The sequence below is a fragment of the Siphateles boraxobius genome, unplaced genomic scaffold (genome assembly GCF_051911475.1).
Source record: "Siphateles boraxobius isolate OS27281-9 unplaced genomic scaffold, OSU_SipBor_1 25, whole genome shotgun sequence".
Lineage (NCBI taxonomy): Eukaryota > Metazoa > Chordata > Actinopteri > Cypriniformes > Leuciscidae > Siphateles > Siphateles boraxobius.
Genome location: NW_027508866.1, coordinates 14,663,595 through 14,807,773, shown reverse-complemented (window position 1 = coordinate 14,807,773; position 144,179 = coordinate 14,663,595). Strand labels below are relative to the sequence as shown.

The 144,179-nt window shown below is 39.1% G+C and overlaps 5 protein-coding genes and 1 long non-coding RNA gene across 9 annotated transcripts; 3 read left to right on the top strand and 3 right to left on the bottom strand.

Annotated features, from left to right (window-relative positions):
- Positions 1-14,487: 14,487 nt before the first annotated feature.
- On the bottom strand, positions 14,488-15,780 carry LOC143750732 (uncharacterized). The gene has a single exon (XM_077243904.1). It carries the CDS (start codon positions 15,778-15,780, stop codon positions 14,488-14,490), a length of 1,293 nt encoding a protein of 430 aa, XP_077100019.1.
- A 4,086-nt stretch (positions 15,781-19,866) lies between these two features.
- LOC143750043 (protein mono-ADP-ribosyltransferase PARP14-like) lies at positions 19,867-39,616 on the bottom strand. The gene is made up of 19 exons (XM_077242837.1): positions 39,251-39,616; positions 38,892-39,010; positions 38,590-38,620; positions 36,751-36,860; positions 36,399-36,429; positions 35,996-36,199; positions 28,811-29,044; positions 26,254-28,682; positions 25,280-25,513; positions 24,812-25,021; positions 24,530-24,638; positions 24,210-24,359; positions 24,033-24,095; positions 23,730-23,912; positions 22,018-22,224; positions 21,302-21,907; positions 21,065-21,216; positions 20,780-20,954; positions 19,867-20,697 (listed from the first exon to the last, which is right to left on the bottom strand). The coding sequence occupies exons 1-19, from the start codon at positions 39,429-39,431 to the stop codon at positions 20,417-20,419; spliced, it is 5,709 nt and encodes a 1,902-aa protein (XP_077098952.1). The 5' UTR covers positions 39,432-39,616; the 3' UTR covers positions 19,867-20,416.
- Positions 39,617-47,166: 7,550 nt separating this feature from the next.
- LOC143749538 (uncharacterized) lies at positions 47,167-50,891 on the top strand. The gene is made up of 4 exons (XR_013207013.1): positions 47,167-47,295; positions 48,161-48,202; positions 48,807-48,920; positions 50,772-50,891. It is a non-coding gene; the product is annotated as an uncharacterized LOC143749538 (long non-coding RNA).
- A 21,045-nt stretch (positions 50,892-71,936) lies between these two features.
- Positions 71,937-120,931, top strand: kcnip1b (Kv channel interacting protein 1 b). 4 transcript variants are annotated; one of them, XM_077242834.1, is made up of 9 exons: positions 71,937-72,694; positions 105,925-106,317; positions 117,083-117,207; positions 117,950-118,019; positions 118,115-118,185; positions 118,277-118,384; positions 118,469-118,573; positions 119,382-119,444; positions 119,880-120,931. In XM_077242834.1, exons 2-9 carry the CDS (start codon positions 106,257-106,259, stop codon positions 119,925-119,927), a joined length of 651 nt encoding a protein of 216 aa, XP_077098949.1. In that variant the 5' UTR covers positions 71,937-72,694; positions 105,925-106,256; the 3' UTR covers positions 119,928-120,931. The 4 variants fall into 4 exon arrangements, with proteins under 4 accessions (XP_077098949.1, XP_077098948.1, XP_077098950.1 ...); XM_077242835.1 differs by having other exon boundaries at positions 71,942-72,694; positions 105,974-106,317; XM_077242833.1 differs by lacking the exon at positions 105,925-106,317.
- A 1,036-nt stretch (positions 120,932-121,967) lies between these two features.
- npm1a (nucleophosmin 1a) lies at positions 121,968-133,223 on the top strand. The gene is made up of 11 exons (XM_077242827.1): positions 121,968-122,100; positions 123,275-123,354; positions 123,461-123,580; positions 123,685-123,778; positions 125,965-126,074; positions 126,151-126,212; positions 126,289-126,343; positions 126,435-126,512; positions 126,613-126,753; positions 126,923-126,997; positions 132,415-133,223. The coding sequence occupies exons 1-11, from the start codon at positions 122,061-122,063 to the stop codon at positions 132,463-132,465; spliced, it is 906 nt and encodes a 301-aa protein (XP_077098942.1). The 5' UTR covers positions 121,968-122,060; the 3' UTR covers positions 132,466-133,223.
- Positions 133,224-135,048: 1,825 nt separating this feature from the next.
- tlx3b (T cell leukemia homeobox 3b) lies at positions 135,049-140,568 on the bottom strand. The gene is made up of 3 exons (XM_077242828.1): positions 139,877-140,568; positions 137,448-137,685; positions 135,049-136,191 (listed from the first exon to the last, which is right to left on the bottom strand). The coding sequence occupies exons 1-3, from the start codon at positions 140,316-140,318 to the stop codon at positions 135,978-135,980; spliced, it is 894 nt and encodes a 297-aa protein (XP_077098943.1). The 5' UTR covers positions 140,319-140,568; the 3' UTR covers positions 135,049-135,977.
- Positions 140,569-144,179: the final 3,611 nt, after the last annotated feature.

Sequence of the window (144,179 nt, the reverse complement as noted above, 5' to 3'; positions counted from 1 at the left end):
GGTCACTATTTCATCTGGGTTTTATTTTTCAAAGTAACGATTGTAGCGCAGCAGGAGTAGTTTCTCAAAACACTGGTCTGTGAGACGGTTCCTTTTTGGGGTGAGGATGAGACTTCCAATACTAAACAGCCTCTCAACTGGTGCACTGGAAGGTGTTACTGTGTTGGCTTTTAAGAAGATCTTCAAAATCCTCGGGAAATCATGTAAATTTCCCATATTAGCTGATTTCAGGTATTCACATATCTCCATGTCCACAGTAATTGCTTGGTCGTCATGTTGATTCTCCTCTTCAGGAAATGCAAAGAAGTCATTTTCATGGTCTCTGCTTTCAGGAGACTGCAGTGGCTCTTTCTGTGGTATCTCAATGGTGAAAGCACGACACTGTGCTGCCAGAATCATCTTGATGTTGTCTTTTCTTGTTTCATCCCTCAGCCACCGCAGCTTGAATTTTGGCAGGGTTACCGCAGCAATCAAAGCTTCATCGCTGTCAAGGATGGAGCTAAACCGTGTCTTGTTAGCCTGCAAGAGAATTTTAGATGGGTTACACAGTTAATACACTAATAGACATGAATTCATACCAGAATAATACAATTTATGTCAGGAAAAAATTTGAATTAAGAACTAAACTAAAAAAAGTAGAATTAAACTTGAAGGTTGTATCAGTGATTTCTGGCCCCCCCCAAAAAATGATCACATTAATCTACTCTTTCCTAACGATCCGCTAGCTGCCCGCCCCATAAGCATGCCGTCAAAAAACTGTGTCTCTGTTAGATGAATGTGATCATTTTTGGGGGGCCTGAAATAACTATACAACCTTTAACAACACGTAGACATATTGACTTGAAAGCACTGACACTATTCTATGAGAACTAAACTGAGCTGAATGATAACATCACTGTTTTTTCCAGGACTGCTTTATAGCTATATTGAACTCATTTCATAGTTAATGAACTACACTATTATACTGAACCAAACGAAATAAACACTGAACTGATTTGAACTGTCTAATGACTGTTTACTATTTTTCTTTTTAGAGTTGCTTTACAGCTAAATTGAATTATGTTATTATTACATTATTCAGCTAAATTGCATTATTGAATCATTATTTTCCTTTTATCCCTGTAAATCTGCTTTGAAACAATCTATATTGTATAAAGTGCTATAAAAATACCAAAAAATTCCATCAGGTGACCTAATGGAGAAAAAAAAACATTGGGAGAATTAACAGAATTACCTGAACTATGAGGTCTGGGAGGTCAGCCATCATATGAGAGAGGCCTTCTTTCAGTGTCAAGATTTTGGTCATCAGGATTTCAAGGGTAGGTTGAAGGGTGCCATAGAAACATTCATCTTCACCTTGAAGTATATCCAGTGCCATACAGACAAGGCTTCAGAACCTTGCAATATTCTTTAAGGAACTGATACTCTCTCTCCGTAATGCATCTGATGTCCAGGCGAGTGCAAAGTTGATTGAGGTCAACTAAGGGCATGTCTGTGACTCTGCTAAGCGCATCATAAAACGAGTTCCACCTTGTAGTTGAAGGGACCAGCAACTTTCTTTTGCTAAATTCCTCCAGGCCATCTGATGCCACAGTTGATCGACTAACTTTTGACCACAAAGCTGAACATTTTCCACTTGCACTTCTGTATACTGCTTTGCAATCTGCCTTCACCGTCAAAAATTTAACTATGTCGTTTGAGCATATAAGGTTAAGGGTGTGGGATGCACACTGGTGATGTGGAGGGAGCATACCGGGAGGGAACATACCGTTCGCTGGACTCAATGTCATCTCGTAAAACTGTGTGCAAGTCCGTAAAACTGACCTCGTCTTCATCATTCTCTGTTTCATTATCATCATCAGCTTGAAACATTCTGAATGCTTTCACAAAGTTCGAGCCGTTGTCAGTGACCGTGGCAGTTATCTTACCACAAAGAGCATATGAGCTGTGAATTTGCTCTAACTCCGCTGCGATGGTATCGTACGTGTGTCTCCCACGAAATCGTCTGCAGGCGATTGCAGCTTTTTTGCGATGCAGAGTAGCAGGATCTATCCAGTGTACTGTAATCCCCAGAAAAATCTTCTGAGCAGTCCATAGATCTGCAGTGGTTGAAACATATTCCAAATCGGCAAAAGTTTTCTTTAGTTCGGTCTCCATTTCCATATATGCATTGTCCAAAAAGCTTGCAAAGGTTTTACGATCGGGCAGGGAAAAGGCTCCCGGCCTTTTCCCTGTCACAGAAATTTTGCTGATGATATTTCTAAATGTGGGCGCCTCCACAGTGGACAGCGGCTGCATCTCCTCAACAATAAAAGCAGCAACCAATTTGTTGAGTTCAGTGGAACTAATTGTTTTAGCTGGTGATGATGATGATGAACTGAAATCAAGCTTTTGTTGTTTAGCTTGAGGCAGGGTGCAGGTATCATTCGGCGGCACTCTCTCTTCCAACTCTGCAGTGCTGTGCTTTGCGTGCAGATGTTTTTTTAAATTTGATGTGGTGTTTTTTGCAGTTGACAAGAGCTGTTTACCAACACATAGTTTACACTTAACGATTATTCCCTTCTCCTTTTCTTCAACGATTTCAAAATAATGAGCATACTTCCATCGCAGTAATGTTCCAGCGCAGGGCGCACACGTGTTCTACGTGACTACGTTCATTTTAATTCAGTACTTTTTTTTATGCAAATTAATTAAACTGAAAAGTAACTCGCATTACTTTTATGAAAAACTAACTCAAATATTAATGTTTAAATTTATAAAGTAATGCATTACTTTACTCGTTACTCCAGAAAAGTAATATTATTACGTAACGCACGTTACTTGTAACACGTTTCCCCCAACACTGGTAACGACAAGTATTTAGATTAAAGAAGGGAACACAAGAAAATATTATTACACCTAGAACTCCTTACCCAGCAACTTGATACCAGAAGTATATTTTTCAACTGTTTATAAATAATAATTATTATTATTATGTTGGAAATTGCATGTAATCAAAAAATATTGGAGATGATCAACTGAAAAGTTATGTAGGCCTACAAATTCATTTTATTGTATAAAAAAATAAATTTGCAAGTATCCAGACCTTAGACCTTAAGTCTTTTACTGTTAAATGTTAACAAGATTCAACAAGACATTTTCACCTGCTATACCCAATGTTTAGATTTGTTTTGGTATTTATGCAAATTAGCACATATAGAATATGCACCATTTGTCCATGTTAACAAACAATTTCAAAAAACTTGTAATACATTTTTTGTTTGTCTTGATGCAAGTAATCAACTCAGTAATTTTCATTGTGATATTTAAAGGTTAAAGTTTTTACCCTATTCACGTGAGAAAAATAATGAATAGGCGAATGAATAGACTATATTTGGGTCTTTTTCGAAACTTTCCCCTAATGGGATTCTTCGGGGCTTTTTTTTTTCCTTACTCAGGACATATTGAGGATACAAAATCAGTTGAGTTTGCTTCAGTTGCAATTTGTTCAACCTTTTTTCATAAAATGACTGGACTATTGGGTATTTCCGGGGAGAGTTTGAGGAAGCATTGTTTTGACCCTAATTACAAGTTTCCAGCAGCTTGTTGACCGGGTTGTCCACCCAGGTTGTGATCCTCAGACATCATAGATTTCATTTTTATATGACAACCTTTTACAGCAGCCCATGTCTGCTAAACCCCCTTTGCCCCCTGGGTATATGGAAAACACCCGGAACCATCACAACTCTGCCGTCATTATGTTAAGCCCGCCCAACAACTCTATACACGATGTGATTGGCCTGACCAGAGTTTGGTTTTTCCAGCTCGATTGCCAACGGAGAGTTGCTAGACCACACTGGCTGCAAAATAATTGTTGCTGCCGCTAGGGTGCGTCTAGATTTCTAGGCTAATAGCCAATAAGAGTTTTCAATAAATTTTCAATAACTCTATACCTACTTTTTGAAATATAAAATTAGGTACTGTATATCATATACTTTGCTTATACACTGAACAAAATTATAAATGCAACACTTTTGTTTTTGCCCCCATTTTTCATGAGCTGAACTCAACGTTCAAAGACTTTTTCTATGTACACGATTTCTATGTAAGGCCTATTTCTCTCAAATATTGTTCACAAATGTGTCTAAATCTGTGTTAGTGAGCACTTCTCTTATCCCGAGATAATCCATCCACCTCACAGGTGTGGCATATCAAGATGCTGATTAGACAGCATGATTATTGCACAGGTGTGCCTTAGGCTGGCAACTATAAAAGGCCACTCTAAAATGTGCAGTTTTACTGTATTGGGGGGTCCGAAAATCCGTCAGTATCGGGTGTGATCACCATTTGCCTCACGCAGTGCAACACCTCTCCTTCACATATAGTTGATCAGGTTGTTGACTGTGGCCTGTGGAATGTTGGTCCACTCCTCTTCAATGGCTTTGTGAAATTGCTGGATATTGGCAGGACCTGCAACACGCTGTCGCATACGCCGATTCAGAGTATCCCAAACATGCTCAATGGGTGACATGTCCGGAGAGTATGCTCATATGTAAAATGTATGTAAAATGATAGATGTATGTAAAATGATAGAAGTTTGATGTCTATCATTTTAATTAGTGATGGAGGTACATCTAACACTTCAGCAGCATAAAGCAACTTATATAAACCCTCAGCTTTAACTAATAACACACGGCCAGTTAGGGAGATGTCTCTCATCAGCCAAGAAATCAATTTCTTTTCAAATTATTAAATGATAGGAGTGAAATCCGTCCTAACTTCCTTTTATGATTTGACAACTTCTTTCACAGGAATATTGCATACTGCTATAAATTCATAATGGGCCAGATTTTCGTTGCATTTCCAGCGTTTTGACCAATCAGTGTCGCCACCATGCAATGTTTCAAACCCAACATCCCAATGTTCATACTATCCATCCTAAATAGTATGTGAGATTAGATTAAGGCTGCATCCGAAAACGTAGGCAGCTGACTTGTTGCCTCGCTGCCCTATCAGGCAATGACTTTGCAGGCAGCGTTTGCACACAAATGCACCTCACAAATTTTGGACAGATTTCTGAGGCAGTGTAACGGTTTAATGATCTATACCAAAAGTAGACCAAGCTTTTGTGAAAAGAAGTAAATATTTAATGACTTGTAATTTCTCGCTAGAAATTACATCATAAGTGGAAAACTTACTCAAAAATTTACATTTACACACAAACTGATGACCAGCCGCAACTTTCAGACGCCATTTTTATTTTTTAGCTCAACTGTCACAGACTGGAAAGCACAGGATTCTGGGATATCAAAGGCGATGAAGGATACATCTATGCTGCCTTCAAAAATCCATCAGATGAAGGTATCTCAGGAGACAGGAAGTGAAACTAACACTGCATTTAGATGTGCCTTCCCAGCAAACACATTTACGTTCTGGCAACGTCTGTGGCACGTTGCATTTCTGCTATGGCAACGCCGCTGTCTACGCGCTCGAAACATTGTAACAACATAGAATTGTAAGACGTGACAGGGCTGTAGCAATGTTGTTGCGCGACATTCAGCAACTGAGAGATGACGTTCTGACAATTTCTTTTTTTTTAATGCTAGATAGGCCTATAGATATCCCCATTTAGCATTTTATGTTTTGGGGTTAATTTTTAATTAGTCAGATGTTAGATAATTATATACTTTTTAAATATTGTTTATTATTATTATTATTATTATTATTTAATGGGGCTATCAGTAAATTAGCCTAATTATAATCAACACCTGCAAGTGTACACTTTGAAGAGTAAAAATGACAGAGGGTTAATTCAACTTTATTAAAACTGCATATGGTAATCAAATTGCACTTCTAAAAGTCATACATTTGTCCAGAGGAGCAAAGGAGCAAATGAGACTAAATGGCAGACAAATCAAAGGTGAGCGAGCTAAACAGTGTGAGCGAGGCTACATTAGTCACATTAGAAAATGAAGTTGTAGGTTGTTTGAATAATTACGCATCTTATTTAGCTGAGGTACGCTAAATTAAACGCAATTCTCACGTATCCTTGCTCAATGAAGAATGAGACAGCACAATGAGCCCAACGGGCGGTTGAAATTTAAAAGGCTGATTTTTGTGTTTCAGGGCATTGACAAGTACACATGTAATCCAGTGGTTGTCAAGACACCATAGGCACAGCCTTAAGCAATGGCCCTGAACGGTGGTGTCAACATTGTGACAACGCTGTAACAAACTTCACCACACAACATAGTTGTAGCAACCTTTCGGCCATGTTGTTAAAACATTAGAAGGTTGTTGGGTATTGTAGCGACTGACCGAATCCTGTTTTCCTTTCACTTCTGAACAAATATGAACACATATATGTTTAATTCACAAAACCTTGAATCATGTGAAATGGTGCCCCAATGTCTGCCAGCAGGTCATTGATTAACTCCATTTATGACGCATTGCGCAATCAAGAAACAGGTCCCCGTTGTTCTCGAAACCCTCACGTGGTACACAACACGGATGGACAGATGCTGACCACAAGGATACCCACACACACACGCCACACATACCCGCACACAAACGTCCTTTGTGTGCAACTTAGGATAGAAATGTCCTTAATGTATATAACACAGAATCGTATCTGACCTTCCTGTATGCATGCATATCTAATTAGTTTTGTCTTATACTATGGGTGTAATTGGAGACTGGTCTGTAACTTCGAACCTTAAGTGTATTTCTAAAGAAAGATTACCTAACAGGATCACCTTCTGTAACTCTCCCTCTTGCTAGCTCATAAAACTTTATGATGCCCAAAAGGAATTCCAAGGGAATCACAGCTCCCACTTGAATTCTGATAAAGAAAGAGGAATAGACTCTGCAATCTTATATTTTCTATAAGTATAACCACTTAAGAAATGTATAAACATGAATTTGATCTTTCCTAGGTCATGGTAGCCGGTATTATGGCTTTATAGTCGTGTGAGTGAACATTAAATGTGTGTAATTCTGCATATGAATGTAACTTTATGTTTCTTCTACTCTTTCCGGCCATTCTTGGTACCTGTTTGACCGTCTTGTTTTGACTAAACAAGTCATACATAGGATATTACAGTAAAATGTATTGTTCTGTGTGTACAATCTTTCTGGCTAGAAATGACAAAATGTTATACCATAATAAATTATCCTGACAAGACAAAGAATAACTTTTCCAGATCGAGATGCTCTAAGATGATTGGTTCACATACGCGAAGCAGGCGTGAACCCCTCCTCTCCATAAGAGACTGACACAGAAGTTTCTCAGAGAGCACTTTCCCTGTGAGAGGTTTCCGGTCCCATGGCTCCTTAGGGAGCTTTACACCGCGTCTCTTTTCTTTTCCTTTCTTTACTAAGTTTTATTTTCATATTCACCTCTCCTTCCACGAGGGAGATGAACTCTGAATTATTTCCTTGGTAACTTCACGTTCGGTGAACCTTTAAAACTTCCCGCGAATCTGCTCGCCCTGGAAGACACAAGAGAACAAGCCTATAGCACCGAAGGACAAACACGCACACGCAAGTATAGGTTATTGATTTGATTTGATTGATGTGATTTCTTGTTGTCTCTCTAACGGTTACATTGTCTGTGATTTTTGCCATGCCGCGATCACCCCGGTGATCTCTCTCATCCTGACCGTTAGTTTCACTTTCTCATCCTCTTACTCTCTCTCTCTCTCCCTCGCTCTCTCTCTCTCTCTCTCTATTTCTCTCTCTCTTGTTCTCTCTCCCTCACTCATCCTATTGTAAATTCGTGCTTGTAATGTTTTCCGTTTTGTCTGTTCCGATTGTATATACATATTTACTCAATGTGAATCGTAGTCCAATGTATTATTAGTTTTGCATTTATTAAAGCCATTATATTCATGATTGGTTCTGTTTAAATGCTTGTATTACAAAGTCAATGAAATGTTCGATCCTTTAGCTACAAAAAAGCTTTATTATTTACTACGTTGAGTAGTTTAATTTTATTAACACAGCAAAATTAATGTTCACGGCCAGAAAATTTATATTTCTTGGAGTTTATAAGAAGTGATAACTTTTATTGGGAAGTTGATGAGTTAATCTTACGGCCGTTTGCTGGACAAACAGATTGTTCGATAACTAAATTAATTCCATTTAAGGTTATCTCATATATAATCGATCTGTAATAAGACTATTGATATACTAATGACGAACCATAACCCATTATGGTGATCATTCATATATACAATCGATCTATTTTCAGCTTCGATAATTTAACTGTAATATGCAATATCTTAATCATTCATGATTAATTATTAAATTCCCTATATATTATTTGAGCTAATTTAATGTAAGACTCATTGTCGCTACAGTTTGTTGTGCCAACGTTCTGTGTTTGCTGGGTTGATACCTTCCAACCATGGAATGTGTCCTCCAAAGGCAGCATTTATCAGTTTTAGAACTCGCTGCCCTAAGTATGTTCCAAAAGCATAGTATGTTGAAAAGAGTATATCAAAAGTCCCCAGATGGTCTACCATTTTCAGTAGATTTTTGTAGTGTGAATCCATGTACAAGGCCAATATTGCTCACAGCCCACAACCCCGCTTTTGGAGGAGGAACTTGATACACGAGTAAAAGTGTTTAAAAAAAACCTACAAAACATGGCGGATGTGCGCGACCGACTGTGAGATTTAGACAAAGGTTTGAGTGACTTACCAAAGTTTAACCTGATAAAAAAATATATATAGTTAATGTTATTCAAGTTTCAACTGCAATAACAATGTGGACTTTTATAAAGATCCGTTATTAAGAGAAAACATTGAGTGCACTGAAACGGAATTAATCTCATTTAAACATTGTAATGTCGCGATCTCCCGCACGACATCCGCCAGCACGGCCGAGCAGGCCGCACTCCAGCCGTGGGTGCGTCGATTCGGTCATTCTTATCAATTCCATAAAACAAATGCATCAAACAAAACACATCGAATTTACTTATACGCCAGTTATGATGTCACGTCACTTTTCTTACCTGCAAATTTCAACAAAGACAACAATCAGTTTAGTTTCTGTATCACAGTGTTGAAATAGTCCCTTCTTCATGTGAACAAGTGAAACGCCCCGCGACTCCGTACTGCCCCCTAGTGTCACCCGCCAGTAGGCCTACACAGGTTTAAGTGATGTTGACAGAGACAGACATCTATAGGCCCTACTTAATAAATGTTAACCAACAATACATAATAACAATAACACATATGAATAACAATACATAAGAGTATTTGAATCTATATCACTACACTTCTCAATTCTTATTTGTGCATCCTCGTTTCCTTTCCTCGTGGTGCAATTAGAGAATTAAGATGTCCTTCAAGATGGCTGAGTTTGATTGGTTTCCGGGTCAAAGGCTGGCAGAGTCCTGCACAGGTCCTGTTTGGTAAACCCGCACCCACAGTACTTACCAGGGGCCTGTTTCAGAAAGGAGGTTAAGTGAAAACTTGAGTATGTTAACCCTGAAATGAGGCAAATTCTGGGTTTTCCGTTTCAGAATGGGAGGTATATCAAACCCGAGAAAGCAGAGTAAGTCAACCCCGTTTCTGAAAGAGGGGTAACTTATACTCAGAGTCAGTTACCATGGTAGCTTACTCTGTGAACCTAACCTGGTCAGGAGCATGTTTTCTTATATAAACCCATTGTTTTCCTTTTAGTAAATGCATTTTGATTTAATAATCTTTAGATATTTTGACTGGAAACAACAAGAAAAAAATGCTAAGTAAGAAAAGCATTTTTTCCAGTGCAGTAGGCTACATTTATTCATTGCACATTTTTCTATATAACATCGGAGAGAGCACATTAGTAAAGCTGCTGTATCAGAGCAGGAAGGATAATGTGCCTCGCTCTCATGCTCTTTCTGAGAGTTTTTGTGTTGTTGGACACAAAAACTTGAGATCCATCAAAGACGAGTTTCACAGGATTGCAGGGCAGTGGTGGAGAAATCAGTTTAAATGAGGCTAATCTGATGAATGACATTCATTTGATAACATCTTGCTGTGTCTTCTGAAAGTAACCAATTAGATTTTCCTTTAGGATTTCCATTGTGGTTGGATGCATTGATGGCATGCATATTCCCATCATCGCACCTTCTGAAAATGAAAGAGATTACTGTATGGAATAGAAGGATAGTCTGAGATATATGCCGTAACCACCACCACAGCTGTTAAATACACACAAATTATTCACAATTTATTTGGTCATCTTTATTTCCTACAATACAAAAGCAACAATTATCATTTTTCCTGTTGGATTTTAATATTCTTCCGATATAGACACACAGCCCAACTTGGTAATAATTAAAAAAAGAAATTATGAGAATGTAATGATGAATGCGGTTGCTGAGCCCTGTTTGTTTGAACCGCGAGAGGCATCAAAGTTTACGCTACTCCTACATCCTACGTCATGTTATTCTTGTGGCGCAAGTCGACTTGCAGGGCCATCTGCAGGAAGCTTGTCATTTTATTCGATAATGTTTTAAATATGGATATTTTTCTTACACAAACGCATCGCTTAAAGGGATACTTCAGGATTTAGCATTAAGCTTTGTATCAGTAGAAAACCAGTATTTTTGAATTACTGTGCTCCCCCCCCTCATTTCCCCCTGATAAGAGAGTTTTATGTATTTTTAGTCTGGAAAAAATCCTCAGATGACGCAAAAATCGTCATTTTGCGTCATCAGAGGATTTTTGGGCCAGAGGCTTAAAGCTACAGCCAGTACTCATCGACAGTAAAAGAAATGGACACAGCGACCCCATTGATTTCAAAGGAGAAGACTGAAGCCTGATTATTGCACTTCCTGTCTAATGGCTGAGCGTTTGCGCAGGCTCAAACTGAGCGTGACGACAGTCTGACAGTTGTACATCTTCTAGTAGCTGTGGCAAAACAAATCTGAATCACCTAATTCCTCAAAAACGTTGTTGAAATTTTTTGTCCCGTTGTTTTTATGGACTCTCTATGTATGGGCTTCTCCCTTGACTTTATGCCTCTATGTCCCCCCAATTGCCTCATAGACAGTAAAAGATTGCCTGCGAGCTTCTCCTCCTGTCTATACGGTAACGTCTCTATTGTGCAACATAAAGTCGCGTGGTTATGACGCAATCGTTAGCCTGTTTTTAACAAAAACGGCTTTTACGGGGCCATAACGTGAGATACAAAGTAATGGAGGCTTTTATACATTGTCGTGTTTATTTTGAAATAAATAATGGACAAATTAAGTCTTTGGACGCGTCCAGATGTAAAGTTATTCGCTGTCAAAGTGTCGCCAAAATGAATGGGAGTCAATGGAATGCTAACAGCAGGTGAAGTTCTGCTACAATGGCGGCTCCCGCGAGGCTTCATCTTCCGGCTGATGGATTACCCCCTTGCCAGTACTAGTAGCTAGTTCCGCATTTTTTCACCACGCCCACATGGGGCGGGATCTCACTCACAGAGTGTAAAGATATTGTCAGCCATCTTTCTGTAGAAGCTAAGCTAACAGGCTTTTGCTCTTTGTATAAAGTTTGTATAGTAGGCTAATCATGATGGCGGAAGGTAAGGTTAGTTTTGAAGTTGAAATGGCAGAAGGGGATTTCGAAGATCTGTTGCGCGAATCTGATGCTCGCGGCTACCTGTATGAGCCGCAATACAGCGACTAACAGTTGTGGGAGATGGAGGAACAAGAGGCGGCCGGAGCAGCTGCTGCAGCAGGGGAGCAAGACCTGACCCGAGCCCGGCCAGACTCGAGCTGGGGCGGACTGGTGGTGTCAGTGCTCTCGCTGTGCACCTATGGAAACAGATAGAGAGTCCTATTGCTGTCGCGAATTTCAGCTATCACATTTTCTTCTGGACGAGATAAATTGGAAACGCCAGCCAAAGCGCGCAGGGACAAACGGACGGCTTAGTGTAAAGTGGGTAACGTTATTTGGTTTGTTTTTCTTTTTTTACCGAGACGTAATGTACAGAGTTTGGACACCCGGCAGTATCACAATGTTCTTCCCGCGTATAACGTTAGCTGAGCTATTGTTGTTATATTTACATGATAGCATACTGTATGTGCAAATAGTTCGCATTGCTAACGTTGTGCTTACTGTTTTGTAGACAATATCGCCTAACAGTCTATCGTCACTTTATGGAATGGGTCCTGCAATGCGAGCGACTTGGTAAAGACTATCGTCTCGTTTTGCCCACCTGTGTTGTCCAGGATATCAGACGGAGATATCCAGCTCCTGACGGGCAATACTGTGAATATAAGAAAACAGCTGAAGCTCTGGAAGAGCTTTGAGTGTAAAGGTGGTAATATTAATTATTTTTTTAATTAAAAGTTATAACTCACATTGGTTGTGGTTCTTTTTATAAACCTTTACTGTTACTAGAGTATGTATGTATTAGCCTAGAGAATGTGTGGAGACATTTTTTGGATACTGCCGCCTGTAACCGGTAGGCGTGGTTTGGGAGTGGCCTGGCCTCCTAAGGGCAGCAAAGCAAGTGCATTCTGGGAGTTGTTGTATTTCAGCCACATGAGTAAAAAATAAATTTTCTGCCTTTTCTCAGTCTAGAATGCTTCAATTTCAAAAATAATTTCACATTTCTACTATATAAATGATCACTATTAAATACACATTCATCTTCCCAGAGCTGAAGTATCCCTTTAACTTCAGAAGACATTGATTAACCCCCCACACCATTTTCAAGCACTTTTATCATGAATGGATGCACTTGATGGACTGTCATTTGAAACCTTTGATGATCTTCAGACGGCTCGACGAATAAAGTTCCCAGAGGAGGAAAAAAATTCTGTGCTCTCTTGAGCAATGGCGACAAATATAGCCCTGTCGTAGTGTTGTTATGTATGACAGTTAAGCTTCCATGTGTGTATTGCACATGCGACGCAATTTCTATTGAAGCCTCATATCAGGGTGTGTATTGGTTTCCCAGAGTCACGTGATCGATGACAAATGAAGCCTCACTTTCTGTCCAATCACGTGCACGTTTCGCTTTGGGTGTCAGAAGGCTTGAACCCCAGATCTTACCTCGAGTCCTTGTTATTTGGCATTAGGGTGGGTTTAGGGGAGAGGGGATATGGTGTTGGTGTTTGGTGAAGGGTTTGTATTTGGCAACAGCCAAAAAAAGGAAGACTTCCCCTAAATACCTTACCTTAATGGATAAATAGGCTACCTTACAGAGACAAACATTCAAAGAGCTGAAGATCCACTTGAATACTGAATGCAGAAACATGTCTACCCCCATCTATATACATTGGCATTACAGTTTCTTTGTACCCCGGCCTCCTCTGTAACAGGTGAAAGAGTGTTCTCTAAGGCTGGGGAAGTACTGTCTAAGAGGAGAAATAGACTCAGCCCCAACACTGTGAAACAGCTTTTATTTCTTAATACAAATAATTAAAAACTTGATCACCTTTCTGTCATTCCTACAGCTACATTAGCACTATCACTGCCAAGTGTCATAAGCACATTTAATAACAGATGATCCTACCACACAATGTCCTTATTCACTATGTGTGTGTATGTATACAGAGATTGAGAGATAGTAGGCCTATAGATCTCATTGAATCGTATCAGCGCATTTTATAATTTATTGTCACACTTTAATGGGTAAATGAATTTATTTAATGGACAAATCAAACACAAACGTGTAAGGCTTTTATTTGTACACATAACATTGAAACTATGGAGTGTGTTGTGGTTGCTTCATCTGACAGAGCTTCTTACAAAGGCTTCTGGCTCGTTTATTTTAAATAAGCACCAGATGGCACTGTTCTTGACACTCTCAAAGCTTGGAATCTTTTCCTAGAACAGTCAGGCTTCATTTCCCAATCCCTATAACAATAGGTTACTATCGTAACCCCGGTTCTCTGAAACATCGAGTGGAGAGATCCACCTATGGGAAGGGCATCCGTACCTGACCTCTGCAGAAGCATCCAATTGCACCAAGTCTGGCTAGACAGACAGAAGCGCGCAGCCAATGCCAGGTGAGGCCACACCCCCTCACCTAAGGGCATATAACATCTGGGCGCGCTGCTATTCCTCAGTAAGTATATTCGCTTCTCGTGCAGCAAGCGGGGCAAAGCTGGTGGATCTCTCCACTCGATGTTTCAGAGAACCGGGGTTACGATAGTAACCTATTGTTCTCTTTCATCATCTCGTGTTCGAGATCCACCTATGGGAGAGACATGGACAGCTCCCCGATTGCCCAATACACTCACAGTGAGGTTCTGAAAGCCAGAGAAAGACGGTCACCCCGGGGAGGCGGTGCCTGACACGTCCATTAATCATGAACCTGCAAAGGTGACGCCACACCGACTGCTGTGGACACGCAGGACATGAAGCATGCATGAGACACATACATGAAAGTACCCCAAACCCACCAAGGCACATAAACTAAACCCATAACGGGAAGTAAATGTTTGGTGGCAAGAATGAACATGACCAGCCGGGCCATTCACTCTTATTGGTTTCAACAGGGTACAGGGAAGAGCTAAGAAGACCCAACCCCTAAAACCGAATGTGCTACCGAGGTTCTGGTGACATCCAGCCGGTAGTAACGCACAAAGGTATGAGGAGAAGCCCAACTGGCAGCGGAGCAGATGTCCTGCAGTGACACTCCCCTAAACAAAGCCCAAGAGGCGGCTAAGCCCCTTGTGGAATGAGCTCTGATGCCCCTTGGGGGCTGCACTCCCTTTGCTTCATAAGCCATAGTTATAGCGCCCACAACCCAATGTGAGAGGCGTTGCTTCGATATGGGACTCCCTCTGTGCGGAGGGGCCCATGAAACAAAGAGCTGGTCGCTCTTCCGGAAAGCGCTGGTCCTGGTCATATAAGCCTGTAAAGCACGGACTGGACACAGAGCATTCAGCCTCTGATCCTCCAGAGAGGTAAAAGGTGGAGGGTGAAAAGCGGACAGCTCCAACACCTCCGAAGTGAACGCAGGGAAGCACTTCGGCATGAAGGCCGGGTTAGGCTTAAGGGAAACCTTATCTCCACTGAGGGAGAACTTAGTGCACGAGGGGTGAACCGAGAGTGCATGTAGCTCACTGACACGTTTGGCAGATGCCAAGGCCAAGAGCAAAGCTGTCTTGAAGGACAGCAGCTTAAGGGAAATACTCCCCAGGGGCTCAAAAGGATGTTGAGACAGTGCTTCCAGCACCATGGAGAGGTCCCATTCCGGAACAGTTCTCCTGATGACTGGCAACGAGCGGCGTGCACCCTTCATGAATCTGCGGATTAGAGGGTGCTGCCCGACAGTAGAGCCCTCAAAACCCACATGACAGGCTGAAATCGCAGCCAAATAGACCTTAATGGTGGAAAAAGACCTCCCTTTTTCCATGAGGTCCTGAAGGAAACACAAAATATCAGGAACTGAGCACTGATAAGATGTGAGACCGCGCCCATCGCACCACCCTTCGAACACGTGCCACTTACAGCCATATAAGGACCGTGTAGAGACGGCCCTGGCATTCTGAATAGTGGCGACCACACGCGGCGAAAGCCCAAGTGCGTTCAGGTTCGTCCTCTCACAGGCCAGGCCCAGAGAGCCACCCTGTCCGGGTGGGGGTGGTAAATCTCCCCGTTGGCTTGGGACAATAGATCCGTGCGAACGGGAAGGCGCCACGGCTCGGCGTATAACAGAGGAATTATCTCCGCCAGCCATGGTGCCTTGGGCCACCTGGGTGCTATCAGAATGAGAGACAGGCCCTGCTCTCTCACCCTGGCCAATGAGGGAATTATCAGGCACAGGGGAGGAAAAGCATACAGGAGCACTCTGGGCCATGGGTGGGCCAGTGCGTCTACCCCGAGGGGCGCGTCCATGTCCCTTAGAGAGAAGAACATAGGACAATGGTAGTTTTCGCGCGAGGCGAATAGATCTACGCTCGCCCGTCCGAATCTCATCCATAGCATTTCCACTATCTGAGGGTGAAGACGCCAATCTCCGTAGATTGGGTTTCCCCTTGATAGCAGATCCGCACCTCTGTTCAGAATGCCCGGAACGTGAGTTGCGCGTAACGACAGGAAAACCCGTCTGCTCCACACCAAAAGCTTGTAAGCTAGAGCGTGGAGTTTCGACGAGCGCATGCCGCCCTGACGGTTGATATAAGCCACAGCCGTGGTATTGTCGCACCGTACTAGAACGTGATGTCCCTGCAGGCGAGGCAGAAAATGATTCAGAGCTTTCCAAATGGTTAAAAGCTCTAAATAGTTTATGTGCGCTGAACGTAGTCTGTTTGGCCACAGACCGTTCACCGTTCTGCCCTCCTGGGTGGCACCCCAGCCTGTCAAGGACGCATCTGTCGTCACAACTTTCCGCATCGTAACCGCCCCCAGAGGGGTTCCCCGTGCGTAAAAGTTCTCGCTCTCCCAGTGGCGCAAGGTCGCCGAGCAGGCGCGTGTCACTGTTACCGAGCGGCAAAGGTCGCGAATCGGGCTGAAATGTAGTGACAAGACCCATTTCATGAACGCCCTCATCCTCAGAAGTCCCAATGGCACAACTTGGGTGGATGAAGCCATGAGACCCTGTAGCCTGAGACATGTGCGATATTGCACTTTCGCCCCTTCTCTGAACTGCGTCAGACAGTTTATCAGAGAGCGAACGCGCTCTTGAGAGAGGCGCGCTCGCATGGAGACCGAATTCAACTCCAAGCCCAAGAAAATGACATTCTGACTGGGCGTGAAATTGCTCTTGCTCACATTCACTTGAAACCCGAGCGATGTGATGTGCGCGAGCACACGGTCGGTGTCCTGCAACACCTTCTCCTTTGATTCGGCTATGATGAGCCAATCGTCTATATAAGTCAGGATTCTCAGACCTGATATTCTCAGAGGTGCTAAGCCCGCCTCCGCGCACAGACAGAAAGACCGGGGACTCAAACTGAGTCCAAACGGAAGAACTGTGAATTCGTAACATATGCCCTGGTAGGCGAAACGAAGAAACTTCCTGTGCGGAGGATAGATGCTTATGTGAAAGAAAGCATCTTTCAGATCGACTGATGTGAACCAGTCGTTCTGTTTTATGGCACGGGCGAGTGCGCCTTGTGTCAGCATTCTGAAATTGTATTTCCTCAAATGTTTGTTCAACACTCGAAGGTCCAAGATAGGGCGGAGAGAGCCGCCTTTTTTCGGGACCAGAAAATAACGGGAATAAAAACCCTGGTTCATCAGATTGGGAGGTACCACCTGAATCGCTCCCTTGTTTAAGAGAGATGAAATTTCCTCTTTCAGAATGTGAGAGGCGTTCTCTTCCGTGTGAGAAAAGAGAATGCCGTTGAAATGCGGGGGTTTTACTGCGAATTGCAATCTGTAACCCTGCATTACTGTACGCATCACCCACTCGGGAGCTGAAACGGTTCGCCAAGCCGCTTCGTGACTCGCGAGAGCTCCCGCTCGGGCCAGAGCGGAGCTGTGTGAGACCGACAGGTTTATTTGTGATGCAATGGCGCCATCTAGTGGGTACACTAGAGGCGACATGCAGGGGTTCGGAGGGATTTCCTCTCTCTGCAGTGAGATGAATTCTCTCTGCGGAGAGAGGTTTTCCCACCGAAACGAATTCATTTGATTCGTATTTTTTTGTGTTTTGTGTGTTTTGTGTTGGGCAAACACTGGGGCCGAAGCCTTTATTGAGAGAGTGAGGGGAACAGAGTGTGGGCAGTGTGGTGTCACTGAGCTTAAACTTTCCCTTACAAAGGGCCCCCTGAACGTGGGGGGAAAACACACATCTCTCGAACACACGAGCTGGGCAGTCTCGTTTACACACAGAGAGCTGACCCATCCGCGGGACCCCCTGGGTTTTTTGGACGGGGGTCCTAGAAGAGGAGGGGAGTCCGAAGGGCTTGCGGCCCGTGAACATGGACTCGAAGCCCCCATCGGCTGAACATCAGGCAGGCCGCTTGCGTTTCGAGTCGGTGGGGTTGGAATTCGCAGGTCTCCCGGCCGCGGCCGCGGCGGGAGCGGGCTTACCCCAGTGCTTGTGTGTAGGTGCTGGGTTATGTTGCCGAGGGGGTGGTTTGTTGCGGGGCTTTTCTCTGCCCTGATGAAACTGTCGTCCCGTGGCCGGTGGGTTAGGCAAACGCACAGGGGGCGCCTGGCGTGGGACTGACTTCCTAGGAAGGCAAAGCTTGAAGGCCTCATCCTCCTTTTTCTTATCGTCACACCGTTGTTGCATCAGTGCGACGGCGGGGCCGAAGAGAGCCCGGCCGGGCTCCACCGGCGCGCCCGCGATGCGCCGTTTCTCACTGTCAGGGAGTCCCGACAGGTTCAGCCAGAGCGCACGCTCTCCGACCACGGACAGCGCCATGGAGCGCCCGCAAGCTTGGACGGCCTGCCGAGCGTTACGGAGGACGAGGTTGTTCACCGTTAGGATCTCCTTCCACAGGGTTTCAGAAGGATTTCCCTTTTCCAATTGTTGCCCTAACTCTTCAAGGATCTCCGCCTGGTAGGCGGAGAGGAGCGAAGAAACGTTAAGGGCCCTGACAGCCACGGCCGAGGACTTATAAGCTGCCTGGTGAACGGAGGCAGCAAAACGGTCCATCTTGTTGGGCAAGACCGGCTTGGGGGGAGCGAGCAGCCCGCCCTGAGCGGGGTTAAGGTGCCTGGCGATGGAAGGTTCGACGGTGGGAGGTTCGCCCATACCGTGCGCCGCCATGTCCTTAACCTCGAGTCCCGTGAGGCCGTGTTTGAAGTCGAGCGGGTCGCTCCAATAATTTCTCATGTGCTTCGCGCACGCCGGGAGGATGGGGAAGAGTTGTTTCCTCGGGCCGGGAGGGGGTCCCAGCACTTTCCCATCATAAATATCCCTCTCCTGGTCGGTGGCGCTCTGCGGTGCCGGCCATTCGATGTTGAGACGAGCGGCCGCTCGCTCACACACTTCCAGGAGGATGGCTTGAGGCAGAACCGCGTGGGCCGTAGCCTGGGGAACACCAGAGGGCGGGATGGCCTCCTCGTCCTCTGAAACCCCAAGAATGGCCGCATCCTCCTCTTCGCCAGAACCGGGCAGGTCGTGGACGAGAGTGAGGTTGTCCCCGAAGATGTCCTCCTCGGGGAAGGCGGGATTGGGCTGGTCAGCCCAGACGAGAGACGTTGCGCCCCGGGAGGCCCCCGGTAGCGCGTCGTCATCACCGTGTCCCCCGTCCGAGTCAGAAGGGCTGAGCCCGGTGCACTGTGTCACTGCCACCTTAAGACGGCGTTTTAGCAGCTTCCTAGGCAGCAAGAGGCAGAAACTGCAATTCTCCGGGTTTTCAAGGGCTTCCCGAGCGTGCTTAAGACCCAAACAGACCACGCAAAGCTGATGAAGATCCTTAGCTGCGATGAGGGCACCACACGCGGCCGGGCAGGCCCGTGACATGCTATCCCCTGGAGAGGCTGCAGGCTTAGACAGTGACATACCAGCGAAGAAAACGGAGAAATCCGTGGCGGGCAGCCGTGAGGAGAAACGGTGAAAATAGCGAGAGCGTGGGCGGCTCCGAATGCAAAGCAGCAGTAGTTGAAAAATAAACAACTGTCACGTCCGGCGGAGGCTGATCTGGTCGATATGTCCTCCTGAAGACACGAGGTGAGCAGTGTAAAAATCCAACCGAGCTGTGAGATGCAGAGATCGCGAGAAGCGAATGTCAACTGAGGAATAGCAGCGCGCCCAGATGTTATATGCCCTTAGGTGAGGGGGTGTGGCCTCACCTGGCATTGGCTGCGCGCTTCTGTCTGTCTAGCCAGACTTGGTGCAATTGGATGCTTCTGCAGAGGTCAGGTACGGATGCCCTTCCCATAGGTGGATCTCGAACACGAGATGATGAAAGAGAACCTGTTGTCCATATGGGCTGGTCCAATCTTCTGTCACGGGTGGTTGCAGGAAGACAGAATCAGATGAAGATAACTTTTCAACACAAAGGTTTAATGATGATCAAAAACACAGGACAGCGGAACAGGCAGCAACACACACATACTAATTACAACTGAGATCAGACTGACCGAACAGACGGAACTTAAATGCAAACACAGATGACAGTAATAAACGAACACAGGTGATACAGATGATGATGAATAACTAAACAAAGGTGATACAGCTGAACGGATAATGACAGTGAAGATGACTTGTGACATGTGATGACAGGCAGACAAGTCCAAATGAAAGCAAACAAAACCAAACACCACTGTGACAAATATATGACAACAAAAACTACTGGTTAAGTAAAGATTAGAAGGAAACCATAACATTAAACAACTTAGTTTCATAAAACCAGTTCAAGGCAAGCTAAAATGGACAGACTAAATGTTTTGGGGTTTGGAACTTTCTCAGGATAAATTACTGTTCTCTCAGTTTTTGTCATTTTAATGAGCATAATGAAAAATTACACTAACCAGTGTTTTCAGCTACACCAAATCAACAGAAAACAACAACAAAAACTGAGATCTCATAATCATTACTGGAAGGTGATTATGTATTCTGGATAAGCCTGTACATCATTGAAGATCACAAACATGCTTGGGTTGCTTATGTTGTCTGTCACACTGTTATACAGATCAGCACTACCGGTGCTCTTCGCAGGGGGAACAGAAAGGCCCTGTTTTCCTTGAGTGAAATCACCAACAAGCACCCTGGCGAGATACATGCGTTTATGTCCGTTGACATCAGGATTTGAGTAGCCTTGGGCTGAGTAACTCGGGTCCACAGCAAAATATGATCCATTCCCATACATGGCTCCTAAAAACAGAACAAGAGTAATTGACTGTTGACACATATGGATACAAGTGCAAATAAAGTTTATGCTGAATTTGACTGTTACCATGTGCCCCAGCGTAGCTGCGATTGAAGCCGTGATTGTTGATCTGATCTGTGTTATCAGGGCCAGTGCCGTGGAAGAGACGCTTCTCATTGTTTTTGTGGTTGTTTTTTTCTTCCAGTTCCTCCTTTTTGATCATATAGTTTTTCCAAAGTGCGCTGTTCTGAACTCTTTCAATCTAAAGACAAAAATAAATATTAGAATTACACTGTAGTACTAAAATGCTAAACCGGAATCTTTCAAAACTAATAAACAGGAGATTTCTCTTTCCCCTTCATCTAGTCTTACTTCAATGATGTTATAGGTTAGACCGGTTCTTTTGAACTCTTTCTCCACTTCGCCATATTCATTTGAGTCTGCTTTGAGTTTTACAAGAACAACTGACTTTCCTTTCATGTTCTCCCAGTGTGAAGGCAAAGAACTTCGAGCTGCAGCTGCATCTATGGACAAGAACAAAAACATGAATAACTTTGTACATGATGGCCTTATGATCATTGACTAAATTATAAAATAGTCTTACTGTACCGTGCAGATCTACTCTGTTCAGTTCAATCCTCATTGTCCCTCTTGTGGCTTCTTTGCGAACTAAATCGGCGTCGTATTGATCATTATTAATCTTGATTCTCACTGTAAGTTGCTGGTTCTGAAAGGCCTGTTCCAGGTCATAATTAGTCAACATATCAAAGTTTTTGACGCTACGCCCGTTCTCCTGATATTGCCACTTGACTACACTGCTGATCATAAATGCCTCACGTCTTCGGTTTTCATTCCTTTCAACCTTACGGATCATATCCCGAATACGACTCTCTGCACTGTGAACGTCTCTTGTCAGTCCCTCCAATGTCACGACAGAGTCTTGGCCTTTCTTCTCAAGTTGGACACTGACTGTGAACTCCCTCTGCATGCCGTTCAGTATTTCTACATCCTCCTTTGTGAAATGAGCAATGGCTGGATCACGGATTGGGACGGTCAAATGCTCCCGTACTATCAAGTTGTTGATCATGTCTCTGGCTTCCTTCAGGTCCTCTGATGTCTCTCCACACAGCTGGAACACAGCTGGCTCAATTTCCTCACCCACCATCACAAACTCTTCATTAGTTGGAGATTCTGAACTTTCCCCCAAAAAGAAGTCTTTTTTTTCAAGGTACATAATGGTTGGAAAGAAACAGAGAAATTATTACTGCGTTTAAGAAAAACAAAAATGGATAGGATTAGCATTCTTTTTATTTTTGTTTACTGACCTTTAATTTTGGTCAACAGACCTTTATCCTCCTCTACTTTTTCACCAGATATTCTGACCATACTTTGGTGGAAGTCTGCCAACATGTTCGTCTGGAATATGAGAAACTTCACAAACTTTACATGCACCGGTTTCTTTTTCTTCACAAAGTCAACAACTGCATCAACCATTGCATCTGCAACGTCAGCTGGTTTTGCACGACCCTGACCTAAAGGGTTAGAGAATTGTGAATAATTCACACAAAATTTCAGTATAAAAAGTTTAAAATAAATGTACAAAAAGTAACATATATACACATATACATATACATATATACATATATATACACAGTGCTGGTCAGAATTATTTGCCCCCTTGGTAAATATGCTCAAAGATGGCTGTAAAAAATAAATCTGCTTTGTTTATACTTTTGATATTTTATTTTAAAAAATAGCAAAAATCTAACATCTCATTGAAATAAAAGAATTGAAAGTGGGGGGCAGAATCACATTATGAAGTAAATGTTTTTCTCCAAAACACGTTGGGAACAATTATTTGTCCCCTTTTATTAAATACTTTTTGCAACCTCCTTTTCCCAAGATAACAGCTCTGAGTCTTCTCCTATAATACCTGATGAGTTTGGAGAACACCTGACAAGAGATCAGAGACCATTCCTCTATACAGAATCTCCAGATCCTTCAGATTCCCGGATCCATGTTGGCGTTTCTTCTTTTCAGTTCAGCCCACTCATTTTCTATAGGGTAATTCATTTTCAGATGCTTGGTTTTGTGCTCAGTGACCCATTTTTGTTTTGATTTTGATGTTTGTTTTTGGATCCCTGTCCTATTGGAAGATCCAAACATGGCCCATTATAAGATTTCTACCAGAGGTTGTTAGGTTTTGATTTTTTATCTGTTGGTTTTTGATCGGATCCATGATGCCATGTATCTGAACAAGATGTCCAGGACCTCTGGCAGAAAATTAGGCCCTCAGCATTAAAAATACAGCAGAGTATTTCATTTTATACATGGGGTACTTTTTTCACCAAACCCATCTTAAGTGTTTGCTGCCAAAAAAGCAATTTTTTTTTTTGCTTCATCTGATCATAGAACCCGTCCCATTTGAAGTTCCAGTATTGTCAGTTACTTTTCAAACGTTCTATGGACAGATGAAACAGCAAACACTTAATATGGGTTTGGTTCATACAGGGATAAAAAAAATACCCCATGTGTAAAATGAAATACTCTGCTGTATCTTTAATGCTGTGGGTCTGATTTTCTGCCAGAGGTCCTGGACATCTTGTTCAGATACATGGCGTCGATCAAATACCAACAGACAAAAAATCAAAACCTGACAACCTCTGGTAGAAATCTTATAATGGGCCATCAGGTGTTCTCCGAAACTCATCAGGCATTATAGGAGAAGACTCAGAGCTGTTATCTTGGGAAAAGGAGGTTGCAAAAAAATGTTATAAAAGGGGGCAAATAATTGTTCCTGTGTTTTGGAGAAAAACATTTATTTCATAACATGATTTCCCCCCCACTTTCAACTCTTTTACTTCAATAAAAGCTTTGATTTTTGCAATTTAAAAAAAAAAATATCAAAAGGATAAACAATGCAGATTTTATTTACAGCCATCTTTGATTTACCAAGGGGGCAAATAATTCTGACCGGCACAGTATATATATATTTAAATATAAATAAAATAAAATAAGACCACACAAAGCATCTTACCAGTGCCAAGAGCTGGGAAGGCAACAGAAGTAATTTGGCATGCCTCACACAACTTCAAAACAGAAAAAACAACATCCTTAATTTCAGATGGACCATTGCATCCAATAATATGTATGATGTTTCCACATGGCAGGAGCCCGGCTGAGGTCACAATCTCTGTTAGCTGCAGGTTTGATGATTCCACTATTGGAAAAAAAATGGCTTTACCAATAGTATCTAAAGTTCATTAGATCACTCTTTAAGTATTCAAAAAGGTAATATCAATCAACAAGAAATGATAATAAATAATAAAATAATACAAACCAATCTGTAAACATTCTTGTTCCACTTGTAATCCAGCAGCATCTAAAATGGCCTTGGATACTCCTGGATTACAATTAAAAATTGACTGTTACATTATAATTCTCTTCAAATGTGAAATAAATTATAAAGAAAAGATGTATTCAAATAAGCAAGACAAGCGTGCGAAGTTGGATTAACCTGCTTTCAGAGAAAATGTCTGATTTGAGGAGTTGACAATTGCATCAGTTTTTTCTTTAGTTATATCTCCTGATGAAACCTCCAGAGTCACTCGACCCAGCTGCATAGTGTGCAGCCCAAGAGAGGGAGAGGACACGTTGCCAACAAACTCTAAAGAAAAACATACAGACGTACAGTGTATATAGAAAATCTCTGGTTTTATTTAGTCACTATCCTAAATATATCCTGTGACATTTGGATATACTTTATATAAGATTCAAACTTTTAATAAAATGTACTAATAAAATAAGTGGGATGGACATCAGATAAGCAATTGTTACCAGAGGTCTGAGCTGACTTGCCAGAAGTATTTATTTTAGGCAGGAAATGTTGATCTGCTGCTTTTTTGATGGGACCCTGGAACCCATTTCTAAAGATGCTGGTAAAGCACTAATAGATAAAACACAGAAATATACAAGACAGAATTAACATGAGCAACTATGGTATATTATTTAAATAGTTTATAGTTTAAAATAAAAGCATATATTGGTATTACTGTATGTGATGGGAAAAAACTTGACTTGTGTTTTTATGGTTCTTGAATCTATTTTTGCTTCACTCACCTGAATGCTCTCTTTGTCAGAAGGGTGCACGATCACAGTTACCTCTCTGAGATTTGTACAGTTAAATTCCTGGAATTCTGTCAGCATGATTCTGGCCACCAGATCTTTAGGAAAGCCAAGATTCCCAGTGCCGATAGCTGGGAAGACGACTGAAGCCATTCTCCAGGTATCTGCTTTTTTCAGACAATCTCTAATGATCTGAACGAGTACCTTTTAAAATGTAAATAAATATATCTATTATAATCTTTAAATAAGTACCATCATCATTGAGGAGAGACCCTGTGACATGACTGTAAAGCACTTTGGGTGTATAGTAGTACATTAGAAAATGCTCTACATTAATACCTCATTCATTCATTCATTCATTCATCTAAGTAAATAAATGGAACCTACATATAAAGCACATCATTTAATCAGCCAGCAATGACCTTTTTGATAAATTTCAATTACAAAAGTTGTTATTCTCACCATATCTGCTGAGCCTTGAGCCTTCCAAAATGGACAAACTACGTGGTAAACTTTTTGACATTTTAGTTTATAACCATCTGTGATGACCATTTCACCATAACTGATTTTGCTTGAGCGAGCAGCTCTGTTGATTTCTGACTGGATCTGATGACCAGCAGTCTGAAGGAGTGCTTTGGAGACGGCACCTTTACTGAGGTCCGAGTCTTCCGACATAGTGTTTACAATGATATCAGCCTGCAGGAGAAAAAAAAGGAGATACTACTTTTGGAGGAAATTGTCACCACCGATTACCATAAAAACAATATAAAATACCTCACTTTGATTGGACATGTCTGCTGGTACAAAACAAAAAATCCTGCATAACAGGTTGAGCCTTTTGTTTTCAGAGAATGTTTCACAATTTCAAACTTACATACAATTAGAGGGAGTAAAGTTTAAAGCGTATTTTGTTGTGCTGTCCGGTCGGAGGGCTCCAAGCTCGGAGTTCGGCCCGAACCCAGAGTACTCCCCCCGTATGTAAATGGTTAGGACTAGAAGTGTGGAGAAGGGGTAGTGGAGGGATGCTGCTAAACTGTCAACGGATTGAGGTGAGACTGCTGAATCTATATATACACCTCTTATCGTTGATTTCTGAGTGCTCTCCACTCGTGTTAATTATCTGAACGTGCCTCCCAACCTCCCAAACTTTGTTAATAAAACATCATATCTTTGAAGGGATAGTTCAGTCAAAAATTGTAATACTGAATGACATATGGGTGAGTAAAATGATGAACAACTTTTGACTTTTGGGTAAACTATACTTTTAATTATAATTTATTTTACAGCACTTATAGTATAATTCAAATGAAATGAAGTATAGTTCAAACAGTATATCCTTATGCTGTGTTGTGGTTTTTTCTTTCTTTCTTGTTTTAAGTACTTTTAGATATTTATCCTGGAAAACAAGTGAAAAAAAACTCAATATTTACACTTACATGTGCATCCTGGATGTTTCCTTTGGAGAGAAAGATTTTTAGTCCCTCTTTTGTAGTTTTGGTCTCAAGAACACTCAACCTTTCAGATTTATCAGATCTATCACCAGAGCTCGAGTGTGCCTGTCCTTCAAAGTCTTTATTACCCCGGCCTTTGGAACCTTCAAACTCACGGTTTCTTTGGTCATAGTGTCCACGGCCACGGCCACGACCACGACCACGACCACGACCACTATAGCCTTGTCCATAGTTACTATACCCATGAGGTTTGTTTTGCTGAGGGAAAGTCATTTTGGGGTTATAAGCAGCAAACTCCTTTCTGACGGCTTCAGCCATGGCTCTTACATTGCTGCCATTATTGTCAACCAAGTGAATCTCAGTTAATGTGCTACTAGAGCCTCTGCGGTTATGACCTTCGATGTACTCACGCACTTCCTTGGCGATTGATTCAGTGCAAAGTTCAAGAGGACAACCAAATATCCCTGAACTAATAACTGGAATTGCAATAGAGGAGCAGTTTTTGCCTGACGCCTGGTTCAAGCTTTCCCTCACAGCACGTCTCAGGAGTTGCACTGCGGTACGTCGGTCTGAATCGCTAAAGCGAGGTCCAACAGCGTGTACCACATATTTACAGGGAAGACGACCAGCTTCAGTGATAATGGCATCTCCAGGCTTTAGAGGCCCATTTTCTTTTATGTAATGGTCAGAGTATTGCTGTAGACATGGTCCGGCAGCTTGTAGAAGTGCGAAAGCTACACCACCACTGTGCATCAGATTCTCATTAGCAGCATTGACCACAGCATCGACACGGAGCTTGCAAATGTCTACCATCCTGACAGTAACAGTTATTCCACCTGGTGTTCGAACTTCACAAGAGACCAGGCCAAAAACTTCAAAACTGCGCTCAGTAAATTCAACCTCCTCCTCTTCCAGCATGTCATCTTCCTGGAGCACCACCACAAAACGTTTATCCTTCAACAGCATCAAGAGCATAATTTTACCCTGTTCCTTGAAGTACTTCTTTGCTCCTGCCTTTTTAATGATGAGTGTGTCTGTGTAAAGAGAATCTGTCAACCTTTTAAAGAGAGTCATAGCTGGCTGGACAAATATACGCTCTCCAGACAGTTTGATCCAGGGTCTCTTTGAATCAAAATACACTTTCATCTTATCAGACTTCATTAAATGCTGCCAATCTTGTGATTTTCTGTCTTTTATGAATTCAACTGCAGCATGTGATTTGACACGAACAGTTTCTTCAATTCTACAGTGTTTCTCAATGAAACGTCCTAAGTTATCACTGACCTCCATCACTGGGTCTCTGAATCCAGTCACTATTATTTTGTCTCTCTGTTTAGAAAAGTTTATAAACACAGATTTCTTTTTGGAGGTATTGAACATTTGTTGCAATTGTTTTTTGAGATCCTGCCACTCTGGCATTTGAAGGACACCCTTATCCTCTATAATGAGGTCTTTGGATGTAAGAACCATATTCACCCTCGTTTCTGCCTCAACAAGTGCTTTTTCTGTGCTCCCAATCACAACAACATCTCCATAATCGATTGTGTAGACAGCAGTTATTCCATGAGATATAAAGAGATCTATGGACATTTCATCACAGTTCACTGATCTCAGGAACTCCAGGACTGAACGGTCAATCTGTAAGGCCTTCTGTTTCATTTTTATTTTCTTCTCAAGGACCCAATTCTTGGAGGCAAGAGTTTCTGATTTATTACCTGTTAAATTTAGTCGGTTCATTTGTTTGTTGTAGTCAATATGCAAGTGTGGAGAAACAGCACTTTTCAGGCCATCTTGTAAAAGCAGAGAGTACATGGCAGGAGACATCTCTATATGCTCTGTCACACTGTTCTTCTCTCTCTCTATTTGATTTGAGGTTCTCTCTATAATTCTCTCCATGATGGGCTTCAGTCCAGTTATCTCATGGGTCATTCCCGCCAGTGTCAGGACCCCTTTAGAGGCATCTATATCTGTGAAAACCTTATCTTTCACCAATTCCTTTACATCACTCTCAACTTTAGACCACAAGGGGTGTGAAACCAGCCACTCAGACGTTGTGTAGTTTGAGATTATTTTCTTGAAGGCATCACAGGCATTCTTACTCCAGCCATCAATGTGTCTTCTGGAAACTCCTTTCTGTTTCAGTAATGCAGGATCAGGATTGAGCAAAGCTTCAGGTTTGTCCATGTTTATTTGGCAGAAATGCGAGCTCATCTGGTCTCTAATAGAGGAAATCTCCCCTTTCTTGAGGAGGAACTCCCTGATGGCAGGATGTACACTGACTGTAATGGGTTCAGGCAGCTTCAAGTGTGGTCTGTTCCCACCATACAAGACTGTATCCAGTGATTTAAAGTAACGATATATCTTGACTGGAACTTCACAGATGTTATTCTCTTGCTTCAAAACTCTCTCTATGGCTATAAAGAATGAAAGTTGCGGTTACAATGAATAAATGCAATGATATTGTTAAAATGAGGTAAACAAATGTAACCAATTCTATAATTATAACAGCAAAGTCTACCAGCAACTGCACATGTATTTATACCTTCTTCCTGCTGAAAGGTAATAATGGCTGCGTGTTCTGCTGGAATTGTGATAACTTCCTCTACTGGACCACCCCATTTCTCAAAATACAGCTCCAGCAGCATCTTATTGTTGTTGGCCTCAGCTGGAAGACTCTCCACCCTCACACATGTGCTTCTCTCCAGTGCACGGGCACTCAGATTACTCTTCTTGAACTTTTCATGTGTCCTGCTGTCCTCAAAGAACTTTCCTGCATCTGTCAGAAATGATAGTTTACAGAATGTGCCAGACACATTTAATCAAGTAATAATGCCAACATTATGCAACTGTATGTAGAAACACAGTATTAAAGGTGTCATATAATAATGTTGATGGGAAAGATCTTTCTTCTGTGAACCAGTTCTTTTGTACAAATTGTTTCATTGAATGGTTAACAAATATACATACACACACACACACACACACACACACACAAAGGTGAAACTCGAAAAATTAGAATATCCTACAAAAGTAATTTTGATTATTATGGCTTACAGCTTATGAAACCCCACATTCAAAATCTCAGAAAATTAGATTACATGAAATCAATTAAAAAAAGGATTTTAAATGCAGAAATGTTATATACTAGTTATATAAACTAGTATATATACTAGCTATATATGTAGTTGTATACTAAATTTATTAGTTTCACCTTTTAATTTGAATTACTGAAATGTATGAACTGTTGCACGATATTCTAATTTTTCTAATTAAAATTTTTTGAGAATGCAAGACACACACAAACACATGCCTATCTTCATTATTCTAGTTTTGAATTCGACCCGGCTCAAAACCATTTTTTATTCATGATTAATATTGCATTGCATATAATGTGTGATGGTCAATAGTCTAAAATTAAGAAACCCCAAGAACACTAACATCGGAACATTGTACATTTAAGATAGGCTACTTAATTTATTATTCCAATATCCAAATATGATACTAAATCTCACAGAAAAAATGGCTTTTATTTGAGGCGTGCTGTCTTTGCATTTGAACATTGCACATTTTAAACAGGACACGCATTAGCTGAATAAACGTTAGCCAATACAAACATATTTATAGAAAATAGTTGACAATGAATAGACAGGAGTCCAATAATAGCAAAACGAACCACTTATTCTAAAAAGTATTCAATGTATTCATAGATGCGACCTACGTCACTACCAAATAGAACACCGCCATATTTACGACCGATCACGCCCGGTATGGCCGCCCAAACTGCCCATTTGAATGAGAGAGAGAGACAGAGATACCTGGAGAAAATGTTAATTTTAGGCTCCGATCCTTATTTGTTACCCCCAGTTTTCTTTTGTCCATTATTATCTGCCCCAGACTTCCAATTTGCCTTCCATGATATATATATAAATATATATATAAACACGTATATATATATATATCTTGTGCATAACCCCTCCCCATACAGTGGGGATCGCTTGAAGGCTTTCAAGAGTAGACCGATGCATATCAATATGCTGTGGGTGGCTGGATGGGTAAAAGATGTAAAAGTGCGGCACCTGGCCACCAAGGATTTATATTTAATCATGGTAAATGTAGGTATTATAAAAAAAAAATTTATGATTTTGGTGGTAGTTTGCTCTGACTAGGTAGCGAGTTGTTAGCTAGCTAAGCGGCTAGGCCACGGTTCAAGGCTAGCTGTCATTAATCTGGATTAGGCCTGTTGCCATAGTCAATAAATCAATTAATCGCACGATAAAAAAATGAGCTCGATAATTTTTCCGGCGGCGATAATTTCCATTTGCATGCTTGTTTGTTTTCCTCGTCTCTCTCTCTCTACCAAAGAGACTGGATGAGAACTCTGTTTAAGACATAATGCCTGGCTCACACTACAGGAGTTTTAAAATCCTAACGGATTTTGAAATCTGGTTGCACCACACACTTAAGGAGAATCTTTGCAGATTTTCTTCCCTCAAATCTTAAACATGCTCACACTACAAGATTTGAAAATCGTGGCGCATCACACACTACAAAATGTTAATAAGATTATCGTGCCAGATATGGTTCCACCATGATCACGTGATCTCACGCAACAGATCAGAAGCGGAAAAGTGGATGTAAACTAAATATCTGTCCTTCAGATCAAGTCATATTCGTGAAAAGGTTGCCGTGACCAAGGAAAGCGAAATCTTAAAAAAAAAATCATCCTTTTAACATTTAAGTATATTTCTAATGAATGGCCTCATCTCTATGAGGTGACGCATCAGCTTCAGCGTTGCCTTGCCCATGCGCCGGAATGGGCAGCTGAGCCTTATAAAGTAGAGCTCAAAGTTAAAATTAAATATTAAAACAATTAACAGCTTGTTTCATTACATATATTAGAATGAATCCGAATTTCTTTGTTAATTCAACGGAAATGTATGACTCACTCAAAGGCAGTCTCGTGCCGTCACCTAGTGGCCTAACTGTGTAACTGGACTGAGTGACAGCCTGTCTATAACACGCTGAGACGAGCAATGACGATACTGGTGAAATATCAGCAGAAAGCCTCTCGTTAGGTGATTCCAGGATCGTAACTAACTGTTATATAACAATGATCTAACAAGCTTAGTGTCAGGTTTATGTTCTGTTATATTATGTGGACCCTTATTTTGACACTGTATCTTCTGTTTACTCCACTTTCTTTTGTTTCGGTTTCATTACTGAACATGTACTAGTCTTCGTGCCTGCTGACAACAGTGTAACACTTTTTTATTTAGCAATAAATAAATAAATAAATAAATAAATAAAAGATAATACCGCATATCCTTTTTTTTACAGTCTATGCGTATATCACGCTGATGAGTCACTCAAAATGACCTCAATGGAATTCCTTCACCACGATAGCCCTACTTGTTTCTTATTGGCAGTACTGACGTAATCACAATCTTGCTCATCCCGATAAATATCAAACATGTTTGATATGATCGGGGCGAGCCCGATTTGTGTGAGAGCAGATCGGGAGGTGCAAGATTCGATCCTTGAACGCCTCACATTACCAGATAATCTGCGCTGTACATCGGAACCGATCGAGGTCCTCGACAAGATATTTTCCCCGATTCTCGGGAGGGGGAAATCGTGCATAAATCGGCCTAAAACTCCTGTAGTGTGAGCCAGGCATAACCGAAATATTTTACGTGAATACTCTCCAAAACGGACATTTAAACAATGTTGTGTGTATTTGTCCATTCAGACACGAAACAGAGCTCAATTCATTATTCGCGCGCTGTAGGGGTCTATGGCTGCACACTTCGGGTCGGGTGTGTGCGCACAGAAAGATGAGACATGATACAATATGAGACATTCATACAATATGAGACATTTCTTCTATCCTTTTCTTTTGGTATAGAATAAAATACCAGTTCGGGGTTCCTCTTTCGGCTGTTGTTGCAGCCAACTGCACAACATATTGCAGGCATTACTGAGACCGTCGGTCGTAAAGATGGCGTCGCAAAGCTACAGTGACGTCATGTGACCCGAACGAATAAGTTAGACGAATCCGACATATAATGAGGGCTGTGTGTGGCGAACAGGACGAGGCCAAGGGACATGAGAGAATGGAGCGAGGCCGGTGGTGTGAGTGTTAATGAGCGACACCTGTGAGCACACCGGTCTCGCATCTCTCAAGGAGGAGCGGAAGCATAAAGGAGATGATCGAGAGAGGAACAGGCCTGTTTTTTGGTTTGTGTTTGTTTTATCTCAATAAAGTTTGTTTAATGTTCGCCGGTTCCCACCTCCTTCTTCCCTGAACTTTGTTACACTGTGTTAACAGTAAAACATCCGTCATTTAACGAATTTTAAAAACACGAATGGATAATACAAAATGCCTGTCAATTTTCATTTTACAAATATCTTCTCTCTCACTCTCTGTGCTTGTGAGACAAAGCTTGTGCAGCACTAATACAACGGTACTTTTTAATCCATAAGTAACTAACGCGCTAGTTTTCATACAAAATAAATATGTAACATAATTAGGTACTTTAGTTATTGTTAACCCAATGACTTAACATGCAGGCTAGGTTTCTCAAAACTGAGAATGAATAAATAAACACCTGTTTCTCCAGACTCGTGCTTAACAGTAATCCAAAAATCACAGAACTTTCATAATCACTAAACCACAGCGATTTTAATTTTATTTAGATTTATTTATCAGCAACTACTTAAGCATTTTATAATTTGCATGACTGAATGATGTTTTCCTCTTATCTGAGTGACCATGAATGATGGAGTATTTTAAGATAATCCATAAGATTGCGATCACTCCCGTGTGATCATTGAATCCAGAGAATTAAGTTAACTCAATACAATATTTCACCTTTCCACATCCACCCCAGCCCATTTACCTTCAGGAGTCAGAAGTACTATGACTACTAACTGTCCTCGCTTATGAAATCAGGGGGATTGAGCGGGATTCTTTATTGCTGCCGATTTTAAAAGTCTCTTAGTAGGGATGCTCCGATTGATCGGACGCCGATCATGATCGGCCGATATTGGCTAAAAATAGATTGATCGGCGAACCCCAAAAGCGCCGATCAAAAAAGCCGATCACGTGACGTAAATTACTCGCGCGGCTTTTTCCCACCTGCATGCTTGGCGCACGGGCACACAACAGCAGAGTGGAGCTTGGCAGTGGCAACAAGTTCCCCTTCACCGGAACGAATAGGGAGTCTCCCAACGGATTGAAGCGCGGGTCCGAGTGAAGACCGTGCACCGCGCGAGCCACTACAGAACGAGGTATCTGCGCCACTGATCGCTGCGGCAACGAGCACTTTGGTTCCTCAACTACATCAGATTCAGATTATTTTATTTAATGCCATGTCAGCATTCAAATTTATTTTCATGGCAAAAATTAAATTATAAAAATACAAATATCATATAAATACAATAAAACAAAACAAAACAAGAAGTAATTTTATACAATATATATTTTTAAATGAACATATTATAAAAAATCCAAAACCTTTTCAGGCATAATCTCATTGAATATGTCCTTTAATGAAGTAACTTCATAAAAGAGCATTCTGCTCAACTACATCAGACGTTCATAATAATAACAGAAAAAAACGTGTCATAGTTTTGTCCTTTTATCAGTAGCCAGTTTTGGTGTAACAAGTTGTACATTTTGTTGCCAATTAGTAAATGATGTGTGTTGGTCTGCCTGACCCCTCTTTGTTTGGAATAATTTAATGTTACTCTGCCTTATTTGGGAAAGCTGGCCTACAGTAGCCTTAAGACATCTCATTTTCTAAATACAATTAAATAAACACATTTCGACAAATGGTGCAAACTCTGCTAGATTATAGATAAAAGATTCCCATTCCCCTGTCATTCTGTGATCGGCAGTGATCGGCAATCGGCAGATCATGATTTTGGTGATCGGTAATCGGTGATCGGCTCCAAAAATGCTGATCGGAGCATCTCTTTCTCTTAGGACTTACGCATCTGTCAATCATCCTCACTTGCTATTTGGGGAATGAACCCAGCGCTATGATTGGTCGAACTCTTCTTCCTTTGCTGTTGCTTGATTTGATGACTGCGCGTGAATAGAGAGGCGCGTCACCAGGTTTTTGCGTAGTTTAGAGTGACAAATCATACCAGCGTACTTTGAGGTCAAAATGCGTATCCACTACGCAAAATGCATACAGGTTGGCAGGTCTGCTACTGATGCGTCGCATTATGCAAATTTGTTACATTGTTACGTATGAATGTTACAGAAGTAAGACTGGAATGATGACTCATTTTGGCAGTTCAGGATCGATTCTTTCTTTTGGGAGACAATAACTTTATTTATCATGCACTTTGATGTTAAAAAATTTGCAGACACTTACATTCACAAAAAGCTATATTACACACAACATAAAAGGTTATATCTGAAAAAGCATAATAGGGGCCATTTAACTAATGAAAAAAAATCGATTGGGATTCGGGATTGGTGGATCTCAAATTGAGTCCCGGCTCATTGTAATGCACGCAATTCTACCATTATATTTATTGTTACAACATAACAACCTGACACAAAAACTTGTTCTTTCTGTTTTTTGCAAGATGATAAAATGCATTTTAAGTAATTAACCCCAAAATCAGCGGGTATATCAGCAACTTGTGACAACGCTCATGGAATGAATATGTCTTTTTGCTTGGTTGGCAATGTATTTGCAGTCTGTGTGTTTTTCGTAACTTGTTTCTCTGTGAGACTAATAACTTTTGTGTATTGAATTCATCAAGCTTACCATCGCACAGAGAAAAGGTAGTGCTTTAAATTAAGTATAATTATATATTAATGAGCATGTTTAAATGTTTTAAGTATGTGTATGTGTCAGTGTAAACACCTTGCTTAGCCCAGTTATCAATTGCTCATCGAAAGCAGATAGAATAAAAATGTGTTGATATTTGTAAATTTGTGAAATTTTTAATAAAAAAAAAAATTATGTGCATATCTCATCGCATTTGGTGGGAGAAGGGTGGGCACCCAATGGCAGAAACATAAATATCTGCCTATGGTTGGAGTAACTGCAAAGTAAGATTATTTCAAACTGCACCGACAGATGGCAACAAACACTTCGTTGGCTGGCACTTGTTTTTGCCAATTAAACATGTTGAATTGCTGTTAGTCAGGTCATGGAATGTCTGAGAAGTGACATACTGTAATCTGGTGATTATCCATGTTTGTCAGCGTCTGTTAGTGCAGTGTGAATTGCCCTTAAGAAAGGTTGGCAAAATCTACATTATTATTAGGCATCATAGGATGTATTTGCTCATTTTGATTTGCCGTGACTGTCAGGCACGTAAGAAAGTGAATTTTGATTAAGTAACTCAATAAAACAATGTTGACAAACGGCCGCAACTGTTTCAAATGACTCAGTCTGATTTGGTGAACTGGTTCATTGTGTGCACTAAAAAGAACCAGTTCAAAAGAATGATTTGTTCAACAACTGGACATAACTAATTCAAATTAAAAAGTTATTTTTCCTAATTTCCAGATCTAAGAACTCATTCCCTAGTCCAAAAAGAGCCTGATGTATATATCTATAGAGCTAAATCAAGATTAAGCATTTTATGAATATATTGTACAAAAAAGTAAAATAATGATAATTATTATCATGTGAAAATGTAAATGTTATTATATAAATAATAAATGCAAATATATTTTTATATGAGTGGAACAACTTACCACCGGGATTTTTAAACGTCACAACTGCTTTTCCTAATTCCGGTATTAATTCCACGGCAAAGTCATTTTCAGAAAGACTTGTAATGTTCTCCACCAAAAGAGTCACAACATCCAAATTAAAATCATCGGGAAGGTCCTCCAGGACCACAGCATTTGACTCTTGAGGCTTCTTCACATCCAACTTGAATTTCAGGACACTTCGATCTTCAGGAAAATTAAAAGTGACTTATTTAGATCCCCCTACATTTAACCTAACCTAGATCATTTTATACCAATTAGGTAACTACCGAATTCATGTCTTTACAATTGAATATGAACATGTTTTATGTACATTAGCTATAACAATAAGATAACCTAACCAATAAAAAAGATCACATTTACATATTTCCAGATGATTACTTACTTGGTTCCTGATATCCACTTGCCTGCCCCATCTGAAACCACACAAATGTAAAACATTTAATATATGTAAATAGAGAACATACTAAACAGGTAGGGCAAGTTATGTTATTTTTTAATCTCCGCCCTTTTGAGACATTACAGAAAAATGACAACCGTCTTCCTATAGAGAAACTCTAAAATGTGTCTACATCTCAACCATAAAACAGTAATATTTGAATGACTAATGTTATAATAGGCCATAGCAGTGACCTGATACAATCTAAGGGGTTTGGTTTGCACTTGCCAATTGTCCATGGTTTGTTTGGAAGAGCACTGTTGTTCCTGATTTAGCATTTTAAAATATGTCTACTCACTCTTTGTCCATTGCTGTCTGCCTGTTCCTCTACATCACTGGATTTGAACTCTTTCAACTTGATTTGATGACTGTCAGTGGTATTAATATGTTTTGCCCCGTCATCCTGGCCTTAAATGCAAACAATCATGCTTAGTCAGATACACCACAACACATTTTTCTCTTGTAAATGGAAGGAGTAATACTTCAGGATTTAGCATTAAGCTTTGTATCAGTAGAAAACCAGTAGTATTTTCGAATTACCGTGAATTACTGAACACTGCTGTGGTAATATAAAAACACTCTCCCAACAGCATATACTATTTCTTTTGAGCCTAATTCCTATTCAAATTAAAATTGTATAGTTGTATATATCACTTGTGATGGTATTTTGTATACATATGGCCAGACTTGCAGTCTACCAATAACATTAGAGCGACCGCACTACGAACGCCCACAACCGACTTCACAGTACAGAGCCGAGCGACATACAGCGACAAAGTCGCTGGCAGTGTAAACTGAGTATTTGTTTTTTTTTACTAAGACGTAATGAGTTTGGACACTTGGCATTATCACAATGTTCTTCACGCGTAGTCAGCTGAGCTATTGTTGTTATATTTACATCTATGCTAGCATACTGTATGTGCAAATAGTTCGCATTGCTAACGTTGTGCTCAGGGCCGGATTAACCACCGACATCTAAGGGGCCCTGGGCACCAGGGGTGAAGTGGCAATCGGGAGAGTCGGGAGTTTCCCCTGTGGGCCGGTAGTGTTTCGAGGCCGCGAGGGCCGGTCTGATAAAATGTATTCATTGCAAGTTCGCCATGCGCACTTGTGGCCCAAGCGAGGGGAAGAAAACAAATATTTTGGATAACGGAGCGTATATTTACACTGAGTGCCTGTCTTTATAGCAAAAAGACGCCCTTCATGGAATAGCTACAGTGGCGCAGGTCGTAGCACGTGAAGTGCTAGAAAGCAGCTTTTGATGCGCTCGACCCGAGTTCGAATCCGCCGTTTGACATTTGGCCTGCCTAAGCGGGGGCCTACAAGACATTGTGCCCAGGGGCCTCTGAACTCTTAATACGGCCCTGGTTTGTGCTTAACGTTACTGTTTTGTAGACAATATCTTGTAGACAATATCGCCGACCCCTAACAGCCTACCATCACATTATGGAATGGGTCCTGCAAGGCGAGAGACATAGTAGGCTATTGTCTGATTTTGCCCACCTGTGTTGTCCAGGATTTCAGACGGAGATATCGAGCTCCTGACGGACAATACTGTGAATTAATATAAGGAAACAGCTGAAGCTCTGGAAGAGCTTTGAGTGTAAAACTGTTAATATTAATTATTTTTTTAATTAAAAGTTATAACTCACATTGGTTGTGGTTCTTTTTATAAACCTTTACTGTTACTACAATATGTATTAGCCTAGAGAATGTGTGGAGAAATTTTTCGGATACTGCCGCCTGGAACCGGTAGGCGTAGTTTGGGAGTGGCCTGGCTTCGTAAGGGCAGCAAAGCAAGTGTATTCTGGGAGTTGTTGTCTTTCAGCCACATGAGTAAAAAATGAATTTTCTGCCTTTTCTCAGTGAATGCTTCAATTTCAAAAATAATTTCAAATTTCTACTATATAAATGACCCCTATTAAATACACATTCATCTTCCCAGAGCTGAAGTATCCCTTTAAGGCTCCCTATGTAAGCAATTATACAGCAAAATAAGATTTTGTACAAATTAGGTAACTACATGACTGATGTATTTACAACTGAAAAGAAGTAAACACATTGGCAGTAAGATAACCTAAACCAATAAAAGATCACATGCAAGCAGCTAGAGACAAAGTTCAGATGATTGACTTACTTGGTTTCTGATTTCCACATGCCTGCTCCGTCTGAACACAAACATAAAGCATTTATGACTACATAAATGGATAGACACCATTAATCATGTAGAGTATGTTATTTGTTCTCTCCACCCTCTTTCAACAATATAGAGAAATAACAACCATCTTCCTAAAAAAACTGTAAAATACATCTGTACCATAAAATAAGTTTCAGAATTGTATGATAGACCATATTGTTCATAAATAGTATTTACTTGATGCAGTCTAAAGGGATTTGTAGAACTATAACCGATCATTTTGTAACTCTTATTACACTCACCTTTTGTCCAGTGCTGTCTGCTTGTTTACCTGCATCACTGGGTTTGTACACTTTCAACTTGATTTTCTGACTGTCAATAGTAATAACATGTTCTTCCTGAAGGAGAACGGCATCTCGGACTTAAACACAAACAATCAAACTTAGTCAGATACATCACAATACAACATTTTTCTCTCACAAATGGAAGCTCTTTGTTATTGTTGCTGTTGTGCCTCACATTTCATTCTTTCTTTTTAATTGGTTAATTAGAGTGGCTTTATAATATGATATCTTAAAAGCTTGATTACATTTATTCATTATAAATATGTAAAAACGTGTTATTTTGTTAGCATCTTACGCATGTTTTGTGTAGCACTTACTGTCAGATGATTTGAACAGAATCGTAGCAGATTTGCTCTCGCCATTATATTGCACGACGCAGTCTCCTCCCTGAGATCTCTTCTTACTCTGAAAGTGAATATGAAGTTTATTTTTCACACTTTTAGCGTGTTGAGGTCCCCAGTCTCCCTCGACAGTGAGGGGATATTCGTCCATCGGCATCGTGAACCTTCTGGTTTATGAGGAAATGACTCGAGTCAATGTTAATAGTTGAATCACGCCCTCCTGTTTATTTTCACTTTTGCTTCTGGGATATTGTGAAACTGATGGGGGGCGTTTATAGGCTACACCTTGAGGATCCGTGTGAAAGGGGATCGCTTTGACAACGTTGTCATAGGCTACCCAGTGAAAAACGCAAGGGAAAAACTTCCGTTTTCGTAGACTAGCCTACATCGTTGACGTGTAAACGTACCTCCCAGCAAACGTTTACGTTATAAATACCTTTTTTTACAACGTTGCATAAAGGTTTTTTAACGTTGTTAATGCGACGTTCTTAACGTAAATATCACGTTTTATGTGGTAGGTACTTTCTGGACGTCGCCTAGATTTTTAACAGTCACCCTAATTGTTTTGGAAACCAATGGAAAGTATATCCCAGCAACACACAAAAATGTTGTAAAAACCTTTTTTTTTTACTTCGTGAAAAGGTTGTGATAACGTTTTTATCCAGCGTATCCACCCAACTTTTCCTTCAAGCAAAGGTGTCCAAAAATAAAACTATAGGCTACTCAAAAAAGAAAAGAACTCATCTCACAAAAAAATATTAATAGGCTACACATAAATCAATCAATATAGCAATATAAAATATAACTTGTATTATATTACATATTAAAACCAATATAGCAAAATAAATTTAATCAACAAAGAAAACATTGTATAAAAGTTAATTCCCAATCATGTTTTTGACAAAACCAAACTATATACAAAGAACATATGATGACAGATACATAACTGTAATAAATAATGCTAAACGTATTGATATATGAACACAAAACAAAAACAAAATACAATGTTGTTGATTAATAAATAAATTAATAGGCTAATTTAATTCTTGTTCGCTTTCAGAGAGGAAGAGGGGAGGAGACTGAAATTTAAATCATTGCAATTAATGCCTTTTTCTCCCCTTTTTTCAATTTTACTTGTTCTTTTACTTGTTTACTTGTTTCTTGTTTTACTTGTTACTTGACTTTCATTTTATTGATGCAACTGCTTTATTTACACTGCAGGCATGTTGAGGAGAAGTTTAAAAGACGGAACACAGGATGACATTTTTCACCAGTTTTTATTGTTTATAACTGCACTGTTAACCCTAATTCTGACAATATCATACCATTTTCCATTAAAACAATGTTGCCAGTATTTTACTGTAAAAAAAACCTGGTAAGGTCTAACAGTGTGTGCTAAATGTTGAATTCAGGTCTGCCCATCGGGAGCAGCGGGCGAAACTGTGGCCTGGCTACTTATTTTGCCCGCTGCCCCGCTGGTTTGTATTTATCTAGGCTAGCCTACTGATTTGTTATTACTTTATCATATTGATGCATGCCTCGATGCCCCCAAATGATTTAAGAACTCGCCATTTGATAATTAACCGAAACAAATTATGAATCTGCTACTCTTGACATGCAGCATATCATGAGATATGCATATACATATATAGGCATATCAAATTCTCTGCTAACAGCTTCTATTGCAATTAATCAAGTGGATAACTGCTAAATTTAAGGGTATGAGAAGCCATGGAAACGAACAATGATGCCCTCGAGTGAAAACATCTGCATCTGAGGAGTTTTACTATGTAGGCCTAAATATTTTGTATGTTTGAATGTGGCTAAATTGTCACGGATAGTTCTGAGACTAGGTGAGATCACTGGATTTTTATTGGAAAATCCAGAATCGTAGTCATGCCAGGCAAAGGGTCAAAAACACTTACAAACAATCCACAGAAGAACAAAAGACAAGGGAGAGTGCTCAGGAATGCTGTGTGACAATTACAAAACCTCGATGAGAAATGGCAGAGAGAACATGGTATAAATAGGGTTAGACAAACAATGTAATGACACACAGGTGAATGCAATAATTAGTGATGAGTCCGGGCAAAGGATTATGGGAACTGAAGTTCATGGCTGAGTGGCAAAGGTCAGAGGAGTGCCCTCTGGTAGTCAACCTGGGCACACCAGCTGGTAACTGTGACATTACTCCCCCTCTAAGGAGCGGATTCCAGACGCTCAAAATGTCAAAAAGAAAAACATTTTCGTCTCCCTTCGTCTGGAGGTGGAATGGAGGAGGATAAGTGGGAGGTTTGGGGGGCCAGGTGCATGAAGGGGAAGGGGAGGTGGAGACGAAAGCAGAGCAGGCAGCCAGGGCATAGCTAGAGGAATGGACCAGGCGGGCTTCGTCACATCTGGAGTCCCGGCAGAGAACCATGGAGGTGCAGGAGGGACTGACCAAGCAGGCGCCCAGGGCGGAGCAGGTTGTGCAGGCGCCCAGGGCGGAGCAGGCTAGGCTGTGCAGGCGCCCAGGGCGGAGCAGGCTAGGTTGTGCAGGCGCCCAGGGCGGAGCAGGCTAGGCTGTGCAGGCGCCCAGGGCCAGGGTGGACCAGGCAGTTCAGGTGGCCATGGTGGCGCGGCCTCCATGGTCCCATCAAGGGGCCTACTACTACTTCTGGCTCGGCAGACGTGCCTTGAGCAGTCTCTTGTGCGGCAGGCACGACGTCAGCAGTCTCTTGTGCGGAAAGCACGACGTGAGCAGTCTCTTGTGCGGAAGGCACGACGTGAGCAGTCTCTTGTGCGGAAGGCACGACGTGAGCAGTCTCTTGTGCGGAAGGCACGACGTGAGCAGTCTCTTGTGCGGAAGGCACGAAGTGAGCAGTCTCTTGTGCGGAAGGCACGACGTGAGCAGTCTCTTGTGCGGAAGGCACGACGTGAGCAGTCTCTTGTGCGGAAGGCACGACGTGAGCAGTCTCTTGTGCGGAAGGCACGACGTGAGCAGTCTCTTGTGCGGAAGGCACGACGTGAGCAGTCTCTTGTGCGGAAGGCACGACGTGAGCAGTCTCTTGTGCGGCAGGCACGACGTGAGAAGTCTCTTGTGCGGCAGGCACGACGTGAACAGTCTCTTGTTTGGTGGCCATGACGTGAAGCAGCTCAAGTTTGGCAGGACTGACGTGAAGAGGCTCGGAAGGACCGACATGAAGCTCAGGCTCGGCAGGACTGACGTGGAGATCAGGCGAATCAGGCATGACGTGAAGAGACTCAGACTTGACAGACATCAAGGACAGTGCAGGCAGGGCAAGGAGCGTGGGCAGAGTCAGGATAGACTCTGGAACAGGCTCTGGGACTGCCTCCAGGATGACAGCAGGGTCTGGGTCTTGAGGGATGGAGAAACCCTTCCTCCTCCTCTTCTTCCATTTGGAAGTGTGAGGTGGGGGCACAGCGGTTGGAAGCTCTTGTGTGGAGGCCATCTTGTCTGGAGACTCTGACTCAGCGGCCATCTTGGAACGAAACTCTGGAACGGCAGCGGCCATTTTGGGATGAGTCTCTGGAACAGCAATCCTGGGAATAGGTTCACCCGGACCAGGAGTAATGACTCGACTTCGATCTCGAAGGTAGTAAATGAAGTCCCAAAAACCGATAGTTTTAAGTTCCTCCATCTCCCATGAAGGCAATGGGTAGTCCAGGCATCTATTAAAAATCCATACTTATTCAATATCATCATACTCCAGCCCCACAGCCTGGGACCAAAATAACTGAGCAAATCCACCTACGCTGCACACCTGCTGACGCAGGGCAGTCAATGCCCGACATCGTGCCCTCCGCTCCTTCTTACTGGCTAGAGAAAGAATCCGGATTACCATGCTGCTGGATCTGAGGTGATCGAGGTTTTTGTCACGGATAGCTCTGAGACTAGGTGAGATCCAAACCCAGCTTTATTGGAAAATCCAGAATCGTAGTCATGCCAGGCAAAGGGTCAAAAACACTTACAAACAATCCACAGAAGATCAAAAGACAAGGGAGAGTGCTCAGGAATGTCGTGTGACGATTACAAAACCTTGATGAGAAATGGCAGAGAGAACATGGTATAAATAGTTTGAGACAAACAATGTAATGACACACAGGTGAATGCAATAATTAGTGATGAGTCCGGACAAAGGATTATGGGAACTGAAGTTCATGACTGATTGGCAAAGGTCAGAGGAGTGCCCTCTGGTTGTCAACCTGGGCACACCAGCTGGTAACTGTGACATAAATGAGATGTGAATAGAAGCTAACAAAATCAACAAACATTTGCTAAACCTTATAACTGTAACAAAATTATGAAGAAAGGAAAAGTGAAAAGACAGGGGATAAGTTCAAACAGATTTTAAACATTTTGCCTTATGTAAACAGACTGTTATTTATTAAAAAAAAAAATAATAATAATTACTATTGCTATTTATTATTTTTTACATTTTACATTACATTTCATTATTTTTTGAGTAGACCTAACATGGAACCTTCAATAGGACTACTAGCCCAAAATTAAAAGAAAAAATAAGTTAGGGGCATCAAGGCATGCGTCAATAACATAAACTAATAATGGATAAGTAGGCTAGCCCAGATAAATACAAACCAGCAGGGCAGCGGGCGAAATAAGTAGCCAGGCCACCGTTTCGCCCGCTGCTCCCGATGACCAGACCTGAATTCTATATTTAGTACACACTAAAGTTAGACCTCACCAGGTTTTTTTACAGTAAAATACTGGCAACACTGTTTTAATGTAAAATGGTATATTGTCAGAATTTGGCCTTTTTTTAAAGCAAGAGTGCAGTTATTAACTGTATTATAAAATTATAATATAGTTAATATTTAATTATAAAAACTGGCATTAAAATGTCATTCTGTGTTCCGTGTTTTAAACTTCTCCTAAACGTGCTTGCAGTGTAAGGGCAGTTCTTAGCTATGGGCACTTTCATATCCTTTGATCATATTTTATAAAAAAAACATTTAATTTTGAAAAATTCACACTTTCATAGTTAACTTTACAATGAAAGTACTTCAGAAACTTTTTACCGGTAGTCTACGATGATTTTTTTCACCTTTTTAAACATCATTATAGATACAAATATTGCTGTTTTGTGCTTGTCCCAACCCCAGACTTCTGATCTTCAATAATGAAAAAGAAGTGTAAAAAAATGATTGAACTTTTTTTTTTAATATGACTGAATAAAGTATCAGTGAAATAATCCAAACATAATTGTGGTATTTAAGGTCAGACAACTATTAATGTGATTTTATATACAAAATGTAGTTGTCCCACAGTATTGCCGTCATTTCCACCACAACGCTGTAATGTCCCTTTTAAAAGGTTTTTTTGAAAGATTGTTTGGGTAGTTTCTATGGAGATGGACAATGACATCACAGCACATGTCTGACATGGAGATTTTTTTTCTTCACCAACTTGGAGAAGAAAACTCAAGGTAAATTATTGCTTGAAATGAAAATATTTTTATTCTATGTCATTTCCAAACATGGCGTAACATCAATTGAGTTTGTAAATAAATAGATTTTTTAACATAAATATATGTATTTTGCATGCATGCAATGCTAGCTACCAATTTATAGCTAATCTGTAATACTAGCTTGGAATTTTTCACAAAATACTGCAGGATTGTCATTTCCACCACCATCATTTTCAACACATACCTTCTTGGGAAATGACAAAGGTGGGGTGGAAATGACAAGGGTGAGGTGGAAATGACATTTATGCTTACAAGGTGCAATACATTGATTGTGTGGCTACATATGTATATTTTATTTGTTGAAATATACAATGCTAATGTATTTATACAAATATATATTTGTTGAAATGCCTTTTCATCTATTTTTAAGATGCTGCGGAAGTCAACAGCAGAAAGATAATTTTTTTGGAATAATTCACAAACGGATAATTGTCTCTCAGTTTAATTTTCAATTCTACGAGCTTGGGTTGTTGCTTCCGAGTCTGGTTTTTGAACAAACAAACAAAACGACTCATTGCTCTGATTTTCCATTTCTATTGTGTTTTGCTCACGGTTGGACCGTACCAGTTCCGCCGGGGATGGAGCGGGGGGTGCACGTGGATGCATTTAGCCAGAGCGCTGTAGCGTTATGTATATGGCACGTCAGTAGTAGATATCAGACCTACCTGTCAAAAAATGAATGATTGACAGGTGGGTGTGTCTATCCTTTGATCTTCCCCCGCCCCTTCCGGTTCATCCCCTTCATTTGCCGCCCCTTGTCCCGCCCCTTCCGGTTCCGCCCCTTCCTGTTACCTTTGACCTAGTTCCGCCCCTTCCTGTTACCTTTGACCTAGTTCCGCCCCTTCCGGTTAAACTTTCTGTCAAAATGATGGATGTGTGACAGTTAGTTTGATCGTTTGAAGTTCGTTTGATCGAGAAAAGGGGAGGTATTGGCCTTTGATGTTAACATAAGCTTTGATGTTACAGTTACAAAGTGATGTGACAGTTAGTTTGAGATGTATTGGCTTTGATGGTGACAGTTAGTTTGAGATGTATTGGCTTTGATGGTGACAGTTAGTTTGATCGTTTGAAGTTGGTGTTTTGGTCACCGCCCCTGCATTCCTGAGCAGCAGCATGTATAAATGGGTCAGCCGTGAAAGTGATAAGAAAAAATGTGGAAGTTTATCTGTTCTGTAAAAGAATATAAAATAAAACCTCACACAAAAAGTTTAAAATAAATGTAGAACTATTCACTGAACCAAGCATTTCAGTTTAAATAGAATGGTGAAAGTTTATCTGTTATTTAAAAAGAATATAAAATAAAATCTCACACAAAAAGTTTGAATAAAATGTAGAACTATTCACTGAACCAAGCATTTCAGTTTAAATAAAATGGTGAAAGTTTATCTGTTCTTTAAAAGAATATAAAATAAAATCTCGCACAAAAAGTTTGAATAAAATGGAGCCACAAAAATATTGCAAACAATCCAAATGTATGAATGATCTCACTCTGCCTCAAAAAACATAGCGAGCGCGCGTCTATGTATGTGTGTGTGTGTGTGTGTCAAAGCAGGAATTCACCTCCCTCCACATTGCTGAGGACGTTGGAAGTTTATCTCACACAGAAGTTGAAAAAGCATTATGTTCATTTAAATGAAATGATTATAAAATTTACATTTAGTCATTCACAAATATTTGATACTGACTCAAGTTGAAAAACCCTGCTGTTCAATTAAAAGTATATAAATTAAACAAAAATAAAATAATCTTACTGTTTCACCATGGTTGTAAAAACCCCACAAGTGTTTCCCCTGAAGTCTTTTCTCTCTGTCACACCAGCGTGTGGCTGGCCTGGTGTCTGTTTTTGTGACACGTTCCTGAGCCCATTGAAAAGCATGGTGTTCCTTTAAAAGTGTATAAATTAAAATATATCATATATAAAATAAATAGTTTACTAATTGTTGTTCATTTAAAATCTTACTAAATTACTGAAGTTGAAAATCATGCCGTTCATTAAAAAATCTTACTAAATTACTGAAGTTGAAAAGCATTCTGTTCATTTAAAATAAATATTTGACAAATTTACTGTACCAATTATGTTAGATTTAGATAAAAATAAAATCATCTTACATTTTCACCAGGGGTTGAAGAAAAAAAAAATCACACAGGTAGTGCCTGCCAGCATGGACAGTGTGCAAGACAAATAAGTGATATCATCGCTGTTTTGTACCACCGGTAATAAATTACTTTTAATTCATAAGACTTATTTTCAGGAGTGACAGTTATCAGTGAAATATGGCGATCGTGTAATCAAAAGGTCTTCCTACCCCCTGGGAATGTGAATTGGCCTTGAACCTAAATTCTTCCATTCATAGAGTACTGAAAGAATATAGTGTACACACAGCTCCGCCGCTTTCCCATAGTTTTCCACAGGCTCTTACTGTAAAAGGCTATAAAATAGCCAAGACACATGGACGTGTGCCATACCCCATGTCTGGACCAAAAACTTTTGCACCCTCTCTTCTATGACCACCTCATCAAAAATGCAAAACAGTGAGTACTTTCTCTATAATTAATTTATGCTACGGTGCTGTTTAGCTGTATTACGCAATGATGTTTAATTTGAAAAATTGTTTATACATAAGGAAAATACGGTATAATTCATTAGTGTTTTAAATAGCCCAGGCTACGTATTTGTTTTATCCACATTATGCTATTAGTATTTTTATCTGCTGTAACTGGTGATACAGATATTAAAATGTATCTACTATATTAATTTATCAAAGTATGGGTTGAAAAATATGGAGCATTGTATGATATTGATGTGATACAGATATTAACATGTATCTACTATATTAATTTATCATAAAGTATGATTTTAAAAATGTACAACATTGTTTATGTTCATTATGCTATGTTTTTTTTAAAAAAACATATCACAAAAGTATCAGTTTAACATGACTGTTTTACAGCAATGTTTATTTTGCATTATGCTATGTTGTTTTAACTGTTGTATTTTTTATCTGATGTAACTAAAATCTGCAGCATCGTTTATTTAAGCTGCAGGGTTTCCATAAAGGACCTTAAAATAAATGTTTTGAATTTATTCAGTTTTAAATCTTATTTAGAGATTATTTTAGTCAGACATGCTTATATGTGCATAGGCCTATTTTATTCCTCTTCGGTTACTTACTTTTTAAATTTTGGTAGGTTACTTTTTAATTCTTCTTTTACTCTGTCTTTGATTTTAACTTTGAGCAATTTGCATGATAAATTGTTTAACATGTAAGCTATATGAATGACACTGTCACAATGTGATAAGCAAAACATATAAAAGTCAAGTCAAAGCTATTTATATAGGCTAGCGCTTTTCATTGCCATTTAAAATAACATGGTCGTTCCTTCTCTCTCTCTCTAGAGACAGCAAACACTGCAGGACAATCAGGCATCCAAGTAACATGTTAGTCTGGTTTATATTTTATTTTTAATGAGAAAACATGCAACAGTGCAACAGGCGTTTTCTGGAAGTAAAAACATTTACTTTTTTCCATACGGAAATTAATTTTAAAGACAGACCTATTGTGAGCTAAGAGGTTGTTAATACATGGTATTTGCTTCTGATAAAGCCTTCAGCTTATTTTTTTGTAAATAATCGTGCTTCGCAGTTGAACTCCTGGTGAAAACTACATTACCCATGAGCCATGATGCTGTAGTAAAAATTATGTCAAACATAGTTTTAAAAAAAAAAGCAACACAATCCAAAATAGCTCTGCCCACTCCCATGAAGCACTGCGAATGACATAATCTCCCTACCCTCTCAAAATACTGAAATGCTTGTATAAGCTATATATGCATATATATATATATATATATATATATATATATATATATATATATATATATATATATATATATATATATATATATATATATATATTTATATATATATATATATATATATAAATCACTATGGGATATAAGAATGAAAGGGGGGGGGGGCACTGTTGCACTCTATGTATAATGAACAATTGACAGATGAACTGACAGATATTTTATGTAAACAGGCAAAATCTCTGCATCTGATGATGGCCATGTGTTTTCGCCGATCATAACTGGTTTAACTCTTGGCTCCTTTGAGATCAATATGACTTCTGCCAAACCAAATGTGCCGGCATATTGTAAGTGTAATACACGAGAAACTATTAAAACAGTTTTCGCCTATGTAATGTATAATATTATTCTTAATTAATCAGTCGTAGTTAACTATTTGGGACCAATTTTAACCCTCTACTGCACGCATTATTATGCAATCATGGAAAAAAATTTTACAGTGTTTTTTTATATATAAAATAGACTCAAATTAACATTTCTTTTTTTTTTTTCTTTTTTTTTTGGGGGGGGGGGGGGGGTACTTTTGGTGCGTTGCCATATGGCAACATTGTGCGACAATGGAACAGCCTGATGCGTTTTCTCCCAAAATGACATGAAATTCATTTATGATTACAGACCTGTCTTTTAGAAATGAAATTGTTTTTATTATTTAAAATGTTTTCAAGAGCTTTGTGTACAAAATATGAAACTAATTTTCTAAGTATTATTTCAACAACATTTACAAAACATCTGACGCAAACTCATAAGAACTGTTCAAGTGAAACTACTCAATGTGAAACGATTATTTCAACAACATTTACAAAACATCTGACGCAAACTCATAAGAACTGTTCAAGTGAAACTACTCGATGTGAAACGCCTTAAAGCAGTTGTTCTCTCTGTTAAAGAGAGATTTCTAACCCACTTACAGCCACTGAGTTAGAAGCACTGACATGAAAATTAAAAAATTTAATCATCTGTGGAACGGGCAGGACTCGAAAAACTCGAAAAAACTCGAAAAACAGCCAATCATTTCCAAGACCACCTAGAATCATTGGACAGTAAGTGCGTCAATCAAACGGTCGTACCATACCCCCCTCCCCCATGCCCCTCTTCGAGTGGGTGGAGTCAGGGCCAGCGTTGGAGGAAAGAAGGTAGGACCTTTTGAGTTGTGTATTTTCAAAATCTGCCGGCCGTTTTGCAAATCACATACCCCACCTTTTAAGCAGAGGTGCACCTTGCACTTAGAGCAAACCCCTCTGACGATGCCCTTGCAGCCAGGATTCTTGCACCTTCCTTTTGGTGCACCCATCTCTGGCCAGTGATCAAAGCGGTCAAGACGGATATATATTTTACTTTTATACTTTACTTTTACTTTACTTTATAAATATATAAAAATATATATAAGTATATGAGTAGAATACAACCATCCAACTATATCAGTGCATCCATACATTGTCATTCATACAAAGCTACTCTGCATTAGAATGGGCAAAATATTGTTCCATTACCGCACAATGTTGCCATATGGCAACACACTGAAAAACAATGTGACAATGATTGAAATAAGATTAGAACTTACCCCAGATGCTTGATGTATTTTTTTATTCCGAAGAAATATGAAAAAAATGAGGAAAATCTTCACATATACACAAGCACTTTTTCAGCAGCTGGAGTCATCAAAAGTGTGTGAAAAGAATGACGTTGCAAGGGTGTGTGTAATGTCGTGATGTCATCAAAGCATATCATTGGTGACCACCAGGTTCTACCATGAATTTAAGATTAATCAGAGCTCATATTTATTTTCAAATTTCAAGAAATGTCCAAAGAAAGGGTATGTTGCCATATGGCAACACCGTGCAGTAGAGGGTTAAGGAAGGTTACATTCTGGTCTAACAGTATCATGTGCAAATTTGCAATACAGAATTGTTTTGTGTTTTTGGTACTATTGGATCGAGTTTTGTAGAATTTATTTTATGTGATGTAATGCTGGATTATTCAGACTCAGAATTTTAACTATTACTATAACCTTTATCAGCCATTTATTTACTGCAGATTTTATCAAAGGCACGAATTAACTCAATTCATGGCAGCAATAATAAAAGAAGAAAAAAAATGAACAATTGACAGATGAACTGACAGATATTTTATGTAAACAGGCAAAATCTCTGCATCTGATGATGGCCATGTGTTTTCGCCGATCATAACTGGTTCAAGCTCCTTTGAGATCAATATGACTTCTGCCAAATCAAATGTGCCGGCAAATTGTAAGTGTAATACACGAGAAACTATTAAAACAGTTTTTGCCTATGTAATGTATAAAATTAATCTTAATTAAGCAATCGTAGTTAACTATTTGGGGCCAATTTTAAGGAAGGTTGCATTCTGGTCTAACATTGGCATGTGCACATTTGCAATACAGAATTTTTTTATGTTTTTGGTACTATTGGATCGAGTTTTGTAGAATAAGCCAAGATTAATTTATTTTATGCAGTGTCATGCTCCTGGATTATTCAGACTCAGTGATTGAGTTCATGAGAACGCAGGACGAATGCGCGAGAACTGAGAAGATCTGAGAAGTGTCACTTTGGTTTTCAGTGGCATTGCATAGGTTGGAATTTTTACATTAAATGTAAATTTACATTAAACAGAAGTTCTGATATAATTTATCTTTGTTTAATTTTGCATAACAAAAACCAGCTGTTTTAATAAACTTTTTATATCCACTGTGTGTGCATTTGTATGGGAGAGGGAGCTGGAGAAAGAGGGTGTGCTTTCCATAATAAAACGTAATTTTGTGAGGGTAAAGCGTAGTTTGCCATTTTTTAAAATCATATATAGCTACTGTCTTTGTGGGTTTTGATTATTTTGCTGTTGTAAGGACACTAGAAATGACTGAAATAACTTGCAGAAGTTATATGGAACTAATCCGTGCAGACCTGTCTGTAACTATACTTCTGTGCATTTACTGGAAAAACATTCACACCTCATAGTGTTCATCATCCAATCAAAATCAATAATTTAACAGCCCAGTAGTAGGCAATGCCTATAAACACGGCAGCTACTGTGCATTTGTAGTGTTTTTGCAATGACTCAAAATAATGCTTATTTATCAGTTTGTGTTAAACTGTGTAAATGAACTGCACGTGGTTATTTTATTTTATTTGTGCCTGCGAGGTCTCACTAAGTTCAGTACAAATGAGTTTCCAGCAGTGAATTTTAATCAGAATAGTATAATTGATTCATTTAGTGGCATTAGGCCTTTGGGCACTAAGAGTACCATACAACCAACAGATGGCAGTATAACCTTTTCCTGACTGTCTGATAAACACTGAAGTCATTGATTCATATAGATGTCCAAAATCAACATTTGAGCACAAAATGACTTTTCTGCATGGCCATCCCAGTCCCCTTACCTGACCTATATTGAAAACTTAAGAGGAAAGCATATCAACATGGGAAACTGAAGGATCTGGACAGATGGAGTAGTGCTGTAACTTTTCTATATCTTAATTTGTGTTCCGAACGAAAGTCTTAAGGGGTTGGAACAACATGAGGGTGAGTAATTACTGACAGAATTTTCATTTTTGGGTGAACTATCCCTTTAAGCCTCAATTTAGTCCTTGAGTAGCTCTAGTCTTCCTCCAGGAAATCAGCTTATTAAACTCTGGACTAGTCTAGAACTATTTAAACCCATGCCAGAGAAAGCTGACTCTTTTAATTTGGTTTGAGGGGCCATAGGACTAGACTTAAAGGGATAGTTCACCCAAAAAGTAAAATTAGCCCATGATTTACACTCCCTCAAGTCATCCTAGGTGTATATGACCTTCTTCTTTCAGACGAATACAATCAGAGTTATATTAAAAAATGTCCTGGCTCTTCCAAGCTTTTTAATGGCAGTGAATTGCTGTTTTGAAGTCAATAAAAGTGCTCCACACAGCTCATGGGGGTTAGGCCTTCTGAAGCGAAGCGATGCGTTTGTTTGAGAACAATATCCATATAAAACTTTATAAAGTAAAAAAAAAAAAAGCTTCCGGCCAACCGAACATACAGATTCCACTTAAGTCTAAAGCGTAACTTATGCAGGTAATATGACGTACTGCTAATATTTACGCTACACAATGACGCACTACGCAACTTCCGATGTCACAAGTTGCGTAAGTTCCACTTTGGGTGCAAATAGACTGCGTTTGGCCAGAAGTTACAATTTTACTTTGTAACGTATTCAATATGAATATTTTTCTTACACAAACTCATCGCTTCAGAAGGCCTTTATTAACCCCCCGGAGCCGCGTGGAGCACTTTTATAATGGCAAGATGCACTTTTATGGACTTCAAAACAGAAACTGCCATTCACTGCCATTTTAGAGCTGGGAAGAGCCATGACATTTTTTAATAGGACTCCGATTGTATTCGTCTGAAAGAAGAATGTCATATACACCTATGACTTGAGGGTGAGTAAATCATGGGCTAATTTTCATTTTTGGGTGAACTATCCCTTTAATCTCTGTCCGGCAAACCGCCCCTTTGGGTTTAACAGCGCTCTACAACCAATAGATGGCAGTAAAGCCTTATCCTGATTGTCTGATAACGAACTAGTTCATGGATATCAACGTTAAAACTGAGACATTAGTCACAAGGCATCCAAATTATTTTGTAAAATAGAATTTTCACGCGATGACCAATAGAATCTTTTAACACTAATTTTGCATCAAAACATAATAAATAACGTGGTTAAATATTGTTTATTTACTTATGTCATTCTCTTCAGTCTTTTTTTAATTGAATTTATATGTATAACGAAGCTTTTAAGATACACTTTCTGGCCTCTCATTCGTACCTCAGGGCCTTCCTCTCATGGTCAAATGGAGCAGGTTTAAAAGTTTAAGCCTCTTCTCTCTCTTCTGTAATTAGACCTGAATACATAAATCTTGTAATTACTATTCATCCAATCGCATTAAAGTACATGCAAACTTTTATTACAAGGTGTACCTCCTGAGGTTTGGGCTGTTATTAGTTGTTTGATCTCCTGTCACCTTTTTCAATTAAAGTTCAGTAACAGCTCTTTAAAGTTATTAGCCTTTATTCACCTACCTGTATAGATATGAGAGAGAGTAAAGGGGGGCAGCGTCTGTGTGAGGGGGGGGTGGGGGGGGGGGGGGGATAGCACTTCTTCATTTGCAAGTAGGGCCCTAAATAAAAGATTATCACTGACAGCACTGAGTCCTGGCCCTACACAAAGAACTTACTTTTCCTCACAAAGAAAGAAGCATGGAGCGTGGAATTCACAAACATTGCAGGTGTGACTAAAACATGTAGATGTGTACCTAATATATAAGAAAAGTCAATAAAATGAATGTCGGCAAAGCCTCATTATAGATCACACGTCTGACTAGTAAAATATAAACCACATACACATGCAGATATGCACAAATTAGTGCTATGGCACAACACATGGAACCCATGCCCCCCTTCAACCATCCTTCATGAAATATTGAATTAAGCTCCCCCTCTACAATCTTTCCTTCTGTAAACAACACAGCTCATCCCTGGAAATTGAAGCAGAAACAGAGAAGATTGACTATGCTTCATTGATTTTGTATGCAGTGTTGTTACAGAGATCGAAGAGAAGTCAGCGAGAAGTTTTGTTGAGGACAGTACATTATTTCTGCTCTTGGTTTTAGGAAGTAATGAAGTCAGTAGGACTGTGAGCCTTTTTAAGCTCCGCTTCTAGGATCAATAAAGATATGGAGCTCTGGTAACATGCGCATTATCAAAGATGACCTCTGCAAGGATGAATTCAACATATTAAAAGAAATCTGCATTAACTCACCCTAATGTCATTCCAAACTCTGTATGAGTTTATATCATCTGTAGAACACAAAAGAAGTAGTTATGGTTATACTGGTTGCTGTTTTTAATGCAGTTTAATGAATGTGGACTAGAGCTTCAAAAAAATACTCAAAAGTACTATGCATGTCATAGTTGTCATGACTTGTATGCTATTGAGCCAATGAGCTGAACTCAAGATTCAGATTATCCAAATCATTCACATCGATTCTGTGAACTGGATCAACCAATTCATTGAAAAATGTTGGTACAAAAGAATGATTTTGTTCACAATTTAAAGGCATATTCACACAAAAAGGAAAAATCTATCAATATACACACTCATTTCATTCCAAAACTGTATGACTTTCACTATTGTGTAGAACATTAAAAATTAAGATCCTAATTAACTTTTATTACACTGGAAAGAGCAGCCAGGATAAAATATATAAATGCACAATAAAATATTATACCTGTGGCTGTTTTTTCCCCCTGGAGAGCTTTGGACATGGATTTGTTGGTGTGAGTGTATGTGAGTGCATTGTTCATAGACACTATGTGGATACATTTTTTAACTTTCCAAAGATGAGTTATGACAGCCATAACCAAATATTACAACAAGAAGCACTATGTGACTCAGAGAAAAAGAGAGCGAGTCACTGAAAATGTCTTCGGCCCAGTGAGGTATGAAACACTGTTTTCTAAAAGCGGTCTATCTCCTTTGGTTACATAACTATTGTAGATGTGCGCGTGTTAAAATAACAATCTCCGAGTTGAGAACACTAGCCTTTATTGTAGCTTAGCACACACACAGCTTATACACAACACTGACTCTGGTAACGTCCAACTTCCATTCTCCCCCGCCCCTTGACGTGATCACGTCATAGCCGTAACCATGGCAACTGTCAACACGGTCTACATCCCCCTTCGTAAGTTAAGTGTCTCCCTCAAAGACATACGTAGTGACACATGGCGAACAAAGGCACAAACTTGCACCGAGAGAAACTCCAATAAACTGTGGAAGTAAACATATGGGAAACGCATATGAAACGTATGCGCAGGGCATGCAGCACTATATTAAACTTCACCTTTTTTTTTTCTTTTTTTTTTTTTTTTTCTGAACTGTCAAAGAAAACAGAACCAACAAAACAAACAGAGTCCATAGTCCACATAGCCACCTGAAGAGGCTGTAATACGGGTGAAATGTTAATGTGCCTGCATGTCACAGAGCTGGTCTGTGATAAAGTCATCGTAGAGAGAGCTGGGTTTTGATACTCTCCCTGAGCGAGTAACAGTCAGAGGCCGTTGACCCTGTGCCATTTCTGGTTCCACAGCAACATGTCGTGGACTTGGCGGAGGTGCGAGTTCAGTGGCAGCAGGCGGGTCCTCTGCTAAGGGGGCAGAGGCGTAGGTTTCAGGCGTTTGGAGTAGGTGGCGTCTGTTTCTTACATATGTGGCACCTCCAGCCTTGACCTGGTAACTGTTGGGTTGCGGTGCCGTTCCTATCACTGTCGCCAGTCTGTCGTAGCCTCTCTGTGTCTGCATTCTCACAGTCTGCCCAGGTCACAGTGGAGTCAGCGGCCTAGCAGATTTGTCATAGTAGGCTTTTCTTCTCTGTCTCGCCTGTGTCAAGGCCGTCTGAACATGTACTTCCACTTTAGGTGAATACATGGCCTTGGTCATGGGAATGAAGGCCCTGGTGCGCCGGGAAAGCAGGCGCTGAGCTGGTGACGGCAGTCCCTCTCTGGGTGTGTTACGCAGGCTGAGGAGGGCTGCATCTATGTCTGTTCCGTCTCGTGCACATTTCTCCAGCAGGTGCTTTGCAGAGCGCACAGCCCTCTCAGCAAGTCCATTTGACTGATGGTACTGGGGACTGCTGGTGACATGGCAGAAATCCCACTTGCAAGCAAACTCTTGGAACTCTCTACTTGTGAAGTAGGCGGCATTGTCTGTCATGAGCTGCTGTGGCACTCCGTGAGTGGCAAAGTGGCGTTTAAACTTGGTTATCAGTGTGGCACTTGTAGTTCCAGGGAGCCGGTCTATCTCGAACCACCCCGAGTACGAGTCAACAAGCACCAGATGCTCTTTTCCTTCCCACTCAAACACATCCGCTGCTGTGAGGGACCACGGTAGGTCAGGGACGACGTGTGGTTGGAGGGGCTCTTTGGGTTGGTGTGGCTTGAGAGCATTGCAGGGGCCACACTTGGAGACCTCTTTTTCAATGTCATTGTGGATGGTGGGCCAGAACATGGTCTCCCTGGCCCTGCGCCTTGTGGCTTCGAGACCAGGGTGTCCCTGGTGCAGCTGCTGCACATAGTAGCGCTGCAGCGAGTGTGGAATGATGAATCGCTGGCCACGAAGGAGCAAGCCATCGACAGTTGTGAGCTCCTCTCTCATAGCGTAGAATGGCCTCAGGTCACGTGCCACCTCTTTAAATGTAGTGGGCCAGCCAGCGGTAACAACTTCTGAAAGACACCGGCAAACAGGATCAGCCAGCGTCTCACGCTTCAGTTCCTCGACCCTGAGCGAGGAGAGGACGTCCACCACCATGACCTCGTAGTCCTCCATTTCCTCAGCCTGGTCAGTGGAGGGCAAATATGCACGGGAAAGAGCGTCAGCGACGTAGAGCTCCCTGCCTCTCTTGTAGGTGACATTGAGGTTGTAGCGTTGTAGGCGCAGCATCATCCTTTGGATGCGTGCAGAGGCAGTGTGTAGTGGCTTTTTCAGTATGGTGATGAGAGGCTGATGGTCAGTTTCAACGGTCACAGCCCGTCCGTATATGTAATGATGGAATTTGGTGCAGGTTATAGACAAGGGCCAGGAGCTCTTTTTCAATTTGAGCGTAGTGCGGTTCAGTCTCTGTGAGGGCCCTTGAAGCAAAAGCCACTGGCCTGCTGTTTTGGAGGCAGACAGCACCCAGTCCATGCTGCGAGGCGTCAGCTGACAGTACCACAGGTTGGTGAACATCAAAGTATTTCAGCACCGGGGGGCTGGCGATGACCTCTTTTAGTTTGGTGAATGCCGCCGTGTGGGGCTCCAGCCAGCACCAGTCTGCATCCTGACACAAGAGTTCACGCAGGGGTGCAGTGAGCTCACTGTAACCTGGTATGAACTTGGCCAGGTAGTTGGTCATACCTAGGAACCTCTGGAGGCTGTGCTTTTCCTTTGGGGGGGGGAATCAGGCGGACAGCAGCTGTCTTGGCAGGATCAGGTTTAACACCCTGGTCGGTGAGTAGGTGACCGACATAGGGGACTTCGGTGACCCTGAACCGGCACTTGTCATGGTTCAATTTGAGGCTGACAGCCCGCATTCTGTCCATGACTTGGCGAAGGCGCAGATCATGCTCCTCTCTTGAGCGGCCCCACACCAAGATGTCGTCGATCACAATTGCACATGGCTGCCCCTCAAAAAGCTGCTCCATGCACCTCTGAAAAACCTCACTCCCTGTGGTGATGCCATAGGGCATTCGGAGGAAGGCATAGCGGCCCACGGGAGTCATGAAGGTGGTGAGTTTTGAGGAGTCTTCGCTGAGCGGCACTTGCCAGAAGCCACACTTGACATCCAGAATGCTGAACATTTTGGCATCCGGCATGTCGGCGATCACCTCCTCCACGGTCTTCAGGGGATGACGGGGCCTGAGGAGGGCTTTGTTGAGGTTGACAGGGTCGATGCATAGTCTGATGCTGCCGTCTCTTTTTTTCGCGGCCACCATGGCTGATACCCACTCAGTAGGCTCCTGGATCGGTGTGATAACTCCCAACTTGGTCATTCTGTGGAGCTCTGCCAAGATCTTATCCCTCATGGCCAGCGGCACTCGTCTTGGAGCGCATATGGTGGGGGGCACAGTATCATCCAGGCGCATGTGGTAGACCACAGGTAGCCTGCCAATGGTGCTGTTGTCGAACAGGTCCTTGTATTCTACCAGCTCAGGCATTTCATGCTGGATGACAGCATGCACTTCTGGAGCGAAAGTTACATAACCAGGTCTGACACTGTCTCTGAAACCCAGCAGCGGTTTAACATTCCTATCCACGACTTGGAATTGCAGCAAACCACACGTAAAGTTCACGTCTGCTGCACCAAGAGTCTGGATGATGTGACCCCCATAGGCGACGAGGTTTGCTTTCTTGCTGAGATTAATGTGAGCAGTAGGATCAGTGTTCTGTAGCAACGCCCTAGATATTACGTTGCATTTGGCCCCAGTGTCAATTTTCACAAGCAGTTGTCTGCCAGTGTTGCATGCAGATAGTTGAGCAAACCTTTCATCTCGCTCACGCACATCCTGTGGTTGGTCTATGCTTTCACAGTAGAAAATTTCTATGCTTTCACAGTGAAACACATTAGTCGGTTCTTGTGTTGGTTGCATGTCCAGTTCACTCACGTGTGCGTATCTGCCCCTACATGCAGTGGGGGGCGGGAGTTGTGCTGGCCTGGTGGCGGTGGATGGTCTTCCTGATCTGCAGCATCTTGAGAAGTGGTTGAGCTTCCCACAGGTGTTGCAGCGCTTGTTGAAAGCTGGACATCTGCTGCGGTCAGGTGCATGTTGCCCACCGCAGTTTGAGCATGCGTTGAATTGCACTGTTCACACCTCTGCTTCCTTCTTTAACTCTCTGTTGCCCTTCTCAGACTGTTCATGTAACATGCAGAGTTCAATGGCAGAATTTAATGTCAGCTTCTTCTCCTTTAAAAGCTGTGCACGGACAGGGTCACTGTGGATCCCACAGACCAGACGGTCTCGGATCAGTTCATCATTTAGTGCCCCAAACTCACATTTCTTAGCCATTATTTTCAGTGTGGAAACATAAGACTGGACTGACTCATGTTGTTTCTGGTTGGTCGTGTTAAATGCATGTCTGTCCATAATTAGGTTTTTTACTGGCAGGCATAGCTGTTCAAACTTCTGTACGAGGACGTCAGGGTCCTCTCGGTCTTCGTCCTCGTCGAAGTCAAACGTGTCGAATTTATCCAGCGCCTCCGGGCCGGCAAGGTTGAGAAACGTATAGGCCTTCACCTTTTTTGTAGCTGTTGATAGTCCGGCGTTGCTGTAAACGCGCCATTCCCGCTTGAACTTCTCCCAGTTGTGAGCGATATCCTCATTGAAAACGAGCGGGTCGATCCGGCGGAATCCTTGAGCCATTCTGACACCATGTAGATGTGCGCGTGTTAAAATAACAATCTCCGAGTTGAGAACACTAGCCTTTATTGTAGCTTAGCACACACACAGCTTATACACAACACTGACTCTGGTAAAGTCCAACTTCCATTCTCCCCCGCCCCTTGACGTGATCACGTCATAGCCGTAACAATGGCAACTGTCAACACGGTCTACAACTATGATGTGCGTTTGAGTGTTAGTGTTTGTGCACTGCCTAACTTTAGCCCAAACACTCTCTTGGATCTCCCTGTCCTTAAACCTGACAGCATTGATTTCCATGTAAATGTCCTTATGCCAGCATTTCCATTGCTTACTCTTAGTCTTTCATAATTAATGATCGTAAAACATGTGCTCTATTTTACTCACAAGGGCGAAACTTTGATTACTTCACCGTTTCTGTTCAGGGCAGCTGAAATGTGCTGATGCAAGGGGTCACATGACACTATGCTGCCCTACAAAGGCTAAGAGCAGTATCAGCAAAAACGCCAAACTGAGAAAAACAGCTTTTTGTGTTTTTCTTACACCAAATATAAGCATCCAATTAAATTTAACAACAAAGGGTACAATTAGAAAGATCAAAGGGAGGTGAATATTAAACATTTTGTTTTTTGACAGTCAGGCAAAATTTGGTAGTTTTATAGGCTATACTGCGCTTTGCCTTTGCATTACTGCGTATACTTACATGGCCATACAATAACATAGCAGTAACTGTAGCAAGTGATCAAAATCACTTGCTTATATCATAAATCACCAAAAGCTTTGCACACAGCTGCAGCAGCTGCTTATAGTTGTCAAAAGTACAGTATATGTTAATTATAACCAAACTATTACAATTATGTGGCATATTATGTAAACCCCCGTTTTCTTGGTTTTTTTTTATTTACCGTTTTCTCCATCTTCATTCTTTCTGCTAAGCTGTGACTTTCCATCCCCTTTGGCATTATAATCATATTTTTCAAAAAACAAACAAACAAAAAACACACGTCATTAGATTCATATATATTAATTGTATCACAAAAGTGTTTTTTTTTATATGGGAATCATTAACGTATTGCTTTTATTTCAGTTTGGGATAGGTCTTCACATGTAATTACAAACAGTTTAAGTTTAAGCAAGATTATGATGACAGAAAGAGCCTGGAGGGATTTCTCTTGGACATGGATGGTCAGAGCGCTGAAGAGAAGCAGCATAATTAAAGCACAAATTCTTTCCCCAGGGGAACATGAAGAAAACAATTACCTAAACGAGTGAATATGAGTGAAACAAGCACAACTTCATGTCTCTCGCTCTTAATGTAAAATGAGCCTGGGATATTTCTGAGCTTGGTGTTAGGAAAAGCCTGCACAGTGGATTGTACGTTTCTTAGAATTGTTTATATTGTGTAGAGAGAAAATAAAAGGGAGGAGAGAGAGGAATAAAGGGAGTGGGGGGGGGGGGGGGGCATCACATGGTTTCATTCAGGGGCATACATGCGAGTCAGGAACGAGTAGACAGTGTCTATTTTTACTTCAGGTGATATTAGGTTTAAAACTGTTTCCTTCCAGCACACAAGGAGAAAGTGGATACATGCTGCATTGCCATTACCCTCCCAAATCCTGGTATTTTGCAAGCAATTGAGTCCATAAGAAACCGGAAGCTGCTTCACTTAGGCCTATTGTTTGTCTTCTTCACGTATTTGCATCATGAATCACAATCCCACACGGTTTTGAAGCATAACCATAGCTCAAATTAACTACCCTAAAGATGGCTGATGGTTAAAATAAAACGATTAAAGTAGGTTTCTGAAAATGCCTAGGCCATCATGGACCACGTTGGAACAACCCTGTTTACCAAATAATCTTTTCGGAATTAACAAATCAAACCTACAGGCAGAGTTGAAAGTCAGCTTTTTGGTCATGTTGAGGTTATGCTCTGAAAAATGTAACACTTAGAACCAGCTGTTATTTTTTATTAGTTCATTTCTAACCAGTTCTTTGGTTCAATAACCTGTTCGAACATTCTTATTGGCTCATTCGGTGCTGCAGCGTGCATGCTACTTCAGACTTCATCTATTCATTGAAACCACGCATGAAGGTACCCACATCAAAGTTGTAGTGTAAACGCTCAGAGACACCACCTACTCACCGACCAGTCACTAACAGGTGAACGTTCTTTAAGAAAGAACACCAAAACAAGCAATTTTATCTTTGCTGCATTGTACCACGAACATTGGTTACGGTGGAAATTGCAGCTGCTTTCCTTATCCTTTTTATTTGCTTCCTTTCTTTCCCACTCACTGGTAAGCAACATAAACATGAGTTTGTTCATTTAAAAAAGTCACATAAACATGAGTCTGTTCATTTAAAAGTATTCACTCATTGGCACTCCAACGAAAGTGTCGAAATAGGAGGAGGGTGTGGAATTGTCTCAACAGAATCTGAAAAAAAGCAGTGCGATCTTTTGAAACGACTGCTAATAAAAGATGTAAACGAGTAAAAAGAAGTATATTCGTAGCAGTGGTTCTATAAACTATTTGAACCATTTCTATAGCTTTCTCAGCTGTGACAGAAAGCTCTGTAAGCTTTCGCAGGTGTGTACCTTTCTGTCAGTTTGAAACCTACCTCCAGTTCACTTTTGAGATGTGGTGCTACAAATGGCTGACACCTGCTATCTGTCACCTATCAAACGCACTTAAATCACACATACTCTGTCCATTATCACATATAACGCCGTGCTAAATACAGGCTGTGGTATCTTTCTTTACAGTGACTGCATTTTCAGTTGTAGCAGGATAGCATAGGGGTGGTGTGGTGTTATCCATTAGGTGTCATATAGCTTTATAAATTTGACTTGTGAGTGCAAATTATTCTTGCTTTATCTCATTATATTCCAATGTATTATTATATCTCTTCAAAAATTACTCTAAATGTATGTCATACCACCACCTTATTTTATCATATTAACTCAATCAAGATCATTAACGTTCTCTCCCCCATAAACTTACCGGAGTTAGAAGCCATTGGTATTCCAAAGATGTCAGTGCTGCAAAAAGACCCACACTTTTGTATTTCTATTTTTTTTACTTGTTTTTCAGTAGGCTACAATATCTAATTTTAAAAACAAGATATATTTTCTTGAAAATAAAATAAATGTGTATATTAAGACTTTCTGAAAATATTTTTGGTTACACATACTCCACTAGACATTCTTCTGACTACATCAACCAACTCATTAGAGCATTGTTGTCCAAACTCAGTCCTGGAGGGCCACTGTCCTGCAGAGTTTAGCTCTAGCCAGACTCAACACACCTGCCTGGAAGTTTCTAGCCTATAAGACCTTGATTAGCTGGTGGTTCAGCTGTGTTTAATTGGGGTTTGAGCTAAACTCTGCAGGACAGTGGCCCTCCAGGACTGGACATCCCTGCATTAGAGTATTAATAGATTCTAGCAGACTGTTAGGTGAGGGTTAGAGTTGGTACAATATGTTGTTTTTGATTTTGATTGGAGATTGTCAATATCAATATCAATGATTTTGATCAATGATCAATCAATATATGATCAATCATCAATCAATGATATCAATGATCAATCAAGAGTCTACAGAATGTCTGTTGGCAGACCATCAAAATAAATTGTTATCAGAAATTAAGCAGAAAGTCTATTTATACTCTACTTACAAGTAGTTGACATGTACTCTTTTTTGAATGCCTTTTGGTTAGTAGTCCTTAGCATAGTATGTAGATAGACCTCATCTCGCTTTGGAGAGTCGTCTTGCTGAGGCCTCCGTTCTTAGACCTCGGTCACAGTGGCTACGGCGGATCGTATTGCTCTCTGTGAGCCTCCTTGGTGGAACCACCCTTAGGGAGTGTTGTTAGGCTTCCTCTAGATTTAAAGAGTTGTCATGCTGAGACCTCCGCTCCCCAGAGCTTAGCTTGAATAGCAGTATCGAGTTGTCAGACTCTTTGGTGAGCCTCCTTGTCCTTAGCGTAGAATGTAGTTAGTCCTCCTCTCATTTTAGATATTCGTCTTGCTGAGGCTTCTATTTGTAGAGCTCCCCTCGGATACTATCAGGTCGTTGACTCTCTGTGAACCTACTTGATCATATTTTTTAAAGTGTTGCTAGATCTCCTCTGTTTTGAGAGTGGTTTTCCTGAGAACTCGCCTCGTTAGGGGTATAGTGTCCCCTGAAGTGACAGGAAGGTGTAAGGGGATTTCAGTCAAAGACCCAGAACCAGATATGATGAAAGAAAACGCGGAGTTAGAATTAGAATAAATCTAAGAAAAGTTTTACTGAAGATAGTTTGTAGTTTCATCAACAGAAGTCTTCAACACATGTTGAAGACCTTCAAGACACACATGGAGTTCGTAGGCTGTCCCGCTTACAAAGATCACAGCAATTAGACCCTTCACCAAGGTCTAAGCTATGTCCTTGTTTCAGGTTGAATGCTTCTGATTGGCTAAGAAATAGATAAATATAGTTATTTTCCACACATATACAGATAGACTGAAGCATATTTCCATCGATTAGGCAGCTGACACTCGGACCCTGAAGTTAGGCACGTTGTGACCTTCCAGGTTGCAGATTTTAGTTGCTGGGCACCAGCCTGTCCAGAACAACAACTCAGTCAATCTCCAATAACGCCAGTGGTTCTGTAACCTGTTACCAAAAAGACAAACACACACACCGACACACAGCTTTTCCAAGGTTGGATTTGGCCAGGCTCTAACTATAAACAGGAGAGTTTTCTCAAAACATCAAGATAATGAGTTCTTTCTCTCAAGGAGAGGACACTTTAGTCTAAATGCGAAGTAAGGCGTTAACTGAGAAATGGTCGCTTAAACTATAGACTTCAATGACCCATGTATGTTTTAACACATGTTGAAGACCTTTCTCAAACAAAACATCTTTCCATATTTCATTTCATTTCTTGAAGCCGGGCTAAATGAGCAAGCACTGTTACTGCATTCCTGACATCAAATGAAGACATTAGAGAATACATGAAAAGAACATTTCAGTAATCACACTGGTAACTTCTATAACAAAGTAAAATCTCATAACCCTAGAGAAGTCATTCAACACATGAGATATTTAGAAGGAAAAATATTGATTAATACCATGATTATAATCACTCATTAGATATACAATGAAGCAGCATTGGATTCCAGGATCCATCCCCTTCAAAGGATATTCCTTATCCTTTTCCATATTCAATTAAGGTATTCGGAAGAATGCCAGGCCCTGAGCTTTGTCCGCAGGATATGTTGCCGTGGTTTCTGGCCCTAGAGAATAGTCACTAAAGCCTCTGGTTGATTGTGACTCCGGATCTAGCTCCTTGGAGTCATTGACTTTACTTCAGCTGTTACGGCATTCATTCCTGCCGCATAGCAGACTGGGTATTTGTTCCCCAAAGCATCCTAGGATGCAGTGCGAGTTCCCATTTGAAAGGAAACATCTATATAAATGTAACCATGGTTCCCTGAGAACCGTTGCCATGCTTCGTTTTATGCCTGCCCACGTCTCCTTCAGACAAAACAAGTTGTTGACGTGTACAACAGGTGCCCTTTTATACTCTAGGCTACACAGGTAGTGATTTCATAGGCTGTCGCCGCCCAATGTTATTGTCACGTCTAAACACGTGCTGGAGTCACGCTGCAGGTGCTCCCCAAAGGGTCTCATTCCCCTTCTCAGGGAACCATGGTGAAATTCGTAACCCGAGACATTTGCAAAATTTCAGTTACCAGAAGCAGCATTGCTAGTGACCAGTATATGGTGAGTTGTGGGTGCTAATGTCCTACACCACAAAACGAGATCTCTGTAGGTAGAAAGATCACACTGTGAAAAGTAATAAACTCAAAATACAAATAGCAGATACTATTGCAGGAGTCAAGTACTCTAAATAGGTTTTGGATTATAAATAAAACGTTTTGTTAAAACGTTAAAAGAAGTTTTGAAGATAAGTACAGCTCAAATATTACAGGTATGTAAGAAAAGTGCTGGTAAAGGGTTGTTTGAAGAGGTGTGTGTTCAAGCTGCAACTGAATGTGAATGAGTCAGTCAGACAGTACAGTCTGTCTGAAACTGAAAGTCTGTCCATTTAGGGCAAGCAAGCACACTCTTCAGGTGGGCAGATAAGGTAGTTAGGCAAAGATTTATTATATTATATTTTTTACTCAAAATAAACTTAATCTGGTCTTATGTGTTTTGTAGTACCTACTGCTTCCGTCTAAAATGGAACAGCAAAAATACTGCAGTTCTGACTCATACATGATCTATGATTATTTGGTAGTCTGTGTCTATCAACTATCCTATTAAAAACTCATAATCATCCCTAGTTTTTTTTATTTTAATTTAGTATTTTAAAAAGTTCTGTTATAATAGATTCAGTTCTTTAATTAAAATTTCACACTTAAGTGTGCTCTTAGCGGTCAAGAAGACTGTGTCGTTCAGTGCAGTGGGATAGAACAGATGCAAGGGAGCTAAAGAGAAGTCTGAAGGTTAATTCAACAGTGCTGAGTGCAGTTTCTTGCCCTAAGCGTGTGTGCGTTTATCACTGTGTGTTTGTGTGCAAATGAGAGTCGTGGCAGCTTCATTAAATGGTTAGCAGTAAAAAATAGCTTGAGATGGATGCTCTCAGACAGTGTGATGCAATGGAAACTGAGTGTCTGGTGTGAGTCTGTGTGTTTCAAGGAACATTTAAACATTTTTGGGGTGCACAGACTTTGTGGGATGGATTGTGACGGGATGGCATTTTTACTGGGCACACTGAAGGATCATAAGGTGGAGGATCGTTTAACAGATCAGAAAATATGGAAGGAGATGTTTTGTTACTTGATATTTTAGGAGCCACTTTCACCATCTATCTATCTATCTATCTATCTATCTATCTATCTATCTATCTATCTATCTATCTATCTATCTATCTATCTATCTATCTATCTATCTATCTATCATCTGAAACCCTCAACTCACTACCCTGGATCAGGGCAAACTACTAGCTACAGCCTGACCCAGAGCACAGCCCGTCACCACCCCCAATCGACTGATACTGCGCAAGAGTCCCCCACAGACTGGAAGCTTCCACCTGCCGCAACATGTGAGCCTACTCCCAAGGAAGGGAGGACAGCGCTCACCAGCGCTCACGAGTCGAAGCACCTCAGTGAGTCTGAACAGGGGTGTATGTTGGCGTCACTGTCCATCGCCGTGGGAGTCCTTGTGGAGTTTGAGGGAATGGAAGTGAGCCTCGCCCAAACCTCCAGCCACCGAGAGTGAGTACTGGCTGGACCTAATAGACAGTTAATGCAAGTGTGAAGATATGAATTCCTTGTGTCCCTTGATCTCGCCAGAATTTGTTTTGTCTTCTTCTGTCCTGCTAACCCCGTCCAGCCTCCCTTTCCTACCACCTCTTCAGACTGCTATCAGGAATGCTCTGTTTTTTGTTGGTTTTTGTGCTGTTCTCCATTCTCCTACTCAGTCCTCAGCAATTCCTGCCACCCAGTCATTATCGTCCCCCATCGGTCCCTCAAGGTAATGATGAACAGGGCAACTTTTTGAGCAATGTTGCGGAGTGATGTTGCTTGGGTACTTTATGGGCCCGGTGTCTCACCTGGTTGCGCGTTGACGGCAACATTGCCCAGCAACATTGCTCAAAAAGTTGCCCCGTGTACCTTCAGTGTCACCTCTACCTCCTCTCAGTGGCGTGGTTACAACGCGGACCTGCTGGGAGCCAGTTCCTCCTGGGCGTGATGAGCCCGTGGCTCCGTCTCGAGCCTCAGAGTGCTCTGTCCCTCCTTGACCCGTCGTCCTGACTCCTTCGCCTGCACTCCCTCGACTCCAGTGTGGACTATTGGCCATTCAGCCTCGTCGGGCTCCCTTGGAGTGCCTGTCTGCTAACGTGGCACGTGGCCGTTAATATTAGATTGTGTTTGCTCGCCTGCCTTTTGGATTGTTTGCTTTTATGGATTATTAACCCTTTCATACATGGCATCCGCTGCAGTTGACAGATATTTGGAAGCCATTTTGAACCATTTAAGTTGTAGTACCATGTCCCAACCACCATGTGTGAACCCCCTAAGTGTTGTCTACAATTCCATTTAATTATTGTCTTGGTATTTCTTTGCTCTTTTTATTCATTTATTTTTCAGCTTAATAAGATGTTGCAATAGTTGTATCCAGATTTTCATAATATTTTTCTTGTACATTTCTTTCTGTGACAGAAAATACATCTGTCCACTCCAGTGGACTTTATACGCCAAAGGGTATTTTGTGCCTATTGGGTCTATACAGGGCCGGCCCGAGGCATAAGCGAACTAAGCGGCTGCTTGGGGCCCCCTGGTCGAGTTAAAAATTTTTTTTTTTTTTAGATGACTTAAACAAGTGACATAAATGAATGAATGAATATGAATGAATAATTCAAGACAAGAAAATTCTGATTTCATGATCAATATACCTGCCAACAACTGATGCTGTGTCTGCCAGCGTTTAAGTCATGCGCATAATCTTGACACCTCGCGAGTGCATAGACAATTTGTGCGCAACTGCGCATAGTCACGGTATCGGTTTGAGTTGGAGAAAATAGCCGCAGGGGAACTTAACCTTCTAGGTGTAAGGTTAGCAGTTTGAATAAATAATAAACATAGCAGTTTGAACTCTTCTCCACTTTATTATACCACACATCAGATCACTAACTCCAAAAACCAAGTGCGCACGAGCAATTCCTATGTACGGGAAGCCCCGAGGGGGAAAATAGATTACATACACACATACAACGAGCGCCAATACATTACCCGTATTATAGTAACAGACTTTGTTGGATTCTGTCATGTACAATCCAACAAAGTCTGTTACAATAATAATAATAAAAAAGATTTTGAGGACAGTTACACTGTATTGAGACAGTAGAGAAATAATAATAAATTTTTTTATAGTTTTCAACAATAATTGTCATTGTTGAACCCTTGTTCTTATTATGTTTCTGATGTCTCACTTTTGTCATTATGTTTTGCAAATAATTTATTTTATATACGTCGTTTTGAGACAGTTTGTTTTAAGAAGTTTCAAAGAGTTAGTAAAAGAGTAAAGTAAAAGTTTCAACTTTTTTATTTAACTAGGCATCTATTTTTTATTTTTTATTTATTTTGTATTAATACATAACCTCACTGAATTCATTTATAATGTATCATTATTGCGTGACATTTGTGTCAATAATTGTCAAGCACAGGTGACTCCGCGTTAGCGGAGGGGGGCCCCAAATCAAATTCTGCTTAGGGCCCCCAAAAGGCTCGGGCCGGCTCTGGGTCTAGATACCGCTTTATCCTGTATGTTTTAGTTAAAATTATTATATAATTTACAGTTTTTATTAAACATCAATATTAAATATTTTCTTCAGATTTTTACATTATTATATTAAATTATATTATAATTAATTGCCCTGTTCTAGATATTGGTCTCGCAATTCAAGATACATATTCATATAAACAGTTAAAAGGGATAGTTCGCCCAAAAATGAAAATCTACATAATCCTACATAATCATCTTGGATGGCCTGAGGGTGATTACATTAACAGCAAATTTTCAGTTTGGGAGGAACTATCCCTTTAAGGCGGGTTTTTTCTGAATATTTCATTGTTTTTCTCTTCGAATGCATCCAGCAGCTTGCAGAAATAGGGGTGTTAAACCTGCAGAGTTGAAGCACATCTCTGTAGGACTGAACCTCACTGCAGCTGTTGTGAGCTGATACTCCTGCTTTGAATGAACCCTGCTGCTCTCTTACAACATAAAACAGACAAACACAAGCATTCTGAAATCCTTTACAGATGACTATTGCATATTGTGATCACTGAATTTTACTGTACAGTTTTACTGCACGTTACTTCATAATTATGTGATAACATATTTTTCTTTATTGTTTTAGGTAGGAATATAACTTCCTTAGTTTCATCTGCACACATAAAATATTCAGAATCTTGCAGAACTGAAATATAAAAGGAAAACTGGAGACTGAAGTCTAAATTCTTATGTAAATCTCCTAATCAATAAATACAAAACTCTCACTCTGTCTTGCTTGCTCTCGATCCACTTTGCACTTCCACCCACATAGTCCAAAAATATTTCAATATGCAACACAGGACATAAAAGGGCTTTTCTGAGCATGTCTAATAGAATAAGAAGCATCTGCTCTGGGGACATGCTAAACCTAACCTTTACAAACCTCCCACTGAAAGAAAGGTTTCAAACAAAGAAACAAACAGTCAATTATCACGTTACTGTTAAAAAAAATTCGCTTTATGCCTAAAGGTAAATTTTACCGCAGAGAGTCTATGTTTCCAAGGAGCTCTCATGGTCTCAGCTTTGTTTCAGATGTGTCCTTAGAAGGAATAAAAATGAAACAGTTGTTGACATACTGTACAGTATAAAGATACAAATAATGTGGATTTCATTGCTCTTAGTTTGGACATGAGAATTTCACATTTCAGATCTCTTACATTGCAGACTTTGGTATCTTGGCACATCTGAGCACAGTTTTAGACATTGTTGAATCTCTTCTGAAACCCTTGTGGAGACACATGTGATATTAACAGGGTCTTTTTCTCTGGAGAATACAGGGACAGATCATCCATCTCTTCCCATATCTCATTGCATTGCATCTTTCCTTCATATTTCCTCTTAACTTTATCTGTCTCATTCCTCCGGCATCATCCTGCCATCTATCAGAGCTGTCACTTCTCATTACCTCTTCCCTATTTCTCTCTCACTTTCCTCGTATTCTGTCTGTCTATTTTGGGTTTCCCTCAGTTTAGCCCAATTACTTCTGCGTTGAACTCACGCCGTAGCTTCGTCGTAGGCCAGGGGTAGGCAAGTTCCGTACTAGAGAGCCACTGTCCTGCAGAAATTAGTTCCATCAAACACACCTGAACAAGCTAATCAGTGTCTTCAGGATAAAGGCTAGGCAGGTGAGTTTTTTTTCAGTTTTGGAGCCAAACTCTGCAGGACAGCGGCTCTCTAGGACCAAACTTGCCTACCCCCGTCGTACGCTGTGTGTAGCACGCGTGCCCTTCGGCGTACCTCTCCAAAAATGAAACAATGCATAAATTCTACGCGGACGCAAGGGCTGTGATTGGTCTGCTAGAACCCCTCCCTCGGGTTTCACATGCTCCCTCTGCATGTGTAATTGCGCGCCAATGCGAACAACAACGCAGAAGTATAAATGAAAAACCAACGTGTAGCCTACTGCGTAGAGGATACAGCGTAGGTCCGACGCAGAAGTATAAATCAGTCTTTAGAGCAAGGATGACAAATGAGGGTAAGAGGTTGGAGTGGGTTGTGCGTGGAAATTTGGGGGTTGGAAACAATGATATTTCAAACAAGCAATATTTTACCTAGCAAAACGGTATTGATATTCTGAATATAATCTTTAACAGTAGGCTATATATAATGGAAAGTTATAAAGTATAATTCAATTGAAAATAGTAGAAACTTTAATAGAATGGAATCTAGGAAAATAAAGCAGAATAAAATAGAATATTAATAAATATAATCAAACAAATGAATAAAATAGAACAGAATAGAAACTTTAATATATTAGAGACTAATATTTTTAGTCTCTAAAATGAAATGTTGTTTTTCTACAACAAAAGAAAAACAGAAAATCAGTCACTGGTCTTGATTGAATAACTTTAGTATAGCTTTAATAAGAATACAAATGCTGCTGTTAAATGCTCTGGCGAGAAGATAAACGTGGGACCGTGTACAGCTCACTCGGGGCGGGGTCTATGCTAATAGGGCAGAGTCTGTCAGCAGTCGTGGGTGGGGTCTAAGCATTTGTGACATCACAAAAGCTACAATCTGCAAACGCTTGTTCTGAGACACGATTTATGGGGATTAAAAAAAGACGAGTGGGTGGATTTTTATCATTATGGTTGTGAACAAACACTGCTGACACACATTTATGTTCAAACACCATGTAAAAGTGATTTTTGCATAATAGGTCCAATTTAATATAAAAGAGACTAGAAGAATAGAATGGAAAAATAGTTTTTAATGAAATATATTCATTAACAGAATAGAGTAGAATTTAATTGAAAATTATAGAATACAATGGAACAGAAACTAATAGAATATGTTAGAATACAGCAAAAGATAAATAGTTTTTAATAGAATACTATCTTTAATAATCTATTCTACTATATTTTAACTCAGCTATGACAAAGCGAGAGTGAGAGAGGTGTGCAATAAATGCTTTCTGAGAGAGAGAGCAAGCGAGAGAGAGAGAGAGAGAGAGAGAGAGAGAGAGAGAGAGAGAGAGAGAGAGAGAGAGAGAGAGAGAAGTTGTCTCTTATTTTATGCTGCAGGGATCTGTCCAGCAGCACAGAGCAGCCGTAAACACCGCAGCACACCCCCGACTTCTCGCCGCAACACACACACCACACTCTCACACACACATACAACCAGAGGAAGAGAGAGACAGAGGCGTAACCAGAAGCATCGTTAAAGGAAAGGAAAGCCACTCTTTTGTCTCCATGGACACTCCAGTTCCTTCGAGCACTTCTTAGTTCGTGTAGCACAGCAGCGGGCTCTTGCCATCCGCTTAATAATTCATCAGGTCGGTCTCTGAGCTTTGAGCCTGCAGCGCTCACCAACTTTCCTTCTCGAACTTTTGCACATCAGCAGTCTCCTTTTATACTTTAAACAGTTGGCACAGAGGCAGAGGAAAAACGGGTTCCGGCACTTTGTGAGCGACTTGTGTGTGTTTGTGTGAGTGAGAGTGTGCGGGGAGAGTGGGCGAAAGGTGTGTGTGTTGTCTGGACAGAGGGCATCCTGGTCATCTTGTTCTTGGACTTGGTACCCATTCGTTAAAGCGCAGCTCTTGTGGGACTAAACGTGGGAGACTGTGACGTGAGAAGCACTCTGGAGTCCACAGAGAGACTCGTATGGGACGTGCGCCTCGTCTGTGAGCACCGCTGGTGAAAGCAGCTCTGTGCTGTGTTTGGGCTGTTGCAGGGGCTTTCTGTGCACCCTCGGATTCTCTCTCATCATGGCTGGCTGTAGCAGCCGCTGCAGACAGGGGGTGCTAAAGCTCATTCAGTCACTTCAGAGGCTTGTCTCAGGAACCCTCAGTAAAGGTAAGACACCTTCATTAACATGAAGCTCAAAGAAAAAGGGAAACAAGCTTGTTTAAAAGGTTGAGTAGAGGTTAGTTGGGACAAATAAAGTTTTGGGTTTTTATATTATATTTAAAATAAAGACTTTAGTGTAATATAAGATTGTATATGATTTGTAAGTATTTATTTTTAACATTATATGCAATATTTTATTTGTAATATTAGTCATTATATTCAGTATAAACCATTTTTAATATTGTATTTATTAGTAAGAATTTGTAATTTATATTGCTATTATATTTACTATAAAGTTGTATTTTAATATTATATTTATAGTTTTTTTATATTATATTCAATATTGTAGTCATAATATTAGTCATTATATTCAGTATAAACTTTAATATTGTATTTATTAGTAAGAATTTGTCATTAATATTGCTATTATATTTACTAGGCCTATAAAAAAATAATATTAAATTTAAAGTTTTTGTTTTTAGTAGGCTATATTTAAAATGTTATGTCAATATTATTTTCAATATAACGTTTTTAATATATTATTTATTGTAAAATATGTAATGCAAAGTTTTGTTTTAAAAATTTCTTCCTTTTTCCTGAGAATCATTTTGCTATTAAAATGGTATTATTTAAGGGATATTAGCAATTTAGAATCATATTTTAAAACAACACCAACCACAGAATTGTGTTAAGTGTCCCAATTAACCTGTTTTCATTTATAATGTTTTTGTCAGTTTTTTTAAGCTTGTATAATAGCGCCAAATAGAAAAAATATGCCAATGTTAGGATGGAGTTTCAATGCCTCACTCTTTTATGCTTCACCTGATTCTTTCATCAGCACACATTTCCACCTCCTTTAGGTCTTTTTTTTTCCTTTAAAGAAGAGTCAGGGCGCTTTGTTTGGCAGGTGGTATTATTTTCTCTCTTTTATCTCTCTTATCTCTTTTTTTCGAGTATCATAGCACTGTGTCAGCAGAAAAAGCACTGCGGTTCATCTCTGTGCCGACGGTGCCCGTGGAGATGCTGTAACTAAGCAGTGGCTGTTTATCTGCTGTCACTGAACCTGGCTGAACACCGCTATCTCTCCACTCCTTCATTAGATCTTCCTCACTGATAGATACTCTATATACACAGGGGAGTAGGGAGTTAATTTAAAGAGGATAATGAGGATTTGGAGAGACCGTATAGAATCTATGACACTCTCTCTAGACCACTATAGTAACACATATGGAAATAAACCCAGAGAGCGCTAAAGCTGTGAAAGGAAGCTGTGACTCAAATACTTTGTACTTGTGTGCACTGACTTTATCTTAGTGTTATCTTAGGCTGTGCAAAGTAAAATATAGTAGCAGACAACAAAATAATCTTTCCCACCCAAAGGAACTGCTAAAAGTTTAGTTAGAGACAATGCAATACAATAGATTACAATATACTTATGCTTTAGCAGAATACAATAGGATATTTAACAAAGTAGAACAGAATAACAGAATATAGTAGAATAAAATCTTTAATAAACTAGAATCTATAGCAAAATTATCTATGGAGAAGAATAGATTGGAATAGTTTAAACCCAATAAAAAGAATGCTTAATAGAGTAGAATCGAATATCTGTTAGTATACAAAGTAGAATATAATTTTTAATAGAATATATAGAATTTTAATTAGAAAAAAATAAATGTTTAGCAGAATATAACATAATCGAATGGAAACTTGAACGAAATATAATAGAATTTTAGCTCAATAGAGCAGAATGGCATTTCTATCGAACAGAGTGTGGCAGGTTGTCAAAATTGTTTGCATAGATATGATTCTGTTCTTCTCTAAAGAGAAAAATTAAATGAAATCTTGAATAGAATAAAATCTTTAGCACCAGAACAGGCTAAAAAAAAATGAAAACGTAACAAAAAAAGAATAGAATATGGAATGGAATAAGGTCTTTAGCAGAACATATGCGAAAACATGGCAACTTAACAAAATAGTACAGAATCTTTAATCGAATCTTATCAAAGCAGAGTAGGATAGAATATTTATAGAACCTATACTATTCTGAAGTAATATTCTATAAATATTCTGAACAAAACGTAACTGAATAGTATGGAATTCATAACTGAATAGTATGGAAATTGTAATGAAAGCTCAGTGAATGGAGTTTGAGAGAGAGACAGAGAGAGAGAGAGAGAGAGAGAGAGAGAGAGAGAGAGAGAGAGAGAGAGAGTCTGTATACGTCCATCATGGTTATTCTATTTCACTGCTCTTTACGTCAGTCAACCTATTAATGGGTTAATGGTGAGCGTTAATTTGAAAGCGTGAATTTCTGAGCCGTTCCTACTTCTCTGCCCTAAATATGCACTATTTCTACACACTAATATTTTACACACTCATTAATTCATGTTGCAAAATTGTCTATGTAAGCTGTATGGCACATTCCGTATCCAGATCTTCCATCATAACCATTTTTTTTTTTTTTTTTACCTATGGCCAGAAACACTGCAGGAAGAAATATTGTTGCCCACGTACAATTAGTCAGAAGCTGTTTCGTTGTTACAGTTGCAACCTTGAGTACGAGTGACAAGGTCAGTCAAGCACATGGCAAGGTGTAAGTGTTCTGTTTAAGTGCAAGGTGTGAGGGGGGTGGGGGGACAAAATGTCAGATGGAAATATCCAAAAGACTTATTCTTGTTGGGAAACTTTTTTAAGGAATACAGCTAATAAATCATTATACTAAGTGAGTTTTTTTTTTTTATGTAAAAATGCAGAAAGTTTTCTGTGATGGGCATGTTAAGTAGTAGGGTTAGTGTATAAAGGGATAGAATATACAGTTTGTACAGAATAAAAATAATTAAGTCTGTGGAAACATAAAATATGAAAACAATGTTTTGACATTGAAAACATTTTTGTTATGGGTGACAAAATGACTATGTTAGTGTTACTGCAGTTTTACAGCTCCAATAGAGTAAGCCTCTGGGGGAAAGAGAAAGAGCATTTGACATTTTAAAAGAGTACAGGGTCGATCAATCCAGCCTACTTCCCTTGACACGTGGCAAATCTTCCCTGTTCTGTAGGAACTGTAGCAGAGTGTACGGTACATCCATACAACAGTTCATGTGAACCCTTCTGATTGGCGGAATCAATACTGATGCAGACTCACTTAGAGCTTTGCACCAGCTTGTTTCTAAATATACAACATAACTCCTTGTTTTTGTTCCACATAGTCATACCGGTTTGGATGAGGGTGAATAAATTATTTTGGTTGAACCTTTTGGGTTCTGATTACAAAATTCCACTGCATCTAAAGCCCAACCCGTCCCATTTCATGTGCATTTAATAGATTTTTTTATGAATTATAGGCTATTACGTCTGAAGTGCTGATGCAATGTTCACAGTCCAAATGCCTGGGACTCTAAACCAGAACAATTTAGAATAGTTCAGACCAAGATGTACCACACTCACAAAGAGAGAAACAGAGAAAGAGATGGAGAGTGACTCAGTGATTTAGTGTCTAAACAGTAAAGGGATATTTCACCAAAAAAAGAAAATTCTCTGTTTGGGGACTTTTCTAGGTGACCTTAGACATGCTCTGGTAGTTTCATCTCTTATGATTCTGCTATACTTGAAAACTACAGGCCCATTTCTAATTTACCTTTTATCTTCAAAGTTCTCGAAAAAGTTGTGTTATGTCAACTTCATTCTTATCTTAACCTAAATTCTATCTATGTGAGGTTTCAGTCTGGCTTCAGAGCACTCCACAGTACCGAATACCAATTATATTTATTTGACATTGACAACTGATGCCGGTGACCTCAGCTCTGCATTCGACATGGTGGACCATGATATCCTTTTTTCTCAAATTGAATCTGCTGTGGGGTTGGAAAGGAACTGTATTAAACTGGTTCAGCTCCTTTTTGAAATATTGTAAATTCACTGTCAGTTTCGGCTCATCTGAGTCCTCTGGGTCCCTCAGGGCTCCACCCTACCATTTTTTCTTTATATATGCTACCTCTGGGCTCCATTTTTAGGAAACATGATGTATTATTCCATTGTTACGCAGACGACACCTAGATATATGTCCAACTCAAACACTCTGGAAATAATTCACTTGAGCTTTGGCTGGCTTGCTTAAATGATATTCAAATGTGGATTTCTGCTAACTTTATAAAGCTAAATGAAAATAAAACCAAGATAATCTTTTTTTAGTGAGATCATTCTCTCTGCGTATCCTATTTCTGTGTATACATGTCTATGCAAAAACATGACGATCACTGCAATTTATCATCACTTCAATAGTTGCTGGTTCGTTTTAGAGTTGATTTTAAAATCTTTTTATTTGTTTGTAAATAATTGAATAAGCCAACGCCTTCCTACATCTCTAATCTATTAGTCCCTTTCAGATCTGGGTCCCTTTCTAGATTCAGATTACAGGGACATCTTGTCTTTCCAAATTAGATCCAAACCGTCCTTTCCTCTTTTTAAGTCTTTGTAAAAACCTGTTTATTCTCTCTCTCTTACAAAGACCTCTTTTTAAGTCTTTGTAAAAACCTGTTTATTCTCTCTGGCATTTAATGATCATTAGATGCGGATACTCACATGTCTTTCATATATGATGTTAGTCTGCTATGTTTTTAATCCTTTTCCTATGTTTTGTTTTATTTTTTCTGATGTAGTGTAAAGCACATTGGTCATCTGTCGCTGTATAAATTGTGCTATATAAAAAAAACTTTGATTTTGTTCATTGGGCTAGTTTTGAAGCAAAAACCTGGAAACCCAGGCTCCCATGCATATTTATTAAAAGGAGCATTATTTGCTTGCTTTCTATAAGCCATTCATAATTTTAAAAAAAAATGTTTAAACAAAATAGTTAAAATTGTTTTTGCTATGGTACCAACACTGGTACTGAGAACTGGTATTGAGACTGGTATATTGGTACCGACTACTGACATTTTGGGACTGTGACAACCCTAGTTCTTAACCTGTATAACGTTCTTCAGTAAAACACAAAAGGTGAATTTTTGAACGATATCCTGCACACCTCTTTTCATTATACTGAAAGTGAAAGAAACTAGACCTGACAAGCTCCAAAATGAAAAAAAAGCCCCATAGGCTATCATATCAAAAGTATCATAATATGACTCAGTCTTTATTCCAAATCTTCAAAACCATACAGTAGCTTTGTGTGAGAAACTGACCAAAATAAACAGTTTTTGATTATCATCCCCTCTGATATGCAAAGTGATACACACATCTAGAACTTACACTTACAAAATGAAATGTGTTTGCAGCTTAGTTTCCATTAAAAACATTGAACTATTATTTCAAAAGATCATTAAAAATGTTCTCAATATACAACCCCAAAAGAGATGACCTCATTAAGATACAATAAATAAGGGTAGTCTAAATGACAGGTGTTTCTGATTTACAATAGTACAACTAAAAATGTTTGAGAGGTTTTTAATGAGCGCATACTGAATATGTCTTTGAAATAGGATAAATAAATTACAATGAGGATGTATATGAGTCAAGGTGCTTTTTATCCATTGAACCAATATGATATATTTCCTTTTTTCCCCCCAACGTTTTTTTAGTTCTCCATCTGGTTTTAAACTCTTTACTTGACACTAGTTTGTTACCATCTGTCTGACATCTACAATGCCAATGCAATTTAACTCTCCCCCACACTCTTTCCCTCCTTCGCACATTTTCTCATCTTCTAGGCTATCTCCTTCTCTGTCACTCGCTGAATTTCTATCTCTTTTCAAACCCCGGCATTTTCTCCATGCACTGTTCTGTTTCCTTTTGGCAGCTTTGGAGGTGCCAAATGTTCCTCAGCATCATCTTATGTAAATGTAACATTAGATGTGAAACATTCACATCTCAAATGTATTCAGGCCTGTTCACGTCCTCCTCCACCTCGGCCTCCTGCTCCTGTTGAGCTGTTGATAATACGTGTGTGTGTGTGTGAGTGTGTGTCTCTGAGGTTCATAATAACTTGAGGCAATAATACAAGCAATAACAGCAGGGCCCAACCTCTAACATATTTCCTTTTATCTAAAGAAGGAGAAAAGTAATTAGAGAGAGAGGGGAAAAAATATTCTGACTTCCTAATGTCCTTTTCATGACCTTTAAAAGAATGTGCTTGTATTAGCATGTTAATATGTGTGTGGGAGACTGAACTCAGGTCTTGTGTGCTTGCATTGATCTGTGCATTAAGTCCGTTCACACTACGTATGATAACTATAATTAAAATATGTTCTAAGTGTAAAGGAAGAGCAGAGTCCACGCCGCAACTATAATGATAATGTCACAGAGAAATTATATCGTTGGAATCACTTTCAGAACGATTTTTTTTCTAACTGATGAACGATAAAAACATTAACAGTCAATAAGAATCTATCATTCTATAAAGAGCTTGAGTATTTAAAGCGGCAAGATGACAAAACTGCAGCGCTTTCTTGTAATAAACAGAATGATATTGTCTACTGGTGTGGATTGGCCTGGCTAACGTCTGGGAACCACATGTTAATTTTCTCGTATTTGAGGCGTGGTTTACGAATGCCCAGAGCCGTTTATTGGGTGGTACGAATTTCTATCAAATGCGCCAGTACGTAGCTCATAGCCAATTGTTTCAATTATACCTGATGACGTGTGTAGAGCGACAGAAATTAGATGAGGTAAAAGACTATGCGTCATCATCTTGCTGCTTCCTCCCTGTTCTGTGATTGGTTCCCTCGCTGAGGCGAAAATCTGGTCCATGGAATCCAGGCTGCCTAGCAGCGTGAATAAAATCGTGCTGCGCGCAAGGCAGCATGGGGAAACCCAGGCTAGGTGTGGATGCTATTATGTGTATCATTCTTGGTGTGTTCTTTATCATTCATTAGTCTATAATTGTGCACTGAACGAGTTATAGGGTTAATTCCGGTTAAATGGGAAAAAGTGTCCCAATTAACCTGAATAAATCAGGATGGCCATTCACTATTGTGTCTTTTGAACTTGAATCAGTTACTTTCTATTGTGAAACACAAAAGTAGATGTTTTTAATAATGCAGCAGCTTACAAACATGTAAGAAAATGGCAGAATGCCCAAGAAAGAGCACCACAAATATAAATACACAGTGTAATATTTCATAGGAAAAATTACACACTGCAGTTTTAACACGTTTATGCACCTAAAAAAAAAAGTAAAAAAAAATAGGAGGATTGTTGAGGCAAAAACAATTATTAAACAAACAGCATCAGAGTAAGAGACATCAGGATCCAAATTGTATTTTAAAAGATTTATTCTTGCAAGAATAGTTCCCAGTCCAACCACAGTCCAGCTGCAGGAGGAAATGAGACCCAGAACAGGGGGATGCCAGCAGTCTTATCTTATCTATTTCTCTTGTTTAGACAAGAGGAACAAAGGAACTTTATGACTACCCCAAAAGCAGGGGGTTTTCTCACCTCTGAAGTCAGAGGTCACTTGCCCAACCACCTGCTGAGTGTCTCACACACACCTCAAGCTGTATAAACATAACAACAGAAAATAGGGTCCTCTGTTTCTCGTACACAGAACACAGATAAGGAACTAAAATCAATGGGAATATAAAAATTTCCATTACAAGGATAATTATAATTTATCGTAGATTCTTGTACATTTTTATGCAAATTCTGTCTCACAATGAAGAACTGCACTGCAGTGTTTCAGAGAGTTTATGTAGATCTTATTCAGTTTGCTCAAGCAACGTTCCGTGCAGCATGTTTCATAAAACACAACTGGTTTCACGCTTCTGACAACAGGCTTTGCACAGGCATACTAAGGTTTGCATGAATATGTAACCATGGTTACACTGGCTGTTTAACAGAGGCGATTTAATTGACTTGACTTTTAATGGAGAGATAAGCTGGAACCAGGAGAGACCAGAGCGGAACAGCACTGCAGGTGTATGAGAGCAGAGTCCACCTGACTGCAGTGTCCTAGACGTGTGTTTGACTCTGTGAGCTTGAGCAGAAGTAGCTGCGCAGACACACACTCAAACTCACACACAGAGGCGTTCAGCACTTTTCAAGAGTCAGACACGCACATTGGCACACACTTGGACGCGCTTGTTTCAGAAATACCTGGACCGAACTCTCCCTAGAGATAGCAGTCAGCTCTCTTTCTACCATAGTTCTCTCTCGTTTGCTGTCCTTCCTGTCTTTTTCTTTGCACACAAGAACAAACACACAAATAGAAACATTTAGCTATGAACACACCCCTTCTTTTTCCCTTTCTTTCTCTTTCTTTCAAGGGCTAAACATTTCTTGCAGCTGGCCTCACACAGTGTGTGAGTGTGTGTATGCGTGTATGCGTGTGTGTGTGTGTGTGTGTGTGTGTGTGTGTGTGTGTGTGTGTGTGTGTGTGTGTGTGTGTGTGTGTGTGTGTGTGTGTGTGTGTGTGTGTGTGCGTGTGTGTATATGGACTTTCTACTGCCAATAGATATACAGTAGTGATGGGTCGGTCATGAACGATTCTTTCATTTTAAAGGAATCTTTAATATGACTTGGGACTACCGAGTTGTCTCAGAGAGTGATTTGTTCATTTTTTGTTGTCCACACATGCGCAATATCCTATGGGTTCTGTACTGGAAACAGAAAGGGTTAGTTAATCTCTCGAGTCTTCGGGTTGGGGTCCGAGTTTTTTGTTCTTCCTGTCAGTCTCATAGAGGCTATGGTGTCAGTACCGGAAAGAGAAATGATTAGTTCACCTCTCGAGTCTTCGGGTCTGATTCTTCAGAGTATTTCATTATTTTGTCACGTGATGAACGAATGACTCGAACCCGAAGACTCAAAAGATGAACTAATCAATTCTGTATCCGTACTACAGACTGCATAGCTCAGTTTATAAGGATGTCACGAGATGAACGAATGGCTTAGATCGGGAGGTGAGGTAAACTACTGCAAAGCTCAGTTTATGAGGATTTCACAGGATAAACGAAAGACTCAGATCGAGAAGTGAGGTAAACTAACAGAGTGCATAGCCTGAAGACCAAGATAAATGAATGAATCGTTTCTGTTTCTCATAATTTGGCCCTTTCCTTGCATTGCAATTTTTTTCTTATTCTAAATGCGATCAACTTTTGATGTGTTTGGGGAATTTGGCGAACATGTAACATTTTCAATACATTCTGCTGAAATGAACGAAATTACTCGATAAAAAATATGTTCATTTTGATGAACGAGATTCAAAGATCCGAGTCAGTAAAATTATCCAAACTTCCCACTGGTAATACATAGACATGCTGCTGTGAGCATGTAAGATATGCTGCTGCTGCATGAGTAGACATGTAAACCCCATAGCAGATAGGCAGCTGTAGCTGGGGGAGGTGGAGGGACTATTAAAATGTTTAGCAAGCAATCTCATTGGCTACAGAATCAGCGTATGCCAAGCAGCTTGTGCCATCCGGTAAGATGTGATTGTTTAGTGACAGCATTTAAGGACCAGTCAGCCTGCGCTATAGAGTTTCATGACAGAATTATTAATTTACCTAATATTACATAAATAAATTGCAAGGTTTTTAATTTACATTAATAGTAATAATAATTATTATAAATGATTCCTACTGATGCTTCTCACGAATTAGGCAAAAACATGTTGGTGTAATGTATAGTTTTGGTTTTTGTTTAATGTTCATGTTTCCTGGTTTGCCATATGCTCCCCTTTGTCATGTGATTCCCTTGTCCTCATGTGATCATATCATGTGCTTCCCAAGTCTCATGTGTTATGTAACTGTACGTTCACACCGCCGTCGACTTGAGCTTCCAGAGCTACCGGAAGTCATTCATTTTCAATGGAAGCTGCTTTCTCTCAGCTGCAAGGAGCGTCAAATCCATCGGCGTCGCGTTTTGGGCGTCTTGAGCGACAATCAGAAAGTTGAAAGTAGCTCAACTTTATGGTAATGAGCTATGACGCGGTTCAGCGGCAAGCAGCGGTAAAAGCCAGCAACCAATCGGAATATAGATGTCCTCCGCGCTGGCTGAGAAACACACGATGTAAACTTTCGTTCCTACCAAAACATTAGTTCAGATAAAATGGAGGAAAAGTTAATAATCGCCGTTGCTGGGTTTCCTATCATTTATGATATGACGTTGTTTGCTTATAGGGACCAGTTACAAAAGAACGAGGCATGGGATAAAATACCCGGGATAGTTTACATTTTTGTTCTTAAAGTTGAACTTATTTTAACTTGAATGACGCGTTTTTTAAAACGCTGTGACATGCGCGAGACGCGGCAAAAGACACAAAGCTCGAGCACACAGTCTAGCGTGTGTTTACATAGTTAAATAGAAAAGCAGTGAAGTGGAATGTAAAAACACCAATCTCATGTGACATTTCATGTTGTGACACTTCTCTTCTCCCTGCTACGTCAGAGCGACCAAAGCGTCAACAAGCTTCCCCGTACTTTTTGACAAGCGTCCTTGACAGGGCGTCCAGAACATCTTTGCCGCTCAAGTCGGCGGCGGTGTGAAGGTACGGTTAGGCTTGTTCGGCTTGAATCGGCGCTGCACTAGCCTGGATGCCAGCCCGAACCCCGCCCACAAAATTTTTAGGTCGGGAAGTTCGGTCTGGACTCGATCCGTTGAGGAGCTATTATGCCCGAACAAAAAATGTTTGGACCAATCAAATTGTCAGGGCGGGCTTTATACGATGATGGACAGACGAGCAACCATAGACATCATATCTATGTGAGCAACGATAACGTTACCATCCATGTCATCAGAGCGCTTGGGTTGAATTCATGGCTGACGCTGGAGAATTGAGTTGTGTATATTCCGCTATCGCGTGTGTTATAGAAGATATAGACAGCGCATTCATTTTAGAAGAGGAACAGAGAACCGCGATCAAGGCATTTGTCGATGGGAAAGATGTTTTTGCCGTCCTTCCTACGGGATTCGGAAAAAGTTTACTCTATCAACTTTAATCTATCTCTCAACAAACGTCACTTACTCCGTTGCTCTGATTCTAGGTCTATCCAATTGAGTGCAGAGGCCTTTTATTTCCTAGTTCGGTTGAAACACGCCCTATAATCACAGCCCAATGGAGCAGTATCAGACTCACATTCTGACTAGAATCTGAGTATGACGACGTCAGGCTATTGCGCTGCACAGACCGATCGGTGAATGACATCAGACAGCACACGGCTCCGTATGCTTTTGAATCGCTCTTGCGTTACTCTGATGTCATAAACCGATCGGTCTGTGCAGCTCCGGTTCAAGCCGAACAAGCCTGTTGTCATTGGTTCACTTCTTGATTGTTCATTTTCACAGGTGTCTTGTAGTCATCAGTCCTTGTGTATTTAAGCCACCATGTTACTTTGTATTGTTCCTGTAACTATTGTCAATGAGTTTCAAGTCAAGTCAAGTCAAGTCAGTTGTTTATTTTGCATCTGTTCACGTTGGAAGTTATACTGCACTTGGGTTCAATCAATCTCGCCTACAGTGGACTATGTTACAGTCGGACACATTTATCTTGATGAGCAGAATTTACAATAGCAAGTTTAATACAACACCACAACATTGAATCATCCATAAGGACAACACCAGACAAAGAAAATGAGAATCACTTGGGTATATTGGCTATATACACTCAAGGGGAGATTGGCGAATCTGCGTGCATATGGTGATTCAAAAGTGTGTGAAATTCGATGTAGTATGCACTCCAGGCGGCTAGGTGGCAATGTGAAGCACTGCCACACAACAACACCAATATCTGAGAATATTTTGTACAACTGCTGAAAAGACTTTTGCATGTTTATCAGAGCTGCTAGGGCAACTCGAAGGTCCCACGTATGGAAATAATCCGACATGTTGGTTGTTATTTTCCTGTCCTGGCGCATGCATGTGACGTAAAAGCGTACGCGACGAGAGCCACCGTGAGCAGATTTGCGTTTTTACCATTTAGACGGGAACGCGACGGTGGAGCGTTTTTAAGATTTCGACTCTGGAGGGTGGTTTCACTTTTTTGCGTTTTTAAGCCCCCAAAACGCTGTCGCCGTGTAAACAAAAGGAATATCCGATAAAATATTTTTACGTTTTCCCCCGGAATCGTTCTCGTGTAAACAGGGCCTGAGACTCTGTAGTCTGACTGTGTATCCACCGAGACTAAAGACTAAGAAACAGCTGTTAAAATGCTGCCTGTAAAGATGTCTGCAGAGGCCAGATGTTAAAACGTACTGGAGTGAAGACAGAGACTATGTCTGGTTGGCAGCAGTTCTTTCTCTCCCCTGCAGAGTGAACATAAACGTCTACTACAATACTCTAACTTAGGGTATCTGATGTTATCTCTCTCTGTCTTGCCCTCACTTTCTCTCTCTCTCACAGCAGATCGAAGCAGACAGGGCACGTCTCCATCTTTAATTTTTAAATCACTCGTCCCGTTTTACGTAATCTACTTTCTCCTGCAGTTTATTTTTATCCCCAGCATCCCAATCCATCTCTCGCACTCTTCCTCTCCATCTCTCTCCTCCTTTACCCATCATTCCTCCATTTCCATGACACTTCCTATATTCTCTCATCTCTTTCCCTCTTTCTCTGCACTTTGTTTCTCCATATCCATCATTTCCTTCTCTCTTGTCATATGCGTGCTGACCCACGGCATGAGGCCTTGCGTTGGGTCGACGTTGCACAACTCGCTGAGAGTTTACGAGCCACTGAAAAAAACATTACGAATCATTTAGTTATGAGATCAGTGCATTATATCAGAACGGCAACAGAATAAGTGGCGTTCACGCTGATAGCGATTTTATCCCTGCTAGGCACTGTACTATCGCTTGTAAGCTTTCTAGCAATACCTCAGGAATGACAGAGCATGTGCTTTTGGTAAAAGTGGGTCCCCAATTTGCAGTTTGTTCGCAACGGGTAGCTTACAATCAGTGTTAATAACTTTATACCAATAGACTGACATTATTATTATCATTATTACCAAGTTGCATTAAAAAAGAATACGCACTACCAGCACATCCGGGAACTTAACTGTCAATTTCGTCAATGCCCCTTTTTAGGGGAAAACAAACTAGACTTCCCCTAGACTTCAATACAAAATAACGGCACAAACCGATTTCCGTACACAGCCGGCAGGCGTGAATAACTTAAGAAATCACTATAAAACATGTCAAGTAATTATATGTGCATCCTGCCTGCCATAGAGCGTGAAAGATACATCAACAAACTTAATTTGGTCAATTTAAAAACATGTCCCTTCATTCTCCCAGCGTGAAATAATTGGTGTAACAACCCCAACCAGTGGGGTTACATATATTATAAGATATATAATAATGTATATATATATATATATATATATATATATATATATATATATTTAAAGATGTTTACTTTCAAAAACGAAGTAAAATCATTCACTGGCTTACCATGGTTACTCGATGAGGTACAACTACGAGTAAATGTCCGGGTAAGACACTTCTGGCCACTGGTTGGGGTTGTTACACCAATTTGACGCTAGGAGAGTGAAGGGACATGTTTTTAAATTGACCAAATTAAATCTGTTGATGTATCTTTCACGCTCTATGGCAGGCAGGGTGGACATATAATTACTTGACATAATCTTAGTGATTTCTTATTCACGCTTGTCGGCTGTGTACAGACCTTGTCTATGGGAAGTCTTTTTATTTTCACCTAAAAGTGGGCGTGAATCTGTTCAGAGACATTCTATGACGTTGCGCGGGTTGTGAGTATGACTTTACTCTGGTAGCTTTGTCACCTCGTATATATCATTGTCAATGTGAATATCCTTTACCTGGGACTTTGTGTGTGGGGGAACAGTAAAATATGCATTTCAATGTATGTACATCAGAAACTGGGTAATTCTTTACATTTTATTTTGTGATTTTCCTGAAACTGAGGTAAAGCGCGCATGAGAGAAGAGTGGGCGACTCTTTACCACTCTAGGCTGATATGTGACCTCTAATATGAGGGAACCATTATGCTTAGTATAATTAACTTTAAAGGGTTTTTGAAAGAGGGACATTCATTAAAGGGACAACGTGCTGGACCAAACAAAACTGGCGCATACAGGAAGTGAAATGAATGACATCTATGATACTGCATCAAAACAATTCTGTGCATCACTTTGATTATAGACACATTTTTATTTTCTGCAATACTCATTTGAGATATATGTATATATATATATATATATATATATATATATATATATATATATATATATATATATATATATATATATATATATATATATATGTGTTAAGGTTACGCAGATGGTTTCCAAGGAGATAAATGTGGTGTGTGTTATTTTTAGGCTGGCCCTGAAAGATATTGATGTGCTTCCTACATATATGTGATTAAATCTTTTTTTAATGTTTTTATAATTATATTTTATAAACTCATTTTCACTAAAAGTATAGTTATGTCCACACTAAAATTCCATAAATTACAACAATCAAAATTGGACAATAGAGATATCTGACACAAGTCATACATGCAGTGAATGTAAAGAAGCTATAGGCCTATTTCACACTTCCTGCTTCCGGAACGCGGAGTAGGGATTCAGAACTTCCAGTCAACAGTATTTCTCAATAACGATTTAGATTATCAGCCATAATGTCTAAACCATCCGAGGTAGACTAACCACGAGCTATGAGGTTGTGAAACGAAGGTTTTTGCTCCTGTAGAAGCTATAAGTTTGTATGAAATCAACCTTGTTTTAAAGTAACACCAGGTAACTTTTCAACCTTCATAATATATTTCCAAGTCTCTTGTGATGGTACATCGACTTACAATAGGTTGAATGACACGTCTGCCATAGCCTAACGGGGTCTGTAGCGTTTTTAATCGTACTTTTAAACTTCGGGTTTCGGGTAGTAACCGGCGAACAAAGAAAACTACAAAACTCGGCTGCTTTACGGCATATACGTCACTTCCACCACCACCCCCACTTCCTTAAAAACGCAGGGCTGTCAAGTGTCACGCATTGAGCGTGACAGTCACTCATTTCGGTCTTTTGTCACGCTCTCCCGCCACACATTGTATTTCTCACGCTGAAAAAATATTTGTAATATATTTAATATGCCGCAGCGCCCAAAACTCTGGCCGCGCCGCTCTCACTGTGGAACAGGCATGAATTCAAGCGCGTCTCCTCTGGTGTTGTTCGTCTGGTGTTGTTCGCCAATCAGAAAATAGCACTATTGTATCTGGGTAACATTTAACGCAACAACCAATGACACCCCGTAGTCTGGGGTGTTTTTTTGTCTGCCTGACTATGTTACGGAAGCTATCTTATCCTCCGTTTATCTTCATGAATCAGGTAATGATTATTTGTCTTGCCTCAAGCTATAATGCAAATCGATTTGTAAAATTTGCAGATTTATTTATGGTAGCTTGATATTATAATATTGACGATATATGGTTATTATCTACCACTCAAACATTGCATTGAAGTATCATATAGATTCAGTAAAAGGGTGATAGACTAGGCTACTATAATGACACTGGCTTGTAAAAGTGATCATCGCGATCATTTGTCGTTAGAAAAAAAATAAAACCCATGAAATTATATTCATATGACATGCTGAAATATATGCCACTGTACCTGGGATGAAGACATTTCACACGCGACGCAAGCAGAACACCTGCATGTGACCTCCTCCTACAGTGTTCAGGGCTATCATGGTTATCAACAAATGCACGATGACAGAGTTTACGACAGTAGTAGAGGACAATACTGTTTCCCAACTGTAGGGGGACCCCGAGAGCAAAAGTTACCTGGTGTTACTTTAAGAAAAAGGTGTTTTTATGAAACGTGATCTTATGAAAAAAAACTACACTACCCACAATCATAAGCATAGCAGCAACGTCTGCTGATTGGTCCAATTCGCTATTACTAGTGATGTTACGTATGACACTGAAGCTTCGATGTGCGTTTTGCGAAAGCGTAGCAATTTCTATTGAAGCCCCGTGTCGGGGTGTGTATTGGTTTCCCAGAGGTCACGTGATCGATGACAAATGAAGCCTCACTTTCTGTCCAATCACGTGCGCGTTTCGCTTTGGGTGTCAGAAGGCTCGAAGGTCCTTGTTGGCTCAGTCTGGTTGATGGGTTTGTGAGGAGACTAGAGTGCTGTACTTTGAAAGTTTATCAATACATTACATTTAAATAACCAATACTACTTATTATTTTTTTGTTATTGTTGTGTAATTTTGTTTTTGTAAGATCAATGCACTTTTGGTGTTTTTTTAGGTAATTTGGTGTTGGTATTTGGGTGTTTGGTGAAGGGTTTGTATTTACAGCAATGGCAACAGCCAAAAAAAGGAAGACTTCCCCTAACTGGGAATATTTTGAGCTTATAGCTTCCAATTAATGCATTTCTAAAAAAGAAGAAGAAAAAAATTATATTTATTTATTTATTATTATTTTATTTTTTATCATTGTATTGTATAATTGTTGTCTTATATTCAGTCAATGTACATGTAGTCACTCCCAACAAAAAAAATGTATCCTCACACTTCTGAGGCGGAAACCTTTGTCTTCTGTTGGACAGTGCAGTAGACCAGCGCAAACAAGCTCAAATGACACTTCTGATGCAATCCTAGAAGTGGATAAATACCTTACAGAGACAAACAAACAAAGAGCTGAAGATCCACTTGAATACTGGAGAATGCAGAAACATGTCTACCCCCATCTATATACATCGGCATTACAGAATAATTAATTTTTATCACCTTTCTGTCATTCCTACAGTTACATAAGCACTATCACTGCCAAGTGTCAGATGAACAGATGATCCTATCACACAATGTCCTTATTCACTGTGTGTGTGTGTGTGTGTGTGTGTGTGTGTGTGTGTGTGTGTGTGTGTGTGTGTGTGTGTGTGTGTGTGTGTGTGTGTGTGTGTGTGTGTGTGTGTGTGTGTGTGTGTGTGTGGAGAGAGAGAGAGTAGGCCTACATTAGATCTTAATAAATAATATGCTCATTTTATATTTTATTGTCACACTTTAATGGGTAAAATAATTTATTTAATAATGAACAAATCAAACACAAACGTGTAAGGCTTTTTATTTGTACACATAACATTGAAACTATGGAGTGTGTTGTGGTTGCTTCATCTGACAGAGAAAGGCTTCTGGCTGCTTTATTTTAAATAAGCACCAGATGGCGCTGTTCTCAACACTCTCGAAGCTTTGAATCTTTTCCCTGAACAGTTAGGGGAAAGGCTCATTGCTTCACGCGGCTTCATTTCCCCATCCCTAGCTATTACCATAGAAAAGTTTACCTTACTGGTGTACGGCTGGCTACACCCGCAGCTGTTGTTGTAGTGTACCGGGTTGCTCTGCATCAGGACGTAGACAGCCTTACCTTAGCTTTCACGCTTTCCCACTTGAGAGTTTTCATTTACCATCCGAACCCCATCGCCATATGTGACTTCAGGCAGGTTGCGGAGAGATTTGGTCCAACGGTATCTATCGGACTCCGCCATTGTAAAAAGCTAACCGGAAGAGCCGTATCCCTACTAAAAGACGAACTTCCGGTCTTCAATTTTTTCGTGACATAGGCCTATTGGGCTACATAAAGGGCCCCTATTATGGATGAAAATGACCTTCCATGTAGTGTGTAACATAGCTCTAATTGAATGAAAACATCCTGCAAAGTTTTAAATCTGAAAGTGCACCGTATATAAAGTTATTGTCTTTCAAAAGTAAGAGTCGATTCTGAGTCAATTAAATTTTTCAAACGAATCATGTCAAGACGAAACATTAACATATTGCCCGCCCACTTAATGCGCGCGCAGACACCAGGGAAAAATTCAACCACATGTCGAGAAGCCCAAGGACGAGCATGTGAAGAATCAGTGGTTAAAATTCATCTTTACCACGATACCACAGCAGTATAATCCTAAATAATTCCCTTAATTTTACTTACGACTGCTTCTCGGACTTAAAGGGATAGTTCACCCAAAAATGAACATTCTGCCAGTATTTACTCACCCTCATGTTGTTCCAACCCCATAAGACCTTCGTTCATCTTCGGAACACGAATTAAGATACTTTTGATGAAATCTGAGACCTGGATCACTCCTCCATACTAGTCCATAGGCTTCTTCAGGGATTGAAACTTGCCAGCCCCAAAAAATCATTAAAGACATCGTTAAAATAGTCCAAGTGACTACTGTGGCTCAATCTTAAGTTTATCAAGCGACAAGAATACTTTTTGTGCGCAAAAACAAACAAAAATAACGACTTTATTTCAACTATTCATATCCTTCTCTGTTGGCCTCTAGTCAGTTAACTTAGTATGATTCCGTAGAGCTATTGGCCGACGCTGGTCATGTGTGTGATGCGTGTGACCAACTGACTCGAGGCCCAGAGAGAAGGAAATGAATAGTTGAAATAAAGTCGTTATTTTTCTTTGTTTTTTCCGCAGGATTCGCAAACCAATTGCTCTTGAAAGATGGTGTTCAAAATACTTATTTTTGAGTTTTATTGTGTAGGTCTCCTGCTTCTGGCTAACTCATGTTATAACTGTCTTGCTGAAATACTTCTGCTAATCAGTTGTGGGCCATTATTACCTAAAACTGTGTCTATTAATGCAGATTGTCTTTCGTTCTCACTACTTTGAGTATCGAGAAAGGATGGAGCAAGATTTGTTTTACCAACGTTTATGTCACATCAGTCATTCACGCTAGAGCTCGACTAATGTATACATTGCATACATGCACTGTTATTGATACAGTTTCCTCGTGTTCACCGCAATATATTAGAACAATACTCGGTAAATAAATTTGTACAAGTAAAATAATCAGTTTGTTGATAGACATGCACTTGTTAATGCTGATGGTGAGGAATTACAATTGCAACAAGTCATCGTTCATTACTGTGTTTAGTTTTGTAGGAAGCCTCGGGACTGGCAGAACTGACTTTGTTTTGCAATGGTCGTTTTTATTTTCGATGCGAGCGCTGTACGTATTAGACCAATCACAACAGACTGAGCCGTCTGGCCAATCAGAGCAGAGCAGGCTCTTGGAAAGGAGGGATTTAGAGAAACTGGTTAATCTGACAAGTTGTTTGAGAATCATTGAAAATGTGGTGATGTGTAAATGTCCTCGTGGAAATAAAACCGTTTTTTGAGCTTTGGTGCATGTAAACCTTTTGTAGGAGACTCCAAAACAACATTAGGAAACTTTAAAATAGCACAATAGGGGCACTTTAAGAAAAGCATGGTTGCTCATTGAACTGGACAGAGAGGAATTTAGTAATCAAGATTAATTGACTTATTTTATATCAATATGCACAGCTGTGGATAAAAGTTGCTTACAGCTGTACAGCATCACTGCCTGATATTGCAGAGGTTTGGTGGGAGATAATGTGTAAAATGCTGCCCCCTTTTGGTTCATGGAAGTACTATATAAGTACACCTGTTAAAGGGATAGTTAACCAAAAAACCATCATTTACTCACCCTCATGTTGTTCCAAACCTGTATGAGTTTCTTTGTTCTGTTGAACACAAAAGAAGATATTTTGAAGAATGTTGGAAACGAAACAGTTGTGGGGTACCATTAACTTCCATGGTATTTATTTTCCTACTATGGTCAATGGCTACTGTCAACTGTTTGGTTACCAACATTCTTTAAAATATCTTATCTTGTGTTCAGCAGAAAAAGAGAAACTCATATAGCTATGGAAAAACACGAGTACATGATGAATGATTTAACATTTTTGGGTGAACTATCCCTTTAAATTAACCATGAAATCAATATTGACAAATCTTGTTTTTTTAAATGGAATATTGCAGTATTTGTTATTAATGATTGATCAGTTCACATCTCTTTTTTTATGACTGTTTAGAATAACCCAGGTTTAACTAGCCTATTATATGTGAAATGCACCTTTGTTTACTTGCACTCCGTAGAGCCTTTCACACTTGAAATAGTTAACCCTGGGTCATTTTAAACCCCGGTATATCCTGGGTTATATTCCTTCATGTTTCAAACTGCTCATAACTTACTCGGGGTAAATTCAGTGTATGGACGAACGAAGCACGCGACCTGTCGAGCAACGATAATCTTGATACAAAATTAAGCCTGCAATAATTATTTGTTTTAGAGCTGCGACCATGCAGGGACGGAAAATACATACTTCCATCATTCATCCTTGTTAAGCTCATATCCATAAATAAAGGCTACCAATGTGCAGTGAATGGTCCTAATTGCTTGAAAAGCCACAACAAATGAACCTCGGACTAAACGTGTTTTCCAGCCAAAGAGGAAAGCAATGTGCTAGTGCCCGTAATAAAAAATAAAAAAATCAACACTGGCATGGAGTTTCAGAAATAAGTTTAGTTTGCATACCATCACATTTCCGTGCATTGACAGTTCACAAACTCACCTAACAACCAAAACAATGCAGCCTACCTCCGCAAGTAACTTGTAGTTGAATGCTTTAACCGCTAGAGGGCCAAAGGTTAGCCGCTTTAACCAATAATGTCTGACAGCTTTTCTTAGGTCACATCTTAACCACAAGAGGGCAGTATATATCCAACATAAAAGCACTTGAGGAAAATCCCTGCACTAAAATGATTTAATGCTCTTCTGTGAGCATTCAGAGGGTGGCTGGTAAAATTAGATATGGCAAAAGGAAAATACATCCTCAGCCAACAGGCTAAACAAATTGCCTACGGGGCAAAAAAAATGTGTAACAGCTATTCATAAAGAAACTGACTGAAGTTCGAAACCTGAAAAAAACATATGCACTGCAAAATTGAATAATACAGCCTGTAAGTTTTCCATGGTATAAACAGCATGCCATGTCGGCTATTTGTAGCATTTGTAATCTTAATCATATCGCACTCACAAATCATACTGCAGTCCTTACGCAGGCACGAGGGACTGTTTACAAACAGTGGACAGCAGGCCTGGAGCAAAAGCTGACTGGGTATATGAGGAGGCATGAGCTGATGATCCACCCCAGGCAGGAACTCACATACTGTGAGTTGCAGCTGCCAAGCAACTGATTCATTAGCTTTGAAAATACCATATAATGAAATAAATAACCTCAGTTTAACAATATTAAGCTGGAATGGTGCATTTTCTCATTTCTTTCTGTCCTGTTGTTAGTATTACAGCGCAGTCTAGATATACTCAGAGGAAAATTCGACTGCAAACTAAATGGATGCTCTTTCAAAGCTTGTTTCATTTAAATATCGATTTCGGCTCAGATGTTTCATCTAATCCTTAGGAGGAATACAAATAGAAACAAATGAGACAATTCACAGACAGAAAGAGTGTAGTGCTATAAAAGTAATGTGAATATTATTTGTTTTCTGAGAAATTCATAATAAGTTCATATTGGGATCTCTGAATTGTGATTGATGTGAGTCACAACATTGTGACATTGAGATCTTGACTTATGCTAAATAACTTTTTTCACGAGAGAAAATTTTCATATTTTGTGTTGAAAAATGACAATTTTATTTATTGTTTACTACATAGTTTTACTAAATTGTTGTTGTTTTTATTATTTACCATAAAAGATTTAATCACTTTAATCACTCTTTCATATATACCATATTAATCAAAAGCTTGTATTCACCTGAATAAATGTGTTTCATGATTCAAAAGACAACAATAAGTAGGTATGTCCAAAATGACAGAAGCCCTCACACCAACATCAATGTTTGGCACAAAAAATAAAGTCAAATTCTCACATTCAATTTGTTGACACAAACAATAACCTGTGACAGATTTTTATTTATTTTTGTCAAGTCAACCAATAAAATGTAACACATACCCTGAGCTGCTGCTGTTACATAAAACTAAGCAATAGTAAATAACAGAGGAAGAACCCAGAACCAGCTCTCTTGTCTCTGTATCTTGTATCTGGTGTTGTTTGATAAACATAGCGAATACAAAAAATCTGATTGACTGTTTTAAAATATGCAAATACTGTTTAACTTACTTTATTTTCTGTGACAAGCAGAAGACAAATTCAAAAATAGGAACAAATTTCCGTGCCAAACGTGTTGGTGTGAACAAGAAAAGGTTCTATATTGACACTCAAAAGGTTCTAGGTGATCCATATATACCCTTTATGGGTTCCCATCATGGGACCATTTTATAGATTTAGCTTTAGTTAAATAATTTTAATTAATTTTAACATGAATTCAATTTTAATTAAACAGCTCGACTTATCGGTAGAACATTTTGAAATAACCTGTTTAACATGAAAGTGCAATCATTTAATACATTTGGGTTAGTTTTCTTCTTTTCAGCAGTCTTTATGGAAGTAAAATGAGTTGTTAAAGGGATACTCCACCGTGTTTTCATATTAAACTATGTTATTCCCTTAACTAAGACAAGTTGATACATACCTCTCTCGTCTCAGTGCGTGCACTAAATCGCTCTGTCTTGCGGCGAAACTTTGTTAGCACTTAGCTTAGCCCAGTTATTTCAATAGGGGCCAAGCAGAGAAGCGACCAAACACCTCCACGTTTTCCCTATTTAAATACAGTTACTCGAGTAGTGTAACTCGACCTAGGATGGTGACACAAAATAAAACGTTGCCCTTTTCTAAGTGTGTAAAATGGATAACTATATTGCACTGCTGTCTGAGAGAAACAGTAAGAAAAAATAGGGAGGTCTCCTTTGTGATTTCTCTTTCTTTAAAAACAGTATCTGATATTGAACGGAGAACACACAGATCAATCCTGTGTCCTAACCTCACCTGCCTCAGATCCTCCACTGCACCGGCACTTTCCTCTGATAGCATAGACATGCAGGGCGGGTGGAAATGGGGATGATGGGGAAGAAGATTAAGGAGAAGAAGAAGAAGAAGAAAGGCATGGGCAGATGAAAGGACACGAAACATGGACATGAAAGGTCTTTTGCTTCACTTTCATTCACTTCTATCCGGCTGTTACACATTTTCCTCCGCACACAGAGAAGAAGAGAGATTTGTGCAAAGATGAAGGATGCAAAGCCTCGTCCTCACAATTCCTCGTCATCCTCACATCAACCCTGTTCTTTCTAACCTCATCTAAGCCTTTTTTCTCTTTTCGTTCCCCCTTCTGAGCACATGCTTTAGTCCTGCTTTGTGTTTATCCTGTTTTTTTTTTTCAGCTCAAGGATTTGAAATCTCTCTTTTTAAGAGCCCGAATGCTTGTGTTTTAATTGCGGGGTGTAATTGAATCTCTAGGCTTTTCCTTCTGCGTGTAAAAGAGTCAATATGGAGTGCTGAGCTGAAAGATGTTAATGTTTAAGTGGCCCAGATAGATAAGAGTCCAGCATGTTCTAGAGAGCGAGTGAGAGAAGTGATTATTTTAATCCTCACACTGATACTCCGACCACTGATAAAACCATGTATCCGAGTGAGAAATCCAATGGTTCAAATCAAATGTATATTTCCAAAATCCACTATAGAATTGGAAAAGGACTGCATATTTAATCAAAATCAAAATATGTAGACCGATATATCAAACAATGCAATAATAAATAATATTCAATATTTTATTCAACAAACAAATCTAGCGTTTAAAGATTTGGGGTAAGTAAGTTCTTTGTTTTTTGAAAGAATCATGGTTTCCACAAAAAAAAATATTAAGCAGCGGCACAACTGTTTAACATTGATAATAATAATAAATGTTTTCTGAGCACCAATCCAAATCATGTGACACTAACTGGAGCAATGGCTGCTGGAAATTTAGCTTTGACATCATATTGGTCTAATTTATTTTAACTGTTTTTTGAAATTGTTTTATTATTTCACAATATTACTGTTTTACTGTTTTTTTTTTTTTGTTTGTTTTTTTATTATTATTAAATGCAGCCTGGGTGAGCAAAATGGACTTATTTCAAAAATTACCCTAAACTTTTTATCATAATTAAAAAAGCAACACCACGTAACAAAAACATTAAGGTCGCCCCATCCAGTAATAAAACATGTTAAGTATAGAGATCAAAGTATTCTCTAATATGACTCTTTTCAATAGCAAAACATTCTCAATGTTTCACAGTATGTGTCTTTTAGAGCTGTATAGCTCCAAACCACCCACATTTTAACATGTATGAATAGTATTAACATTTCAAATTTTAACGGTAAAATATTTTAAAGGGGTGGTTAATTATAATTTCACTTTTTTAACTTTAGTTGCTGGTTGAGCATAAACAACATCTGCAAAGTTACAACGCTCAAAGTTCAAAGCAAAGGGAGATATTTTATTTTACAGAAGAAGATTTTTAAGGACTACAACAAACGGCTGGCAGGGACTACAATGAGCTTCTTCACGGGTTAGTGACATCACTATCCCTAAAATTTACATAAACCCTCCCACCGGGAACGCGATTTATAGATTATCAGACATCAGAGACTTATTTACATCTTGTGAAGATGGCATTATAGGATTTAATATGCAGCTAACTGTGCATGCGTGTTAAAAAAAATAAAAAAATGCACAGCAGAAAACATGTAGGGAAGCGCTTTTGAATACCAACATTTCTGGCATTTTTGGGGACAGGGCACGTTTACTTACTGGAGAAGGATTTTTCTCCATCTCTGGTAAGATAGCAATTATGATGTGTTTATTAATTATTAGGGGTGCAACGGATCACAGTTGATCCGTGATCTGTATGGACCAGGCCTCATGGTTTGGCACGCATGTGATTCGAGGATTAGATGCAAAGTTTAACCATCATAGAGTGAAAGTGTATGATTTGGGCGTGTTTTGTCTGGCCAATTTACTCATTCAAGCGATATTAAAGTAACACCAGGTAACTTTTCAACCTTCATAATATATTTCCAAGTCTCTTGTGATGGTACATCGACTTACAATAGGTTGAATGACACGTCTGCCATAGCCTGACGGGGTCTGTGGCGTTTTTAATCGTACTTTTAAACTTCGGGTTTCGGGTAGTAACCGGCGAACAAAGAGAACTACAAAACTCGACTGCTTTACGGCATAAAGGTCACTTGCCGAGCCGTATCTGCCACGGCAAGTGACCCCCACTTCCTTAAAATCGCAGGGCTGTCAAGTGTCACGCATTGAGCGTGACAGTCACTCATTTCGGTCTTTTGTCACGCTCTCCCGCCACACTTTGTATTTCTCACGCTGAAAAACTATTTGTAAAATATTTAATATGCCGCAGCGCCCAAAACTCTGGCCGCGCCGCTCTCACTGTGGAACAGGCATGAATTCAAGCGCGTCTCCTCTGGTGTTGTTCGTCTGGTGTTGTTAGCCAAGCGGAAAATAGCACTATTGTAATGGGTAACATTTAACGCAACAACCAATGACACCCCGTAGTCTGGGGTGTTTTTTTGTCTGCCTGACTATGTTACGGAAGCTACATTATCTTCCGTTTATCTTCATGAATCAGGTAATGATTATTTGTCTTGACTCAAGCTATAATGCAAATCGATTTGTAAAATTTGCAGATTTATTTATGGTAGCTTGATATTATAATATTGACGATATATGGTTATTATCTACCACTCAAACATTGCATTGAAGTATCATATAGATTCAGTAAAAGGGTAACCAATATACTAGGCTACTATAATGACACTGGCTTGTAGGCTAAACGTGATCATCGCGATCATTTGTCGTTAGAAAAAAAATAAAACCCAAGAAATTATATTCATATGACATGCTGAAATGAAAAAAATATGCCACTGTACCTGGGATGAAGACATTTCAGACGCAACGCAAGCACAACACCTGCATGTGACCTCCTCCTACAGTGTTCAGGGCTATCATGGTTATCACCAAATGCACGATGACAGAGTTTACGACAGTAGTAGAGGACAATACTGTTTCCCAACTGTAGGGGGACCCCGAGAGCAAAAGTTACCTGGTATTACTTTAAACGTGGAAGAAGAGGCGGAAATCAGGACTTGATTTCACATGCAGGGAGAGAGAGAGAGAGAGAGAGAGAGAGAGATATATATAGAGAGAGAGAGAGAGAGAGAGAGAGAGAGAGAGAGAGAGAGAGAGATGTTTCAGACAGCGCTCGAACACTGAATTAGTTCCTCTTTCGCGTTTACTTGAGCTTGAACGGACACACACAAAATTATGTCAAAATATCCATCTCAGCAAGTATTCTCTCAGTTATGTCGTAAGTGAACAGTTGAGAAAGAAACTGGATGTGTATCAGTATATTCGGTTGGTGCATTCGTTCTTAAAGTAACAGTAGCTTAATATTCCTGATGCTGTCTGTCATTAATGTTAAAATACATCTTTGACAAAGATAAACCTATGTTTAATTTCTACTGTGAATTAGGGCTGGGCGATAAAACGATAACAATAATTATCGCGATATAATTTTTACTCGATAAAACGATATCAAGAGTTTGATAAATGTTCGATAATGTTTATGCGCAAAAAAAGCGGAACGAAACTCAGTTGAACCGCGCGTCGCACGGAGCATTTATCCGCTCGGCTCAAAGTCCAAACGGCAGCGCAGCGCGAGCTCACGAGAGCAGACGCGTTTACTTCAAGGGGGTAATCCATCAGCCGGAAACTGAAGCTTCATGGGAGCCGTAATTGTAGCAGAACTTCACCTGCTGTTAGCATTCCATTGACTCCCATTCATTTTGGCGTCACTTTGACAGCAAATAACTTTACGTCTGAGGTGTCCAAAGACTTCATTTGTCCATTATTTATTTCTAAAGAAACACGACAATGTATAAAAGGCTCCATTACTTTGTATCTTACGATATGACCCCGTAGAAGCCGTTTTTGTAAAAATACGCTAACAATTGCGTCATAACAACACGACTTTCTGTTGCACAATAGAGACATCACCGTAAAGACAGGAGGAGAAGCTCACGGGCAATCTTTTACTGTCTATGAGGCAATCGGGGGGACATAGAGGCATAAAGTCAAGGGAGAAGCCCATAGATGGAGAGTCCATAAAAGCAACAGGACAAAATATTTCAACAACGTTTTTGAGGAATTAGGTGATTCAGATTTGTCTTGGCACAGCTACTAGAAGATGTACAGCGAAGAACACAAATGACTCAGTGATTTAAACCAGTTTAAAGGTATATGAAACAGCGCTGACAAACAGGAGAAACACTATGCGCAAAGATACAGTCAGAAGGCTTTTCCATCTACAAATTCCCATCATTTACCATGGATTTACTGTAACGTTAGCCTAGTAATACTGCACCATGAAATGTGGGATATACATATTGTATTATATTATTAATGTAGACCATGTATTAAAGGACTAATTGAATAATTATAGTATTTAATAATGTATTAAGGCTATGTTTTTCATACAAATACCAAAAACCATAAAGTTACATTTTGCCATGATAGTGAGGTGCTATAGGCTATGCCTGGTTTTATCTGTGGTTTTCATGATCTAAGGCCGTGTGTCCACCGAAGCGTTTTTAGCCGGCTGAAAACGCAAATGCTCTGCTGAAAACGCCTAGCTGTGGGCGCTTGAGAGCGTTTTGGCAGCGCTATGTTTTTACAGTTGAGACGATTCGTTGCTATGATACAGAATATCCGCTGCACAGTTTACTTGTAACTGATTTCGTACTAAATTTGTTTCAGACAAAACATTTATTTTTCATCCATTTTGTTCGGTTAGCTCTGCTGGTTGATGTCGTTGTACAGAAAGAATGTTGTGACAGTTGGTTGGTGTGGTTTTTGTCCCGCCCCTGTGATTGGACGGCTGGGTAAAAAGTGACAGTGATGAGCGCAGCGTTTTACCTAAAGTTGAAAATTTTTCAACTCTCGGCGACCAGTAAAAAACGCCGGGCGCTCAGCGCTGGAGCGTTAAATACACGGTCAGCGCCTCGTTACGCTCATGGCGTTTAAAAAACGCGGCGCTCCCATTGAAAACAATTGGAATTTTACGCCAACTGCGTGAAAAAACGCTTTGGTGGACACACGGCCCAAATGCATGACACTGGATGACCATTGGTTAATTTTAATAAAACTCAAAGTCAGAATACTGTACAAAATACAGAATAAATTGAGGTTGTTCATTTTTTTTAAGAGATGTTCCTGTATTTGTTAATGATAATAAATTTAACAAAAATTTAACTTAGTACATCTGCATCCTCAAGCTAATACTACTGTTAACCCACTGTCAAATATGCGTTTCGAGACAAAACATGTAATATTAATATTGCAGCCTGCACTGCAAACTGTGCTGAAGATACGTGCTATCAAAGTCAGGCAACACAAACCTGTTTCAAGACTTGAAACAATATCCCCCCATTAGCACATGCAGAAACTAAGAAATTACATTTTCTATTAAGATATTTATTTTGTTAAGGAAAAATGACAAATGTTTGAATGTTCTACCTGAGATTTGTGAAATGTTCACATGTTTGGCAAGTGTTTGTCATGATATGTTCTGACAATAAAGAATAGTTTAAAACCACAATTAACACTCTGGTTTCTACAACTTTCACTTAGGAGCAAAAATCTGCCTTTAAACTTGAAAGAAATAAAAATATTGACATTTATCGTGATAATTATCGATACCGAGTGATATAAAAAAAAAATACTGTGATCATTTTTTTGGCCATACCGCCCAGTCCTACTGTGGACAAATATTGTTAGAAGATAGAAGATAGTGAGGAGAGCAGTCAGGGGGCAAAGTGATGACGACAGCTTGTAGGATAAGTGTATCACATAAAATGATCCCTTGAGAACCAGACCAAAAAAGTTATGTGCACCCCATATAAATAAGCTATTAGTAGGCTGATTTCACCAAAAAGTGTGAGCACTGTGGCACTTATAAAACAAGTTCCTTGTTTGAGCATCCTGACCAGCCCGACATCATCAGCACTGGCTCAACCAATGGTGGGAATTTAGGGCGGGGCAATCTGTTTGACCGACCAATAGAAGACAAGGAATGTTTAGGAAACCTGTTTGGAAAACAGTCCTTATTTTAAAAATTTTGTTTGATGATGCTGGTGCCACAGATATTACACACTTCACAAAATCTCTGACTGAAGACAATCATCTTTTCATACCTGCTGGACAAAGATATCTGATATAAAAGATATCTGCACTCACAAGTGTTCTTACTCACTGCTGAATGGACCTATTAACTACTCAGTTTTATCACTCCCTCATTCTCCACTAGTATATGAACCACTCACCATCTCTCACCCACTCTCTCTCTCTCTCTCTCTCTCTCTCTCTCTCTCTCTCTCTCTCTCTCTCTCTCTCTCTCTCTCTCTCTCTGTCTCTCTCAGCCCCCAATAAAAGCTCAGGAAATGATGAGCATCCTTCAGAGTCCACATGATAGACAGACAGAACGCGGAGGAAAGTCAGAGACAGCGAGAGCTAAGTAACCAACAACCCTGAGAGCGAGAGAGGGTTGAAAAATCAGGAGTTAAAATACAAAAACAGGGAATAGTGATTTTTTTCAAACCAAGATCAAAGTGAGAAAAGTGAAGAACTCTGTTGAAGATGGGTGTGGTGTTGGGGACCTTCTCTATGCACACCAAACAGGTCACCTACAGGACAGGTAGGATCCAATTTGCACCAGATAGAAATGCTTTCACTAATGAGTTATTGGTTCGTGAGATCTACTTAGTGTGTGACTTGAATGTCTGCATGTGTATTTCTAACCCAGATAATTTTTGGAGAACAAAATTGCAATAGAATGCACTTGAAGTTGGCTAAAACAGAAAAACTTCTCTTGGGGCCGTGTTACCAATTGGGAAATGGTTCATAAAGAGACTAACTAATTTTTTATTCACTTCCACAAATTGCAGAATTAATATCTCAAAGGGCAAGCAAATAGCCATTTTAATTATAAAAATTGTAGTTTCAACAAAGTCAATGAGAAGTCTGCATTTGCGAAGGATGAATTGAATGTATTGGCATATGCTGGCATGGGCTCCAGGCATTATGAGTTATGAAAGTATTACATGGCCATTTATTCCAAAATTATTACCTCCAAGAAACGCTCAGAGCTGAGAGGATGGAGGAGGCGTTTTGAAAAGCGGAGTGATCAGGCTGCAAGTATGCAATAAGAAAATGCATAAAAAGAGGAAAAAGAGAAGGCGGATTGTTAGTGATTATTTATGCCTTGAAGGCTAATTAACCTACACATATGCAAAATTACCATTTCTGATTCGCCACAGCCTTAATGCGCTACAGAATATGCTAAAACAATACCGAAGCAAATCAACAATGCTGCACTCACATGTGTGAGCATGTGTTTATACTCACTCATAAGAGCAATAGAGACCCACACTTCATATACACAAACACACACGTATACACACATCCGAGACCTGAGGAAAGATTAAGGAGCCGAGAGGATTACGAGTTCTGGGCAGAAAGACAGAAAGCTTGTTTGAAGTCTTCAGTAAAATCCCCATGAGTTACAGGAGCTGCCTGTGAGTTTATAACTAGAGACACAAACTGTGTGTCAGCTACGGCACTCAGCCCTGACGGACTATAACTTCTGCTGGATTTCTGAACGCCGCTGCTTCAGGTTCATGCATTGGGGATAAAAACTATGAGGATGATCACTAGGAGATTTCAGTTTCAACTTTAAAGTTTGTACTTTGTAGGAATGGCATATAAAGCACTGCGACATGTAAACCCGTAGGTTTAACTCACTTGGGAATAATTGTACTTGGTGGACTTTCCTTTTTAGATACATTTCAAACAGTAACAGTTAACAGGTCATTTTAGTTTTATGCTAACTAGAAAATGAATTCCAGACATCACAAAACAAGTTATTAAACAAAATCAATAACGACACTGTAAATAAAGCTGACAAACAGTGAAAGCATGCATCCTTATTATTTATTTACGCCTCGGTGCATGCTGGGAAAATCAGTATCGTAGCGTTAAATAGCTGTCACCCTTGGTGCATCGAAAATCGTAGGCTTGTATTGTATAATAGGTACATTTGGTTTGAAATTTATTTAGCAACCATTAAAAAAAGTAAGTTTTATTCAGTATGAATGTATGTAGTGAATGAAAATTGGAAGTACTATATCCGCCATGTTGTTATGGTCATGTGACCTACGGCAGTTGCATCACTCCACATCCATTCACAAATCCTCTCCCGTGGCCTCGTGGGATTGTAAAGCGTCCATCAAATGCACTTCAGAATCTCGCCAGAAGTAGCCTAGTCATGTGGGTACTTTTCGCCTATACTGTTTATACTATGAATTCAAACATACTCGGCTCACATATCTGTTTTTCGCTAACTATATAATAATAAGGCGTCTAAATAGAGAAAGTCCAACATAGACACTTTTTGAGTGAGAAAAAGAGGTTTACACCTTCTTGCGCGGATTTCACACATGCCAGTCGTTTGCTGGATATTATTGTTTCTCTTCCATGAACGAGTGCCAAAGCAAGAACAATACCATACAAATGTCTTTATCCTGTGCAAGGCAGGTGGTATTAGATAAAGAGAAAGAGAGTGAGTTTTGTGCAGACAGGGTTGAGGTGATGGAGAGCAGATCTCTATGTGCTAGAATGAGGATATCTCTGGATATCTTGGCCTGATTTTCAGGTCAGTCCTGCTGGATTTGCGAAATACGGAGTGGTGAGGGTTGATTTTATGTAATTATTCATTACCTTCAACTTCTCTCCACACTCCCAGCCCAAAGCTTGTCCGTCTGAAGTCTCTTCTGTTTTGTATTATTAATAAGGTTACAGATCTGCTGTTTTGAAACTCAGATATCCCTTATTGGCAAGTTCTTTTCCTCTGTATTCTCTATCTTTCTTTATCTCTGTTTATCAGAAAGGTTCCCTACTAATGAGGGAGAGCATGAAACAAACAATAGGTCATTTTACAATGCATTAAAATGGTATATGTACAGTATAAACAAACAAAAATTTGTGCATACACACTAAAAATTACTTGATCCGTGAAACATTCTTATCTGAGTCACGCACAATGGCTGGAAATGAACAATGGATGATAAAACAAACTTACAGTCGTACCACAGCTCATTTGATGTATGTAGATAAGGATTTGCCAACATTATGGAGACCAAATGACTCCACAAATGCAGTAAAATCTGAAATATCTTACAATGACCAGCCAGTGATACACTGTAAAAAAAAATGTGTACAAACAAGACTAAAAGTGCTACAGTAAAAAGATGTTAGAATAGTTGTACATTTTAATGTTTTAACTTTATTTGTTATAATTGTAATTTTACTGTACAATATTGTTAAATGTATGTTTTTTGCAAGTATGAATTACAATAACTTACGATGAAACCGGTAAAGGAGATTCCCTGACACGTGACTACATTTTATATGTAAGCAATTTAGTTTCTTATTTTTGTTATCAGTAATTTACATTAGGTTTTGTGTAAAATATTATGTTATTTACTTAGTGGTTATTATTTGTTTAAAGTAAAAAGCAGGGGTTTTTGTAGCTTGGTAAACTAACATTATATCACATAATGAAATGCAGTATTCGGTTATAATTTTTATAATTTGTAATAACTTTTAACATGCCATCCAATAATACGTGAAACATTGTCACTATATTTGTATGGTCAATTTCAGGTAACCACAGTGGCTGTTTATTTATTTTATTTTACAGTGTTCCTATAAGGTAAAATAATTGATAAACTAACCAATAAGTAATAATAAATAATAATACAAAAATAATAATCAAATAACAATAAATAAAAACCATAAATAATATTAATATTAATAAAGTGTTAAAGGGATAATATTTTTGGATATTTCACTCAAAATAAAAAGTTGTCACCTTACCATGAAAGTAAATGGGATCCAGTGTTGTTTTGGGCTCCGGTGACTCACTGATATGACAGATGAACATATAGTATGAACAGTTGAAGATTTCTCAGAAAATAGAAAGTCATACATGAGGTTTGAAACAACACGAGAGTGACTCAATTATGACAGAATTGTCATTTTGGGGTGAATTATCCCTTTAAAAATGGATTCTGTGAGTTTTAGATAATCAACATTAGCTCAGTATAAAAACAATAGAGGTCAATAAAACATCCCTACTAAGATAGAACAACAAATGCATGTGCGTATAAGAGCAGCAGTGTGTAGACGAAAGTCATCATCCATCTTGCCACACTCAGTGTAAAAAACTGTAATACAATAAATCTAAAATTAATAAATCTGCTTGGTGTGTGTGTGTGTGTGTGTGTGTGTGTGTGTGTGTGTGTGTGTGTGTGTGTGTGTGTGTGTGTGTGTGTGTGTGTGTGTGTGTGTGTGTGTGTGTGTGTGTGTGTGTGTGTGTGTGTGTGTGTGTGTGTGTGTGTGTTTGCTGTAGAAAGGAGCATTTCATCCTCACACTCTTCCTACTGCTTCCCATCATGCAGAGCAACAGTTCCTGACACCGAATAACAAACGTGACCCAGCAGAAACAGCCAGAGCGAGAGCAAAGAAAGAGAAATGAAGGGAGTGAGAGGGAGGGAAATTTTGTGGGAGGGGCATCAAGGAAGCAACCATATGCTTTTAGCAAGAAAATTCCAGCTTGTCTTCATTCACTGACAAGTAAGAGAAGAGTGGAGAGGAGAACAAGAGCAGGGGCTTCAACAAAGAAAGGCAGACTGGCGGACTCAACGCTTATTAGTTTGAACATCGTGTCTCTGCGGTGACAACATGGGAGCAGTGGTGGGCACATTGACTATGCAGACAAGACAAAGACCATCCAGAGCCAGAGGTATGTTGACAAATGACAGATTATCTGACTTGTACTCACATAAATAATGGTGCATTATTGTACAGAAAGACTGAAACACAAGGAGTTATGAAGTATCAACAACAGCACTAAATCAATGTCTAACTCAGAGCCTGAAAGGACTGAAAGAGCTCTCAAAGAAAAGAAAAAGAGTGCCCTATTTGTGATGGATAACACTTATAAAAATATGTGATCTTTCCCTCCTTTCAAGAGAGCTGTAAGAGGATGGAATGGATGCGTGGTTGAAACAGATATGCAGTAAAGCAACACATCATGGTCTGCTGTTTACAAATGATGGTTTAACCTTGTCCCTCACTGATAAACATCATCGACAGTGTGTGTGTGTGTGTGTGTGTGTGTGTGTGTGTGTGTGTGGTATCTCGGTACGTGAGCGGTTGTTTTAACACTCTGCTCACATATCAACCCTCTTCCTGTTCACATGCACCCTGGTGTAGTTGTCATGGAGACAGCTTTATAATGCTTGGTACAGCAGATGATGGGATGTTATAATCGACATGACAGCATTATACATACAGCACTGCAACTATTTTTTATCTATTTACATGGATCACAAGTTTAATCATGGTTAAACTCAAGTAATAATATGCATCTGTCATTTATTCATTCAATCACTAAATTATACACTAAATTAGAGGTCAGCTGCTCAGCAAATAAACAAGAATCTATTAAAATGTAATCTTTGTGCTTATACATTTAAATACAATATATATATATATATATATATATATATATATATATATATATAATTTATGAAGAACTCAAAAAGGCATAATTCTCCAAAAAATATTTTGATTATTTCACATATTATGTGATTTTCCTGCTTCTGTAAAACACCCAAAAAAAGTTTTCCAAGCTGCTCCGTTCCGTACAATGCTGTTGAGCTCCACAAATTAAAAAAGCATCATAAAGTGTTTCTTGAAATGTTGAATTTGAATATAATTCATTTTAAATTAGAATGTAACACAAAATAATTAAAATGAATTGAAGTAGAAACATAAATATATAACTGTCATTTTTAACTAGAAAAGTTTGTCAAAACAAAGCCTTGTGGGAAGGTTTTTTGGGGAAAGTATAAAAATCCTTGTATTAATTAGAACTATAAATATAATTTATATCAATATGTCATTAAAATAGAATTTTAACAGATTTCTCTCAAATGCATTACGCTGAGTTGAATAATAATTCAATTAATTCAATTAATTCAATTTCCTTTAGGGTGTAATTAATCCATTTCAAAGCATGAACTAAAAGGTAGTCAAATTCTCAATTCTAAATTCCGCACAACCCTTGGTGATTTAAATGTATATGAGCGGTGGTTTTAATCTGAATTTCTTTTTTTTTTGGGGGGGGGGGGGGGGGGGGGTGAACTATTCCTCAGCAATCTCTTAACCAAAAAGCTCTTAATGGAAAATTAAATGAAACTGCTGCTATCTGGCAGATAGTATTTAGTTCCCTTTGCTCCATCCAAGACCTTTTATACTGGCCTGAGATGCCTTTGCTTGGCTCTATCTGAGGGGTGTAACTCCAGTCCTAACAAGAGGGGAGTTTCGAGCTGCAGTAACAAGTGATTTACACTGCCTTTAATGCAGCTGCTCATGAATATTCATCCTGCTGTTTAACTATTTGTTTGCTATTTGTCACTTTTCCCTGACATCTTACCCTATAGATCTCTGTGTGCTCCCTTGTGGTAGAATGTGGGCGGCTTGCTCTGGTTAATTACCTCTTAGTGGGATATAGTTGAGTTTGACGTCAAAGGCTGGCTTCTAAATCACAGTCTTATATATAACCCCAGAGCGCTGAACTGGAATTATTTGTTTTCTTTGGCCTGTACTGAGAAGAATGTCAGCAAACTTGATTTAACCTGTCTTTATAATTGGCTCATTAAAATGCTCAAATTTGACACCGAATTAGCAAATTCAATTAAATTAAATACTCTGCAATCATAACTAATTACTGGTTTTTATTAGGTAACCATGTGCTATAGTGTGTCATTAGTTAAATGTCAAACGATGATCTCTGCACTGGTAACAACATCTCATTTTGTTTTGTCATAACTGATTTTCATTACAATTTGCTTGGGAGTTAACCAATTTCAATCTGCAGTGATTTCCTAATGAGTTCAGATGGAACATAATTGATTTAAGAGATCATCTCAGTTATAAAATCAATAAAAGATACATTGTAACAAGACAAGAAGGCTTGTGCTGATGTTTTTTGCAAGAGGAAGCACTCTAATGGCACTAATAGCAACTTGAATGGAGAATGTGTCTTTAAAGTTTATTTTAGTGTTCCTACTGCCGCTGTTTTCAATGGCTTTGGTGCTGTTTTAAGCATTAAAGAGGAAGAGAGAGCAATAGATGGATGAAGAGAGAGAGATTTTCAGACACACGCTGTGTTCTCTAGCACTTCTGCTCTCCCAGACAATTTTTTTGTGTGCTAATGCCTCTCTCCTTCTCCATCTTTCAACTGATCTCTCCGTTTTCCCATAATAAAAACACACGTCTTCAACCCATTCTGTCTTTTGTGTATTAGCCGTCTTTTCCATTTGCAATTTCAATTTCCAAGTAATTTATTCCAATGATTGTTTTGCATAGTTAAACTAAAATAAAGAATATAAAATAATATAAAATAAAATATAAGTTCTTAATACACATTAATTGTGCAGGTAATGCTCTCTGCCTTTCTACATGTTTCTTAGGTTTTCTCTCAACTTCCATTTTCATTCTCACTGTCACATCAGTTTGCATGTGTTAAAAAGAAGAGAGGGGATAATAAGACTTTTAATAAGATTAAAATGAGGGGTTGTCCTGTCGAGTTAGAAGCTTCACATCATTCCCGTGAGTTATATTCACTACACTCTTTTCAGTCATCAGACAGATCGGGAAATATCACAAACATATCTTGTCAAACTGGTTATAATAGCTTCAGTCTTTCCAAATCGACAGAATTTGATTTAAATTGTCAGAGATCTGTGAGAGATTAAGACTGCAGCAAACAAGCCTGGCAAAGAAATGAAGAGCAACCTGAAGGATCTGAAAATAGCTGGTGCAAAAAAAAGGGATTTGACTGAGGAGAATGTGTTGTGTTTTAAAGTGCCTCTATTATGCTATTTTTAAAGTTTCCTAATGTTGTTTTGGAGTCTCCTACATCAAGTTTACATGCATCAAAGGTAAAAAAACTGTTTAATTTTCTCATAACATACAATTGCACATCACCACATTTTCAATGATTTTCAAATAAACCGTCAGATTAATCAATCTCTCTAAATCCCTACTTTCCGCAAGCTACTCTGCTCTGATTGGCCAGACAGCTCAGTCTGTTGTGATTGGTCTACTGCGTACAGCGCGTGTGTCAAAAACTAAAACCCCCATTGCCATAAAAATGTCAGCTCTGCTTGTCCTGAGGCTTCCTACACTGTAAACTAAACACCGTAATGAACAATGTCGTTGATTTTACCATATCAATCCAAGCACCAGTCCGATGATGAAACATTGGAAGAACTAGTTATTCAACCCGAACCTCCATCGCTAGGACGACTCGAGGACATTTTTCAGTAATGAACTACTCAGTTCGAGGTACATTATGAGATGTTGCAACTGTAATTCCTCACCATCAGCATTAACAAGAGCTTGTCTATCAACAAACCTATTATTTTACTTAAACTTATTTATTTACAGAGCACTTTTCTAATATATTGCGGCGAACACGAGTTAACTGTATCAATAACAGTGCATGTATGCAATGTATACATTAGTCGAGCTCTAGCGTGAATGACTGATGTAACATAAACGTTGGTAAAAACAAATCTTGCTCCATCCTTTCTCGATACTCAAAGTAGTGAGAACGACATACAATCTGCATTAATAGACACAATTTTAGGTAATAATGGCCCACAACTGATTAGCAGAAGTATTTCAGCAAGACAGTTATAATGTGAGTTAACCAGAAGCAGGAGACCTACACAATATAAAACTCAAAACTAAGTATTTTGAACACCATCTTTCAAGAGCAATGAACTCTGAGATTTGAGAAGCAGTCGTCAGTAAAATGAAGGGAACACAGCAAAAGTTTAGGATTATACTGCTGTGGTATCGTGGTAAAGATGAATTTTAACCACTGATTCTTCTCATGCTCGTCCTTGGGCGGTGAAAAAAACTGGCTTTACCTTCACATTGTAGAGCACAGCGTCTTCTCGACATGAGGTTGACGTTTTCCCTGGTGTCTGCGCGTGCAATAAGTGGGCAATATCCTAATGTTTCGTCTTGACGTCACAACGAAACGGCATATGACTCATTTGGAAACCGATTAATTTCATTGACTCAGAGTCGACTCTTACTTTTGAAAGATAATTACTTTATATACGGTGCACTTTCGGATTTAAAACTTTGCAGGATGGTTTCATTCACTTAGAGCTATGTTACACACTACATGAAAGGTCATTTTCAAAAATCCATAATAGGGGCACTTTGAGACAGGGTTCTCAAGTTGTATCAAAAGCTTGGAGTGAGATCACATGCGGTTAGGGGAGGAGCCCTAATGGAGCCCCGCCCCCCAATTTTACCCATTGTACATAATTAACCAGCACAAATTGAAATTATAACAATTGGTAAATCTGATAAATGACAGAGCAATTCATCACATCAAATATACTCTTTAATGTTATATTTCAAGATTACAAAAAAAATACAAAAATATAACAAATTGCTCCAAACAGTTTGGAAAAACAAGTCTTTTTGCTTTTTGCCTGACATCTTTGAAAATTACAAATGCAATGGCAGTGATTAATGTATGTTTTGACAGGATATTAAATATTACCCAGAGCACTCTGCTTTAATATATGTAGCCTTAATGTAACTAGAAAGACTATTAATACAGTATCATATATAATTTAAAATAAAATGAAAAAATACATCTTCATTCCTTCCCATACCACTAACATTTCCCTTAGTTTCAGATAACGTAAGCTAGCCAAACTGAGCCAAAGCTTCTGGCCTGGTTGCAAAGTAGTTGTAGAGTTTTTGACTGCATCAATAATAATGTATACAATGGGCTATATATTAAATGTTCAAGCCTAAAAATTTTAGACGAGCTTTCTTCCCACTTACATTCTCCATCACGACGTGTGTTCACACGATGTTGTTGGTTACCTACCTTGTAACGAACGTACGGTGGCTGAGAATGTTCTGTCAACTTCCGTTTGTTCGCGCATCTATTTTGCCTAGTAACGAACGCAATCTGGCCGAGATAAGTGCCGGCGGCAGGAAACTTCACTTTTTTTTGTTCCTGCGCCTCGTATACAACGTTATATATAAAGCTTGCATGTCAACTTGGTTGGCATTGCTTTTTCAGCGTGAGAAATACACGGTGTGGCGTGTGAGTGTGTGAACTGGTTGAATTGTGTGTGTCTCACGGCCAATGCGTGAGACTTGAGAACCCTGTTAAGATAATATTACAATGATGTTTTAAAGTGCTAGTTCCCTTTTAAATAAGAATTCTGCCATCATTAACTCTCCTTCATGTCGTTCCAAATCCTTTTCTGTTAGATTTGTGAAATTTGTCCACACTGACCGAACTTTCCAAGGAACAGAACAGAAAAAAGGCGGACACACTCTGACAACGGCAGCATATCATATACTACTGTTCAAAAGTTTAGAGTCAGAAATATTTTATAATTGATTCTATATTCTGCGGCTGCATTTTTTTTATTAAAAAATGAGTAAAAACATATATTTTGTGCAGTAATATCATTACAATTTAAAATAATTTTTTTATATTTTTAATATATTTTAAAATGTAATTTATTCTCATGGTGCAAAGCTAAATTTAAGCATCATTACTTCAGTCCTCGTCACATAGGACTAATCAACAATATAATCATATAGTTCAAATACTTTTTCTCAGCCTATTTCTCAGAAAAACAATGCTACAGCCAGTTATTCTAGCCTACTTTGAGTTTGAATTGTGCATTCCGTGTCAGAATGTCTGTTTTTGTTTTGGTCTGTGCGAATATGTTACTACAGCTTATAACGAACTGGGTCAGAGATCGCAGATTCTACTCGACCTAAAAAGCCTAGGCATCCATCTAAAAATCTCTGAACGGGGGCATATTAAAGGGGTGGTTCATATGATTTCACTTTTTTAACTTTAGTTAGTGTGTATTGTTGCTGTTTAAGCATAAACAACATCTGCAAAGTTACGGCGCTCAAAGTTGAAAGTTCAAAGCAAAGGGAGATATTTTATTTTACAGAAGAAGATTTTTAAGGACTACAACAAACGGATGGTATAGGGACTACTATGAGCTTATTGGGTTAGTTACACCACAAAAATTTAAAGGCAGGGTAGGTAGAAATCCCCAAAAATACTTTTTTCCAAATTTGTTTAAACTGTCTTTATATATCAATGAATAATTAAAATGTAAGTACTCTGGAAAATAAATTATAAAAATCGAGTGTCTGTAGTCCTCTCAGGACTGTAATAAACACAGCTCATTATTCCATTCGGGACGAAAGAAATGATTGGCTGGGGCGACTGTCACTCTCCCTCGCTACCATGGATACCACCTCTGCTGATACAGGAGCAGCCCAAATGTGCGCACCCGTTTGAAGAGGCACGGAAGCTAGTAATAACAATTATGGCAGAGAAAGAACAGTCAAAATTCTCAGTACCTGCATAGAGGCAGCGAAGTCAAACAAGTTAAAAAAGGAAGACAGTATTTGAAAAGGCAATGAACAAAAAGTCTTTGGATAAATCAAGAAATCATACGAGAGTCAATATCGGCGTGGCTTTCCAGCGGTGGCGACAACTGAGGGATCTCAAGGGGCTGAAAAGTGACTCCATGATGGCTTTATTTCTGCTGGACAGGTAATCTTGCTGTTTTCATTTTGATGGCATTTATTTTTTCATGAAGCATGTAGGCCTATCACTAGCACACGTAGCTACCTAATGTAGCTACCTAACCTTACATAGCAAAACTAACGTTACACTGGCTTAGCTATGACAGTGTAACTTTGGTGTCGACTGGTATAACGTTACTGTTAGTGAGCCAGGGTTGAGACGATAAATAAGCAATAGGCCTATCTGCAGTTGAAAGCTGTTTTGTTTAATTTCGCCAATTCTAACTTTAGGTTAAAAAGTTTAGGGTATCTATTTTTATACCTAGCTTTACCCTCTGCCTAAACTTTGTTCCTATGTTCACCGTGAACTCTACTTGCTCCGTTTTTTCACGTTTGGTTTGTTGTTATTATGCTCTACATATGTTTACCTATGTCTTTATGTTGTAACTTGTATCTGCAGTGTTGTGCTGCCTGAACGCGTTCATTGAACGATAGTTCATGAACTCGTTCATATTTTGGGCGAACGTGAACTGAAGGTAGGCCTACTGTATTTTTGCCTGATGAACGTTATTGTGAACGGGTTCATTCTGGTGTCTGTGTGAACGAACGCTAGCTCAGTTTAACTTCGTTCAATAGGGTGCCAGATTTCTATAGAGTCTTCCAGGCGAAAACCCGGATAAAACACACGTAAACAGGCCTTAATATGTAGCGGACAAAACACCCAATCTGGCAACACAAGCCACCAGTGTCGCACCGCGGCCGCCGCATGCCATCAAAACAAAAAGCAGCATGTAGTCGACAAAGCAGCAAGGAGGCGTCGTATCGTATGATCAGTTTTAAGACAAGGTCGGTGAGGATGGGAAAAATCTTACATTTCTATGCAAACTGGCCCCGCCGATAAAATAACCGCTGTCTGTGGTTGTATATGGGTTGTGGCAATAATTGTAAAAAAAAAAAAAATAGCTCGCAGCAACATATGGAAAAAAAGAACTATGAACTAGTTCATTTTTTGGAACCGTGAACTTAGTTCAAAATTGTGAAGTATGAACTATGAACTGAACTAGTTCATTTTTAAAATTTGTGTACTGAACTTTGAACTAGTTCATGTAGAAAGTGAACTTTCCCAACACTGTGTAGGCTTATCTGTATGTGTTATAAAATATTTGTGTGTGTTTTTTATATTATCTTGTGTCTGCAATGCAGTTGTGAGAAGGTGTTTGAGTGTATGTTACTCAGTTTATCTGTAAACAATCTTATGTTATGAATCTTACAAATTCACCTTCATCACAGTGTAACTGATAGTAACGGCAAACGTATCAATTAAACAATTTATAGCTTTGCATTATATTTAGTTTGATTCTGTTACGCCATTGTAAAATATTTTGAACTTTACCAGTATCGATATGCGAGCTTGATATTGAGTACTAACAGCCATGTTAATTGTTTTTATTCATACTGATAAAGTTAGTTATTTTATTACTTGTGATCCTGACATGATGTCACTACATGCACTGCGCTCCAGCGCTCCTCTCTGCTCGGCGCTGGTAAACGCGTCGGACTCTTCCAGCTGAGCGAACGGCCGGGATCGCGTGTTCATGCGTTTTGGGGGCGTGGCTTTCGAAGGAGCCGAGAAGGGGAGGGTGGGAGTTAATGGAATAATGAGTTGTGTTTATTGCAGTCCTGAGAGGACTACAGACACTCGATTTTTATCATTTCTTTTCCAGAGTACTTACATTTTAATTATGCATTGATATATAAAGACAGTTTAAACAAATTTGGAAAAAAGTATTTTTGGGGATATCTACCTACCCTGCCTTTAAATAAACCCTGCCCCTGGAACGCGATTTATAGATTACCATGACAGAATATGCTAATCAATGACTAGAAAATAGTTAAATCCACATCATCAACATAAATTCATCAACTAACCGTTCAGAAATGTCCTGTTGCACTGTACCTGTTGTCACTTTATTCTTGAGTCTCTCAATCTTTGTCCGACTCCAGTTTGAAAATAAAATGCTAAAAGTTTTAGAAATTTCCAGTGCTTGTCTGAGGTAATAAAAGATGCTACTACACGAGCTCTTGAAGCTCCGCCCTCTGTGCAGGGAGCAGCAGCTCATTTGCATTTAAAGGGACACACACAAAAACAGCAGCACGTTTTTGCTCACCCTCAAAAAGTGACAATTTTAACATGCTATAAAAAAATTCAAGCACACACCATTTACATTTGCAGCTCCTTATTATCTTATTACTGGTAGCCCACGCCCCAGAATCGCACAATTGTTTGAAGCAAAAGTGACACGATGGATCGCTAGTAACTGAGCTTTTGAAAGCTGCACAATGTTCAGACACTTTAGGGAAATCAGTCTACGAATGGATTTCTTATTGATCCCACACATTTAATAATCCATTTAACAAACTTAGAGAGTAATTTAACATCTCAAATATACCTTTACTTATTATGTAAGCACCAACACTTTGTGGGCATACTGGAGGTTAAAGTTGTGTGTGTGTGTGTGTGTGTGTGTGTGTGTGTGTGTGTGTGTGTGTGTGTGTGTGTGCGTGCGTGCGTGCGTGCGTGCGTGCGTGCGTGCGTGCGTGCGTGTGTGTGTGTGTGTGTGTGTGTGTGTGAAAACCAAAGAGAGGATTTATGAAGGAATGGGGCATTTATAACGAGATTCAATGGCTCTCCAGTGTTCTATGAAAGATGAAGGTCTTCCCCCAAGCTACCCAAGGCCATTTTCATTCGTTCTACTGATTTCCCCCATCACACCATCTGCCTCTCTACCCACAATAACTTCTCCAGAGCTGACACAGCAGCAGGGCCTGCAGGGGGCCGAGTCTGTGTGTGTGTGTGTGAGTATCTTGAAACACATGAGTCATCTGAGTTTCTTTACCAAAAAGAAAGTCTTCGAAATGGAGGTGTGTGGGTTCGTTTGCCCTGAACACATTTGTTTTTGCGAAGGGAAACAGCCGCTGCTTCCGAAAACGAATATGAGTGTTTGCATCTCTGTTTTTTAAGTACTGATACCACAATGGTGTTTTGTCACATTTACCACTGGGGAATTTGTGTGAGGGAGAAAGATTCCCCAGGTTTCGCCACCAGGATTTGCTACATTGACCAACAAAAAACTGCTTGGTTTTAAAGTGCAAACAATGCTTGATACATCACTATACTACTGACACCAAACAACAGAACTTTTTTGCCTGCGAAATTTCGCAAATGTGTTTACAACTTTAGATGCTGCCATCTATTGACAAGAATCAGCATGATCGTATGAGTTTTAAGTAAATGACGCTGATACTTGTGAGTTCGGGAGAGCTGTCTCTGCAAAAAAATAAGCCACTTGGGCATCACTTCTCATGATATTCTCCATAATCAAATCTTTTCAACTTTTGTTCCTGTACTGATGTTTATGCTTGTTTTTTGGTTTGTTTTTCTTTTCTATCTTCAGATCTCTCATTAGCCATGTTTCCATCCAAAGTTACACATTTTAACTTATGTGAAAAATTTTAGTACCTCAAAAACATTTGTGAATAAAGCACAGTTTCCATTCCATGTGTTCAGGAGAACAAAATCCTCACCTCCTGGAAAATATACTAAAAATTCCTGGGATATATAATAATAATAATAATAATAATAATAAGTATTATTATTAAATTATTTACATTATTTATAAGTCTGATATTTCCACATGAGGTCAATCATTTCTAGATCCAAACAGTCTGATCAGTGTGAACCAATCACGTGAACAAGTGGATCTCTGAGCTGGTGTGAGAGAGTGGAGGCGGGGCTAATTTGCATATTCATAGAACAGCGTATACTAAATGAGGCAAGGGTGTAGACTTACATTCAAGCTATTTTAAGGCATTAAAATATGTTCTATCTCTAGATAAGGTGGATGATGAATTGGAGATGACAATGGTCAGCCATCGGCCGGAGGGTCTCGAGCAGCTCGAGGCGCAGACCAACTTCACCAAGCAAGAGCTACAAGTCCTTTACAGAGGCTTCAAAAATGTATGTTCCCCAGCATTTCTCCTTCAATCCCACATCAGCACATTTACTTTTCACAAATTTCTTTTGACACATTTTCACAAGCTTATAGTGTTTATGTAATACATCCTTACGCCTCAATATCTTCTCTTATGAATCATCGCATCTCATCTGCATACTGTCCCTGTGGTCCTGTTTGCCATGTCTCATCTGTCTTTAAAACTGTACACTCTTATTGTTCCTCTTTGCATTATCCAGCGTGTCACTAATCACTGTGCACTAGCCTAAAGCAACAGTCAGATGCTGTACCTTCACATGCTAGACACCCACACAGCAGCTCATATTTGTTGTGTTAAAAAAAAAAGCTTTACCAAAAATACTGTGTAGTTCTCTATGGCAGTGCATCTATTTGTACATCTCATCAACATAATTGGTTGACTACTTTTAGTGTCCTTGTTACACGTTACTTGTATTTACTATAGTAATTATTACTTTAAATTATTATATACAACTAACCTTAATCCTAACCCTATCGTAAGTCGCTAGTTCATTATTATTATTCAGTACTTAATGTACAATTACACTGTAACACGACGTTAAACACCTTAAATGAAGTGTAACCCATTACTAAAATTATATTATATATTATAGTATGTATATTTTTTTATTTAACGATAATGTCAGCGGAGCTCCAGTTATCATATCAATTTGCATATGCAGGAATCAGTCTTAAGACAATAATATGAAGTGTTTTTCCCCCCCTTAGGAGTGTCCAAGTGGAGTGGTGAACGAAGAGACATTTAAACACATTTATGCACAGTTTTTTCCACATGGAGGTACTTGATGTAAAATTCTTATTAGCTTCTTACGATGGGTATATCAGGGAATCTTAAGTGTCTAATGTTTTCATCTGTTGTCACTGCTGTTCCAGATGCCAGCACGTATGCACATTATCTCTTCAATGCGTTCGACACCAGAAATAATGGATCCATAAAGTTTGAGGTATGAAGACTATGAGCCTATGTGCTGTCTCGGCACAACATAATGTTTAGGTGACATTGCACACAGGATGTATTTTCTCACTTTCTCTCAGGACTTTGTGATGGGACTTTCTACTCTGCTGCGGGGGACCGTCAGAGATAAACTAGAATGGACATTTCATCTCTATGACATTAACAGAGATGGATTTATTAATAGGGAGGTATGTCATAATTAAAAAGGCAATTATAATAATTTATTAATTATCATAATTCAGTAACTAACTCAATGTTCATGTACCTCACAGGAAATGACGGAGATAGTGAGGGCCATCTATGACATGATGGGGAAGTACACGTATCCAGCTTTAAAAGGGGATGTACCGAAGCAGCATGTGGATACCTTCTTTGAGGTCAGTAATAAGTCATTATTTGGTGAATCTTTCCAAAACATGCAGGTCATATTTTGCAACAAAGTGGGGAAAAAATATATCTGGTCAAAACTGATGTCCTGCCTAGGAAAATTGACATCTTCACCCTTTATTCAAATATTAAATTTGTTAAAGAATATTGTGTAATTGTGCTTGGAGTCAATTGTTTTCTTTGTGATGAAACATGCCAAACTGTGCAGACATAATTTCTGGCCAAGCTGTCATAATAATTTTTTTTTTTTTTTTTTTTTACATATGCAAAAACAAGAAAAAAAACAGCTAAAATTAATAAAGGATTATGTTATAGTCCATTTTTTTTCTGTGGTCTTTTTGTTTTTCTATGCAATGTTTTACACAATAAAATAAAAACATGTAGGCCTAGCTGTAGTTTGGCTTTTTTTCTAAATCAATTTGTCAGATAAATACCTTAAGTTTAGCGTTTTGTTCTTCCCTCATATTTAAAATATTTATTATTATTTTTAAATCTAAAATATGTTCTTCATATTTTGATGGTTTAATCTAACATTAATATAAAATATCCCCTCATGACATCACTTTTGGCCACTACTATACACACACAAGCATATTTTAGCAACATTACGATTTTTAAGGCTTTTTTTTATTCCATACTCAGATGATTCGTATTAGATACTAAAAATGTATAGATTCCTTTCTTTCAATTTTGAGGTTAAACATGTACAGTATGAATAGTGATATTTACCTATCCCTGTGCTCGATTTTTGAAGCAAAAATGACAGAGCAAATTAAATAAATGTTCTCTCTCCCACAGAAAATGGACAAAAACAAAGATGGAGTTGTAACATTGGAGGAGTTCATCATTGCCTGTCAGGAGGTATGTTCACATTACATGCTGTAAGTGATTGCAGCTGTTTTACGTACATTTGCCTTAGTCTCAAGGTGAATTCAGAACCATAAGAATTATTCATGGAATAAAGGAATAGTTCACTCAAAATGAAAATACTGTCATAATTTGCTCACCCTCAAGTTGTTTAAAACTTGTATGAATTTCTTTCTTCTGCTGAACACAAAATAAGATATTTTGAAGAATGTCAGTAACCAGTCAGTTGATGTACCCCATTGACTTCCATAGTAGGGGGAAAAAAAATACTATGAAAGTCAATTTTTTGTTTTCACGTGAAAAAGCCACATGTAAATCCTCTGCGATGTTCATTCAAGCAATGTGATCCAGTTTAACTGAAGAGATTATGCTGCCTCGGTGTGGTCAAACAGATGAACTACATCTAAAAGTTTCTCTTTTTCTCACCAGGATGAAAATATGATGAGATCCATGCAGCTCTTTGAAAATGTGATGTAGAGAGAAGATCAACCAGAACAAGAAAAGAACAAAACAGAGAGTGGGGAAAAGAAAGCAAGAGGGATTGTATGTTTAAATGTGTTATATTTCACTGGACTGAGTTCTGGGGGAATATTATGGCCTGAGGGAATCTGAGAGTCTTTAGGGTTCGTTTCTCTCTCTCTCTATTCAAAACTTGTAACATATTTAATGTTGTCTTTTGCTGGTGTTTCGGGAAACTATCAGCCCAGAATCCACCTTGATCCAGCCACAGAAGACTATGTAATTTGGAAGGCATTGTGCGATGATCAACGCGCTTCTTCCCTGTGAAAACAAACGCCAGTCTCAAGAATTTTTTTTTTTTTTGCTTGACCCTAGAGTTCAGGACTTTTGGTTTACTGGAACTGCTAATACAGCCTCTTTTGCTTGCTTTCTTGCCAAAAGAGCTTGCATGATAAAAACCAGCAGATATGTTCCCTATGAGTTGCTTGAAAATAATCTTGGCCTTCAAAATATCTATTTATGTTTTATGGGGTTTGAGGAATACTCAATTTGGATGTTGATTTTCGTGTCTTGTGTTGTCAGAGTTGTTTGTTAATAATTGCTGTTTCCAGTCCGTCCGCTTATGTCTATATGTCTCAGTACTTGTCAAGCCATTTTTGCCCACCAGATCATAGTGAATAAGGTGGGACAGAAGTTAAGTGTTAAGTCTGCGAGGAGTAGTCTAGAGACTGACAATCTCCTGGATACTCGAATACCTTCAAGAAGGACAAAACAGTATTTATAAGAGAACAAAAACCCAGATTACTTATATAAAATAAGGGGGTTTGGGGAATTTATATAGAAGTCGAGTGGTCAGGGTGAGTCGTTAGAAATATAAGCTATATGTATATAATTGCAAGTATGATGCCACATAAAGAAATGTCCAGTGAGGAGAATACAAACTGTGAAAACTAAATATCAGACATATATATTGTGCAATTCAAATCTCAGTCAAAACTGATTAAAATGTTTGTGGAATAACATTCAGCTGTGTTTTTTTATTATAATCTAAAAAGGTTGGGTTCATTTTTTAACTTAAATGCTGGGTTCAGTCTGTTGGGTTATTATTATTATTTTTATGTAGGTCCTGGAAAGCATGAAATGACATCCATTTATAGTTCATCATTATAATTATTATTTTTTTTAAAACTGTATTATGATGTCTCAAATTCATTAAATATTTAATGTTAATCAACTATGTTGTTTTATTAAAATGTTTCACTGTGAATTTGATATTAAATGGAGAACAGAATAGATCAGAATAGACCTTGGCGCTGCATAGCAGCCTCGGTAACACCTTATTACCAAAGCAAATTCCTTGTATGTGCACAACACTACTTGGCAATAAAATTGATTCTGATTCTGATTCTGATTCTGATCAACAGCTCTCAACTGGTGGGTCGAATTTGCGACCCAACAAAAATGGATGTCACGAACGGCAGTGAATAACTTGACAAAGGATAAATAATAGTGTATAATAAAGGATAGCAAAATAAATTGCATCATTAATTAAAAATAAATAAATAAATAAATGTGTCCCAATCAAACTACATAATTTGGTATTAATCTGTTACTTACTAACATCCAATTCTAATCTTTACACCTCAAAAAACAAACAAATCCAAGGTTTTATCAAATCCTTCCAGAACAATTTTGAATAGAAACAAAGAGTAAAACAAAAAGTAAAATAAATGTGCATTCTTTTCCAATGCACAGAGTTCGAGGGTGTTATAAATGTAAATATTTCACTTCGATAAATCTCATGCTCTACACTACAGTAATCTCTAAAAAATGCTGGGTTGTTTTAACCCAATTTTGGGTCAAATATGGACTAACCCAAACGTTGGGTTAAAAATGTAATTTAAAAATGCAACCCAACAGCTGGGTTTGTCCATATTTGACCCAAATTTGGGTTGTGACAACCCAGCGTTTTTTTAGAGTACCCTAAACTCTGTGAGTCTCTGTCAATGGAGTTCATTGATTGGCTGGACTGGAGGACCGTCCCATAATGGGCGTGATTTACACAATGTGGGTTAGTGTGTACATCCCGCACTGGAGATCGACTAGCGACACACAGTTCAGCCTATCTACAGACACACACAACCTACAGAGATGGATCTCGAACAAATGGGTCCCCAAACCTTCTTATACGGTATGTAATACATTAAATACTTACCTTGATCCGTTCTGTATCATACAGTTTATTAGATCACATGATAGTACGTAAACGTGGCAATATGCATTTTTAAGTTAAGCAAACTGAGGATGGCGTAGTGTGGTAGCTTGCCAGCTAACCCAAGTTATATTATCAGATTCAAAACTGCTTAAAAGCACATGTTGATGTTTTAACTGGTGTAACTTCAGCGTATTATCTTGCTTAAATCCCTCGATTTGGAGTGACAAACTAAAGCACGTGTACAGCATGAATTCGCACTAGCTAATCTATTAGCATAAGATTATGATTTCATAAGGGTAGTCAGCAGTTAACCTTGACACTTTTTATGTCCGAATTCGAAATAATCTTCTAAATTAAACGTATTAAAGCAACGAAAGCGGAACCCTCACAGCTCGACTGAATGTCTCACTGCACGCGCTCTCTACACACGTGGACTGGCCTTGGCGTTCAAAATGGCGTCACTCTACTAACGTTACACGTGTTCGAAAAGAAAACTCATTGTGTGTAAATTTCGCGTGGTGTATTTTTCGTTATAGGCAATACGTTAATTGGATGTAGTCTGTTTTTCCCCCCGTTTGTTTTCCTGGCAAACATGCCTGGTTATTTTCTCAAATTACACCAGTGCTACACTTTTGGTACCAATGAATGATCTCTTTTAGCATCTACTTAAACGTGCGATGGTTTTGGGAAACGCAGCCCCGATTTAAGCATTTTGTCTGCATTGTCAGGTCTTTAGTATAATGAAATTTCAACATGAAAAGAGCATCTCACAAGCCTCGCCACGTGGACTTCCTTTCTTTCACATTTAAAGTTAGTTATGTTGCGGTAAAACACTTTGAAACATTCTCAAATAAAACCGGTGCAACGTGCCATGCAGTAAAATGACGCCTAGAAATAATTGCGATATTCTTTGGATTTAGACCATTTCGACAAATTCGTTCACAAACGTGCGGGACGATTTTTTTTCACGAATCGAGTTGGTTTTTTTATCAGACCGTCGTGGACCACGTGTCGACGGAAATTAATCACTGCATTCGTTTTGAGAGTTGCTCAAAAGTACTGGTTCTCTGAAGTTATTTGCGCTACCCATTACATAAGATGTAATGATGCCTTTTTTATTTTAAATAAACTTTTTTGTTTATTTTTACAGGTTGTGAACTCAAGGCAGGCAAGGATGTCAGTTTTAATCCAGAGGATGATGATTTTGATCATCAGTTATCAGTCAGAATGGTATGTTACCTTTGCTCTCAGACCTCTCCGGGGTAATTTAAATGGTCTTCAAAGTTTTATGAACATTTAAATGACATACTTAAGGCATTTGTTAATGTTCCTGCAGGCCTGCGTCGATCCCGCAACAAAAGATGAACTGAATGTTGTGGAGATTGAAGGGCAGGATTCAGAGGGTCAGAAGGTCAAAGCTGTTCTGGCCACACTCAGGCCTTCCACCCTGCCCAGTGTAAGCAGAATCAGTCATGTCATTTCACACATCTTTTGGTTGGGCTTGAGTTGATCTGGAATTGCTGTGTTTGATTTTTAACTAAAAATGTGTTTGTATCTCAGGTGTCTCTGGGTGGGTTTGAGATCACTCCACCTGTTGTGTTCCGTCTACGCTCTGGTTCCGGTCCAGTTCACATTAGTGGACAGCATCTCGTCAGTGAGTACTTGATAATACTTGGTCTTAGGGCTGGAAGATATGGGCAAATTTTATATCACGATATATTTCTTAATTCCGGTCGATACGATATAATTCCGATATCAATATGAACAATGTAAAAGCCTCAGAAAAACTGCCAAGAACGCCCACAATCAGATGAAAAATGAATTGGCCAAGTCTATGAAACCTGCTGGAGTCTTTTGGTACTGCACCATAACAAACTAAATGAACCAACGAAATAACCCATCATAACAATAATATTCTCTTCTCAATACCTGCTACAAGACTATGGAAGCATTTGGGTATCAATATTCAATTTGAAATGTAATATGCAAAATGACAATGCAATATCTAAAATGGCAATGCATTTCTGTTTTTAAATTTACATTTGGCATTACATCTGTGCAACGTTTGGTGCAAAATTTAAATTCAATTATATAATAATAATAACTTATACTTATATAGCGCCTTTCACGGGACCCAAGGACGCTTTACATATAGCTACATAAGGAATAAAGAATAAGGAAGAGAATAAAATAAAATAAGAAATAAGTAGATAATAATAATTAATCATTCCTGGTTAAATGCCTTTGTAAAGAGGTGGGTTTTTAGAAGGTTTTTGAAAATGTCCAGAGAGGGAGCATTTCGGATGTCTGTAGGAATGGAATTCCAGAGGGTAGGGGCTGCGACGCTGAAGGCTCTGTCCCCAAAAGTCCGCAGTCTTGTGTGGGGGACAGAGAGCAGGCCCTTGTCAATGGACCGCAGGTTCCGTGAGGGGATATAGGGATAGAGGAGGTCCAGTAGATACCGGGGGGCAGTGGCATGAAGAGATTTATACGTGAGGAGCAGGATTTTGTAAGTGATGCGAAATTTGACCGGGAGCCAGTGTAGCTGGGTGAGGATTGGTGTAATGTGCTGCCAAGACCTAGTGTGTGTTAGAACCCTGGCAGCCGAGTTCTGGACGTATTGTAGTCTTTCAAGAATCTTACTGGGTACCCCATATAAGACGCCATTGCAATAGTCCAAGCGAGAGGTGATGAAGGCGTGAATGAGTGACTCAGCCACAGGGTCTGAGAGTGATGGTCGAAGTCTGGAAATGTTTTTGAGGTGGCAGAAGGCAGATTTAGTAATGAGTTTGATGTGTGACTGAAAGGAGAGAGTGGAGTCCAAAATGACACCAAGGTTGCGGACTTCCAAACTGTTCCCTATTAGAGAGATATGACTGGAGCCAGGAGAGTGCTGAGCCGGTGAGGCCAACACATTCAGATAGACGTTTAAAAAGGATAGCATGGGACACTGTGTCAAAGGCTGCTGAGAGATCTAAAAGGATGAGGATGCTGATATGTCCAGAATCAGCGGCGATGAGGAGGTCATTGACGATTTTGATAAGGGTAGTCTCAGTGCTGTGATGGGCTCTGAAGCCAGATTGAAAGGGTTCATAGAGATCATAGTGAGACATGTGATGATGGAGGTGGGCAGCAACTGCTCTTTCAAGGATTTTACTCATAAAGGGAAGGTTGGAGATCGGACGGTAGTTATTGAGGTCAGCTGGGTCCAAACTGGGCTTTTTGAGAATAGGGGTAACTACAGCTGTTTTGAAGCCAGAGGGTACCAAGCCAGAGACTAGTTTATGATATCCACCATGATGGGACAGAGAGTAGGGAGGCATGCCTTGACCAGAATACTTGGCATGGGGTCCAGTGAACAGGTGGAGATATTTATTTATATATATATATAAATATATAATTTACATTTGCCATTTCATACACTAGTTTTAATATGTAAATTGAATACATATTTTAACGCTTTATAAGTTGCAAAATTAATGTATTACAGATATGAATTAGATATGTTTAACATTTTCTAGCAAAAACTGTAGCAAAATGTTCATTTAAATGTTATTTTTCTTAATTGCATTTACACTCACAGTTAAGACACTTATGATTGCATTTTCATTAAATGTCCCGCAATGAATGTAGCAAAATTCAATGTACAAATTGAAAATGCATTCCGAGCCGATCACACCCCCACCTGCACCCATGTTTAAAAATCATATCACCGTTATCCAGAAAAAAAATATCGCGCTATATATTGATATTGAATTATTGTCCAGCCCTACTTTGTCTATGAAAAAACTGCTTTGGGAAGCCTCAGTGAATTTCTTATTGAAATCTTCCTTCTGTCAGTCATGGGAGGAGACCAGTCCTTTGATGAAGAGGAGGAGGAGGAGGAGGAAGAGGAAGAGACATTGACAACAGGCAAAAAGAGGCCAGCGTCATTGACTCCGAAGCTTTCGGTAAGCTCTCAAATAAATGTATAGGATTCATTATGATGATTGATTTTGTGGCTAATTTTTTAACTAACTTTCATAGAAAAAAATGAAGTTGGACGAAGAGGATGATGATGAAGATGACGACGACGATGATGATGATGAGTAAGTGTTGTCTTCAGTGTTTTAGAAATGCCAGCTTTTTTAAATAAATAAAATAACATTTTACCTTCCCTTCCAGGGATGATGAGGATGACGATGAGGAGGAAGAAAGCTTTGAAGAGTCGCCTGTAAAGGTCAGGAGTTACTCAGATCGCTTAAATCTGGTTGTATGCGTAAAAGCGTGATCAGAAATGCTTATTTCATATTTTCCCATTGTTCTGCCAGGTAAAGAAGACCCCATCCAAAGCACAGACCCCTGCACAGAATGGAAAAGGACCCAAGCCCAATACACCTGCCAAGCAGGTTAGCATCTCTTTTTCTCCTGAAAGAATATTGTCTAGTCTTTAATTGCAGCATTTTCTGAAGTCTCTTTACTCATTGATTTGATATTATGCTCTCACAGCTCAAGACTCCAGAAAAGAACAACAAGGGTGACAAGAAAGCACAGTCGCCCAAAACGCCGCAGTCACCGAAAACGCCACAGACGCCACGGGTCTTCACTGTCCCAGAGATAAAGGCCAAGATGATGGCAAGTGTAGAAAAGGTGTGTTTTTCTTAACGTCCTCTCTGCATAAGTAGTCTCAATGAGTTGGTGTATGTGGTAAGAGAATACCATTCCACACCTCAATGGAATACGGTGTAGTTGATGCATGGTATTCTTGCCAAAACAATCATACCTGAAGATGTTAATTTCCTCCTCTTTTTTTTTGTAGGGTGTATCACTACCAAAACTACAGCCAAAGTTCGAGAACTTTGTGAAGAACTGCTTCAAAGCCACTGATGCAAAGGTATGTGTATTGCTGTTTTGACTTTGTGTCAAAAACATAAAATTATCAATTATATCGTTATTATTACATGTTGTTTAATTCAATTGAAATTCAAATGTTGGCCACCACCAAGTTTTTCAGATTTGTTAGGTGTTCAAGCACTTTAGTGCTGAAAACCTATTGTATTTGCTATTTGAAAAAAAAAATCCCCTAAAACGCATCGTGCAGCCCAAACCGTAAGGCCCAGAGACTTGAAACTCGGCCAGATGGTAGGCCTCAATTTGGAGACAACCTATCAGAGTATGACCCCGATTGGCCCATAGGTGGCACTACAGCAACCAGAAGTACTAAATTGCTCATAACTCATCGACCGTTGGTCCTAGCCTCAAGCTTTTACACAACTGTGATCCTTTGCTCAAGACGGACAAGATGTACATCCGTATATTTCGTATGTTTTCGTATATCTATACGAAAACTCACAACTTACCAAAAATTGGTGAGCATATGTGACAGAACATCCTTAAAAAGCATGCCAAATTTTATGGAGATCGGTGGCGCTTACTGTATTCTCTGTAAATGGTCTATTCCATCTATGATCATTTAATGTTCATATCAGAATGTTCAAAACCAGTGCAGTACAATACTCTGGACTCTCTAGATCAATAATTATCAGAAAAAGCTGAACTTCTGCATTTGGATGACTTTAATAGGGTCACTTCAAAATGTGGCCTTGACCAAGTGTCCTCGAAAGCCTATATCTCTTCAACGAATGCTCAGATCTTCTTAAAAACAAGTCAGAACATGTGCCATATGACTCCAAACAATTATGAAAAATTTCAGACAGGTCGGACAAAATTTGCGTCTATAACAGTTAAAAAGGAGAAAATTAAATGAATATAATGGCATATTAAGCCAATAAGTAGTATTTTACTGCCCCCTGCTGTTTAAAATATGAATTATACTTGAGTAGTGTGACAAAATTACTATTTAGACTTTATAAAATTACTATTTTAACATTTACAATCACATTAAGTCAAATTTCATCTATTGAAGTATCACTATTGACAATTGTCACATTGACAAATGTGAACCCTGAATGAGACATAGTTCAAATGTCTGTATCAACAGAATGTGTGTGTAGTCCTATGTTTCTGAATAAATTCTGAATAATCTGATTAATAGTTTGCAAAGACATGTATGAAATACCATTCAAATATATTTTGAACCACTGCTCTATGGTAAATCATCCTAGAACGTAGTAAATCATACTAAAATGTGGTAAATCATGCTAGATTCATGGTAAATCATGAAAAATCACTCTAAAATGTGGTATATCCTGGTAAAGCATGCTAAAACATGGTCTATTCCATCTATGATGTCAGTGGTTAAATGGTTGACTACATAAAACTTAATGTCTTTTGATGCTTGTGTGGTTAAAAATCTTAAATGCCTAACTGCTTGAACACCGATAAATGCTGCTTGCAGCTTTACTTTTTAAATGGTTTTAATTAGGGATGGCCCGATACCATTTTTTTTCAAACCGATACGAGTACGAGTATTTACATTTGTGTACTTGCCGATATCGAGTACCGATACCGATATTTCTACCGCAAAAGTAACTATAGGCTCCCAGAAAAGAAGACAGAAGACTATTTTAGAACACAGGTTAGAAGACTGTTTTTATTTTCTTCTCTGCTTGTTTTAACAAGTCTAAAAATAAATAATAATGAGTAAAATAATAAATGTATTAAAACACAAACCACTGTTAATTTAACATAAAAGCAAGCAGTTACTGCGTGCATGGTCTGACATGACTGAATGCGCCCAAAGTGCGCTCCCTTAAGTCTAATTCCTAAAAAGCTGACAGTTCATCGCGATCTCACACATCTGTTATCAATGAAGCTGACTGCACAATGAATCTTTCATAATATCCACACTTTGTTTGTTATAATTAGAGGATTTGCCAGCATACAGAATTCAGCACTGAACAAAAAAGTTTTGAGCAGTGAGGGGAGTCTATCTTAAATGCTTCTGATTAGCCATTGCGTTCAAGAAATCAACACACATGTCTGTGATTGGCTACATCGCTCAACGCTGCAAACATGTTATGAATAGAAACTCTGGCCTGTAAATCGCTTCTATTTTGTTTTAGTAGTTCTTCTTGCTTTTCTGCAACAGATGAATGAAAATCTATTAGTTTTAATATGTTGTATTCATAGATATTTCTAGTTTGCGGGAGTCCCGCGAATCGTTTTATTCTCCCGGAACCCGCACACACAGAGTGAGTGCATTACCTCCCGCGCCCGCGCTCGGCCATCAGATCTAGTGCCGCGCCGCACTCTTTTGTGTTGGGATTGCACGTCCCTATGCCTCAGTTCACCTCGACAAAGCACTCGCGGCGGCCAGTTTCGTTTCGCAAAATGTACGTGGTATCGGCGAATTTTTATGAGTACGAGTATATGAGGACAGTATCGACCCGATGCCAGTATCGGTATCGGGCCATCCCTAGTTTTAATACATTTTGCAGCCTTAAAGCAGTAGTTCCCTTTTTAAAAAACTTTTGCTGATAATTTACTCACCCCCATGTCATCCAAGATGTCCATGTCTTTTTATTTTTCAGTCGAAAAAAAATTAAGGTTTTTGATGAAAACATTCTAGGATTTTTCTCCATATAATGGACTTCATTGGGTACCAAACAGTCCAAGGTCCAAATGACAGTTTCAGTGCAGCTTCAAATGGCTTTAAACGACACTAGACGATGCATAAGGGTCTTATCTTGCGAAACGATCGGTCATTTCAAAAATAAATAAAAAAGTTAAAGTTTTTACAAGCACAAATGCTCGCCTTGCTCTGTTCTGTGATGCATGTTCGTGACTCTCCTGTTCAAACTCATCAAAATGAACAAATCTTTTTTCGAGTCATTTCGTTCATTCAACGTACGAAATGACTCAAAAAAAGATTTTTTTCATTTTGAACAAGTCTTTTTTCGAGTAATTTCGTTCATTAAACTTTCCAATAATTTTAAATTGAGGTTTAGCTTTTATAAAGTCTTTTTATTTTATAATAAATGCATCTTTTGTGCCAAATTCTTACATTTAATCATAGTAGGAGACAATAGGGCTGTTACCAATCAAATGAAATCAATATTAATCAAATTCATCTTTGCAATGCTGAGGAAACACAAAGTGGCATTTATATGCATTTACACAGACTGTTTAATGCAGCTCAGAGGTGTCAAATGCATTTAACCTGCAGTGTCAAGTCACCTTCATTTACAATACAGATTGTTTCAAAGCAGTATTACATTGATAACAGGAAAATAATGCAGAAAGATTGTTTTGGCTGTACAGCAGCTCTAGAAGAAAATCATTGTCTAGCTTAAAGGCCATGTTGCAGGGTTAATTTTTCAACGAATTTGTGCAATTTGCTTGTTGGTAATAAACATTTAAACTGTTATCCATTGTATTTTATGTTGTTGGGTATCACAAAACGGAATATAATATGAAAAAGTAGGTACTATCTTACAGCAGTTTGCAACGATTCTCCTTTCCCCCACAATGCATTGCATTACGTCACCTTGGGGAGAGAATTTACCAAAGACCGCCTTGAGAGCATTGAGAGTGACTAGAGAGAGACGAGTAGTAGATGAGATTATTCAGATGGCCGATTATAGATAAATTAAATAGATAAATACATGGATATAGATAGATATATAGATAGACAGACAGATATATATAGATGTAGATAGATAGGCTAGTATATGCGGCAAATGCACATCTAATGGCGCGGGTGCCTCTGACGTGCGACCAACTCTACGTTGTCAATCTACCTACTATACGTTGTCAATCTACCTACTATATATTTCTATCTATTTATCTATCTAGCTGCTAGCTATCTATGCTAACGTCATGCTATCTGGCTGTCTGCCTATCTCTGTACCGCCCACACAAGCACCTGCCAAACACAGGACAGACATGCGGCGGCTGCGTTTGCAACAACATTTTCACCGGAGGAAGAGATAAACGCTTATGGTGTGTTCACACCGAACGCGAATAGAGCGTCAAATACGCGTCTAGTTAGACGCTTGAATATTCACTCGAGTCCAAATTTTTCAACTTGCGCGGAAGACGTTCGTGGCAAACGCGCCGCCCAATTCGCGTCATTCGCGACGCCCGGCGCAAATGATGCGTCTATTCGCGTCTTTGCATTGACTTTGTATGTAATCTACTCACGCAAATAATTAAATTCGCGTTCGGTGTGAACACACCACGCCCATATAGCTAGCATGATGCCTTCTATTTCTAGATGACAAAGACAAAGTTTACCAGTACTACGACACTATGACAAAGGTTACCGGTACTTATCTGAACTAACGTCATAATCACTACCACTAGATAAAAAGACACATTCTTCAATCTGTGCTATTCAATAACAGTAAAAAAAAAAATGTTGTTATTGTGCATTGCTGCTCGTAGACTAGCTCCAGTGCTCATTGCTGCGTTTCTAAATAATAGCAACTCACCAGGACACTTCACCAACTCTCCACTCATTCTCCTCTGACCATGCATTTAAATGGCTTTGACGGCCATCAGTTCTTGGCAATTCCTCATTTGCCCTCACGTCTGGCAGGTTCGAAATTATACGGCTGCGGGCCATCATACATGTTGGCTCTTGCCACCTCTTCCTCATCCCAGTCAGTGGCCATATACTAGACTGAGGCTACCTTTCCTCCACTTCTCCCCAACGTGACGTCATCACCGAATTGCGTAAAAAAAAACTGTTACTACCAAAAACGTAAAAAACTGGTCTTTAAGACCATTTTTGAGACATTTTAAAAATGATATACATATCTTGAGTGATTTATATACCCATTAATCGACAGTGGTGGTTAACCTGCAAAATGGCCTTTTAGTTTTTGATAAATTTCCATTGTAAAAATCATTAGATATTAACGTAGGGGCTGATTACACGGCACCATTTTCTACTGAAAACTATTAGTGTTCTGGCCGCTTGCACGTCTAGGCGCTGATCCTTTGTCTGAGCTGTATACGGGCCGGATCCGGCTACAAATGCATAAATGTTTTGATGCTTTAAAGTAAACCAAATAATGATATTAGAAATGTTTTTAAAAGACAACCAAATATTGATATTAGAAATGTTTTTAAAAGACACTTTAAATGTAAAATTTAAACCGCCAGTAGGTGGCAGCATGTGTGTCTTTGTAGAGTGAGGGACAAATTCAAAATTGTCAGAAAGCACAGTTACAGCTAGGGTTGGGTATCATTTTCTATTTTAATGTTTCCAATAAGGTAAGAAATAAAAACCTAAGATATCATTCACATTTTTGATTCTTAGACAATAGTATATCGCACACTGAATTAATTGGAGACCGTCATGAATGAAGGCCTTAACTGTTCTTCTGTTTTTGTTTTTCTCAGGTCATTGAGGAGCTCTGGAAGTGGAGACAGAATGTCAAGGAGAAGAACTGATATTTTTTTTTTTTTTTTTTTTTTTGCTTAAATTAAGCTTCTTTTTCTTAGTTTTTTTTTTTTGCCCTTGATTTTACTTTGTTACCTGCAATTTAATGTTTGTTCCCCCTCCCCCATACTCTTCAGTTTTATGCAAATCCGTGCCATTCCTTGAAGACTACTCGGAACATGACCTTTTTCATCTTTGTAATCTGCCCTCTCCTCACCCCTGTGGTGTTGTCGTGTCCATAGTGTAACCTTCATTTGGCAGCCTTGTTGCTCAAATGTGATTCTGAGCAGAAGAATTCAACCCTCTAATTTATACGGAGAATTGTTGAGTGTACCCGTCCATGATTTCTTTAAAATGACATGTAAATGTGCATGGCATTCTGTTTAGAGATGTGACTGATAAGTAGATTTATTGAAATCTTGAAAGGCTTGACCTGGTTTGCAATGCATGAGTGGGTTTCAGAATGGTATCAAGATGAATTTCAGTATATCTGCAGGTCATGTTTTTTGTTTTCTTTTTTTAATGTCAACATATTGTAACATGCTAGAAGGTGGAGTGTATTATGTTAAGGATTGAGAATTAAGAAATCCTAATGTAAACCATGTGTATTTTAGGTAAAGTCACAGTCTGTTCAGCTAAATCTCAACAGAATCAGTACTCAATCTATGACTGCAGTTCAGGTGTGGTTCTCTTGTTCACCTTTTTTGACTCCTTGAATCTGTTTGAATCTGTTTAAATGCAAATAAAGTTTATATTTAACAGGTTTAAACCCAGTTACTGGGCAATGTTTTGGATGGACAACCCCGTTTGGCAGTTCTGCGAACGAATATAATAGCAGCTATGTTTTTTTTTTCTTGTGCCATCTCCCAAAAATGAGTTTTTGCAGGATGGGATATCTGTATTGGTGTTTTTTTACTTTCAGTTAACCCTATTGAAACTCTTACGTTAGTCTTGGTTTGTGTAATGATTTGTCAATTGTAAAGTTATATATCATTTTTGTTATATACTTTATTGAACAATATAAACTTGAAAACTATAATAGGACTGGTACAAAATAAGAAAAAATAAATCTTAGACAGCATCATAAAATAAAACATGAAGAAGGGGAAAAAAGCTCAAATAAATGGCATGGGGTAGGTCTATAAAATTACCTATTTTAAGAATGATAGTTCCTTATTTAATATGTATACTTTTGGGAGTGTTCATAAATATTCATGTAAAGTATTTCCCAAAAATATTTAATTGCTCATACGATTCATCTTTCACAAACATACCAAATATTATATTTCCCTTTGTTAATACAGGTAAATCTTCAAATTTAGGAAATAACCAGTAATGCAAATTCTCCCAAAAGGCACTGGCAAATTTACAGTAATAGAAGATATTTTTGATCAACACAAAAGGAGCAATTGTTAACATCAAGACCAAATTGACATCTTAAAATTCCCTGAAAGGACTCCATTACGATTTTTTTAAGTGGACTTTCTTTGCTTTTGGTTAAATTGGAAATTTAAAATATTTTGTTTTTAAAATCTGAACTTCAACATAAATTGTAAATTTAGAAACCGTTGAGAAAAACCGAGGGCGTTGCTTCGCTTAAACGGTAGGCTATTGTTTTCACACGTAAAATGTGAGGTTTTCGTTACTACCGTGTTTAAAAACAATAAAACATGTACAAAGTCAAACGTCCTCTTTAGTGAAAAGTTTAATAATTCGTGTTGTTCATTGGTGCCACTGTTTTGCCATTTTGGCAGACAAGACATGATTATCAAATGTTTCAAGGAATATTTGTATACTTATGTTGTCCATGTTGTTTTACACCTTTGTAGAAGTTTAATCGAGTTAGATTATTTGAATGTATTTCTGTTAATATAGCTTTAATATTTTTATTATACGTTAAATATACCATGTTAAATGCTGCTGTAGTAGACTGACATAAGAGCATTTGCACATGATAGCCAGCAGAGGGCAGTAAAAAAACACTTTACAAATCAATTTGTGATGTCACTGCTGTAAATGTGGAAATGAGCCAGGAATACATCCTGTGCAAATTATCCTGAGCATTGCGTCTATATCATTGAAGGCTTTCTAAGATGACCCTGACTCAACTGTACACATCACCAGTCAAATAGGCCCTGGCACAGGTCACTGCTAACCATCTGTCCACAAAGAGCTGTGTTGAAACTCCACAGGTTCACCTTGCCGAGGCATCATAATGTAAGGAGTCTGTTAAATCACTTTATAATGGACACCCCTCCATTTACCCCCCACCCAGGCCTTTAAAACAGGTCAGTTCCTGAGAGTCAGCAGTTTGGGAGGAGGGAGTTGGTTGCAGAGGGCATAAAGGCATTTTTATGGTCCCACAGGATCCCGCATTTATCTGCTTGAGGACATAAGTGCTTCTTTGCTGTGGCAGGCATAATCGACTGCAGCCAACTACCAGGACTCGGTGTTTATTTGTCCATCAAGTTGTGTAGAACGCTGGTAGGACCTCTGAAAGCAACGCATTACTCTAGAGAAGAGTGCTGCTTAGGGATTTGGAATATGCCTCTTCCGAAAACATTAGGGGAATAGCAAATTAAGCAAAGCACACGTTTTGTGTTAATGCCAAAACAGAATGTTTATTACTTTTTTGTTTGCTATTTACATATTTATCAAATACAAAGTATAATAAAGAGTTTGGAATGCAACAGCACACCTTCATCATATAGGGGCGTCTAACAAACCCTTGTTTCATCTGAATTGTTCTTTCTCTCTGACACACAACATTCAGCCATCAAAGTTACTGCTAAATCGAACCGTTAAAGTATATTGCAACCGCCCCGTATGACGTCATATGCCTCTCTTCTGGACGTTTCATGCGATTCCTCATACGGTCGGGATGTGGTTTCATTCAAATAAAATAAATAAATAAAAAAGTAGCCGGTCCCTTTAAACCCTTAAAAAGATGAATATTTATATACTACCCAGCCTAAAATGATTGATGATTAGATGATTGAAGATTGTGTCTATTTGTGCGTGTTTGTGTCCTTTTACTTCCACAAATGGCCAGATGGGGGGCATTTTAGGTCGTGCAACTCACATTATAAATAATTAAATCATCATTACTTCCCTCTTCTGCATTAATCCTGTATTCTACAGTTCTGAGTGGTGGAGAAATTACACAGGGGGCAGAAGGGCAAATGAAAGGATGGAGGAGAAGATCAGTGGATCTGTAAAAGGGTCAGCTGAGATGGCCTGTTGCTTTCTACAAGGTCACTTTGTCAATGAAACTGACCCTAATGGGGATACAAGTCTCTGTATGCACAGACACACCACAGAAAACGGCCATCATTTATTCTGCAGAAGCTCGTTCGCAGAACCTTTTTATTTATATGGGTTTGCTCGCTGTTGGACGGCCGTAATTAGTTCCTCGCTTTTTTTGCGGAATGAAATAGTCTTTCGGGACGGAGATAAGGTCAACCAACATCCTAGTCCATCAAAAAAAGAATGAGAATGTCATTTCCTTCTTGAGTTCGGGCGCTCATACGAGCGCGGTCACTCCTCCAAGCTTGCCACTCTCCTCGCTGGCCCAAGGCTGGAGGTTCTGCAGGGCGAAAAGTGAGGAGTTGTGGATGCAGAGCGGGTCTGATGGAACTGAATCAGTCAAAGACTTCTGGAAGGCATCGTGCTGGAGTTGAATCATCAGCCGGTTGGCCTGCTGACGCTCTGCCTCCCTCTCCTCCGCTGTCTGCCGTCTGACAGGTGATATAGAGGGGAAAGATATAGAGAAAATTAGAGGAGTGGAAGTTTTACATTTGCCACAAACTTGCTCATTTACTGCATCTATTCAGTTTCCTGAATTACAGGGTTCAAAGAATCACAAACAGCTAGATTAAGCTTTTAAGACATCTTGGAAGAAACAAACCACCTATGTGAATATTTTACCGACATGTGGATTTAGATAGAATTGATCTAATTTTGTTGAAATTTTGTGAAGCACACAGCTGAAGGTTTCGAGGAAATGTAATTGATTATTCAACCGAACCAAAAGGTGAATGTAGAGTTTATTTAAATATTAAATATTCAAACGGCCCCTTCTCTTCTCCAAACTGTGGCATGTCGTTAGTGTATTTGCCTTAATTAATAATTCATATATCTTCCTGACAACCCCCATTATTTTCCCATTCATTCTTACAGATATTACGGCCATTAGGTCAAATCTAAAAAAAAAGATAGATAGATAGATAGATAGATAGATAGATAGATAGATAGATAGATAGATAGATAGATAGACAGATAGACAGATAGATGCATCTATTTAACATGTTCAAGAATAAACAGATCGCAATTCAGTCACATACAAATAACGCTTATAAAAATCTCATAAGTAGTGCAATATTTTATTTTTCGATTCCTATGAATTCTTCTTCTTCATCATCTCTGGATAGATAGATAGATAGATAGATAGATAGATAGATAGATAGATAGATAGATAGATAGATAGATAGATAGATAGATAGATAGATAGATAGATAGATAGATAGATAGATAGATAGATAGATAGGTAGATAGAGCTTATATTGTAAATACTGTATAACTTATATGGTTCAAAAAGGCCTAAATTTAAAAAAAGCCTGTCTTTAGTTTGTTACTTTTAGGGCAATAATTTAAATGGCAGTTAAAATATACATTTCAGTCCATTCAGTGATTTGATGTCATTATTTGCAATTTCATCAAGTCAATCTGACTGTCATTCCCATCATTTCTGTTAGAGACTATGGCTAAAAACAGGTTATTAAAAAAATCAGGATACCTATTTCACAGTATGTGTTATTGGACATTATCAATGTCCAGACTCCAGACTAATGTTTAGAAAAAGTATATGTAATGGGAAATATTATTCTAGTGAAATGGAGTTCTTGTGCCTTTGTTCCTCTGATTTCATTTGACATTTTCTCAGCGTTTCTTCATCTTATATTAGTATATATCTCACTTTCTTTCTCTGCCTCACCTCCACTTGGTCCTGCGGTTTTGAAACCAGGTTTTGACCTGGGCGTCTGTCATCTTCAGAGTTTTGGCCAAGGCTGCTCGTTCAGCACTGGCTAGGTATTTCTGTCTGTGGAAGCGCTTCTCCAGCTCACAGATCTGCACTCGGGAGAAAGATGTGCGGGGCTTCTTTCTCTTAGGTGGTGTGCGGTTCTGGTACGGGTGACCGATACGCCGAGCCACAGTAAAGGGCGTCAGAGCTGCTGTGGTTTGAAGAAGGAAAGAAAAGCCACAGAGTGAGAGATGAGGAAAATACTGTCCTCTTTCTATCACACTCAATCATTTTTCTTAGTAGATAAAAAAGCATAATTGCATTCTGCATTTTCAAGTTTCAAGATGCCTTTTAAAAATGCTATAAAAGGTACATTTTTAAGATAGCTATTTTGTGCATCTACACTGTTTTCAGAGTGTATATATTAAATCCATTTAAATGTAAAGACAGACTGTCCAAGAACCTACAAAAATGGGTTGCATTACAGGAAATTTTAAATCTATTAGTTGAAGAATGCATGCACTTGTAATCTTTTATTATTTGTTTATAAAGGAGTGTTAGGAAGTAAACAGCTTTTTGCACAGCAGATTTAAGTTTCTTACTTTTGCTGAGTCAAAGGAAAACTGCGTTCATCATCATTTTAAATTACCTTCATGCACTATACCTTTTAGATGTCAAATCAGACATTGTGTTATTGATTGATAAATACTAAAAAACCCTCATAAATAGATGGGTTGCTGATGCTCTTAGGATTTGTTGAGAGGCCTGTTACTCAGGTTCCATATAAGCTGTACAATAAAATCACACAAAATATATCCTATTAATGTTGCATCAAATACAAACAGCAGCTGTTCTCATATAATGACGGTAATTTCCCATAATGGTAATTTATTTATTACCTAAAAAACACAGAGAAGCAGATAGTGCCTGTTACCGCAGTTATAGAGGCAATAATTAAAGCTGGTAAAATATTGATATGTCTTTCTAATGGAACACCATTCACCATTGCCCCAGAATAAAGAAAGCTGATGATCTATGTGACAGCTCTGAACTGTAAGAGGTTACATTCATATGCAAAACAGCTGTTAACTAAATATAACAATAACTCATTTCCTACTTCCGTGTTTATGTTGCACGTTTGGTAGATGTTCAATAGCCTACATGTTTGGGGGATAAAATAGCCTTTATATTCACATATGTTCACCTAATCAAAAGGTGTATTCAAATAAAACAGGCTATTGCTTATTTCAGACGTCTTATAAAATGTTTGTAGGCTATTTTAATGATTAGATATGCTGATTATGTAGATATGGCTACGTGTTAAAATTTTACCGCGCTTGAAGATTAAATTGTTAGCCTACTCATAATACAAAGATTTTAAAAATAATAATAAATCTTTATGCCGATAATAAGCTGTAAACAGCTGACGTAAGTTGAACGTGTTGAAGTGTTGACTTTGTTTCGCCCTTTTTCTTTTAATTTCACTCATAAACGGTAGGTGTTTCACGCTCTTCAAGGTCAAATAAAACTAAAACGGACTCTTCAGCAACATCCATTCATCTGGAAAAAAACAGGATCAAGATTACCAGACAGACTGTCTAATATTTATTGTATTGAAACCTTCATCAATTCATCCTTATGATTCTTTCACAAGCAAACATTCAACAGCATCACAGTTTCCACAGCTTAAATAACACGATTTTTGTGCATTTATTCTATTTTGGGGAACACATGTATATTGCGATAACTATAGCCTAATAGCCTACATCAATCTTTAAACATTATAAACTACTTGATGAATCCGTAGTTTGTTGATATGAATATACATATAAAAATATATATTACCTAATTGTTCAAATGTAGGCTACCTACTTTAATAATAGCTGAAGCATAATATATGGCTTATAGGCTAAGTGTTATTAGCTACTATAGTGTAAGCTGTTATTATAATCAATAATGAACATGTAAAAAAAATGCTTTTCTATTTTAGTGATTTACTTTTAATGATGCCGTCCTGTAAAATTATATTTTAATAAAAAATAACTAGGCCTACATTTAAAACAAGATACACACAGACACACACACCAGAGAGTAGTTTGTAGGCTACTAAAAGCAGAAATAATGGTTTTAGATTTCATAAGTTGTGTGTGTCAAACAACATCTAGCCTACAAACCACCGCCATTTCAAAATATATCACAAATAGCCGTGTTAAAACATAATTCGTTTAGCGCTTGGGCTTTTTACGGTTATGTTTGTCTTATTGTTATAGATGGTGAACTTGAGTGATTTTTGTTTTCTCAGTCAATTTACAATTTCCTGATTCGGACATTTCAAACACACGAGGAGCTTTTTGTTAGAAACACGAAAGGAACCGATCGAAAGAATGGGAGTATTTATTTACCTGCAAATCTGTCTTTTGCGAAGCGCTGACTGCTGTCCATCCAGGGAAAACTGAGACTCCCAAGTCCGGGCACCGCGCTGGCCATGGGTGGAGGCACAGCCGCGGCCAGGGGCCTGTGAGCAGGGACCCTAATCACTCCTCCGGGTGCAAGGGTCAAGTTCACTCCGTATGGACTGGATTCCTCATATGGTGAAGCGATACCGTGAAACGTGCCGGTTAGTGTCGTGTACGGCGTTGCGCTCGCTCCCGTTGGGCTGCCGAGATGGTAACCGCCTCCGCTCGCGCTGCTGCTACTCTCGGAACTATTCCTGCTCGAGTTCTGCTGTGACTCTTGATCGGTGCCGCTGAGAATCTGGTCAATGCCGAAGCTGATGGGTTCATGTTGGGTAGGTTGTGATGTTTGACTAGTGCCACTTGGGCTGGAGCTTGAGGCTCGGTCCATCCTCACCACCCGAACCTTTCCAGTGGGTTTATTCCACAGATAATTTCTGACTGCCCTGGAATTGCACTATGGTAAAACTCTGCCTATATGAGTAAGGGAATCCCTAGTAATAACTACTTTGTGATGTATTACTCCTCGAGATTCAATTCTTTACTTAAGATGGCTTGGACGCATTCGTCTGTGGGTGAAAAGTTTTTGGCACGAGGACTTGGCAGATTTCTGGCACTCTCTCTCCACTGGATCCCTACACGAGGCTCTTTGAGCTCTTCTCTTCACTGATTGGACAGCGCTCAATCTCCCTCTCCTTATTGGCTTTCATTTTTGTTACAAGTCACAAAATATTGTGACATCATTCTTCAAAATGCAGATCATTGACTTCTCAATTTTTGTATTGGTCAAGTATCTCTTTATTATGGACATGCTGACATAAGCATGTCATCATTAGCTCTTTAAATATTTGAGTTTTAATAGAGATTCTACCGTGGCCTCATGTGGAAAATAAATTGTTCATCAACTGTATGCTATTATTGGCCATGTATGGCCATGTCTGTTTATAATGCAATTTAATCAGATGAGATGAGGAAAGCATAATTTGATGAGTTTTTTTAACCATCTGTTCTAATGAGAAACTTAAAAACGGCCAGCTAAAACAAGGGACGCTTATTATCATTCACGTTTTGAAATAAAAAATAATCGAATTTGTATATCGCTTCCAGCAATCAAATGTGTGCTTTTGACCTTAAAGCTGCCCTCAACCTTTTTTTTTTCTAATATGTCAATCAACTTTAGTCTCGTTCCTGGCTTTATTGGATGAAGAGAAACAAATTAAATATCCTCTTTATTTATTGTGTCCATGGGGAGGTTGGAATGTGGGAATAGGTCGTGTATTGTTCATATAAAATTATATAATATCAAGCTATAGGAAAATATAAAAGATATAGTAATGATAATAATAGGCTACGCCTATATAAATAAATATAAGTAGCCTATGCAATAAGTAATGTGAACAGTTTTCATTGTTGCTGTTCACTTAAGTCGCTGTTATAATAAAATTCAGATTTATTTTATTAATCATGTTAATTGAATGGTCTTGCACATCTTGCTTTTGTTGCGTGTTTATGGAGAGCCTATATGCAGCGCTTTTATACTCATAAATGTTACTAAAATTAAACAGTCTGAGACTCAGAAGGATTCACCCAAGAAAAATATCTTTGACGATTTAATTTAGCAATGGTTTATGTCCGAGATACAGCCTCATTTGACAATAACATAACATTGCACACCAAAACAAATTAACTTTTGTTAATGCAGTGTTCTTAAAGCCACGTTAATTATTTTGTTTCTGTTAAATATTTTCTGAAATGATAAAGCCTACTAAATTGAGTTCATTATAATTAGCACATGTTTCTTTTGAGATGCTCTTTAGCTAGTTGTTGCATCCGGAAAGCGTTTAACAGCTGTGCGCCTTAAGGAGCCAGTGTCGGCGCTCGGAGAGCTGCACTCCCATGCGCTTATTTAATCGAGAGTGTTGGGACACCCGATCTTCTGACAGCGGATCTAAGTGGTTCCTTGTAATCTGCCACGTAAAAATGATTATGCTCTTTTGGCCTGGCCGCCGCGTTTGATTAGCTTCAGGGGGTGGGAGCTGGTGTGGAGCAAATCCGTTTACTTTGAAGTAGTTGATATTTTAATAGACCATTAGTGAGTGCTGACGCTAAAAAGCCCCGTTCCCCCGGGAGCTCGGCCCTCGTCCAGCGGCTGAAGACGCTTACGTCATTCCCGTGATGCTTGTCGTTGACCCATGGTTACTCTGTCGCTCTGAGCCTTTGCTTTTATCATGTTACATATTTCAGATAGATAGATAGATAGATAGATAGATAGATAGATAGATAGATAGATAGATAGATAGATAGATAGATAGATAGATAGATAGATAGATAGATCGACTATAAACAGATAACAATAGACAGATATTGTTAGTTTAACTTAAAAAAGTAAGTACCCAGGTCGTCTTAAAATTTTAAGTTCGTAAAAATTACAAAAATGGAATTGGTTTAATCAACATAAACTCAAAATATTATGTTATCTGAACCACATAAATTATCCAAGTTGATTTGACAAAATAAAAAAGAACATATTTGTTCAGATAGATAGATAGACTGTAAAAAATGATATGATCAATAAGTAATGATAACATGTGTTATTACTTTGCCTGAACTCATCAAAATAAGTTAAGCAATTTTCAACTTTTTTTAGTTTATACAAGATTCAACTAATGTTCTAAGTGTAATTTAAGTTGAAATGACTTAAACATCCAAGTTGATTGTACGTAAAAATGTAAGGCAGCAACTTAACCTAACAACATAGATAGATAGATAGATAGATAGATAGATAGATAGATAGATAGATGGATAGATAGATAGATAGATCATAATTAGTAGGCTACGATCATTTATTTTTCTATTCCTATATGCATTCTCCTTGTTGTTGTTATTATTATTATTATTATTATGTACAATAAAAAAACTATATTTTTGTAAGTTGAAGCACCTTTTTTTTAAAATGTGCAATTTTGCATTTTTGTAGGCCTAGTTCAATTAAAGGTTTTGCATGGTCTACAATCAACTTTAAAAATTTAACCTATCTTTCTTTCTTTTTCTTTTTGTTGTGGGTGTGTATAAAATCCATTCATCATATGAGGGACACAAACGGTTTCACTTGGCAGGGCGCTCGGACCTACTTTTTATCTTTGACCCGTGCAAACAATTTAGCAGCCGAGAATCAATAGATTGATGAAAACAGAATTAAAAGCGTGAAATCCCTCGCTCAAAGAGCAAATAAAGGAATGGTTGGCGGATTTTTGGAGTAATTACCGGGATCTGCATATGAGCGTGCGCGCGTGCCACCCTGCCCCCGGCACTGTTTTTATTGCGCGTGTCTGCCGTTATCAATTCTGCCGAACATTTTAAATGGGAGTCTGGCAGCCCGCAGTATAAACGCGCTCGGATAATATGCAAAAAGACGACGCTGCTTTTGAATAATAAATGACGCACTTTTATAGCGGCTTTAAAACACCTGTGATGCTACGATATGAAAAGACCATGATAAGTAATAGTGCATTTAAAAAGGATCTAGTATGTTTTTATTACTATATTTTAAAAAGCATAGAGTGAGAGAGACGGCGGGAAGGAAATGGGCTGAATGAGGAGGGGCTGGGAGCCAGAGAGATATCTGTATTATTGCAATAAAAGCCAAGAAAAAGTGAAAGGCGCCGAAATTCCCTCCCAGCGAAATACCCTGCTTAATGAAAGTTTAGAGTCTCTCTCTATCTCTCTGCCCATGAAATATTCACTCAAATGTTATATAAAGCTCAGCGCCTAATGTCCTTTATGGCTTTTCTTTGTTTTTCTGCTTGTTGTTCTTGCTTATTATTCTTGGGCTGTAATAGAACTCCTTTTAATTTAGTTTACATGGTGCGTCATCTATGCCTTTCTTTCTTTCTTTCTTTCTTTCTTTCTTTCTTTCTTTCTTTCTTTCTTTCTTTCTTTTTTTCTTTCTTTCTTTCTTTCTTTCTTTCTTTCTTTCTTTCTTTCTTTCTTTCTTTCTTTCTTTCTTTCATTCTTTCTTTCCATGCACCACAGTGGAATGACATCTGCATCACCCTCCTGAAATGACAGTAAAATGTGTAAATTTCTGTGTAAAAAATGAAAAGCATATTTAAAAATTAAAGTAAAATGTATATGATTTTTAGAGTCATGTTGATGTATGCTTACACTGACCCATTTTGTGCAGTTAATGTTTATCAAGACATTGGAACGTTTTTTCATATTTCTATAGTAATTAAACATAAGCTTGTGTTGA

What these genes read in the sequence shown, in the direction of transcription:
- LOC143750732 (XM_077243904.1), bottom strand. Translation starts at nt 15,780, where the DNA reads ATGGCCCAGAGTGCTCCTGTATGCTTTTCCTCCCCTGTGCCTGATAAT.
- LOC143750043 (XM_077242837.1), bottom strand. Translation starts at nt 39,431, where the DNA reads ATGCCGATGGACGAATATCCCCTCACTGTCGAGGGAGACTGGGGACCT. An exon ending in AAGTGGATATCAGGAACCAA is followed by an intron (nt 36,200 to 36,398) that starts GTAAGTAATCAT and finishes ATTTTCCTGAAG; the next exon opens with ATCGAAGTGTCCTGAAATTC. An exon ending in GACATTTTCTCTGAAAGCAG is followed by an intron (nt 24,096 to 24,209) that starts GTTAATCCAACT and finishes ATTGTAATCCAG; the next exon opens with GAGTATCCAAGGCCATTTTA.
- kcnip1b (XM_077242833.1), top strand. Translation starts at nt 72,607, where the DNA reads ATGGCTGGCTGTAGCAGCCGCTGCAGACAGGGGGTGCTAAAGCTCATT. An exon ending in ATGTGGATACCTTCTTTGAG is followed by an intron (nt 118,574 to 119,381) that starts GTCAGTAATAAG and finishes TCTCTCCCACAG; the next exon opens with AAAATGGACAAAAACAAAGA. An exon ending in TCATCATTGCCTGTCAGGAG is followed by an intron (nt 119,445 to 119,879) that starts GTATGTTCACAT and finishes TTTTCTCACCAG; the next exon opens with GATGAAAATATGATGAGATC.
- npm1a (XM_077242827.1), top strand. Translation starts at nt 122,061, where the DNA reads ATGGATCTCGAACAAATGGGTCCCCAAACCTTCTTATACG. An exon ending in TCCCCAAACCTTCTTATACG is followed by an intron (nt 122,101 to 123,274) that starts GTATGTAATACA and finishes TTATTTTTACAG; the next exon opens with GTTGTGAACTCAAGGCAGGC. An exon ending in ATCAGTTATCAGTCAGAATG is followed by an intron (nt 123,355 to 123,460) that starts GTATGTTACCTT and finishes ATGTTCCTGCAG; the next exon opens with GCCTGCGTCGATCCCGCAAC.
- tlx3b (XM_077242828.1), bottom strand. Translation starts at nt 140,318, where the DNA reads ATGGACCGAGCCTCAAGCTCCAGCCCAAGTGGCACTAGTCAAACATCA. An exon ending in CGCAAAAGACAGATTTGCAG is followed by an intron (nt 137,686 to 139,876) that starts GTAAATAAATAC and finishes TTCAAACCACAG; the next exon opens with CAGCTCTGACGCCCTTTACT. An exon ending in AACCGCAGGACCAAGTGGAG is followed by an intron (nt 136,192 to 137,447) that starts GTGAGGCAGAGA and finishes ATCACCTGTCAG; the next exon opens with ACGGCAGACAGCGGAGGAGA.